Source organism: Sylvia atricapilla, chromosome 28, assembly GCF_009819655.1.
Source record: "Sylvia atricapilla isolate bSylAtr1 chromosome 28, bSylAtr1.pri, whole genome shotgun sequence".
Taxonomy (NCBI): Eukaryota; Metazoa; Chordata; class Aves; order Passeriformes; family Sylviidae; genus Sylvia; species Sylvia atricapilla.
Genome location: NC_089167.1, coordinates 4,379,293 through 4,516,772, shown reverse-complemented (window position 1 = coordinate 4,516,772; position 137,480 = coordinate 4,379,293). Strand labels below are relative to the sequence as shown.

General features: G+C 50.7%; 6 protein-coding genes and 7 long non-coding RNA genes across 18 annotated transcripts in view; 9 read left to right on the top strand and 4 right to left on the bottom strand.

Annotated features, from left to right (window-relative positions):
* Positions 1-46,457: 46,457 nt before the first annotated feature.
* On the top strand, positions 46,458-56,873 carry STC1 (stanniocalcin 1). Its single transcript, XM_066337204.1, has 4 exons — positions 46,458-46,625; positions 50,450-50,592; positions 51,738-51,949; positions 55,458-56,873. Exons 1-4 carry the CDS (start codon positions 46,508-46,510, stop codon positions 55,726-55,728), a joined length of 744 nt encoding a protein of 247 aa, XP_066193301.1. The 5' UTR covers positions 46,458-46,507; the 3' UTR covers positions 55,729-56,873.
* Positions 56,874-65,890: 9,017 nt separating this feature from the next.
* On the top strand, positions 65,891-68,381 carry NKX2-6 (NK2 homeobox 6). Its single transcript, XM_066337081.1, has 2 exons — positions 65,891-65,996; positions 67,372-68,381. Exons 1-2 carry the CDS (start codon positions 65,891-65,893, stop codon positions 67,941-67,943), a joined length of 678 nt encoding a protein of 225 aa, XP_066193178.1. The 3' UTR covers positions 67,944-68,381.
* Positions 68,382-71,007: 2,626 nt separating this feature from the next.
* On the top strand, positions 71,008-73,153 carry NKX3-1 (NK3 homeobox 1). The gene is made up of 2 exons (XM_066337080.1): positions 71,008-71,467; positions 72,435-73,153. The coding sequence occupies exons 1-2, from the start codon at positions 71,008-71,010 to the stop codon at positions 72,824-72,826; spliced, it is 852 nt and encodes a 283-aa protein (XP_066193177.1). The 3' UTR covers positions 72,827-73,153.
* Positions 73,154-73,946: 793 nt separating this feature from the next.
* On the bottom strand, positions 73,947-75,829 carry LOC136372434 (uncharacterized). The gene is made up of 2 exons (XR_010745483.1): positions 75,236-75,829; positions 73,947-75,144 (listed from the first exon to the last, which is right to left on the bottom strand). It is a non-coding gene; the product is annotated as an uncharacterized lncRNA (long non-coding RNA).
* A 722-nt stretch (positions 75,830-76,551) lies between these two features.
* LOC136372439 (uncharacterized) lies at positions 76,552-77,755 on the top strand. The gene is made up of 2 exons (XR_010745488.1): positions 76,552-77,609; positions 77,656-77,755. It is a non-coding gene; the product is annotated as an uncharacterized lncRNA (long non-coding RNA).
* A 4,406-nt stretch (positions 77,756-82,161) lies between these two features.
* Positions 82,162-93,999, bottom strand: SLC25A37 (solute carrier family 25 member 37). 4 transcript variants are annotated; one of them, XM_066337018.1, is made up of 4 exons: positions 93,708-93,998; positions 88,216-88,444; positions 86,811-86,867; positions 82,162-85,818 (listed from the first exon to the last, which is right to left on the bottom strand). In XM_066337018.1, the coding sequence occupies exons 1-4, from the start codon at positions 93,918-93,920 to the stop codon at positions 85,298-85,300; spliced, it is 1,020 nt and encodes a 339-aa protein (XP_066193115.1). In that variant the 5' UTR covers positions 93,921-93,998; the 3' UTR covers positions 82,162-85,297. The 4 variants fall into 4 exon arrangements, with proteins under 4 accessions (XP_066193115.1, XP_066193116.1, XP_066193119.1 ...); XM_066337019.1 differs by lacking the exon at positions 88,216-88,444 and having other exon boundaries at positions 86,811-86,886; positions 93,708-93,999; XM_066337022.1 differs by lacking the exon at positions 88,216-88,444 and having other exon boundaries at positions 93,708-93,999.
* On the top strand, positions 85,801-86,804 carry LOC136372435 (uncharacterized). Its single transcript, XR_010745484.1, has 3 exons — positions 85,801-86,061; positions 86,117-86,172; positions 86,291-86,804. It is a non-coding gene; the product is annotated as an uncharacterized lncRNA (long non-coding RNA).
* LOC136372436 (uncharacterized) lies at positions 88,451-90,243 on the top strand. Its single transcript, XR_010745485.1, has 2 exons — positions 88,451-88,751; positions 88,815-90,243. It is a non-coding gene; the product is annotated as an uncharacterized lncRNA (long non-coding RNA).
* Positions 94,000-95,273: 1,274 nt separating the features above from the next.
* On the bottom strand, positions 95,274-97,554 carry LOC136372437 (uncharacterized). Its single transcript, XR_010745486.1, has 2 exons — positions 95,790-97,554; positions 95,274-95,510 (listed from the first exon to the last, which is right to left on the bottom strand). It is a non-coding gene; the product is annotated as an uncharacterized lncRNA (long non-coding RNA).
* Positions 97,555-97,646: 92 nt separating this feature from the next.
* LOC136372438 (uncharacterized) lies at positions 97,647-98,495 on the top strand. The gene is made up of 2 exons (XR_010745487.1): positions 97,647-97,687; positions 98,235-98,495. It is a non-coding gene; the product is annotated as an uncharacterized lncRNA (long non-coding RNA).
* A 2,055-nt stretch (positions 98,496-100,550) lies between these two features.
* Positions 100,551-101,616, bottom strand: LOC136372440 (uncharacterized). Its single transcript, XR_010745489.1, has 2 exons — positions 101,137-101,616; positions 100,551-100,999 (listed from the first exon to the last, which is right to left on the bottom strand). It is a non-coding gene; the product is annotated as an uncharacterized lncRNA (long non-coding RNA).
* Positions 101,617-101,807: 191 nt separating this feature from the next.
* On the top strand, positions 101,808-115,335 carry ENTPD4 (ectonucleoside triphosphate diphosphohydrolase 4). 3 transcript variants are annotated; one of them, XM_066337016.1, is made up of 13 exons: positions 101,808-101,842; positions 103,194-103,295; positions 103,978-104,175; positions 105,041-105,246; positions 106,525-106,675; positions 107,209-107,312; positions 107,409-107,468; positions 108,171-108,325; positions 109,876-110,042; positions 111,653-111,977; positions 113,266-113,351; positions 113,841-114,002; positions 114,379-115,335. In XM_066337016.1, exons 2-13 carry the CDS (start codon positions 103,288-103,290, stop codon positions 114,602-114,604), a joined length of 1,848 nt encoding a protein of 615 aa, XP_066193113.1. In that variant the 5' UTR covers positions 101,808-101,842; positions 103,194-103,287; the 3' UTR covers positions 114,605-115,335. The 3 variants fall into 3 exon arrangements, with proteins under 3 accessions (XP_066193113.1, XP_066193114.1, XP_066193112.1); XM_066337017.1 differs by having other exon boundaries at positions 101,812-101,842; positions 103,188-103,295; positions 108,171-108,301; XM_066337015.1 differs by having other exon boundaries at positions 101,812-101,842; positions 103,188-103,295.
* Positions 115,336-125,930: 10,595 nt separating this feature from the next.
* The window catches only part of LOXL2 (lysyl oxidase like 2), a 39,197-nt gene continuing 27,647 nt past the window's right edge, over positions 125,931-137,480 (top strand). Inside the window, exons 1-2 of the mRNA XM_066337306.1 lie at positions 125,931-126,273; positions 129,015-129,190. Coding sequence (XP_066193403.1) covers positions 125,931-126,273; positions 129,015-129,190 — 519 coding nt within the window. The remainder of the gene's footprint in view (positions 126,274-129,014; positions 129,191-137,480) is intronic.

Here is a 137,480-nt window from a genome sequence, read left to right as displayed (position 1 = left end):
TTCCTGGCAGATCTCGAGTTCCTGAGTTCCTGCAGAACATCCTCATCCACGTCCTGCAACACCTCATTGCAGGTTTGATGCTCAAGGAATTTCCTCCTGGTCACATCAACCCAGCTGGCAGAGCCTTTCCCATTGCAGAACCAGGGATGATTAGGTTGAATTATTGGGGATAAAAGGAGTTGTGGGAATTCTGCCAAATCTCTGTAATTTCCCTGCCTCTGGATCCAGGATATGGATGTTGTCCATCTGAGAGGTTCCACAGGTCATAGCATATTCCAAAGTGCTGTGAGATGGAGCTCCAGGCATGTCTCCCCAAAGGGATCAGCCAGCCCTGGGTCATTTTAACCCCTGTCCTTTGGTAATTGTTGTTTGTGGATCAGATTTTCCTTGGCCCGTTTTCCTGAGGGATGTGAGAGCAGTTGGTGCCTCCAGCCTGCTTCAATCTGTGTCTGGCTGCTTCCATTCCATGATCCAGATGTTTGTTTGACCATATGCATTTTACAAAAGCCTAAAATAAAATAAATACCCTATCCCATCCCTTCATCTCCCTTCGGGTTGAACATTCTCAGGGTGTTACTGAGGTAAATGAGGGTTTTCCTCTCTTCAACAGCAAACTCACACAAATCAGATCAGCAGAGCTGGATCCATCTGGAGGTCCTTACAATCCTTTCCCAGGGCTCCTGGCACAGCTCATGGATGGGACCAGGGGTCAGGATAAACCCACCCCTCCAGAGCCTGGGATGTGCAGCACAAATATTGAGAGGAAACAGCCCCTTCCTTCCTCCTCTGTCCCCTTCCCACCACCAACCACCATTCCCATGATGATTTGTAAATGAGCTGATTTGTAGCTCCACCTATGGAACTTTCAAATGAGCCTTTCCCTGGCAGATTCCTTTGAAATTCTGAGGTGGTGTGTTGTTGTTGTTGTTGTTGTTGTTGTGTTTGTTGGTTTGGTTTGGTTTGGTATGGGTTTGTTTTGTTTTGTTTCTTTTAATGGGAGGAAAATGAACCAAGAGCTCTTACATTTGTGTCCTGTTCTTGTTTATAACCGGGGCTGGCTGAAACGTCAGCTCCTAATGCTTCACCCACTCCTCCTGCACAGGATTATTCATCCCAGGAGTGGGGATGGGAGGCAAAGAGGCTCCTGTGAGGGTTGTTTTGTAACCTTCTCCTATTTTTAAAAGGGACAAAACCGTGTGGGTTTACCTCAGCCTGAATCACCTCGTGTTCATCAGGACCTTTGTTCCTGCTCCCAGGTCCTGGGTGTATGGTTAAAACAACCTGAGCTGTGCTCCCAGAGAATCCCTGGTGCCATTCTCCTGCCCTCTCCAGTCGAGCTGAGCAGGGACCAGGGTGTTCTCCATCATTTTTCTGTTTGCTGGAAGGTTTGGTGAAGTGAATTCTGAGTTGCTTTGAAGCCCGGCTGTGTAAATAAACATATAGAGAGAATTATTTACCACCACGACTTTTAGGAATTTGCAGAGCCCTAGGCCATTCAAAACACTCTTTAATAATGTTTATAAATGTCTCCAAGAGCTGCCAGGACAAATCAGGCCCCTGTGGCAGAAGGCAGTGGTCACCAAACAGGGTCACTGGGGTGGGCATGACGTGGGAGAGGCACCAGATGAGATGGAGTCACATCATTAATGAGCTGCAGGCTCGTTTAATGCAGCCCTTTCCCAGGAGTGGCTTCCCACTGGAAACTCTTCTTGTGGCTGCACTTGGAGCCCCAGCAGCCTCCAAATTCCATCCCCTGGCTGCCAGCAGTGGGTGAAGTTGTGCAGATCCAGCTGACCGTGGGACTTAGGGACACGAGTGGTATGTTGTGGGTTTAATATCTCCCCTGCAAGACATGCTGGGGCTGCTCCCAGAGCTCTGATGTTGCCTCTGGAAAGAGAAAAATCCCTGTTTTCATGGGCTGGAAGGGTCATTTTTCCAGGATTTGTGCTGTCTGCCAGCTCCCAGCCCTTGTGAGCTGTCTCCTTCACAAGTAACTCACTGAATGTTCTTGCTCCAGGCAGGCCCATGGTCCTGATAATTACACCTGGTCATTATTCCCAGCAGCACCATCTGCACTGGGGTTTAATGGCTGGGGCTTTCAATTTATATTTAAATTACACCTTGGAATAAGGAACAAGCTGGGGGATTATGGGGATGCTGTGAGAAGGATGGAGGGGACAATCTGTGGTGACACAGAGCAGCCACGGGCCTCCCAACTCCTGCGCCAGCCAAGCGTGGCTGGAGCTTCATTAGTGAGCAGAGAGAGGCAGCAGAAGCTAATTAAGGGAATCTGGAACGAATTCTCTCTCGGAGGAACTGCTGATGTGACTTAGGCCAGCAGAGCAGCTGCTGGAGCTCATCAAAGATCTGGGGTTATTGAGTTAAAAAATACTAAAGGTGAATTTTCACCTGCAGCTGATAAGGAGATGGATGCTCTGCCTGATTGTACTGCTTGTTTGGAATAAAGAGATAAGCTTTCATGGGTCTGAGTGAAATGGGAAAGAGCCTCTGCACTGATGATCTCAGAGGCCTTTTCCAGCCTAATCTGTGGTTCTGGGAATCTGTCACCAACATCTTGTCTGCCTTTAATTGGGCTGGGAGCTGCTTATGCTGTGGTGGGAGGGACAGAACATCCAGAACTGATGGCACAGGAGTAAAACTGGGCCTCCCTCCTGGTTTCCACTGAGCTGTTGGGATCCTGCCTTGTGCTTCAGCATCAAATCTCAGCATAGAGGTGCTTAATTTGCTTTGGCTGTGATGGGGAAGGGACAAATATTGGGGCAGAAAAAGGAAGAGTGGCTTCAATAAATGACCCCTGACTTCTTCCATTCCTTCATGAGTTCAATGCCCACGTTCTCCTCTGGGACACAGAAACACCCGAGCAGCTCAGGAAATCATCATTTGAAAGGAAAAATGGGGGGAAACAGAGTTAAGGATGTAGAGATCTCTGTAATAGGTACAGGTCCTGGTTCTTCCCTCAATGGAAATGGAATTAGCTTTTCAATTTCTCAGTTTTAAAGGACAGCACAACACTTGTCTTTGAGCAAGGGAATATCCAACTGCAGAGAATATCCAACTGTGGTTAAATATCCAAGTGCAGGGAAATATCCAACTGCAGAGAATATCCAACTGGAGGGAAATATCCAGCTGCAGGGAATATCCAACTGCAGTTAAATATCCAAGTGCAGGGAGTATCCAAGTGGGGATATCCAGCTGCAGTTAAATATCCAGCTGCAGGGAATATTCAACTGTAGGGGTGTATCCAGCTGTGGGGAAAATCCAATTGCAGTGAATATCTAGCTTCATTTAAATATCTAACTGCAGTTAAATGTCCAACTGCAGGGAAATATCCAACTGCATTTAAATATCCAACTGCAGGGATATATCCAGCTGTAGGGAATACCCAGCTGCAGAGGATATGCAACTGCTTCCACTCAGCAGTGTCTGCAAATTGAGACGTTCACTATCTTGGTTTGCATTATGGACTTAAACAACTGCTCCAGACTAACCAGGGTCTGTTTCTCATTTCCCATTCTGCCAGGAGTCACAGCCATCCCTCCCTGCACTCAGCCTGGAGAAGGTTGGAGAGAGCCAGGGACACGTCAGGGCAGCCCTGGCCTAAGTGTGAAAGGTGAGTTTGGGACTTACCTGGAACAGCTGTCAACAAAAAGCTTTTGGGATTGACCAAATTCATCAGTTTTAAACAAATTTATGGGGTTGATGCTCCTATGACTCCTCCCAAACTGGCCCAGCACCCTGGGAAAGAAACTCCTCCATTCAACTTCCCACCTCCCAAAATTATTTTCAGGGCTGGAAAGGAGAACTGGAACAAAGAATGTTTACAAGGGCCTGGAGAGCCAGGACAAGGAGGAATGGCTTCCCACTGAAAAAGAGATTTAGATGGGACATTAGGGAAAAATCCTTCCTTGTGAGGGTGGTGAGGGGGTGAGATGGAATTCCCAGAGGAGCTGTGGCTGCCTCTGGATCCCTGGAAGTGCCCAAGGCCAGGCTGGAGCAACCTGGGACAGTAGAAGGTGTCCCAGGGGGTGGCACTGGGTGACTTGAAAGTCCCTTCCCACCCCAACCATTCCATGATCCTATGAAATAACTCCCATCAAGAGTTATTTCAAGATCTCCCCAGGGATTTCCAGGTGATCTCCAATTCACTTGGAAGGAGCAGCTCTTCACCACAGGCTCACTGACAATTTCATTTCTGCCTCTACAATTTCAACAACAAAGGATAAAGAGATCAATCCCATGCCTGGATGTGCAAATTCTCCTTGGAATCCTCCAGTTCTGAGGGATGAGTTAATTTTCCTTTTTCCTTCCAGTGCCACTGCAGGCATCGCATGACGAGGCACATCTGCTCCGTGACTCATGGAGAGGGAACATCCCAATGCGTGTCAGTGCCACAGGCTCAACCTTTGGGAAGTTTTTGTGGAGGCCCAGTTATGCAAGAAATAAAAGGGGAAAAATTCATGCCAGGGAAGAACTTTTGAAAGCTTCAATTTGGCCTGGAAAAATGAAAATTCCAGCATCAAAATGTTATTAATGAGAGTGTGCTGCTGCTGCTGACAGTCCTGGAGATGAGTGAATTCTCTATGCATCCAAACCAAACTTCTCCAGGCCTCTCTCCCCTTGGGATCTTTGCCCTTCCACATGGAAAACCCTCAGTGGAGGGCATGGAGGAAGGGTTTGGGAAGGGTTTGGAAGATGAAATATCCTGAGATTTGAGGTTTCCTTGAATGGAGATGCCAAACCTTGAAAAACAGGGTGAGGATATTGACGGCTAAGCCCAAAGGATCTCATGGGGAAAGAGGAGGGAAGGAAAGTAGAGCCATTGGTGTGTCCATGGAATTAAAGAATTATTGAGGTTGGAAAAGACCTCCAAGAGGGGTTATTTTTATATATATATTAAATTAATTAAATTATATTAAACAGAATTATATGAAATACATAATTATGTTATATATTAAATATATTTTAAAATATATTTAATTAAGAATCAATTAAAGCATTAATTAAAGATTTTTTAAGGGTGGAAAAGACCTCCAAGAGGGGCCATTGATATCTTCATAGAATTAAAGAATCATTAAGGATGGGTAAGACCTCCAAGAGAGATTATTGGTATCTTCATCAAATTAAACAATTACTAAGATTTGAAAAGGCCTCCAAGAGGAGTTATTAATATATTTATTGAATTAGAGGATAATTAGAGGTGGAAAAGACTTTCAAGAGAGTTTATTGATGTCTCCATAAAATTATAAGATCATTAAAGGTGGGAAAGTTGGAAAAGACCTCCAAGATTGCCAAGTCCATGCACTGACCAAATCCCATCATTCCCACTGATCATGAATTGCCACAGCTGCTCATTTTTTGTTCAACACTTCCAGTGGTGGTGACTCCACCTGTTCCAATACTTGACCACTCTTCCACTGAAGAAATGTTCCCAGATGTCCAACCTGGAGCTCCCATAGCACAACCTGAGGCCTGTTTCCTCCTTTTCCCATCCAACTGGTTGAGACGCCAAGAAAACACCAGGAATTTCCATATTCCATAGGATAGCCTAGAATTCCTCATTCCAGAGTCCTGCAGCATTAAACTGACAATTCCTGATGGCACAGGCGTCATTCCCTTCAGCAGGACTCTGGGAAAGTGAGATCCTCACAACCCTATTTATTGCAAAAGGGAAATTCCTGGTGTTTTCTTGGCGCCTCAACCAGTTGGATGGGAAAAGGAGGAAACAAGCCTCAGGCTGTGCTATGGGAGCTCCAGGTTGGATATCTGGGAATATTTCTTCAATGGAAGAGTGGTCAAGTATCAGAACAGGCTCTCCAGGGAAGTGGTGGAGTCACCACCTCGGCATTCCTTGGAATTTGCAAGGCTTCAAAGCAGTTGTGCAACGAAGAGGGAAATGGGAGCGCATTGAAAGGGAAATTCCTCAGCTGGAGGCTGGGGAATAGAGCACAGAGAGCCATGAGAGTCATGGATCTGCTGCGTTTGCCTGGACTTTGGGATTTGGTGTTTTTTGTTTGGTTAGTTTTGGTTTTGGTTTTTTTTCTATTCCTAAATTGTTCCTGTGCAAGTTGTGCTCCAAGGCTTCAGGTGGGGTAAAAGCACCTCATGCAGCAAAAGTTCCTGACTTCCCAGTGTCACCAGGCCTTCCAGCAGCTGAAATCTTGGCCTTCTGTGTGTTTTCCTGACCTTTCTCATTATTCCTGTTTGTTGAATGATGACAATGTATTCCTTCCTTTCTGCGAGTTCCCCGCCACAGCTTTTGTTCTCCTTTGGACAAATGAAAGTTTGGAATGGAATTAATTAATGGATCTCTTGGGAGAGGGGAGGGGAGTCCTCCTGGGAGGGAGAGCAGTTATAGGGTCATGGAATGATTTAGGGTGGAAAAGGCCTTTGAGATCATTGCGGCCAACCTTTAACTCAACATTTGAGAGGCCAAGCCCATCCTTAATTTGTGTCCCCAAGCACCAGGCTGAGCTGAATCTGTGCCTGAATCCCATGAATCCCACAAATCTCAATCCATTCCTGAGAAATGGGATTTAGGGAGTCTGTCTCCACCATCTCGTGCTCTAACACTGACGTCTGGGGACATCAGCGAGCTCTTGGTGGCATTGCTGGTGGAAATGGCAAAAGCAGAAGGAAACTGGAGAGTTTGAGAGCTGGGACTTCTTTCCAAGGTGAAACACAAAGTTGGGCTCTGAGTAATTTGCTCAAGTATTTTGGGGAGTTCTTCACCTTCTCCTTCCATGGGTGAGTTTGAATGCTCTCAAGTTGTAACATTTTCATGTTTGAATGTTCTCAGGTTTGAATATTCTCATGCTCCAATGTTCTCTCAAGTTTGAATGGTCTCAATTTTGAATGTTCTAATTTGGGGGTTATTTTAACACTCTCCCAGCAGAGCTCTTGCATATTCGAGTATTTAAATGCAATTTGTTGTAAATCATACCCAGCTTTTCTGGGCCTGTTTAGGAAGGGGATTTTATCCAGCTGAGTGGTTCCCATTGGGATTTTTCATTTTTAATTAAATATTTTAACAGCTCTGATGATTATTAGTCAGAATCTGTAGGTGAAACAACTGCACCAGCCCTGTGCCAGCCTCTGCCTGAAGCTAAAGCTTGGTTTAAACCCTCAGCACGGAGAATTTGCCCTGCTCAGCCCCCTTTTTGAGGATTTTCCCTGCTCAGACCCTCCTTTGAGGCACCCAGGCCGTAGCTCCCGCGTCACTGGAAAGAGGAGGGGAATATTGTGGTTGGCAGGATTCCAGCCCTTCCCAGCAGAAGCCGTGGGATGATTATTGCCTTTTGTTTAAATGTCAGAGGATCAGCGACATCCGAGGGAAGAAATGGCCTTTTAGATCATCGAAATCTGCATCACAAAGAGGTGGAAAATTGAGGGAAAGCAACGTGAGCAGCAGGATTGGGATTATCCCGTTGGAATGGCCGTGACTCAGCAGCTCTGCCGGGCATCCCAACCCATCCCAGCGGAGTAGTCATTCCCTGGAGGGCTTTGCTGGGTACACACGAGGTCAGAGTTCATTATTTCACTGTCAGGATAATGGGAATTATGTCAGGAATTACAAGAGGAAACCTGAAGGCCAAGCTGATCCCAGTTTTTAAAGCAACTGGACCATAACCTGGATATGGATGATTGTCCAGCAGCTCCTGCAGTGCAACCAGCTGGGCTCTGCTTCTGGAATATTCCATAGGGAATATCTTCTGGAATATTCTGTAGGGAATATCTTCTGAGATGTTCCATAGGAAGTATCTTCTGGGGCATTCCCTAGGGAATATCTTCTGGGGCATTCCCTAGGGAATATCTTCTGGGGTGTTCCAGGGAGAATATCTTCTGGGATGTTCCATAGGTTCCCTTGGCTCCCTCCTGCCAAGCCCTGCAAAAACATTTTGCAAGAGCCTGAATCTTCTCCAAGGAGCCTAAAACAGGCCAAGGAAGGAGTTGGACAAAGCGAGAATTGTTAGTTCCTGTCCACAAAGGGAAAAACAGGCAGAGGAGGAGGAAGTGGTTTGCCAAAAATCCCTGTGTGTAACTTGGGGTGACAACCAGACCCCCCCAAATCCCAACCCAACACTTTCAATGAGATCAGAGCCTCAAATTCCATCAGCTCAGGTGATGGAGTGGGAGGAGAATAAAACTTGAGAGGGGACACAGAATGGGAGGGTACAGAATTAGTCAGGTTTCATTCTCCCCTTGAAAAAACGTGAGCAGATATTTGTGTGGCAGTGGCAGTGCTGAGTGTTGGATTTGTGAGCATGGAGTGTTGGATTTGTGAGCGTGGAGTGTTGGATTTCTGAATGCTGAGTGTTGGATTTCTGAGTGTTAAGTGTTGGATTTGTGAGCATTGAGTATTGGATTTGTAAGTGCTGAGTGTTGGATTTGTGAGTGCTGAGTGTTGGATTTCTGAGCTTTGAGTGGGGTCAAACACCCCCTTTGGAATCTCTGCCTGCACAAACCATTTCAGATTCATCCATGGAATTTTGATGCCCCAGTCTTGCTTCTCCTCCTCACTCCTGACTTCCCCTCCAAGCTCCCTTCACCTTGACACGTGCAGGGGACTCTCAGGCTTGAATTCCTGATGAAATCCTTGAACATTCACCATTTCAATTCATTATTCCGTTCGTTCTGGACAGCCAAGCTCCTGTTCAGCTGCTTCAATGCACGTTTTTCTTGGGAAGGAGGATGGACTTCCTGAAAAGTGATTCATAGGTCACTGCCTGAGCTGTGCTGATTATTCCAAAAGGCTCCTTCCTTCCCAGCCCTGCTCTTTACACTCACAGTGACATTTGAAGGCTCTATGATGAATACTGGGTGACTGGAAATTCAGAATTGTAGCTGCTTTGGAGCTTTTGTGTTATTTCAGGTTTTACAAATGCCCCAGCTCGGTCCTCATGCCCCACAGTGGGAGCTGAGGGGCTGCAGGAGGAGCTGATGGCTCTGCCATCAAAAAAAAAAATCTGGGTCCTAAATCTCTGGGATCACTGCCCTGTCAAGAGGGGGTTGAGGAGTTTTTTTGGAGGTGCCCATGGAAGTGGTGGGGTCACCACCTCTGGAAGTGCTCCAAAAGATGTGGGGGGTACACAAATACTATAAATGTAAATGTAAATGTAAATGTAAATGTAAATGTAAATGTAAATGTAAATGTAAATGTAAATATAAATCTGTTCTATTTAGGAATGCTTGCAAGGCTACATTGTATTTTCCTTATGTCTAGAACTCAGCTAACTTTGAAAGGACAATGCTACTGAGCTTTAAACCAGGCTTTAAGGCTTCTCTCACTAACTAATACAGCCTCTGACTTAAGGCACTCTACTTATTTAAAACTAAACCTGTATTTCCACCTCATGCCCGTGTGGATTTCTGTATTTCAGTTTCTCTAAAGGTTTTAATTCAGCCTTCACACCTTTGAGCACCCCTGGGCCCCTTGGACTCCGTGATCCCAAACACCTTTTCCAGCCTTGATTATTTCCAGGATTCTGTGGCACTGTGAGGTTTTCTGCCTGCTCTGTCCCTCTGCACTCCTGTCCTTATCACAGCAGTGATTTCTTTCCTCATCCCTGATAATGCCAACATTGTCAAGTGCCCTTTCCAAGGGTGGCAGTGTTTGAGTCACAGCCCTGCTGAATCAGAGCCCTTTCCTCCCTTTGCAGGGCTGTGAATTCCCATCCTGGGCAGGAGCCCTGCCAGCTCCGGGGACAGCAGGAAGCCTTGTTGTAAAACAAGAGTTTAAAGGGACAAAACGCAAAACAAAACAAAAACACACACACACACACACACACACAAAAAAAAAAAAAAAAAAAAAAAAAAAAAAAAAAAAAAAAAAAAAAAGGTGGAAATATTCAGAAAGCAAAGCTAGAAAAGCAAAGTATTGCTGCCTCTTTGTGTGCATACGCCCCCCTATCTCCTGGCAATCAGGAGCAGAGGAAAGCCAAGGAAATGTCCGAGGATTTGATTGGAACTGGGAGAGGAGAGGAGAGGAGAGGAGAGGAGAGGAGAGGAGAGGAGAGGAGAGGAGAGGAGAGGAGAGGAGAGGAGAGGAGAGGAGAGGAGAGGAGAGGAGAGGAGAGGAGAGGAGAGGAGAGGAGAGGAGAGGAGAGGAGAGGAGAGGAGAGGAGAGGAGAGGAGAGGAGAGGAGAGGAGAGGAGAGGAGAGGAGAGGAGAGGAGAGGAGAGGAGAGGAGAGGAGAGGAGAGGAGAGGAGAGGAGAGGAGAGGAGGGGAATCAGTGGTGAATATGGTAATGGAGAGGAAAGAAAGGAGGAAAGGCTGAAAAGAGGAAAGGATGAAAGGAAGAAAGGAAGAAAGGAAGAAAGGAAGAGAAAGGAAAGGAAGGAAAGGAGAGAGATATCACAAGGGATGAAGGCAGCTCCAAATGGTTCAGGATTTGGTTTATCAGGCATAAAACATGGAATGGTTTGAGTTAGAAAGAACCTTAAAACTCATCCCATTTTCCCATGTCATGGGCAGGACACCTTCCACCACCCCGAGCTGCTACCAGCCCCATCCAGCCTGGCCTTGGGCACTTCCAGAGACCCAGGGCCGCCCCAGCTCCTCTGGGAATTCCATTCCAGGCTAGCTAAGACCTGGGGCTGTGAGCTGAGGGAGTGGGGGGTGGCAACATCCCTCATAAAGGCGAGGATCTCTGTGGTCCCTTCCTACCCCAATAATTCCAGGATTCCACAACATCCCGCTGAGATGAGCGCTGGGAAATCAGCAGCCTCTGATGAGGAGGGGAGGAAATAGGAAACAGGGATGATGCAGAAGGCCCAGGAGGTGACACAGTGGTGACATCAGCACACAGACAGGGGGAGGTGCAGGGGATACATGCTGGGGGTTGATGCAAACATCCTGCCTGGGAAGAATCCTACTTTTTGCAGATATTTCATTGTGAAACTGCCCCTGCCGTCATTCCCCTGAGTAACAAAAGTTCACCCCGTGACTGAACCCCACTCTCAATCAGTATTTTGGCCAAACATTTTTAGGGTCGCCCCCCCTTCCCTAAAGTCGTGTTTGTTATTCCAGTTACATTTCCTAATATCTTTTAATGCATCTTTATTAACCACTTCCCCAACAGCTCAAAGGAAATCTTCACAAACTCCCCATGAGCACGAAGGGGTTGGGTGGATTTTCCAGGCATTTTTTCATTGCTTTATTTACTGTAAAATTTTGTTTGCTGTGGTCACCAATAGCTGGAAAGCCATGAGCAGGATTTTCCTGGGATGCTCAGCTGCCCTCCTTAGTTGCTTTCAGTTTTGTGTGTTTATTTCTGTGTTTGGACTGAAATAGCTCCCTATTTTTATTTCCTTAGAACTTCTAGACAATGGAAAGGCTTTGCTTTTAAATCCAGGGATAGGAGATGTGAATATTTGAGGATTTAGAGCTCCTTTTTCATTCCAGTCTGAGCAGTGACCCTCAGGAGTTTTAACAGTGACTTTATCTCCAAAATAAACTCTTCCTCCACTGATTCTCCCTGGGCAGGGTTATCAATACTCATAAAATTGTTGTCTTATAATTAGAAATTCTCCACATTTATTGCTCATAAGCCTGGCAGGGCTTCCCTGCCAGGGGTTAAGGACGGACACTCACTTTCCTGCTCAAAAATTGCAATTTGGCCCTAAAATAGGAGAAATCCAAATTTATCCTCCTGGGCAGCTTAGACAGAACTTGAGGTTGAGCTGAGTTTGTGGTCACTGAGGAGGGGAGAACACCCAGTGATCCCTAATCACACCCAGCTTTGGGGTTTGGTGTCCAGTTTTGGGGCTGGGCACTCAAATCCCTAAACTCAGCACTCAGAGATGCCTTTTGATGGAGACAATGGGAATTAAAATACCTGGATCTGGGGTACAGCTTTTTATAAATGGTTTTCCAAGTGTTTCATGGTGAAGCAACCTGGGACAGTGGATGGGGCTTAAGGAAGGGATTTAAGGATGGGATTTAAGGATGGGGTTTCAGGATGGGGTTTAAGAATGGGAGTTAAGGTCCCTTCCAACCCAAGCCATCCTGGAATCCAAAGATTCTCTGGTTCTGTGTTTAAATTCCTCAAACAAATCCCTGCCACAGCCTCTCTCCAAGTACTCCAAGGCCACAGGGCACAGTTTGTGTTGCAGCAGCAGTGACTCAGGATAATTATAAGGAAAAACAGCCCAGCAATAAAGAAACAAAAGTTTGCAGAAGAAGTTCCACTTTACAGGAGTTTACAGTGAATTTATTTCCTCTCCAGAGCAAATTCCAGCCCCAGCAGGAATGCACAGGCCGAGCAGAAAATGCTTCTGGAAATGACAGGGACAAAAGCACTTGGAACAGGGGCCTGGAGTTAACCTGGAGTTCCTCTCTGGCTCAGCTTTCCTGAATATCCCCATTCGTCCATGGGAAATGAAGGCAGGGAGCAGGGAAAGGCCATGGCCAACGTCACGAAGCAAAACTGCAAAGTAGGACTTGGGTCTGTTCTCTAGGGGGGGCAAGAAAAAAGAGGGAAGATAAACAAAGCAGAGAAAGAAAAGTAAATAGAGGCTTCATTCCAAGCTTTTCCTGACTCTTCATCCAAGGCTTCCATTGCATTTTTCAGATGTGCTTGAAAGGAAGATTTTCTTTCAGTTCAAGAGTTTATCAAAGCCAGCTTATCTTGTACCTCAGCCTCCCAAAATCTCCATGTCTGGATCAGAATATACTGATCAGAACCAGGGGAATGCTGTTCCTGGCAGTGTCAGTGGTTGTCACTCATTCAGGAGCAATCTCAGCCCAAGGCTGCAATAATTCAGTCCAAGAGCTCTGTTCTCACGTTGAGGTTACAGTCCCTGTCCTCCAGTTTTAGGAGTTAAAATTCAGACAGACCCTGCTGGTTTGAACTGGTTTTCAGCCATAATTCACCAGGAATGCTCAGCTCAGACAAGGCTGATATTCCCTCTGCATTCCCCTCCTTCTCAACCCCGGCCCGGTGTCGGTGTGTAAAATTCCATTGAGAAAAAGCTCCCTCCCACTGAACCCCAGATTCTTTGGGTGTGAAAAGACAAGAGGATTTTGTTTCTCGGGTGGCATTCCCACTGAGATGAACCCAAACCAACCCTCGGGTCTAGGCACCCCCAGGGGCAGAGGGGAAAGTGAAAAGAGAGACCCAGTCTGTCCCCTAACCTGGATCTGCTCCCAAATCCAGCTTTTCCTCACCCCTGTGAGGGGTTAAACCTGAGAATTCCAGGCTGTGGCACTGGGAGATAATTCCTTGGGTGCTTTCTTCTCTGATCTCCTTGAAGAAATCAGAGTTTTGGAACTGAAGTGAAACCAGGCATGTGAGGCCTGCTCGACTCCAGGTTTTCATATTTCCACCAGAGAACAGCAAACCCAGCCTGATCTGTAAACAAAGACCATCAACCCCTTTGTCCAAAAAAAAAAAAAAAAAAAAATCACAAATTTGAAAATAATCAGGTTTTGATGCAAAGCCATAATTTTCCATGGGAAAACCTCCAAAATTCTGTGGCAGGGTATGTCACATGAATGAAGGAGATCCAGGCCAGCCCCAAACCAGCTCACACTGGTACCAGTAAAGGCCAGGACTGGCGGCATCAACCCAGCACTGACTCCTCTGCCCGTGTTTACACCACAAATCAGCCTCAAATCCTATTAAATCCACACTGGGCAATGGCTCTGCTCTGTCTTTCCCTTCGCCTCTGGCCAATCTCTTCCCAAAAGCGTGGATGGGTTTGGGCATCCCAGCAGTTCATGGTGTCCCCTCCTGCCCTTGGGGGCAGACATGGCCAGGGAAGGCAGCCAGTGGAGCTGGGTGGGTTTGGGGTCTCTTCCAACCCAAACCATCCCATAGTTTGCTGTTTTTATGGAGTTGGTGGAGAAAATTTCCAGTTTTTACCCCACTGAAGAGCTGGGGTTTGCTTAACGGAATGGGGTCATCACTGGGGTTATTTTTATTGAGTGTCATAATTTTTAGCATCCCCACATTTTCTGTTTTAAAGGAGTTGGTGGAGAAAATTCCCAGTTTTTCTCCCACTGAGGAGCTGAATTTGGCACTCAGTCCCTTCCCTGCAGCTTCTGCAGAGCAGAGAGTCGACAGAAGGACACGATGCCCAAACACATCCCAGAGGAGCAGGAGGATCTCACAGGGATCTTTTCCCTGCAAGCCAGAGCACCAAAATGGGTTTGTTGGAGTTGCAGGTGCCCAGGAGAGCCCTGTGGAGAAAGGGAGGGGAGAGGACAGACCTGGCACTCCCTGCTGCCTCACAGAGCCCTTTGCAACCCAACTTTCAGCTTTTCTCTCACCCACAGGGGTCAAAAACACAACAGCTTTACATTCCCCTAATTCTCAAGGGAATTTTTCCTTGTCGTTCCCTTAATGCTCAAGCAAGCTTGAGTACAAAGGAGAATTTTTGTTGAAAAGAAGAAATGTTGAAGAAGAAATTTTGCATCCAGGAGCTCCAGGTGGGAAGAAGAGCAGGGTAATTAACCAGGGTAATTAACCAGGGTAATTAACCAGTAGCAGAAAACCCAAGGGTTTTCCTTGGATTCCAACGTGGACCTGTTGATATCCCTGCTTGGGGAATCTAAACCTGAATTTTCAGGCCCTCAGGAGGAACCTGTGTGAGGACAGCACCCAGATCTGCATCACAAAGTGATGTTTTCTCCGTGTGAGAAATCAGATCTTGGTTTTTTAGAGGAGATTCCAGGGAGCGTTTACCTCTGTGCCCGTAAATGGGGTTTCAGGATGGGATTTAAGGTCCCTTCCAACCTAAGCCATTCTGGAATCCCAAGTTTCTCTGGTTCTGCATTTAAATTCCTCAAACAAATCCCTGCCACAGCCTATCTCCAAGTTCTCCAAGGCCACAGGGCACAGAGATAAGCCCAGAGAACACAGAGAGGATGGGAGATTTTTCCCCTTGACCTTTGCAAGCTGCAGGAAAGCTCCTGCTGGTGCTGCTGGAGGCTGCAGGCATCATTGTTGCAGAGAGAATTCCCCTGTCTGGCTCCTGGTGGATCCTGGTGGTGTTTGCTGAAGGAAACAGGGTCATCACCAGGGTTATTTTTATTGGGTGCCATCGTTTTTAGCATCCCCACGTCAATGTGTGTCACCAACAATGACTTGTAAAAGGAGACAGAGGTTGCTAAGGAAACCTCTGCAACACCAGAGCAAACAAGAAACAGAGCAGAGCCGCCCAGGGCCTGGGCCTGCAAAGCTTCAGGCAAAGCTTTGGGATTTTTTTCGAGCTGGGAGATGCTCGACCTGATGCCTTTTTGGGGCTGCCTAAAAACAGAGGCCAGCCAGAATTAAGGGAATGAAAAGCCGTTGTGTTTTTGACCCCTGTGGGTGAGAGAAAAGCTGAAAGTTGGGTTGCAAAGGGCTCTGTGAGGCAGCAGGGAGTGCCAGGTCTGTCCTCTCCCCTCCCTTTCTCCACAGGGCTCTCCTGGGCACCTGCAACTCCAACAAACCCATTTTGGTGCTCTGGCTTGCAGGGAAAAGATCCCTGTGAGATCCTCCTGCTCCTCTGGGCTGTGTTTGGGCCCAACCATTTAACACCATGTTAAGCCCCCAAAAAACACCATCCCAAGGCATGGGCTGGAATTAAAGAACATTCTCTCAACCCCCTGGACGTGTTCCGCTCAGAAGGGACTTTAGGTGCATTTAGGGCAGAGAAAGCCCCCCAGGGGCTGCACCCAAAAATGGATGGTGGGTCATGGGTTTTCACACTTGGATCAGTTTGGGCCATTTGCAGATTGGGGGTTCTTCTCCCAGTTCCAGCTCCAGGTGATGAAGTCATTGAGCCCAAGTTTGCTGCCCCCAAGTCACTTTTGCTCCCATCCCTGGGGCCCTGAGGCAGTGAGGGCTCCTTGACTGCCAGGCCTGGAGAGGAATTGTTGTGTCTGCCCAAAGTGGGGGAGCAGCAGCTCACACTGTGTGTGGGGTTTGGAGTCCTGCACTAAAGAACTGCGGGGTTACAAATAGATGGAAAATAGAAAAGCTGAAATCCTAAAGCATTAGGATTGTTAATCCCATCCTTAAACCCCATCACTGCCCTGAGCAGGGGCACCTTCCAGAATCCAATGGCTTGGTTTGGAAGGGTCCTTAAATCCCATCCTTAAACCCCATTTTTAAACCTCATCCATAAACCCCATCCTTAAACCTCATCCTTGCCCTGGGCAGGGCCACCTTCTACCATCCCAGGTTGCTCCACCATGAAACACTTGGAAAACCATTTATAAAATGCTGTACCCCAGATCCAGGTATTTTAATTCCCATTGTCTCCATCAAAAGGCATCTCTGAGTGCTGAGTTTAAGGGATTTGAGTGCCCAGCCCCAAAACTGGACACCAAACTCCAAATCAGGCTGTGATTAGGGATTGATGGCACCAGACCCTGGATGGGGAAGAATTTGTGTGACAGAGACTCCTCCAAGGTTTGTGTTCTCCAGATGAGAGCAGCAGCAGGAGCACAGAGCTATTCCTGGGCTCTGCTGAGCATTAATTGCTGAAAGCAGCCCTGGAATCTCTGCTGGGGTATTTAATTTCACTGGGAGTACAGGAAACAACCAGGGCCTTCATTCCTGCTAATCTGCAGGAAGTTCAGGGCACATCAGAGCCCTGCAGGCACCGATGGCCCCAGGACGTGCCCAGATGTCCCAGGAGTTTCCAGGGCTGGGACATCTCCAGAGGAGGCTGCTGAGGTTCCTGTCCTGGTTTCTGGGCTGGATGGGTGAATTAAGGGATTTTATTTCCAAAGAGTGACAGCCCAGCCTTGCAGGAGTTCCGCAAAGAGGCTTTGACATCCCAAAATCAGGGAATTCTGGAATGCTTTGGGGACCTTAAAAGTCCCCCCTTGTCATGGGCAGAGACACCTTCCACTGTCCCAGGTTATCCCAGCCTGGCCTTGGGCACTTCCAGGGATCCAGGGACAGCCACAGCTCCCCTGAGAATTCCATCCCAGCCCCTCCCCAGACAGGAATTCCTTCCCAAAATCCCACCCAGCCCTGCCCTCTGGCAGTGGGAAGCCCTTCCCTGTGTCCTGTCCCTCCATCCTCAGTCCCTCTCCAGGCCCTGCCAGGGGCTCGGAGCTCTCCCTGGAGGCTTTCCCTTCTCCAGATGAACATTCCCAGCTCTCCCAGCATCCAGAGGGGCTCCAGCTCTCCGTGGCCTCCTCTGGATTTATTCCAAAAGCTCCATTTCCCTGTGAAAGAGAAACCACCATATGAACTCGGCAGATACTTCCCTCCATAATAAATCCTGTTTTTTACAGAATTCCACCCAAACCTTGTGAGGTCCCTGCAGATTCTCCAAGACATCGCTCAGCCCCAGGAACTCCCCCAGCAGCAAACACAGGGTTTGTAATGAAAACAGAGGGATTTAGAGTTGGAATATTCTGGAAATTAGCTCAGACAGGAAAGGGGGAGCCCTGCAAAGTCAGGATTTTGTTAAAATTAACAGGGTCTCCGAGCTGCTAGAATTTAACTCCAAAAGAAGCATTTCAAAGTCAAATCCCCAACAATGTTTCTGACACCGAAGGAGCAGCCTCACTGCACTCTAGGGAGTTCCAGCACTTTATTGGAGCTGAGATTTCAAACCAGCTCAGGGCTGCAAACTGCTGGGTAAATATTGATTCCTCCACCCCAAGCCAGCTCGGATCGAGCCGGGAAGGAGAGAACTCAGCCTGTGTGGGACAAAGCGCTGAGAAGAGCAGTGCCCGGGATAAATCTGTGTCAGCTGAAGGGAAGACCTGCGAGATTTGGCGATTAAATTTCTCCTCTGCGAACATTAGCACGGAACCTGGGACAATAGGAGCAGCATTACAGGGTGTTACCATGACACAGACGAGACACAGCACTGAGGACAACAAGGGTTACCATGGAAACAGCTGATAAATGGGCACCAGCACAAAAAAAATTGGCTTAATTTGCTTGTTTAAGTGGGAGGGGAACTGTTTTGATCCTGCTTAATTGCAGCTGATCCCCTTTAATTGCATTTTTCTTCCATCAAGTCCAGCGTCGCTGCTCCAGTGATCTTTGGCAGGGGGAAACTGAGGCAAGGATGGATGGCTGGGATAATTTTTGAGATCTCCCTGCCTTCCAGATTTAACCCTTCCAGAGCAGTGAGTGGTGCAGCAAAATTCCAAACAACAAATGCATGAGGGGGAAAAGGGGTTTACTCACCTGCTTTGCTTGAGGGGGAATAAAATCGGGGGTTTATCTTCTCCTAAATGTCCTTTCCAAGGTATTAATGCTGATTTTGAGGTCTCAGCTCTGCTTTTAGCAGGGTGGAAAAGCAGCAGCCAAGTGTGGAGAATCAGCAAACCTGACTGGAACAGGAGCACCAGATTGTGGGGCTGGAAATAGAACTTCAACAAATACAATTAAACTGTTCGCTCGTTAAGGGCATTAATGTGCAAATCCTCCTCTGGTTTCAGACCCAAGGTGCTGAAGGTGAAAGGATCAGGGCCCATAAAAGCTGCAGCAGAGAGGTTTGGGAATTTCATGGAAAGTTTGGGTATTTTGGGGAAGTTTGGTACGGGAGAGGCTCTGGGGTGAGCACCAGTAATTTTCAAATCACAGATCCACCAACCTTCCTCACCCAGCTGGATGCACCTGGGGAGAGTCCTTTCAGCACCCAAAGGTGGGGAAATCTCCAAAAGGGGCTGGGAAATGTCCAAAGGGAGAAGGAAATGTCCAACAAGGAGCAAGAAATGACCAAAGGGAGCAGGGAAATGCCCAAAGGGAGAAAGGAAATGTCCAAAAGGAGAAGGGAAATGCCCAAAGGGAACAGGAAAAGGGCTCTGTCCTGTGCTGGCTGCTGCAGAATAAAAGTGAATTCAGCACCCAGAAGCCACCTGCAGGAAATTTCCCTCCCAGATTCCCTCTGTGGATGCCTCCCACCAGATCATCCCCTCAATCCATCTTCCTTTCAGCACACATTGTTTGGTTTCAGCAGTCGGAGCGGGGATGACATTTTTTTGGACTCTGGGATGGCATTAACACCATGGCTGTCCTAGCAGTTCTCCAAGCTTAAAAAAAAAAAAAAAAAAAAAAAAAAAAAAAAAAAAAAAAAAAAACCCAAATGAAAGAATTCCCATTACACATTCTGCTTTCTATGCTGGGGAGGATTAAGAGCAGCTCGTCAACACAAGCCCTGGCTGCCCTAATTAACTCCTTCCCTCATTTGGGGGATCCATTCCAGCTCCCTGCTGAAGTTTGGGATGGATATCACCTCACGGATCTCACCCCAGGCACGACCACACCTCAGGCCACCAGAGGATTTACAAACCTCAGGATTTCAGCTGCACAAAGAGAGAAGAGAATGATGGAGAAAGGAGCAGGAAAGGGGAACTGGGGCCTGGAAAATTCTCCTTGTTGGGAATGTTTCTGTCTGGAGGTGTCACAGTCACCTCTGGATGGGGGGACAAACACCCCACACTCACTTAAACCACACCCAGGCTCCAAATATTCCCATTCCAGGGAATTCCCATTCCAAATATTCCCATTCCAGGGAATTCCAAATATCCCCATTTCAGGGAATTCCTGTTCCAAATATTCCCATTCCAGGGAATTCCCATTCCAAATATTCCCATTCCAGGGAATTCCAAATATTCCCATTCCAGGGAATTCCTGTTCCAAATATTCCCATTCCAGGGAATTCCCATTCCAAATATTCCCATTCCAGGGAATTCCAAATATTCCCATTCCAGGGAATTCCTGTTCCAAATATTCCCATTCCAGGGAATTCCCATTCCAAATATTCCCATTCCGGGGAATTCCGAATATTCCCATTCCCTGGCTCCAGAGGAGCTCCTGTGGCCTCCTCTGGGTTTATTCCAACAGCTCCATTTCCCTGTGAGAGGGAAACTCAGTTTTCCATCAGGAATTTGTGTTGAGCCTCACCCTGGTGGGGCTGGGATCACTGCAGGGGCTCAGGGTGGGGAATGGGATCTGCAGGCTCGGCTTTTCCTCGGGGTGCTGTAGGGTTTTATCTTCTTTTCTTCTGTTAGAGCCGGGATTAAATGCTTGAGAGATTGAATTTGTGTTCAGACTCAGATGTTTATTAACTCCTATCTATGTTACAGTCTCACAAGCCGTGAGCTCTAGCTAACAGAGTAGAAAATGGCTCTGTCTCTAGCTCTTTCCAAGGTCTTTTAAGCACAAGTTGTCCAATTGTAAGATGACACCTAAATTATTTTAACTTTTAACCCAATAACCAAACACCTGTGGCCCACTGTGCTGATTTTTCTACAAAACACCACCCAGACCCAGAAAATGGAAGGTGAAAAAGAAGGACTCAGCCTCTGCCCTAAATCCTCCATCTTGCTTTATATATATATATTACTATATTCCAAACCCTTAAAGTCTAAGTTTTGCACCCTGTGATATCACACACTTGTATTCAAACCCCACACCCACAATCCCAGGGCTGTCACTCAATTTTGGGAGCCTTTTTCACGGCCTCAGGTGAATGCAGTGTTTTTTTGGGGGTCAGTGCCTGTCAGCACAGAAAGTCTGAAATTCTCAGTGCTCAGGGTTGAAATTCTCAGTGCCCAGGGTTGAAATTCTCAGTGCCCGGGGTTCCAACAAGGTGCCCCAGCCGTGTCTTGGATCAGCCCACTCCCTTCCAGTGACCTTTCCTGCAGTATTTTTGGGATATTCCAAAGGGCTGGATCAGGGCAGAGCCGTTCACCCCTGCAGCCAGGGAAGCTGGGGCACAGCCAGCTCCCCTCAGCTTCTGAGTTTTTTCTTTTGAGGGTTTCTGTGTGTGTGTGTGGTTTTGCAGGGGTTTTTTGTGGTGGTGTGTTGTGGGTTTTTTGGTGGGGTTTTTTTTGTTTGTTTTGTTGGTTTGTTTTTTTGTTTTGTTTTTTTCTTTTGGTATGTGGAGGGGTTTTGGTTGGTTGGTTGGTTGGTTTTGGTTGTTTTGTTTTTGGGGTTTGTTGTTGTTGGGGGGTTTTTTGGTTTGGGGTTTTTTGGGGGGAGTTTGTGGGGTTTTTTTGTTTGGTTGGTTTTGTGGGGAGTGTTTGTGTGGTTTTTTGTTTGTTTATTTGTTTTGGTTTTGGTTTCTTTGGTGGGTTTTTTGTTTTGGTTTGGTTTGGGTTTTTGGGGGTTTTTTGGAGTTTTTTTGTTTGTTTTTTCTTCTTTTTTTTCCCTTCCCTGTGCTGAGCATGATGCCAAAAGATTAACAAGGACAATCAGCACCGGGAGCCAGAGGAAGGCCAGGAGAGAAGTGCCTGGAAAAACAGAGGGAGCCCTTGGCTGCCCTGCAGAGCCTGCTCAAGGTTCAGGGGGCCAAGGGCTTCTCAGCCTCCTGGCGGGATGTTGGGGCGCGTTTTTCCGGGATTCTCCGCTCGGAGCAGGATCCCACGGACCCCACCTCTGCCCCAGTGGGAATTCCGAGCTCCAGAAGCCTCTGACGTGGGAAGTGACGGGGTTAAGAGAGGGCTGAGGGCAGCCTGAGCTGCCTTCAAGGGATTTAAGTGATTTAACAGCTGGGCAGCAGCACAGGCACTGGGGCTGTTCTATGGGGCCGGGAGCTGCCGGGGATTCCGAGGGGTTCCTCCAATTCCAGGGATGCTCCCTGGGGTCTGTGGGACCCTCAGCACCTCCCAAAGGGAACTGGGCTTTTAAGGCCCCAGAGATCAGCTAGGGAAGAGACGTGATGAAGGTGCCTTTGGTGTCATTGGCTTTACCAGGTTTGGCTTTGATTTGATCTCCCGGGGGAACAATCCAGGGAAAAGCTGATTTTAAACTTCCGGAGCTCCTGGGGACACGGGGTGGGGGCTGAGGAGCCCTCAGTGTGTGGAGGATGGGATTCCCAGAGCAGCTGTGGCTGCTCCATCCCTGGCAGTGCCCAAGGCCAGGCTGGAGCACCCTGGGACAGTGGGAGGTGTCCCTGCCCATGGCAGAGGGTGACCCTGGGTGGGATTTAAGATCCCTCCCAACCCAAACCATTCCAGAATTTCCTGGAGAGGGACTGGGGACAAGGCCTGGAGGGACAGGACACAGGGAATGGCTTCCCACTGGGAAAGGGGAGATTGGGGTGGGATATTAGAAGGAATTCCTGGTTGGGAGGGTGGGGAGGGGGTGGATGGAATTCCCAGAGGAGCTGTGGCTGTCCCTGGGTCCCTGGCAGTGCCCAAGGCCAGGTGGAGCACCCTGGGACAGTGGGTCCCTGCCCATGGCACTGGGCAACTTTTAAGGTCCTTTCCAAGCCTAACCATTCCAAAAACCCTGATTTTGGGATGTCAGAGCCTTTCTGCAGAGCTCCTGGGATGGGATTTAACATCCCCTCCAAACCCAAACCATCCCAGGATTCTGGGATTCTGACCATGGCCTTGTCTATATAAACCAGTAAATCCCAAAGTGCACAAACCCCTCCTCATTCCCATGGATTTTTACAGGAGGATTTTTTCAATAAAAAGCCTGAGGAAATTCTGCCCTAAAGAAAAGTGCTGGGAAAGAACTTCTGGAGGAACATGTGAATGAGATCAGGAGAAACATCCCAGCACCAAAAAAAGCCCCCAGAAAAACCCGTGAAACTGCATTTCTCACTGAAATCTTCTCCATTCAGCAAAATATCTTCACATTTCATGATTTTTTTCAGGGAAAAATTTCCTGAAATTGTTCAGAAATGAGGACATGGCTGAGTGGGATTTGGTCAAAGCCTGAACTTGATCTGAGAAGTCTCTTCCATTTGTACAGGTGGAGCTTTCAACAAAACCCTGAGGAAATTCTGCCCTAAAGAAAAGTGCTGGGCAAGAACTTTTGGAGGAATCTTTGAATGAGCTCAAGAGAAACACTCAGCACCAATAAAACCTGGGAAAAAACCCCATGAAACTGCATTTTTCACTGAAATCCTCTCCATTCTGCAAAATATCTTTGGATTTCATACATTTCTAAACCCGAGTCCTGTCCGTTTCTTCGGGTAGGGACAATCCCAGAGCTTTGAGCTCTGAGAAGTTCCAGGATCTCTGTCCTTGTCTAAACTCTGCTCTGCAGGCTTTGTTTACCGGCTGTCTGCAGAGGAGCTGGAAATCAATGGGGCATTGTTTCTATAATAAATGTAGATATTGAATAAGAATATAACAAAATATTTAACTAACTAAATAAATAAATGACAAAACAATAATAATAAATAACAAAATAATGTATAATGTAATAATAGAATGTATATAATAAATAATAAAAAGAATATATTAGTAAGTATATTGTATTGTTTTATATTATATCGATTGTGTATTATAAATATTATGTTATTATATACAGATATTATAAAAACATTACGTTATGATATTACATTACATTGTGTTATGGTATGTTATGTTATATTATATTGTGTTATATTATATTATATTATATTATACTATACTATATTAATATAATAATAAATAAAAAACACCAGACACCGTCAGGTTATAGCATGGAATTATGGCATGGAATTGCAGCATTGCAGCATAGAATTACAGCATGGAACTCTAGCATGGAATCACAGTTTGGAATTATAATATGGAATTACAGCATGGAATCATAACATGGAATCCTGGAATGGTTTGGGTGGGAAATGACCTCAAATCCCACCCAGCCATGGGCAGGGACACCCCCAACCATCCCAGCTTTCTCCAACCTGGCCTTAGACAATTCTAGGGATCCACATCCCAGGGCTCTGCAGAACCCAAATAATTCCCTCATCAGAGGAGGGAATGGAAAAAACGGCTCGTTCCGAATTTGCAAAATACAAAACCCCCTTTTGTACTCCTCACTCCCACCCAGGACTGCGTTTAATTGATCCGCCTTCATTAAGATTCCGACATCTTCCCGGTCCCAGAGGAAAGGGATGGAGGGAAGGAGGCGAAGAGGGATGGGAAGGAGCTGCTCTGGATGTTTTCTCAGGTGCAGGGTAGGGTGACAGCGATCCCTGGCCGCAGACATCAAAGCCGGGAGACCCTCCCCAGGCTGCCGGGCTGGGTGGGGCCGGAGTGACTCACAGGGACGGGAGCTCCGTGTTCGTGTCCGCCCGGAATTGGGACCGAGCCTTTGTTTGGGAAGTTTTGAGTTCATCCCGATGAGGTCAGCGGGGAAAAAACGCATCGGGGACAGGTGAAGGACATTTCAAACCCCCCCGGGCTGAAACTCTGCGGGTTTGGGGCACCTCCGGGTGGGGTTGGGGCGTGCTGGGAGAGGTTCTCTCCCAAAAAGGGGATGCTGAGGGCAATCAAATCCTAATCCAGAGCTTTCCTTTATGGACTAGGGTCCTTGCATCCCAAACCTTCGCTCACACGAGGGCAGCAACTTTAGAAGTGCCTTTTTAGGGTGTCTGCAGTCCCTCCAGAAAATGCCTTTTTAGAGTGAATGCCCTGGGAGGGAGTTTGGGAATCCTGGAGTGAGGGTTTGGAGGGAATTTGGGAATCATCCTGGAGTGAGGTTTTGGAGGGAGATTTGGGAATCCTGGAGTGAGGGTTTGGAGGGAGATTTGGGAATCCTGGAGTGAGGGTTCGGAGTTCCCTGGCACTGCTGTGGCAGCTTTGAGCAGAGCTGTGTGCAATCAGTGCAGCTCCACTTTTCCGGCGTCTTTATTCCTGTTTATGATTCAGGCAGGACTCCTGGCCATGCCAAGGGCTGCAGGAAAAGCAGAAATAAAGGAATAAAGCCCAGGACTCGCTGCTGCCACTTGGGTTCGTGCAACACCAGAATCCCAGCATTGAGGTTGGGGTGTTGGGATGGAGGATCTGCATTTACAGGAGGATGCAGCAGCCAGGAAAGGGCTGAAGGGCTGATTGGATATTTAGGTTTTATATTAAAATTTAAAAAAAGGGTTGAATCATCCTGTGTTTCTTCCAGCTGAAGTCACCAGCAGGGCAGGGGCGTGAGGAGCTCAACCCCGAGCCAGGCCTGGTTCCATCCCAGGACAATCTCAGAACATTCTCTGGGATTCTTTCTGTTGGGTAATTAATGGGAGTGCTCTGGAAATCCGGGGCCCCTTTGTGTAAACAGCCACTGTGCCCCCAGGAGCTTCACCTTTCCCTCACAATGGGACACACAATAGCAAATCAACTCATCGGGCCGGGGACAGCCCTGTCCCACCCTGACTTCCTCTGCTCCAGGACAAACTGTTCACAAACTGTTCCCTTCCTCAGCCCAGGAGCTCCGGAGAGCTCCAAATCCTCACTTCAGGATTCCCAATTTCCCTCCCAGAATGATCCAAACCCTCGATCCAGGATTCCCAATCTCCTTCCCAGAGTGCTCCAAACCCTCACTCCAGGATTCCCAATTTCCCTCCCAGAATGATCCAAACCCTCACTCCAGGATTCCCAATTTCCCTCCCAGAATGATCCAAACCCTCACTCCAGGATTCCCAATCTCCCTCCTGGAATGATCCAAACCCTCACTCTAGGATTCCCAATCTCCCTCCCAGGGGGCTTCAAACCCTTAGTTCAGAATTCCCAATCTCCCTCCAAACCTTCACTTCAGGATTCTTTATCTCCCTCCCTAAATGATCCAAATCTCCCTCCCATACTGCTCTTAATCCTCAATTTAGGATTTCCAATCTCCGTCCCGGTGCTGGGATTGTGCTGGGATTGTATTGGGATTTTACTGGGATTGTGCTGGAATTGCGCCCACGGGCCCAGCAGAAAAAGTGGGGGGAAAAGGGAAAAAATAAAAGTGGAAGGACCAGAATATTTCCAAACTGTTGCTCCAAACACAGGCTCAGGTGGGAAAAGTGGGGGGAAAAGACAAAAAATTCTCTCCTCTAACAGGTGGAAATTCAGGGAAATTATCTAAGCCTGCAAACTGCCGGTGTGTGCTTGATTTTCGGCATGGCTGGCTCCGAAAAGTCTGGGATTTAAGGGATTAAAATGCTTAAAATGAAAGCCACATTTCTGGATCTGCAGAGCTGCGTCCTCCAAAGCTCCGGGTGCGAATTGGCCACTTTGGACCTTATCTTGTGATAAATATCGAGATAATCTTATCAGCAATGGGCGGAGCTGGGGCAGCACTTCACACCTCCCAGATGCCTGGAAATCCGGGAATTTATTTATCATTAGCTAATGAAAATTAGCATTTTTATCTGCTAAATATGAGGGGGAAATTAACATTAAAAGATGTTTTTCCACCCTGATCTTCTCCCCGCACCTCTGGGCTCTCTCAGGTCTCGAGGTTTTTTTGGGATTTACTTCAGCCAAGGGGCATTAACAACATTTCACCACATTTTATTAATTTTATTATTTCGCATTTTATTTATTTTATCCACTCCCCTGAGTGAGTTTCCCTTCAAGCCCTCCACTTCTGCCACTTCTGCTGGGTTTATGTGATGGCAGCGAGGGCTTGGGGTCTGCTTTGAGACTGGAATAACAATTCCAGGTGGCAATTGTGCTGGGAAGGAGGAGGATGTTAGCATCTGGTGGAAAATAACGCTTCCCCCATCTCTAGTTATTAAGAACAACTCCGTTTGAAGCAAGAGGGTTTAATGTTCTTTTTGAAATCCTTGCCTGGCTTAAAACTGCTTTTTCTTTATCTTTATTTGTGTCTAAGCTCTCCTTCGAAATCCTCCTACATGTCTTCAACAATACCTCACAATAATGAGACTCATTATGATCTTTCCCCCTCTCAAAGCTTTTATTATTAAAAAAAAAAAAAAAAAAAAAAAAAATCAACAAGTGGAGAAGTTCCAGCAGCTCTGGGGAGGTGTGAGCAGCTTCATCCTCTCCCAAATTCTCCTTGCAGGAAGCAGGAAGAGGAACCAGACACTGCAATAAACCTGGGAGTGGCCTCACCTACCCTGAACTCTCGTTTTGTTTAACTGCAGGTTAGTGCAGTTTCGCTTTTTTTTAGGATAAAATTTTTGCTCTGAGGCACAGCCCCGTGTGCCAGGAGCAAAATCGGAACCCTCTGGTTCTCCAGTTCCCAGGTGGGATTTCCCAGCTGGAGTCTGGAAAGGAAAAAAGAAAAGGAATTTTTTCCATTCCCTGCCTCATTGAGAAAGGAAAAGGAAAGGGAAAGGGAAAGGGAAAGGGAAAGGGAAAGGGAAAGGGAAAGGGAAAGGGAAAGGGAAAGGGAAAGGGAAAGGGAAAGGGAAAGGGAAAGGGAAAGGGAAAGGGAAAGGGAAAGGGAAAGGGAAAGGGAAAGGGAAAGGGCATCCTTAAACCCCAACATTTACCTTTTTTCACTAATCCTATTTTCCCAGGAGTGCTGGGAAAGCTCCTCCAGTGATTTTGTGCAGGGTTTGGAGGTGGGGCTTAGCTCTGCAGCCCTGCCCTGCTCCTTAGAGACCCAGGGACATCCTTAAACCCCAAAATTCAACTTTTGTTTGTTCTCCAGTCCTATTCTCCAGGGGTGCTGGGAGACGTCCCCCAGTGATCGTGTGCAGGATTGGGGGCTGAGCTCTGCTCCCGCCGCCTGTGCCCAGAGTTTTATGTAACACGGGAGAAAAGAGAAGCTCAATGTGCGAGGAGGAAAAATATCTCATACCATAATGACTGTTCTGAGCGGGATAATTAGGGGCTCTTTTCTTTAATTAGGAAATGGCAAACACAGATTAATCAATTACAAATGCCTCTTTATCCCGCGATGCCCTGCAATTAACATTACTTAAATGTGTTCACAAAGTAGGAGGGCTGGGTTTGGAAAGCCACTTCTGGCTGGATTTGGGGTTTTTTTAATCTTTTCCCAGTTTCCCGGCTCCCAATGTCTGAACCCTTCCCATCTCTCCTTTCTCCTACTCCTTCTGCAGGGATTTAACCATTCTGGGCGAGATTTAAATGGTTAAACAGCATCAGCAAAACTTCCTTTTCCAGAAGGAAAAGGGCACGTAGGGGCACCAATTTTGTTGGATTATCCCGTTTCTGACCCAGAGACGGAGCAACTGAGAGTTGTTTTAAAAACTTTTATCCCATTTTCAGCCTCATATGAAGGGTGAGACAATACAGATGTTACAGTTCACACCATCACAATCAGAACCCAAACTATTTCCTAATTGCAAAACATTAGAAGGGTTTTTTGGCCTATCAGCTTTTGCCACACAATGCTGTAAAAACACTCACAAAAAATTTATTTATATTTTATGTAAATTATATCTTCTTAATTATATTTTCCTTAAAGCAAATCATCTAAAATTACCCCTGGTGGGTCCTACTACGATGCACCTTTCACACTTCTATTTTCATATTTACATGTTCCATATATTCACCTTTCACAGTTCTGTTTCTCCAAAGTATCCAGGCTTATTTGCAAAGCCATCATTTGCAACTTGTTTCCAGTTCCATTTCTCTCTCAGCACTGTCTGTCCTATCCCAAGGCGTTTCTAGGTCAGCATTTCTTATCTCAGTGTTTGCACACAGATCTAGACCATGTGAGCCTTCTGTCAGGCTTTGAGAATCCTCTACAAATCCATGGCCCACAAAACAGCAAAACTTCCTTTTCCAGAAGGAAAAGCGTTTTTGGGGAGCTGGAGGAGGGGAAGAGGCAGAGCTGGGGTTTCACCGGGCTGGCACCTCACCCTGGCAGGGTAAAAACCCAGGAAATAAAATCACAATAACCTGATTCATCCCTGTGCTCTCACCCCTCTGCCAAAGGCGTGATGATGAAATCCCCGAGTGTTCGACTGGGGACACCGAGAAACAAAACCTCCTCTCCCGGGACGATTCCCAGAGCGCCTCTCCCGCTCCACTCCGCGCTTCCCAAAAAACATGGGAGCGAGGGGAAGCTCAGGGGAGGGAACTGCGGCTTTTCAGGGCACGAATAACCGGGAAGGGAGGAGGGAAAGCTCCGGGAGGGGCCGATCCCATCCCAGGGATGCTCCAAAGGCTCCGGGCACTGCATCCCGGATATTGGGAATCATTTCCTCCCTGGGAGGGTGGGGAGGGGCTGGGATGGAATTCCCAGAGGAGCTGTGACTGTCCCTGGATCCCTGGAAGTGCCCAGGTTGGATCCCCCTGGGTCAGTGCGAGGTGTCCCTGCACATGGCAGGGGTAGAACTGGATGAGTTTTAAAGTCCTTTCCAAGATATCCCAGGGATGCTCCAGAGGCTCCAGCAGCACATCCCTGTTCTGGGATGCTCCAGAGGCGGCTCGAGACAGCACATCCCAGCCTTGCTGCATCCCTGAGATGCTCCAAAGGTTCTAAGGGCAGCACATTCTGGTCCTCTCTGTATCCCAGGGATGCTCCAAAGGCTCCAGGAAGAGAATCCTGGTCCTGCTGCATCCCAGGGATGCTCCAAGGGCTCACCTGTGCCGGGCTGGAGCCGTGCCGGTCTCTCCAGGCATTGCTGCCATCTATTGGGAGGAACGGGCTTGCCCTGGTGCCGATCCCTGCCCGGAGCCGAGGTTTGGGACGGGGATGGAGCTCCCGGCCCCGCTGGAGGTGTGGCTGTGCCCTGCAGAGTGAGCGGCTCGGGGGATCCTCAGCCCAGGCTGCCGCACACGGAGCTCCCAGAAAATCCTGGAGCTTGGAAAGGACCATAAAGCTGATCCCAGTCTACCGTGCCATGGCAGGAACACCTCCCACCATCCCAGGGGGATTCAAGCCCCATCAAACTGCCTGGGACACTCCCAGGGATGGGGCGGCCACGGGGTTTTGTGTCTTCCCTTGCATTTTTAGGAATGCTGGGCTGGTCCCAGTTGCCCTCCCAGGTGCTGGTGGCACAGTCTGGACTAAGGCACTGCTTGATAAACTCAGAGATCAGGGATAAGTGGGATATTGGGAAGGAATTCCTCCCTCTGACAGTGAGGAGGTGCTGGGCTGGAATTCCCAGAGGAGCTGTGCTGCTCCATCCCTGGAAGTGCCCAAGGCCAGGTTGGGATAACCTGGGACAGTGGGAGGTGTCCCTGCCCATGGCAGGGGTGACACTGGGTGACTTTTAAGGTCCCTTCCAACCCAAACCATTGTGGGATTCCCTGGAGAGGGACTGGGGACGAGGGATGGAGGGACAGGACACAGGGAATGGCTTCCCACTGGGAAAGGGGGCATTTAAATTATTAAATTGTTTAAATTATTGGGAAGGAATTCCTGGCTGGGAGGGTGAGGAGGGGCTGGGATGGAATTCCCAGAGGAGCTGTGGCTGCCCCTGGATCTCTGGAAGTGCCCAAGGCCGGGTTGGATTCCCCTGGGTCAGTGGGAGGTGTCCCTGCCATGGCAGGGGTGGAACTGGATGAGTTTTAGAGTCCTTTCTAACACAAACCATTCCAGGATTCTGTTATTCCAGCAATACCAGAGCTGAGCACACACGGAGTGAGTGACCTGCTGAACTGGGCCCTCAGGAAGGAGCCCCACAGACTCTCTGGACAGATTTTATTTTTTTAACCAGTCAAGATGCGCAGAGTTGGAGCTGGAGCTGATCAGGGTGCTCGTATCCAGTGTGTGCTTTCAATTTGGGCTGTTCCTGGCCCTGCTCCCGGGAAAGAGGCTTTGAACTGGAGCAGTGGCCTGTGGCTCCCCACGGCTCCACTGACACAGGATGGGATTTTGGCTGCTCCGGGACAAAAGTGCCGCTGGGAGGGGTTGGTGTAGGAACATCCCTGGATGGCAGGGAGAGGGAACTCTGCAGACCTGAGACACTTTAAGAACACGTGGGTTTATTGTAAGGGTTGTGGGTAAGAAGGGCCTTGCCTTCAGGCACCAGCTCTGCTGAAGGGATGTCCCAAACAGAGAGAGAGAGAGCAGAGGGTAAGAGGGGTAAGAGGGTAAGAGCAAGCAAGAGGTAAGAGGTAAAAGCTAAGAGAGCAAGCAAGAGAGAGATCCTCGTTAAAATACATTATATCTTCTGTGTGGAATATTCTAATTTACAGTGAGTAACCAGCATGAGATACAAACCTCCAGACCTTACACCCAGCCTGTGAGAACTGCTCCGTTACCATGTCGTTCTGTATTCTCACTCTGAAGGCTGCTCCCTTGTCTCCCTTTTCCCGGGTACCTCAGTGGGGCTCCAGCCTTGGGGCCCTCGGTGTCCCTTTGTTTGTCCCCAGCCAACCCACCTCAGTGAACGGCTGTCTGCCTGCCGTGCCTACAGCTCAGAGCTGCCTTTCATTTCTAGTTCACTGGTAAGTTTTATATTGTTATAATCTCTGGCCAGGCAATCATATCTGTAAACTCTTCCTGTCTCCTCTTTCCCAACATGTTGGTCCTGTCACAGGATCCTGGGAGGGGTTGAGATGGAAGGGATTATAAACCCCATCCAGTGCCACCCATGCCATGGGCAGGGACATTTTCCACTGTCCCAGGATGCTTCAAGCTCCATCCAGCACTTCCAGGGATCCAGGGGCAGCCACAGTTCCTCTGGGAAAGCTGCTCCAAGACGAAAATGTTTGAGGGTGCAAAGACTCCCAGTTTGTTATCACATTTGGGGGCTGATAAGGCTGAGGCAGCTGGAGCTCCATGGAGCTGCCACTGATCCTTTTTGGGGCTGCCTAAAAACAGAGGCCAGACACAATTAAGAAAATAAAAAGCAGTTAATTTCTATTTATTGGAGGGTCTTCCAGCAGAAGCAGAATTAATGAATAAAAAACAGTTTAGTTCTATTTATTGAAGGGTCTTCCAGACAGAATTAAGGAATAAAAAGCAGTTTATTTATATTTTGTGAAGGGTCTTCAGGGCAGAGAAAGCCCCCCAGGGGCTGCACCAAAAATGGATGGTGGGTCATGGGTTTTCACACTTGGATCAGTTTGGGCCATTTGCAGATTGGGGATTCATCTCCCAGTTCCAGCTCCAGGTGATGAAGTCATTCAGCCCAAGTTTGCTGCCCCCAAGTCACTTTTGTTCCCATCCCTGGGGCCCTGAGGCAGTGAGGGCTCCTTGACTGCCAGGCCTGGAGAGGAATTGTTGTGTCTGCCCAAAGTGGGGGAGCAGCAGCTCACACTGTGTGTGGGGTTTGGAGTCCTGCACCAAAGAACTGCAGGGTTACAAATAGATGGAAAATAGAAAAACTAAAATCCTAAAGCACCACCATAAGGGCCTGGGGGGAAGCAGAGCAGGAATTGGGATCCCACAGGGCAGGAATTGGGATCCCACAGGGCAGGAATTGGGATCCCAAAGAGCAGGAACTAGGATCCCAAAGAACAGGATCTGGGATCTGTTCCTCCTTTGGAAGGGCTGGGATGCAGAAATTAAATGGGAAGCACGAGGAATGAGGCCCTGAGCTTGTGTTGACTCCTTTGGAAAGGATTTGGATCCACTTTTTGAGTTCAGGCTGCCTGTCCTGGATCTTCATCCCATTCCCATTGGATTTCTCCATCAGTTTTCAGTGAGAACAGAGACTTTCCCTTGGAAAAACTTTGGGGGATGTAGTTAACGGAGTAAATTTGGGATGGAGGGTGAAAATCCCCCAGTTTTCCACTGGGTGTTTGAGATTAATTTCTCTTGGGTTTATCCCATTCAGAACCAAAAAGGCAAAGCTGAAGCCACCTCTGGAATTTGTGGAAAATCCCATTTTCCTGCATGTTCAGCAGGAATTGAGCTGCCCATATGTTCATTTTCACTCTAAAGAATTTTTCCCCTGTAAGTTACCAAAGAAACGAAGCATCGGATACTTAAAACTATTCAACAAAGAACAAAGGGGTTGTCAAAGCTCGGAGGGAGAGATAACGCTAGTTTTGGGGCAGGTGAAGGACAGAGCTTGAGGCAGCTGGGCATGGTGGGTTTTTTGGCATTCAGGGAAAGAGAACAGCTGGGTTGCTGCTCGCTGCTAGAAGAGTTCACTCTCTCTAGAGGCGTCCAGTCCTGGGAAATCTGCCATCATCTGCTCACCCGGGAATTCTGAGCTCCTCTGCGCCCTGCGAGAGCTGGTTTCGTCCTGGTTTCGTTGGCACTGCTCCTCTTGCTACAGCGTGACTCCGCATCCCCCTGTCCTGCCGGGACACCCTGCCCCTGCTGGGACACCCTGCCCCTGTCCTGGACACCCTGCCCCTGTCCTGGACACCCTGCCCCTGTCCTGGACACCCTGCCCCTGCCCTGTCCTGGACACCCTGCCCCTGCCCTGCCTGGACACCCTGCCCCTGCCCTTCTGGGACAACCTGCCCCTGCTGGGACACCCTGCCTCTGTCCTGCCGGGACACCCTGCCCCTTCCCTACTGGGACACCCTGCCCCTATCCTGGAGACCCTGCCCCTTCCCTGCTGGGACACCCTGCCCCTGTCCTGGACACCCTGCCCCTGCCCTGGACACCCTGCCCCTGCCCTGCCTGGACACCCTGCCCCTGCTGGGACACCCTGCCTCTGTCCTGCCGGGACACCCTGCCCCTTCCCTACTGGGACACCCTGCCCTACTGAGACACCCTGTCCTGCCCTGCTGGGACACCCTGCCCTGCTGGGACACCCTGCCCCTGCCGGGACACCCTGCCCCTGCCCTGCCTGGACACCCTGCCCCTGCTGGGACACCCTGCCTCTGTCCTGCCGGGACACCCTGCCCCTTCCCTGTTCTGGACACCCTGCCCCTTCCCTACTGGGACACCCTGCCCTACTGAGACACCCTGTCCTGCCCTGCTGGGACACCCTGCCCCTGTCCTGGACACCCTGCCCCTGTCTGCTGGGACACCGTGTCGTGCCCTGCTGGGACACCCTGCCCCTGCCGGGACACCATGCACCCCTGCCCTGCTGGGACACCCTGCCACTCCACGCACCAGCCCGGGACTTTTCCACTATTCCCAGCTTGGTGCTCTGAGGATCCTACAAAGGCACCAAGATCAAACTGGGTTTTTTGTGAAGCAAAGTCCTCAAAGTTCTTGGTACTGTTTTTTGCTATCAATGCTGTAGTTGCTGTTTTTGTTTGCTTTGTTATATATACTAGTAAAATCTGCTATTTCTATTTCCAAAATCTTTTGCCTAAAGGCTTTTAACTGCAAATTTAGAATTGGAAAAAAAAGGGAGGGGGAGTGGTGGTTTACATTCTCCATTCCAAAAGAAACTCCAGCTTTCCCTGGCAGATACCTGTCTTCCCAAACCAAGACACCATACTCCACAGCTGAGGTGTGTTCCAGCAGCTGCCTCGTGTGCATTTCTGTAATCTCCTAATTAGAAGGGGCTTGTGTTGGGAGATTAATTTTGAGGTTCTGAATGCCTGGATTTCCTGGAAATCTCAAAGCAACACCTCCTGCTCAGGCTGGTTTTGTTTTTTGGGGTTTTTGTGTGTGTGTGGGGAGGGGGGTGTTTGTTGTTGTTTGTTTGTTTTTGCTTTTTGTTTTAAAAAATGAGCTCTTGTAGGTAAAATCCATTAAAGGTGCATTTTCAGGTTAATCTGTGAGAAGAGCTGGATTCATCCAGCAGAACCTGGGCACATTTGGGGATTTGGGAATTTTTTTGCAGGCACCTAAAAAATCATAGCCTCTTAAAGAAGAAACATTTTCCTGACAGAAACAACTTGCAGAGGGACAAACATTAATAGCCTCGCACATAGCTGGAGTTCCAGCTCCCTGTGCTTTGTTCACCAGGAATTTGTCAGACAAATGTCTGGGCTCCAATAGACCCCAAAGAGGCTTTCAGGCAGCTCCATCAGAAAGTGCAGGAAAAAATGGATTTTCTCACCCAGCAATTCTCAGCTTGGTCCAGAGCTTCTTGTTTCCCACCACAACCCTGCTGGGAAAACTCTGATTTGATTTATTTCATCACAAACTTGTGTTTAATGACTGGGGAAAGGGAGGGTGTGAAGGGTTTTCTGAGGAGGGAGGGAGGGATAACCAAGGGAATTCCTGGTGATCCTCTGGCTGTGTGGGAGATGATCTCATAAAAAAAAAAAAAAAACAGGGAGTGGGATGGAATTCCATGGATTTTACAGCATTCCATGGTGCTGGGCACAGCTGTGCCACAGTTTTGGGGTGGTTTTAGGTGTGAACGGCTGGGTTCCACCCTCCCAAAATCCCCACCCAGGAGCCTTTTCCCGGGCAGGTAAATTTGGATTTGGGAAGGGATCAGGGCTGCCTGGATGCTGAGGTGTGGTGTTTGTGTGAATCTCATCCCTAAAATCCTCTATGTGAATCTCATCCCTAAAAATCCTTGTATGAATCTCATCCCTGCAAAAATCCCTGTGTGAATCTCATCCTGAAAAACCCCTGGGTTCTGTCACAGGAGATTTCAGGCCTGAATTTTCTCGTTTGCGTTTTATTTCTTGGAGCCTTTGGAAAACCGAAGGGGTGTGTGAGGTGTTTGGCAGCTGGGATGGAAAAGGGCTGAATTAACCCTGATTTTCCATTCCTTTGGGAATGATGGGGCAGGACCCAAAGCCGCAGGCAGGCTGGGAGGATTCCCAGAGGTTGGAGCTGCCCTGGGCTATTCCCACTGTCCCTTGGTGATGCTGTTTTATATCACAACGACACAGACTCCAAGATGCATAAGGCTGAAAATTACTCCTTTATTTTTGGGATGTCTCTTCCTTTTATACTATTTCACACAGACCAATTTGATTGGTGAAACAAAAACAAGATGTAGTGGTGTGTTTTTAAGTTTTCTTTGTTTAATGTATGTATTCATGGTTCATTCTTTGTACCTCCCGCGTTCTTTCCCTACACGGTTTGTTCCTTGTCTCGGTTAACTGTCAGTCTTATGTTATGTAACACCTGGGCCCTGTCCATCACTTTGAGGCCCCACTCTGAGACTAGAAAGTTCTAGTGAGGTCGTTAAGTGATTGGGCAGGATCCTGGCTGTTCCCTCCTTCCCCTCCTTGATTGGTTCCCCTGTCTGTCTTTCATATGCAGAGCCACTCCCTACCTTTACCTGATTGGTCCCTTGCTTGACTCCTCCCTTTCTCCTCCCCTGTATTTAAGCTGTTGCATGGAGGCACTCTGTGCTCTGCTGAGGCAGAATTCCTTGAGGTGAGGTTGTCCCTTAGTGGCAGAAACCTTGACAGCGTCCTCCCTTCATCCCTCAGTTGTGGAACACGCTTGCAGTAGAAAGGGCTCACAGGATCAGCGAGGTGGGACCATCTACTGAGCTGTACCTTCTCTGTGGCTGGTGTCAGGGCCAGCCAGGCAAAGTGGGACAAGACTCCTGAGACACCACGACCACAGCAGGCTGATGCCCAATGTGGGCCGAGCCAACAAAGCGTGTTCGTGAGGCAGCCGACGTGGGCTGGTGTGGGACCATCACTGGACCCCACAGAGCAGGTCCCTGGACCAGTTTGGATTTGTCCAGCTCAGATCAGGGGAGGCCCCCCAGTGCACTTCACACCTGCTGGTCACAGCAGCTCTTGGCTGAGAGTGCTCTACCAGCAGGACAGGAAGGCAGCTCCTTTGCATCTGAGGAGACAGGTGCAAAGACAAACCTCTTCAACCACATTGGTCAGAGCAGAAGGACATCAAGAAGTCCCTCCTAGGAAAAGGAATGAAAACATTGGTACAGTTTACAAAAAACATTTTTCCTGTTTACAGAAAATTCCTTGGGAAAAGAATTTCAGAAAACTAAAACATCTCAGGCACGAAACTAAGGCTACACCTTGGGATATTTAAATGGGATTCTGCGTGGATTAGGATCTGTCCCCTCTTCTTTCCCCAGCTCTGGCATTCCTCTCATCCTTGCCCGAATTTGTGTGTTAATTCCTGGGAAGCTGCTGACTCCAGTACTGATTGTGCAGATTTTGCTGCCTGGTGGTTCTGTACCCGAAAATAACCAAAACTCAGGGCTATTTTTGGAAGCAGAGCATTCTCCAAAGCTTCCTGCCTTGATTTCCCTGCCTCGATTTCCCTGCCTCCTCCCTGCTTATTGTTCACTGCTCTTCCCAGAGTGATCCCGAAATCCCACCTGGCCCAGAGGGAAAAATCCATGATTTCTGTGATTTGGACTCTTTAACTGAGTTTTTTGTACCCACAATTCTTCCAGCCAGCAATTAAGTACTGTTCATTAGCCAGCCTTCATCCTGCAGCTCCAGGAGATGTTTGCTACCCCCAATCCAGACCTTGGCAAGCATTTGCCAGTGGAATTTGTTTTCTTTGGAAAAGATCTGAGCCATTTTCAGTCGTTATTCCAGGCCCTTTTCTCTCTCTGGTGAGCAGGAGGCTTCCAGCTCTGAAATTCCTGGAAATAACACTTGCAAATGCCCATCCATGAGGAGTTCTCCATAGGAAGAGCTGGAAAATCAGGAATTTCCTGGTGTAGGATTGTCAGGAGCTTCCCAGAATCAATTATTTGGGTCAGTAGCTACTCCAGTGGCCACTGGGGAGAAATTCCCTGGATTTGGTGGTTTGGACTCAACAGCCAAATTGTCCTGTAGCCTCTTTGAGCTATATACTATAAAAAAATATATAATTATTATACATATCTTTAAAACATATAAAATAATATAAAAAATATATAAAAATAATTATATTATTATTATTATTATTATTATTATTGTTTGATATATCAAAGACTTGCCAGGGATTTCTGCAGTCAAGGACTGGGTTTATCTGGGGGGAGGGTGGGAATTTCCAAATAAATTCACCAAAAGGTGAGGTGGGATGGGAAGAGTAAGGACAAAACTACTCCAAAATCCATCAGCCCATCCCTGCTGGCACAGGTTTGTTCCCAGTTTCCTCAGGCATTGCCCCACCTGAGGAATAATTTAAATAATTTGAAATATCACCAGAAATACAAATTATTTGTCCAGGCAGCTCTGGAATATTCAGAGCTGATTAGGTAGCTCTGGATGCTCCGTGGGATGTCCAAAGATCCCTGTGGGAAGGCAGCTGGCAGGAAACTGCTCCTTCCCCGGGGCTGGAATAGGAATTTCCTTGAGCACAGGGATTAAAAACTCCCAGATTCTCACAGATCTGGGGCTGGTGGGCAACCGGGAATCCTGGGGGAAGCTTTTCCTACATTTTTTGGTATGTTGGATGTCCCCCCTTCCCACTTCTTCATCCATAGAGGCCCTGGGGTCCAGTTCTACACTAAAGAACTTCAGAGTTACAAAAAGATGGAAAATAGAAACACCGAAATCCTGGGGTTTCACAAAAATACAAAAGCTAAATCCCGGAATCTCTGAGATTTCTCCTCCCAGCCCAAATGGGCGGAACTCGGAGCTCAGCCCCAGCTCTGTGTGACAAACAGGACACTGAGGGTGACACAGGGCAGAGACAGCATCACCTGCCTGGCTCGGGCAGGGAGGAGGAGGATGGTGCTCCCTCTCCCTCCAGGAAAAGAAATAAATGGCAAATCCTGAAGTTTTCCAGGGAAATGAAGCAGAATTGTGGTGGCTGAATTAATTTGAGGGAGGGCACAGGGGAGGTTTTGTCTTCTCAGAGCAGCCCTGGGAAAGCTGGGATGGTGCAAGGGGGAGGGACTGGATGAGCTTTTACCACCAAAACTATTCCAGGATTTTATAATTCTGCGATTTTTTTTTCCAGAGCCCTGAAAGGAGGAGAACGGCTGAATTGCTGATGTGGAAACTCAAGGAAATAGGAAAAATTTTCCTGATTCTCCTCTAAAAATCCCCAGTCTTTTCCTGCAGGTGTCACACAGGGATATTTCAAAGACTGGGGCAAGAAGCTCCTGGTGACCTGTGCCTGGATTATCCCAAAATCCAGGAGATCCAAGGAATTCCAGGGACCTTCAGCCTGTGCACTTCTGGGGTTTCATCCCGCTCTGGCACAGGCCAGAATCCCCAGGGGAATTTTCCCATTTCCTCTGATATTTTTTAATTATTCCCCATTCACTCCGCCTCTCTTACCTCACTGTTATTTAGGCCTTGTCAATTAATATTCCCTGAGAATTATCTTTCCATCTTCTGAAAAATCCCAGGGAAAGAAGAATTCTCATCTTAAACAGATTTTTGTCAGTGCAGCAACCAGAATATTTAATAAGCCAACCTCAGGATTTGTGAGTTGTTACCACAATAAAATTAAAAACCACAAATCGACCCCCTTGCCAAACAAATCCCAGCAAGACTGGAAAGGTTTGAAGGGACTTTCTCAGGAGTGGAGTGAGGGAGTTGCCTTGTCATTCCTTCTTTTTTTAAAATTTATTTCCCTCTTTGTAAAAATTTCTTTCCTTTTTTTTCAAATTTCTTTCCCTCTTTTAATTTTTTTTCTTCTTCTTCTTTTTTTTTTTTTTTTTTAATTTTCTTTTCCTGATTTTCTTTTCCTTATTTTATTTTATTTTCATTTTTAAATTTTATTTTATTTTGAAGGCCTGCTCTCCTGATTGAAATCCTGAACCCTGCCTGATCCCTGCCTCACTCCCCACCTGGCGAATGCTCCTCCCTGCCCACGTTCCTCCCGAGCATCCTCCCACAGCTCCCACAGCAGGAGAACTCCAACAGGGAAATTCCTGCTCTGGGAAGGCTCCGGGATGAGAAACGCTCAGCAGCTCTGGGTTTATTTTAACCTCCAGGAATGGCATCAGTCCTGCAGCTGTCAGGCTCCTGGTGTGGATCCGTTGAGGGTGAGGGTTGGGCTCTTTCTCTGGGCAGCACTGACAGAATGAGAGAACACAGCCTTAAGCTGCATCAAGGGAAATATAGGTTGGATATTAGGAAGAAGTTTTTCATGGAAAGAGTGATTAAATACTGGAATAGTCTGCCTGGGGAGGTGGTGGAGTCACTGTCCCTGGATGTGTTTAATAAAAGACTGGATATAGCACTTGGTGCCATGATTTAGTTGAGGTGTTAGGGCTCGGGTTGGACTCGATGATCTTGAAGGTCTCTTCCAACCTACACATTCTGTGATTCTGTGAGGGGGAGGCACAATATCCACGTTCATGTGGAGAAATCAAATCTTTGTTCTGAGGGTTTCATTTTCTGCCTCATGAGAAATCCTCTCCCCGGTCTGGGCAAGCCTTGGCAAGAAGCTCCAGGATAATCTGCCGGTGCCATCAGGATGGGGAGGAGGGATGGGGAATTCCGGGATTTCAGGGGGTGCTCTGGGCTGGAAATTCCTCTGGGGGAGTTCCCTGGGCAGAGAGGAGTCCCTGAAGAAAAGGATCACCCGGAGCCCCTCAAATTTGGGGTTGGGATGAAGCTCTGCTGGAGATTCTGGAGCTGCTGGAAGGAGTCCCAGCATTTTGAGATTCTGGGGAGTTTCCTTCCTCTTTTAATCCTTTTTCCTGCTTTTCCATGGGGTGAGCAGCTCTGTTGCTGCAGGCAAATCCTGGAGTTCTGTCCCCAAAATCCTCGGCTGGCTGTGGGGTCACCTCCAAAGCCTCTTCCACTCTGGAAATGCCACTTGTCCATTTCCATGGGGCACAGCCTGCTCCTGTTCTTCCCCTTAGACATGGCCTTGGGGCTGGAATTGGGACAGGGAATGGGGCTGGGACAGGGAATGGGAATGAGAATGAGAATGGGGCTGGCAATGAGGCTGGGGCAGGGAATGGGGCTGGAATTGGGACAGGGAATGGGGCTGGGAATGGAGCAAAGAATGGACAGGGAATGGGGCTTGGAATGAAGGAATGGGGCAAGGAATGGGGCTGGGAATGGAGCCTGGAATGAGGATGGGAATGGGGCATCAGATGGGATTCGGGATGAAGAAATGGGGCTGGGAATGGTAGTTGGAATGGGAATGGAGCTCAGAGTGGGAATGGGGCTAGGAATGCATCAGGGAATGAAGGAATCGGGCTGGGAATTGGACAGGGAATGGGCAGAGAATGGGGCCTGGAATGGGGCAGGGAATGGCGGTGGGACAGGGAATGGCGCTGACTCCTCCACCTGCAGCAGGGAAGGATTGAATCCCCTCTGGCTCTGTCTCTCAGGGACAATTCCCATCCAGGGCAGTGATGCCCATGTTTGCTCGGAGCAGCACAAAGCCTCCAGCAGTGCCTCTGGAGGACTTTTCCCCTTCTCAGAGGAACAATCCCAGTGCCTGACAGAGCAGGAGCCCAGTGCTGAGAGCCCTCCATGTGTCCCATCCATGAGGAACATTTGGTTAGAATCAAAATCCCAACAGGTACTGGGATTTCCAGCTTGGGATTACAAGTAATTCCAGGTTATTATTAGCAATCACTTCTCATCAGACACTGCAGCTACAAGATGCACAACAAGCCCAGCAGAAAGAGGTGGAAATCAGGATTCGTGTTATTTAAAAAAAAAATGAAATTTAATTGATTCGCCATGCAAAACAATCATGATAATGCAAGAAATCTTTTGCTTTGCCTTCATTTTTTTTTCAGAAAACAAAAGTTCAAGGAATCATTAAAGTTGGAAAAGCCCTCTAGGATCATCAAGTCCAAGCTGTGATAGATCCAGCAGTTGGACACTTCCAGGGATGGGGACTCCAAACCTCCCTGGGCACCTCTTCTTTATATTTAACAACCTTTTCCATGAAGAAATTCCTACTGATGGAGGAATCCCTCAAGTCCGGCCTGACCCTGCCCTGGCAGATCCTTTCCCCTCGTCCTGTCAATATTTGCCACCCCACATTGGGCATTAAACAATTCCAGCTTTGCTGTCACACAGCCAAACGCACCCTGACTTCCTGCACATAAAGCTGAGGCATTAAATCCCTTTAATAATCAGATTTCAAGCAGATTTTTAATAATCAGATTTCCAGCAGAGGGATTTTTTTTGCCAGGTTTGTGGAGCCTGTAGCCAGATCCAAGTGTCTCTGTTGGGGCAGACTCCCAGGTAACTCCTAAAATTGCATCCTGCCTTTTGGAACAAGTTCTGACACCCCTTCCCCGGTGCAGCCAGGGTTGTTTTCACCGGGGCTAAGCCAACTCAAAGCTTCTGCTCAGCTTCTCCCTTACTTTTCCTCCTGTCGGGGTAATCGCAGCTGCTGCCAGGATGGGGGAATTGCATCCCGGCCGCGCGTGGGGCCGCCGGAGCCACGGCGGGAAGGGAGGAGGGAAGGGATGGAACTCGGGCTGCTGGCCTCTGCACAGCCAGGTCTGAGCCCTGAAAATCCTGCAGCGTTTCCCGCAGCCTTCGGGAGCACCTTAAAAATCACAGTGGGGCAGAGGTCGCCTCACCCTGCTGGACGCTGCTCCTGCTCCAGGCAAGGAGAAGTTGTGGGTTTTTCCCATCCCTTGGGAGCCTGGAAGGGACTTGGAGCAGCCTGCGCTGGTGGAAGGGGGTGGAATGGAATGGTTTTCCATGCTGTCAAAACCTGGATCCTCAAGGTGTCCCCAGGAGCACCCTTGGGTGCTGGGGAAGGGTGGGTGAACCCCGGGCGTGGGTGACGAGGTGGCAGCCAGGGACGGAGACGAGGATGTTGGATCTCTGGGAAGGATCTGGGAATGTTGGTTCGAAGGGAAGGGAAGGGAAGGGAAGGGAAGGGAAGGGAAGGGAAGGGAAGGGAAGGGAAGGGAAGGGAAGGGAAGGGAAGGGAAGGGAAGGGAAGGGAAGGGAAGGGAAGGGAAGGGAAGGGAAGGGAAGGGAAGGGAAGGGAAGGGAAGGGAAGGGAAGGGAAGGGAAGGGAAGGGAAGGGAAGGGAAGGGAAGGGAAGGGAAGGGAAGGGAAGGGAAGGGAAGGGAAGGGAAGGGAAGGGAAGGGAAGGGAAGGGAAGGGAAGGGAAGGGAAGGGAAGGGAATGCCAGTTTGTTGGGAAGGATCAGGGAACGTTGGGTCTCTGGGAAGGGAAGGATCAGGGAATGTCAGATTGCTGGGAAGGGAACGATCTGGGAATGCCGGTTTGTTGGGAAGCGAGGGCTCAGAGAATGCCGGTTCCCCAGGAAGGGAGGATCAGGGAATGCCGGTTCCATGGGAAGGAAGGATCAGGGAATGCCGCTCCCCGGGAAGGGAGGATCAGGGAATGCCGCTCCCCGGGAAGGGAGGATCAGGGCATGCCGGTTCCATGGGAAGGCAGGATCAGGGAATGCCGGTTTGTTGGGAAGCCGCGCTGGGCGCACCGCGGGTAGGACGTGCCGGCGCCACTCGCTCCGAGGCGCTGCAGTTGCTCACGTCCCTCCGGAGCGCGGGGAGCGGAGGGGTCCCGGCTGGAAAAGGGGGAGAAAGGTGGGAAGGATCCAGTTACATAATGGAAGGGAAGGGAAGGGGGGGCTGCCCTCGCAGCGGTGCCCAGCCCGGAGCAGCTGAGCGGAGAGCGCGGGGGGGTCACCGACTTCAGGGCCCTCTTTCTCTTTTTCCTCCTTTCTTTTCTCCTCTCCCTCGATTGATTTTTTTTTTTTTTTCCCCTTTGAGTGAGGTCGGATAAAAATCTTAACACCTTGGGAATAGAGGGGCAGCAGCACAAAAGGCCGGACTGTGCAATTTAATAGGGTCAGCTGAATGGGGATGGAAAAGAGGGGGGTGATTCTCCCAGGCCTAACAGTGCCTTTCTTTTTTTCTGTTTTCCACTCATCAAATTCCTCCAGCATTTTCACCTCTAAGGGAAGGCACAGGGGAAAATCTTCCAGCAGGTTGTGCCAAGCTTTTAGGAACAACTAGGGAAAGTTTTAATTTTGGTTTTGTGGGGTAGATGTGTTTGTTTGTCCAATGAGCTCCCCAGGCTGTAGAACAGCTGTTACCTGAGATGGGGAGGAAGGAGATTTTTAGGGAAAACTTTATCCCATAATAGGTGTTCTTGTATCCCTAAACCTTCTAACAACAGTTTTGGAGGGCATGGCTCTGCAATGAGCCAACCACGGATTTTGGGGCAGTGATTCCATCGCTGGCTGTTCCTTTTTCCCTCTAAAACCTGGTCCAGGATTGAACCCAAGCTCCTCTGCCACCAAACCCCTGGGAAATCCCACAGCAAGGGCAGAATGGAAGTTTCCAGGGAATTTTGAGCCCTTCAGTATACGAAAGAAAAACCACAAACGGTCTCTGGTAGCGCAGGACTCGGGTATTGGGCAGAAATTTGCTTTTATGAATCCCCTGCTTAATTTGACAGCTCAGAGCAGGTCTCTCACCCGTGAAATCATCCCCTCACTCTTTTAAAGCAAAATAATAAAATTTCTGCCTCCACGGGGTCTTCTTGGAGCCTCCACAGAGTTCGCCTGGTGTTTTAATGTCTGTGTCCTGATCCAACAGCACTCACACTGTCAGCTGTGACACCAAACTGAGCTTCCCTTGCCTCTTCTCCTGCAGCAAATAAATCCTGCAGCAGATGCAAATATCAAACATCCTAAAGGAGCAAATCCCTGGGGGAAAAATAATAGGAGAAAGAGCAGAAAATATGCTGGAATTATCTCAGTGTCCGCTTGGATTCGCACTCCCATGGATGGGGACGTGCTCCCATGGAGAGCCAGGAAAACCCACCCGGAGTCTGCAGCCTCAAAAGGCCCCAAAAAATCTGAGGAGGAGAGGAGAGGAGAGGAGAGGAGAGGAGAGGAGAGGAGAGGAGAGGAGAGGAGAGGAGAGGAGAGGAGAGGAGAGGAGAGGAGAGGAGAGGAGAGGAGAGGAGAGGAGAGGAGAGGAGAGGAGAGGAGAGGAGAGGAGAGGAGAGGAGAGAGGAGAGGAGAGGAGAGGAGAGGAGAGGAGAGGAGAGGAGAGGAGAGGAGAGGAGGAGAGGAGAGGAGAGGAGAGGAGAGGAGAGGAGAGGAGAGGAGAGGAGAGGAGAGGAGAGGAGAGGAGAGGAGAGGAGAGGAGAGGAGAGGAGAGGAGAGGAGAGGAGAGGAGAGGAGAGGAGAGCGGCATTGGAGCCGTGAGTCAGCCTCCTCTGCCAAGAGCTGCTTTTGATTTAATCAGGATCAAACCCTCTGGGATTATTCTCGCTTCCAAACTGGACCGGGGCTCTGAAGTGGAGAAACCACAACACTTTGCAGGGCTGCTGCTTCTTTTTCTTGGTCTCCTTCTTCTTTTTTTCTTCTTTTCTTCTTCTTCTTCTTCCTCTTCTTCTTCCTCTTCTTCTTCTTCTTCTTTTTCTCTCCTTTATTTAATGAATTTGGCTCAGTGCCCCAAACCAGAGCCGAAACCCGAAACCCTCCTGTTTTCAGGGCTTTTGGAGCGCGCTTGGAACATCTGGCACAGCTGTTCCTGTGACCCCCGGGCAGCAGCACAACCCCGCTCCTGTTCCCATCCCAAAGGGAGCCCCGGGAATGGGGCAGCGCTGCCCGAGCTGGGCTGGCAGAGATGGGAGGCAGGGATGGGCAGGATCCAGAGTGATCCTGTTTTCCCGGGGGAAAAAATATACAGGAATGAGGTAAAGCAGCTTCTGGAGCTCCATGGAAGGAGCCTCCTCCTCCTGCTCAAATTCTTCCTTCTGCCTGTTCAATTCGGCTGCCATAAACCCCGATAAATGTCCCAAAATCGGGCGTCTTGCACCTCCACTCGAATGGGGTTTGTGGAATTGGTTCAGCAAATGAGAATTCTGAACTGGATGGGTCCAAACTGGATTTCCTCACCTGGCATCACAGAGCTGAGAGTCCTTCCCCTTCCCAGAAAAGATCCTGGGGGTGGCAGACTGAGCCCCAAAACGTGCTTGGGATCTGAAGGAGCTCAGCGCAGCCAGACGTGATCTCTAAACCCTTGGGTTTATTCTAAGCTGCAGGAACTTGTAATTTTTTTATCTGGAAATCTTTCTCCACGCACCCTTCCTGATTTCCTTCCAGCTCTGAGGCTGCTGCCCTTTCATCCCCGAGACACCCAGAGCTCTAAATTGTCTTCGGGAGAATCAACCCTCCAGCGTGTTAATCCTCATTACGTGCCCATTAAAGCCCAGATTAAATCAGGCATTAGGCTGCCTCCTCCCGTTATGAAATCCGAAAAACAGGATTGAGTTTGGAGCAGGGAGAGGAGGGGGGGATGAGGAAAACTGCGGAACACCTGAAAACTGGGGTTTGGGACGAGGCAAAAGGTTTGGCTGATTTTCTGGAGGGAACTGTGTAGGTGAAGGGAGCTGAGGAGGTTTGGGCGAGGTTTGGGGCCGGGTTTTGAGCGATTTGAAGGATTTGCATGTGCCTACGTGAGCGCAGGGATGAGTCCCGGGGCTCGCACGTGCAGGAGGGAGGGAAGGAGAGGTGAGAGCCGGGACAGGAGCGAGAGGATCCCCGGCAGCTCCATCCCCTAGCCCCCCCAAAGCCGCCTCTTCCCTCCGACCGGAGCGATGGGAACAGATTTCCTAAAGGGCAGGTGATTGTTTTATTGCGGCGGAGGCGCTTTAAGACGGCGCTGTCATTTCCTCGAGCTCCATCATCCATAGGAAACCTCCTCCCTCACCTCCCCTCCCTTTCCCACCGCTCCTCCGAGGATGAACTTTTCTCTCATTGTTCTTTGGCAGGTACTTTTTTAATGGGCTGGGGAAAAAAAAAATATTCTTCCTGTGAAGTTGCAGTTTTTGTGGGGCTTGAATGAGTCCAGTCCTCCCCTGGCTCTGCCCAGCGCCGCCGATTGGCTCCGCAGCCCGGGGGAGACCGATAAGGGCGGCTATAAAACCCTCGGAGCTCCCGGTCCTCCAGCGAGCAGGAGCCAGAGGGGCCGCCCGGATCCTCCGCACATCCCTGCGCTCATCCCCGGCCTCGCCGGGATCCTCCTTCCCTTTTACCTTCCTTCCCTCCCTGCTGCCAGCGCGTGTCCAGCTCCACATCTTTGCTCGAGCCGCAGTGCGAGAGGAGAGGCGCGCACATCCCAAAAAAAAAAAAAAAAAAAAAAAAAAAAAATCAAGCCACTCAAAAAAAAAAAAAAAAAAAAAAAAAAAAAAAGAAAAAAAAAATCCCCAACCAACCAACCCAACGCAGCCCCACTCTTGGCGGAAACTTGTCAGAGAATGCTCCTAAAGTCTGGTTTTCTCCTGCTGCTGCTGATCAGTGCGTCCGCATCCTACGAAGCTGAGCAGAATGACTCTGTGAGCCCCAGGAAAGTGCGGCTGGCAGCTCAGAACTCAGGTAACGCCAGCGAGGAGGGCTCGGAGCCGCAGCCTCGATGCTTTAAACTGTCTCAGATTTCTCTGCTGCTGATTTTTTTTTTTCTTTTTCTTTTTCCTTTTAAACTTAGCGGCTGTCAGCACAAGTGTTCCTTCCAGGGCTGGCAGGAGCTGCTGGTGCTGTAGGAGCCGGGGCAGGCAAGAGCTGTGAGGATGCAAATCCAGGCTCTCCCCTCCTCCTTCAGCTCCTCAATGAGTTCCGTGCACTTTTTTATCATTTTTATTTTTCCTGCTTGCATGCCTCCCCTCTTCCCTTCCGCTGCTCTTGGTGTTAAACCCCTTTTGCTTTTTAGGAAGTTGATAAAATCCCATTGTTCAACCCACATCTGTCTGTTCAAAGAAGGGGCAGCCGGGGCCGCCACTTTGAAGAATTCAGTAACCTGGAAACTGTCCCCATTGTCACAGAACCGATGGCTATCGCTCAGCTGCCACCATAAAAATACGTCGGTGACATTTAACAAACTCGCTCTCACAATGGAGGGGGGGAAAAGAAAAAAAAAAGTTAATTGCTGGATGTCTGGAGTTCGCTGTTTAGATAACTTGCGTGGAACAATGGGAATTAAAAATCTGCTTTCCACTGTACGGCCAAGATGTTAAAACTCGGGGCTGTTAACAGCTGCCTTATTTTAGCTCTGCGGCGTTGGGAGCGGGCTGTTGGCTCGGGATTTTGGCTTTTGTATTGGGTTGCTATAGAAACCCGGGGTCTCCCTCTCACCGAGGCCGGAACAATCAAAGCTCCGCGCACCCGGAGTCTGCTGCGAGCGAACTTCTCTAATTGGAACCTGTGGAAAGCTAATTACGGGGCTGGCTTCGTGCTGCGGGAGGTTATGAACCAGCGAGGGGATGAATTACCGAATATTCCTCCCTTCAGGCACGTCAGCAAGGGCGCGGAACGATGAGGGGTTAATTGGGGAAAAATTATAAAAATATTATTTATCTCTCTTTTTTCTTATTTAGTATTATTTCTCCATTTTCTCTTTTTAAATATGATTTCTCCCTTTTAAAAATATTATTTCTCCCTTTTAAAATATTATTTCTCGCCCCCCCTTTTTTTTTCTTTTTAAATATTATTTCTCCCTTTAAAAAGTATTTTCTCTTCTCTTCTCTTCTCTTCTCTTCTCTTCTCTTCTCTTCTCTTCTCTTCTCTTCTCTTCTCTTCTCTTCTCTTCTCTTCTCTTGAAAAAAATCTCTGTTCTAAAGAATCCTCTTTAAGGTACAACTCAGATTTAATCAGTTTTGTTCTCTCCTGGTAAAGCCTCACTTTTCCCACACCTCGGGGCTGGATGGGGGACCCTGAGCTCGCATTTCTTCTTCCCCCAAGAATGTCTGGTAACACGAGCTGCAAAAACAGCGAGCGTGCCTTGCCCGGGCCCGGCAGGGGACAGATGTTCGCCTCGCCCAGAAAGGTTAATCCCGGCTAATTTCAGGGCAATCATGTGGCAATTCTGCTGATTCATTGTTAAAACGCTCTGGATGTGCTCGGAGGAAGCCGGGATGACACGGATACCCTCGTGTTCCGCTGCCTCCGGGCCTTTCATTATCCCCGTAGCGCCAGTACCTGAACTTTTTCTGCCCAAATTTCCCTTCCCCTCCCGAATCTTCAGCAAAAATTTACCCTTTTTTGGCTACGCCTGCGAACTACGGGGCAGTTTTAGTACCAAGCTGAAGGATCGAGTCCTTTTGAGTGCTGAGAATCCCAAGCGAAAATCCTCTTTCTAGGTAATACAGGCGTTTTCGAAAAGCACAGATACCTCCCAAAGAGTGCGATTTCTTTCCAGTGGTTGGCATTTCAGCAATTAAATTTCATTTTTGGAGTGGTTTTGTGGGCCAGGTGCTGCCAGGTTTTCTCCTGTGGGATAAAAAGCAAGGTAAAGATCTCAGCGCCCAGAGCTTTCCATGGGCCCATCCTCATCCCTGCTCCCCATCCTCATCCCTGCTCCCCATCCTCATCCCTGCTCCTCATCCTCATCCCTGCTCCCCTTCCTCATCCCTGCTCCCATCCTCATCCCTGCTCCCCTTCCTCATCCCTGCTCCCCTTCCTCATCCCTGCTCCCCTTCCTCATCCCTGCTCCCCATCCTCATCCCTGCTCCTCATCCTCATCCTCATCCCTGCTCCTCATCCTCATCCTCATCCCTGTTCCTCATCCTCATCCCTGTTCCTCATCCTCATCCCTGTTCCTCATCCTCATCCCTGCTCCTCATCTTCATCCCTGCTCCTCATCTTCATCCCTGTTCCTCATCCTCATCCCTGCTTCTCATCCCTGCTGCCTGCTCCCCTTCCGCATCCTCTCATCCTGCTCCCCATCCTCATCCCTGCTCCCCATCCTCATCCCTGCTCCCCATCCTCATCCCTGCTCCTCATCCTCATCCCTGCTCCTCATCCTCATCCCTGTTCCTCATCCTCATCCCTGCTCCTCATCCCTGCTCCTCCTTCAGAGGGAGTTGGGATAAAGATGTGTTGGAATTCTGCAAATTTAGATTTTAAGATGCAAGATTTTAAGATGCCTGAAGGGAGAATTAGGTTAGAATGGACATTTGGGTCCCCCATCTAAGTGAGGACCTTAAAAAGTGCTGCCTCTTTTAATCCGTGTGTTTGGGAGTTGGAGTTTCTGTTCTTTGGTGTGCTGGTTGTGTCTTCAGAGAATCTTTGGATCGTAAAATCCTGGGATTGTAGAATTATAGAATCATGGAATTATAGCATTATAGAATCCTGGAATGGTTTGGGTTGGAAGGGACCTTAAATCTCATCCCATCCCCTGCCATGGGCAGGGACACCTCCCACCATCCCAGGGTGCTCCAGCCAACTGCCTTGGGCACTTCCAGGGATGAGGAATGAACAACTTCTCTGGGCACCCTGTGCAGGGCCTCACTGCCCTCCAGATAAGGAATTTCTCCCTAATATCTGACCTAAATCTCCTCTTTCAGCTCAAAACCATTCCCAGCTCATCTATCACTGTGCACATAAAAAGTCCCTCTCCCACTGTTTTGCAATCCACTTTTCAGCACCAGAAAGAGCTCTGAGGTCTCCCTGGAGCCTTCTCCAGGCTGAGCTCTCCCAGCTTGATTCCATGGCAGATTTTGGCGCATCAGGGAGGGTCTGAGCCTGCCTGGCTGAGGTGCCAGAGCAGGATTTGGCTGTGGTCTGGATGTGTGTCTATGTGCTGACATTCCCATTCTCCTCTCCTGGAACCAGAGCAGGATTTGGCTGTGGGCTGGGATCCATGTCCATGTGCTGACATTCCTGTGCATCTCTCAGTGCCAGAGCAGGATTTGGCTGGGGTCTGTGTCCATGTGCTGGCATTCCTGTGACTCTCTCTCAGTACCAGAGCAGGATTTGGCTGTGGGCTGGGATCCGTGTGCTGACATTCCTGTGCCTCTCTCAGTGCTGGAGCAGGATTTGGCTGGGATCTGTGTCCATGTGCTGACATTTGGTTTGAGATCGCTGTGATGACATTCCAGTGCCTCTCTTCCAGTACCAGAGTAGGATTTGGCTGCAGGTTGGGGTCCATGTGCTGACATTCGGGCTGGGATGCTGGGATCCATATGCTGACATTCCCATTCCTCTTCCTAGTACCAGAGCAGGATTTGGCCGTGGGCAGGGATCCCTATCCCTGTGCTGACATTCCCGTGCCTCTCTCCCGGCACCAGAGCAGGATTTGGCCGTGGGCTGGGATCCCTATCCCTGTGCTGACATTCCCGTGCCTCTCTCCCGGCACCAGAGCAGGATTTGGCCGTGGGCTGGGATCCCTATCCCTGTGCTGACATTCCCGTGCCTCTCTCCCGCAGCAGAGGTGGTCCGGTGCCTGAACAGCGCCCTCCAGGTGGGCTGCGGCGCCTTCGCCTGCCTGGAGAACTCCACGTGCGACACGGACGGGATGTACGACATCTGCAAGTCCTTCCTCTACAGCGCCGCTAAATTCGACACTCAGGTACAGCCAGGGCACGATAAAACCCGGCCAGGAATGAATCAAATCCGGCCGAGAATGAATCAAACCTGGCCAAGAATAAAACCCGGCCGAAAATAAAACCTGGCTGAGAATAAATGAGACCCGCCTTTTCATGCTCCTGACAAGTCCTGCGGGTTCTAAAGCACGTGCTAAACGCTCCGCTCAAAGCCTGCCTTAATTTAAGCTGTGCTTTGGTCAGGATTTAACCCTCTACCCCCTGCAGCCCTTTCTGCTGCTCTCAGCCGCCGTTTTTTGGCTCCGAGCGCATTCTCCAGGGCTCGTTTTTCCCACCCGCTCCCTGCGCCATGTGAGGACTTGGCACGGCGGGTTCCATGGGGAGGAGAGCGAGGTTTCCTCTCCAGGAGGAAATAGGAATGTTCTTCTAACGAAAGAGATCTCCTGCCTGTGTGAGCTGGCACAGGGCTGGGCTTTGACTTGGAAACATTGGGGCTGGGAATACATGGCCAGGTTGGGGCTGCAGGGAGAATAAACGGGATAATATTGCAGTTGTGCTCCGCCAAAATCCCTTTTCGCTCTGTGCTTTCCTCCCAAAAATCACACAGCCCCTTATTCTCTGTGCTCCTGCTCCCAAGGACAGATTTCAAAGGTCCTAAAGTCTCTTGAGGTCTGAAGTTTTAAACTGCTGGCGTTACATGAATGTTAAATGGATCAGTGAGGCAGAACTACTCCGTGTCTGGTCCTGGTGTTTCCAGGTCAAAAATTCCCACTGCCGAAATCTTTGGAGAATGGGAGTTCAGAGCATCCCAACTGCTGAGAGGGACAACTCTGCAGGAATTTGGGTAATTCCAGTCCCACTCCATGCCAAGTCTGGCAGGTCTGTCATTGCAGGAGGGTAATTAGCACAGGTGGAGTGCCCAGTGCTGGAGCAGTGCAGGAGGCTCCTTCTAATCCTATGCTGAGGGCTTTTGTTTTTCCTCTGAAAATGTGATTTTTTTTTCCCCTCAAATGTGAAGTTTTCAGCTCTGCCTCTTCTTCCCTGGGGAAATCACTATCTACAGGAGTTTTTCCTCATTTTCCCTGGGGAAACCACCCTCTACAGGAGTTTTTCCTCATTTTCCATGGGGAAATCACCCTCTTACAGGAGATTTTTTTCCTTCCATCCTCAGGGAAAAGCGTTTGTGAAGGAGAGCCTGAAGTGCATCGCCAACGGGGTGACCTCCAAGGTGTTCCTGGCCATCCGCAGGTGCTCCACCTTCCAGAGGATGATCTCCGAGGTGCAGGAGGAGTGCTACAGCAAGCTGGATATGTGTAGCATCGCCCGGCGCAACCCCGAGGCCATCACCGAGGTGGTACAGCTCCCAAACCAGTTCTCCAACCGGTACGTGGGGCTGCCCCTCTGCAGGACACCAAAGAAAGGCTGTGGACCCGATATTTCCTGAGCCTGAGCTCTTCCCAAGGGAAATCTTTCAACAGATCTTCTTTTTCCCCAAAACAACCTCGAGTAAACAATATTCCTTTCTCCTAACAACAGGAGCTGTTTGCTATTTCTGTCCCTGAGCCAATGGGAGAGGTGTCAGCCCCATGGACCAATAACGTGCCTTTTAGCACAGAGTGTGATAAATTGTAAGTGCTATGAATTGGAAATAAGCCTTCTGATTTCTACTGCCTTCTGACTGGAGTCAAGCATCTTTATTTCGTGTCCTATTGCAACAAAAGACTCCAAATGTTTCAGAAGGCAAAGAGCATAGAAAAAGAATCTTTATTTTTTAATTCTTACTGCATTTTATAAGGTGTTCCCATACAGACTTAACATGATTGGTGAACAGGAACAACACCTGTAGTCACCATGTTCCGTGCCTGAGGTGGTTTGGTTTTCTGAAATTCTTTTCCCAGGGAATTTTCTGTAAACAGGAGAAATATTTTTGTAACTGTACCATGTTGTTCATTCCTTTATTTTGGGGATGTGTCTCCCTTTCATACTATTTCACACGGACCAATTTGATTGGTGACACAAAGGCATAACCTCTTCACTGCCATTGGTCAGAGCAGAGGGACATCAAGAAGAAGTCCCTCCTAGGAAAAAGAATGAATAACAAAGTTACAGCTACAAAAACATTTCTCTTGTTTACAAAAAATTCCCTGGAAAAAGAATTTCAGAAAACCAAAACACGTTAGGCACAGAACCAGGGCTACTGACACCTCTCTAATCCATTGGTTAAACCAGAGAAACAGCAAAACACCACCTTGAGAAAGATTGTTTTGAGAAAAAGCTTTCTTGAGAAATTTTTCCTTGGGAAAAAGTTAGCCGCTGCTAGCAGGCTAAAAATCTTTCAGACTCAGAAATATCAGGCCTATGGTCCTCTGTGTGGGAAATGGATTTGGAGAGGATTTTTAAAGCCTGACTGAAAGCTCACATTGCATCTGTGTGCAAACTCTGAGATAAAATATCCTGACTTAGAATTCAGGATGGCTCATGTTATAACAACGTACAACTCGGACTTCTTCAGAGGGCTTAGAGCAAAGTTTATTGCAAGACAGATTCTTTTATACAGTGAATTGGTACAAAGAATGGGATTGGTCCTTTAGGGCACCATCTTTTTGTGAACATCTCTACCAGTGAACAAGCTGGAAAAACACCAGGTGTCGGGAGGAGGAGATCTACAGAGATTGTTTGGGGTTTCTCCTTATGATTTCCCAGGCCAGACTGAGAGAGTTCTGTCCTTGGCTTTCCCACAGGCCTCAAGGCGCTGCCTGGAGCCCAAAAATCTGTGTTCTGACACTGTCAGTTCCCACACTCACTGCTCTGCTTTGGGGTTGTGTCCTGTTCCTGCTGCCTGCAGGATTGGGGTTGTCACGCTGCTGCTGCTGCTGCTGCTGCTGGCACCTTCCCCCAAGCTCAGGAGTGTCCTGTCCCCATCCTCCAAGGACAAGGGACACAGGGAGGCTTCAGGGAGCTGCTGCAGTCACGCTGCAGGGACAGGGATTTCTCCCTCCAAACCCTGGAACAATCAGTGCTGAGTCTTGTGACCAGGATAAAAGGAACCTTTCAGAGCTGTTGGAGTAAATAACTCCAGGACTGGAGTGCAAACTGAGCTCTGGGTCAGGGGGCTGGCTGTGGCCAAGCCTCAACTCTTCTGGGGTGGCTTTGGCTGGATCCAGGAGCATCCTAAACCTCCAGACCTGTCCCAGGACAGCTGTGCCGGTGATAAATACATTTTATGTTGCATCAACCAGCATAAATTTATGCAGTGAATCCCAGAATATCCAGAGTTGGAAGGGACCCACAAGGATTATGGAAATCCATTTCCTATTAGAGAAAACTCTCTTGTAAATGGAGAACTTTTTTCTTGTCTGTCCAGAAAATGGCAAAATTGGGAAGACAAAATTATACTGGGGGAGTAAAAATTAAACTGGTGCATCTTTCCCCCAAGCAAATTGGGAAGAGTTTTCTGGGAGAGGAGCGGGCAGCTCCGAGGTTAAAGTGACGGATTGTGGAACAGCCCCTGGAGGGGACATGGGGACATTCTGGGGATGCTCCTCTGGCAGCACCAAGCCCTGCAGTTCTCCCGAGGAGGAGGGAACTCCTCCCCCAGCCCCAGGCAGAGGATGTGGTGACACGTTGAGGAACAAAAGCAGCAGGAATTCCCAGCCCCGAGGTGACGCCGAGGGCTCCGGGAGCATCCTGCTTTCCCAGCCGCGGGCCCTGCAGCAGGACCACGATGTGCCGCTTGGCCCCGCCGCCCGGGGGAAGTAGTTAAAGGTCATTTCACCTTCCTGCGCTCTCATCTCAGGGCAGGAAAAGCTCAGCTCACAGCCCGGCGGGGCGGGCTCTGTGTCTGGCCCTGAGTTAAGCCTGGCTCAGCTTTGCTGGTCTCCACTCCAGAGCTCTCTGGCAGAGCCCTGCTGAGCCGGGCTCACAACCTGCTCCCTTTGTCCTTCGACCTCAGCCGACCTCCCCTGGCTGCTCCAAAGGCCGAGAGCTGGCAAAGGGCTTGCGGTGGGAACTCTCATTTTCCTCTTCCTTCCCCTCCTCCACCTGCAGGTCGTTCTCCTCTCCGCTGCTGTGGAAAAATGTCACCGTGACCTTAAAGTGCTTAAAATAAGTTCCCCGCCGTCCTTTCATGCAGAAATCCCGGCCAGTGTGGGACTGCTGCCCTTGTTCCCGACTTGGTCTCCCTGAGAAGACGTTCCCTGGTGCAGGGAGGTGCCAGGTGCTCTCCTGGGGCAAGAGGAGGAGAATTCCTTGAGGGAATTCTCCGCAGGGCTGGGAATACAGAGCAGCACCGCTCCCTGGCCCAGGGCTGCTGGAAGGGGAAGACTCGCTTGGGGTTTGGGGCATGGTGGGCTCAGAAGTGACAACGGATTGTGTGTCCCAAAGATCTGTCCCCTGGGAATCTGCCAGGATTGGAGTGAGCTGCTTCTCCCCCTTCTGGTCCTTGTAAGGGCTGTGTGGGGAAAGGGACAACGGGGACAACAGGGACACAAAGTGGTCACAAAGTGGACACAAAATGGATGACCGGTCACGAGGTCTCACACTTTTATAAGTTTTGGTCCATTTGCATATTGGGGTTGAATTGTCCCATTCCAGCTGCAGGTTGTGAGGTCCCATCCTTCTTGTCCCTCCCTCCAGCCCACCCTTGTTTGTGCCTTGGGGCTGAAAGTTGTCCTTGGTGTGCAGCAGGAGAAGGATTTGTTTTGTGTCCCTGCTGTGTGCAGAGCTGAGTGACACTGACTGTGAGCTCAGAGCTGCACCCCTGGGCACCACAGAACCTGGAATACACAAAAGCTCAAACTTAAGGCTCCAGATGAGTTAAAAATCCTGATTCTCCCCGTTTTACCACCTGTCTGGGGGGACACCTTGGCCTGACGAGCTCCCTGTGCCGCAGGTATTACACCAAGCTGCTGAGGAGCCTGCTGGAGTGCGATGAGGCCACGGTGAGCGCCATCAAGGAGAGCCTGATGGAGAAGCTGGGGCCCAACATGGCCAGCCTGTTCCACCTGCTGCAGAGTGACCACTGCTCCCAGGGCCACCCCCGGGCTGAATTCCTGCGCAGGAGGATCCCGGAGCCTCAGAAGCTGAAGCTGCTCCTCAGGAACCTCCGAGGTGAGGCTTCGGCTCCAGCCCACGCCAAGCGCAGCTCCGCCGAACGTGCCTGAGCCTGAGGGGAGGCTGAGCATGACCAAAGCTCTGCTCCGGGAGAGTGCTGCAGCCCAAAGCTGGTGGATTTGTAGGTATTTTAGCCCCCCATCAAGGAGCTGGGTTTAGTTCCTTAGGGCTCCTTAATTTGTTCATCTTTCCTGCTCCCACTTGTATGTGGGTCTGTGTTCGGTGTCGCAGCTTTTTCCCGCCAGCCAAGAGGCTCTGGCTCTTTTCTTCCCTACAAAAAAAAAAAAAAGTGTTAGCCCAAAAAAAAAAAAAAAATCTTAGTCTTAAGTAGATCCCTGCAGTGGTCAGGCCTCCAGGCACCAAATTTGGAGGTTTGTCCCAATCCATTGTGCTGGCACTGCCCAGGCTGGAGACTCAGCACCGAGGGGAGCAGCTGCTCCTCTCCCCACTGGTGACGAAAAGATGCACTAAAAACTCTTGCACATCCTAGAAAATATCCCGTGGGGTTCGTGTCATGAGTCTGTGCTGGCCATGGATGAACACGGATGTCACGTTCCTGGTCCTGTGGTGTCACCCTCAGTCCTAACCCTTCCAGCAGAGCGCAGTGAACATGTTTAAGTCAGGATTTACCAAACTGGCTGTGTGGTTTTAGTCACCAGGACCTGGTGCCACAGTGAAAAACGAGTTTAAACCACCCCACAAAGCCCCAAACCAGGAGAGGGACATGTTCTACCGTGGAAAGAGGCACCAGGCTGTGGCTGGAGCTGCTCAGGAGGTCCCATAATTGTGCGTTGTATTTCAAAGCTCACATCTCTGTACTGTATTTAACTGCCTGAAGCTTTAAACCAAGCCTAACAGAAACAAAGCCTGTTCTAAGATTAGAGTATTAAAGGCCTTGCTCCAACTGTGGTATAAATAGTGCTAAAATCTGTCTGTACTGTACATAAACTCTGCCAGAGTCTGCTTTAAAGGAGCAGAACAGAATAACTTTATTGCCTAAACTTAGTTTTGTAAGTCAGCTCTTTCTTTGTTATTGTTTTTATTTTTCCTGGATTCAGCACCTCTGTCATAGTCCAGAGTTCACGTTCCGCTCCGTGGCCTTTTTAGAAAGGAAGAGGGAAAAGGTTTAGGATGGGAATTGCAGGGCCAGGAACAGCCTTTCAGAGCTAAAATTGAGGGAAAAATCCATGAAAAACCCCCAAGTTCAGGCTGGTCAGTCCTGTCCCCACAGAGCTGCCAGGAGATGCACTTAGACCCAAGGCTGAGCTGCTGGGAATTTCGGGATTACCAGATCCTTTGGGAATCTCTGAGGGCAAAACTCCCATCAGGATTTCTGGGCAAAACCCCAAATTCTCTCAAGCTCCAGCAGGAAAGCCTAGGACAGGGAATGAAGGCTCTGGGAGCTGCCTTTCTTCCATCCTCCTCCTCCTCCTCAGCGGGCTCTGGGAGGAAGAGCAGAGCTGGGAGACCCCAAATCCACTCCCCACCACAGCCAGGCTCTGCTGGGCCAAAAAAATCTCCTTTGTGGTGTGGGATCCACCAGGCCAATCCCAAACCCATCCCCTAGAGCTTCTGCAGAGAGGGATCCTCTGCCTCAGATCCTTGGAGAGCTGATCAAGGAGGGATCTCTCCCATGGAAACCTGAAGCAACTAACCATTTTTGTGTGTGTGTGTTTGTGTGTTGTTTGGAAAACCACAAAGCCTTTAAACCAGAACTTGCTGCTAAAATATCAAAACCAGATGCAGTTTCAGATGTCACTGTCTTCACGAAATGTAGCCCCAAAGTGCTGGGAAGCAGAAAAAAAAAAAAAAAAAAAAAAAAGAAAAAAGTTGCTGACATCAGTGGAGGGTCAGAATTTGTGATTTTTGGGGGCGGATACTCCGAATGGAGCCATCCAGCAAGGAAGATGCAAATTTCCTCCTTCCTGAACCAGGCAGGGATTGAGAGGCCAACACAGAGAAGTTTTGAGAGGTGGAAACCAAAAGATTCTGGAATATCCTAACCCTAAAAATGGGATTATATTTAGGAATTGATCCCAGGGTTGTGTCCCTGACTTCCTGTTGGGAATTCCACTAGGGTTTGTGCTTCCAGTCCATGCTTTGATTTGGGAATTGAGCACAAAAAGTCTTCTCCTGGCTGGGGGCAGTGGGCAAACTCCACCTGGGAGGCTCTGCTGGAGCTCCAGAGCTCCCACTGTGGGATCCCAAAGCTTCCAGGAGCTCTCCCAGGACACCTGGGCAGGGACATTCCCCATGCCAAGCAGCTTCTCCAGCCACCTCTTTCTCGACAACCCCAAAGCAGGTGCCTAAAAGAGATTTGGGGCCAGGGAGAAGCCTCAGACCTCCCAATCCCATCATTTTTTTGAGGTGCCATAATGAAATTTCCTTTTCCAGCAGCAGTTTCTACTTTCTCTCCTGCGTGTGGGTGGGAAGAGGAGTGGGAAGATGATTCCCCGTGGTGGGGTTTGCTGGGGTGCCCCAAGGAATCATCCCCTGGAGCCCCAGGGAATTCATCCATGTCCCAAAGAGCCAAAATTCCCCATTTTTGAGCTGCTTTGAGGCCACTTTTGTGCCTGTGCTGGAGCAGGGAGGAATTTGGGATTGTTCATCCCTCCCCTCACCTGAGCTGGGCATTCTCAGCCCTCCTTGGTGTTGATTTTGTGAAACTTCAGATAGTTTAAGCTAATTAAGCTAGTTAACGACAGAAACAAAACACTACTAAAGTGGATACATTTAGGCACACAGTGCCTTTAATTTTTATTTTTTTGTTTCGTAGAAGTAAAATCAGATAGATTTTATTAATCAAATGTTTAAAAAATCTATCTGGTTTTACTTCTAAAAAGAAAAAAATTGGATTTGGACGGAATTTGGAGGCTCTTCCCATCCCTGGGGGATGCTGGAAAAGTTTGGATTTAGGAGCAAGAGATCCCTGAGGAACGATCCCCAAGGTCAAGTCCAGCACTTTCACCTTGGAGTTCATCTCTGCTTTATTTTTATTTTAGTCTCACACAAGGATTTTTCTCCGGGGGCGCAGGGAGGGGCTTCCCTTGGAAGATTTGCATGAGTCTTGTGATTTCTTTGCACTTTAGACATTTTCATGCCATTATAAACCTGCGTTATTTGTATTTATAATTTAAAGAGACCTAGAAAAGGGAAAAGGAAGAGCGTTTGGGGTGGGGGGGGGGTTGTTTTGGGTTTTTTGTTTGGTTTGGTTTGGTTTGGTTTGGTTTGGTTTGGTTTGGTTTGGTTTGGTTTTTTTCTGAGTACTGGAATAAGCAGTGAGCATATCTGGTATATGTCCTTATTTATTGTTTCCGTGACATTCGTAAAGCTCCATTTTGTGTGTGTTCACATAAAGGTTATTTGAAGCATATCACAGCCAGGAGAGAGAGGCGAGTTATTTTCTTTGCTTATTTTTATAATTAAAGATGCACAACGTTATGAGGCCTGCGTTGGATTGTCTTCTGCAATGAAATAAAAAGACAGATTTAAGGGGTTTTGGTGTCCGAGTCTTTATTGGGCTGTTGATACCAGCAAGATAAAAATGCTGGATTTTCCTTGGACTGAGCATCAGAGCTCTGCTGTCTGTCCCTGACCTGGGGATAAATTTGCATTAATCCATGACCTGAGGATAAATTTCTGACCTGAGGATAAATCTCTGACCCTCGTGGAGGATTTTCCAGCCCTGGACAGGCACAGCTCACACCCCTGTGGTCTGAGGGAGCCTTTTCCTCTTGGCAGCATCTGGAAAATCCCAGGCTCCCCTCGGAGCCACGGCTTTCACCAGGATTTTTAAATATTTTTATATTTAAATTCAATTTCTGGGCTGCTTGGGGTGACCTCCAGCGGCCTTGGATGTGCCCCAGCCGGGCTCAGGAAGTTGCTGCGGGCCTGGGGATGGATTTGAAGGGTGGGGAGAGGCACAAATAGGAAATCTCAGCCAGGCAATAACTCCTGAGGCATTTCCCCTTCCCTGAGAGTTGTGGGTTTGGATTAAATTGGGATTTCAGTGTGGGATGACATCAGAGAGGTAAAAATGAAGCAATTCTGGATTTAGGAGTTTATTTAATCTAGATATTTTTGGTTACGTTTTCGGGCCAGAATCCAAGGGATCCTTAATCTAACTAAATCTCCCATTAAAAAAAAAAAAGAAAAGAAACAAACCCAAAAGCCCAAACAAAGCCCAAACCCAACAGAGTTGGCTGGAGTTCCAGAGTGGCGAGACAATCCCAGCCCTTCTGCCATGGCTTTTGAATCCCACAGGCTTGGAATTCTGGAATGGTTTGGGTGGGGAGGGACCTTAAACCCCGTCCAGAGCCATGGCAGGGCCACCTCCCACTGCTCCAGGTGGCTCCAAGCCCTGTCCAGCCTGGCCTGGAACACTCCCAGGGATGTGAAAAACACAGATTCCCCTGGAATTCCATCCCCAGATTCCCCTGGAATTCCATCCCAGCCTCTCCCCACCCTCTGAGGTGTTAGAGCTGTGCCTGGGTGTTCCAACCTGGCCTTGGACACTTCCACAGATGGGGAAATTCTCTGGGAATTCCATCTCGGCCTCTCCTCACCTTCTGAGGGGGCAGAGCTGTGCCTGAGTGCCCCAACCTGTCCTGGGACACTTGTAGGGATGTGAAGAACACAGATTCCCCTGGAATTCCATCCCCAGATTCCCCTGGAAGTCCATCCCCAGATTCCCCTGGAAGTCCATCCCAGCCTCTCCCAGCTCTCTGAGGGGATAGAACTGAGTCTGAGTGCTCCAGCCTGGCCTGGGACATTTGCAGGGATGAGGAAATTCTCTGGGAATTCCATCTCAGCCTCTCCTCACCCTCTGAGAGGGCAGAACCGAGCCTGGGTGCTCCCGCGTGGCCTGGGACATTCCCAGAGATGTGGAAACCACCGATTCCCTTGGAATTCCATCCCAGCCCCTCCCCAACCCTTTCCCACCGTGATTTTGGGATGCTCCAGGCTGTTATCCCGCCCGGAATTCCCGGGCTGGGAAGGCTCGGCCTTGCAGGGTGAAGCACTCGAGGCTTTTTTATCCCGGCTTTTTATTATTTCCAGGAGCTGAGCACGGCTCTTGTGCCATCTGCTGACCGAGGGCTCCGTGTCCCCGCAGCTTCTCCCGGCAGCTCCCGGTTCTTTCCTCTGTCCCACCACTGATTCCTGCCCGGCCCCGACCCGAATTCATTCCCTGAGGCTTCACCCAAATAATCATTAAATTATTCAGATTAGATTAAATAATCCCCTTTAAAAACAGCTCCGAGCCTGCTCAGAGCACCTTTAACCCCGCCTGGATTTTATCTCCCGTGGTGGAGAAAGCCCCAAAAATCAGCAGTTCCTGCTCCGGGCTGGAGGGGCACAGGCGGGATTTTTCCACTTTTCCGACCCTCAGTTTTGGGGATTTGGAGACGCGGAGGTGCAGGTCCCGGGTGGCCAAGCAGAGGGCACTGCTGGATTGTGATTCGGGCTCTGCTCTGGGCTTTGGGTCCATCCCAAAGTCCTGGCACTGAAAATCTCGGCTGGGAGCAGAAACGGCAGGAGCAGAACCGCTGTGTGTCCTCCCTGATTCCAACAGGTCCTAAAAAACCCAGGACTAAGAAGTTTAAAAATGAGGATAACACCCAGCTGAACAGAGCAGAGATGGAGAGTGCTGGGGAAGGGCTCAAAACTGAAACACTGGGGGGAAAGAAGAGATTAAAGGGACACAGGAGATGAGAGCCTAGCCCAGTTTGGGGCTCATCACCATTTCCTGATGCTCAGCAAGGCAGGGCAGCTAGTTCTCCATGAAAATAAACTAAAATCTGTTCTTTTTATCCCATGAATTCCGAAATTAAAGTAGGTTTTTTCCCCCTGCGATGTTTATTAGAAAGCCCTGGGGAGGGAATCTCCTTCCCCTCATCCCCCTGCAGCTCCTTCTCACGCCCATTTTCTCCGCTTTTTCTTTCGTTTTGCTGATGGAAAAGGACAGAGAGCAGCTGGGAAGAAGTCGAGGGTGCAGAAAACCCTCTCGGGTTTATTTTCAGCCACACCAGAGCATCCCCAAACTCCTCGAAGCTGTTCTGCGCCTGTGCACCCACCACGCCCGTTCCTCCCTTTAGTCTACATTCTTCATATTCCCAGTGCCAATATTCCCATTATTCCCTCACTTTTGATTGCTGAAACCCCCCAAACCCCCACATTCCTCATACTCCCAGTGTCAATATTCCCACTATTCTCTCACTCTTGACCGTTTAAAACCCCAAATCTGAAGCATATTCCTCATATCCCCAGTGCCAATATTCCCATTATTCCCTCGCCTTTGCCCGTTTAGAACCCCAAATCTGCAGTGCCGGGGGGATGTTTGCTCTCCTGAAAGGCGGATTCGGGTTTCCAGGGTTTCGGATGCTGCTCCGCAGTGGCAGCTCCTGATGGATCCCAGCGATAACTCCCGAAATTCGACACTCCGGGAGGCGCTGCCATGGAAATCCTCCCGCTCCACGCCGGGAGCGGATTTCTCCTGGTTTCACCTAACCTGGTTAGAGGGAGGAGTAATGGCCCTGGGGAGCTGAAACAGGATTAATCCCCGCCGGAGGAGCCGCTGATTTATTTACGGCTGCGAGTGATGGATCCTCTCAGGCTCCTGCCCAGAAATTCCCCGGGTGCAGCTCCCTGTGGGAATGAGCCGGCACGGAGCGATGGGAGGCACTTGGGGAGGGTCTGAGACCCTTGGGGAAGGTCTGAGCTCCTTGGGATGGGTTTGATCCCTCCTGGATGGCACTTGGGAAGGGTCTGAGCCCCTTGGGAAGGGTCTGAGCTCCTTGGGATGGGTTTGATCCCCTCAGGAAGGGTCTGATCTCCTGCAAAGGGTCCAAACCCCTTGTGAAGGATCTGATCCCCCCTGGATGGCACTTGGGAAGGGTCTGACCCCTTGGGAAGGGTTTGATTTCTCCTGGAAGCCACTGGAAAAACTCCAACAAGGTTCTAGGAATGCTCAGCAGGAGGTTTTGGCTGGGGAGCACCTGTGAGGTGATTTAGGAGCTTCATCCAAGCCTGTGGATGCTCCAGAGGCCACCGGACAGCAGGGGAGTATGATCTGTGGGTGCACAGGATGGACTGGGTGTGATCTGTGGGTGCACAGGACAGGGCTGGGTGTGATCTGTGGGTGCACAGAGGGACTGGGTGTGATCTGTGGGTGCAGAGGAGGAGCTGGGTGTGATCTGTGGGTGCAGAGGAGGAGCTGGGTGTGATCTGTGGGTGCACAGGACACGGCTGGGTGTGATCTGTGGGTGCACAGAGGGACTGGGTGTGATCTGTGGGTGCACACAGAGGGGCTGGGTGTGATCTGTGGGTGCAGAGGAGGAGCTGGGTGTGATCTGTGGGTGCACACAGAGGGGCTGGGTGTGATCTGTGGGTGCAGAGGAGGAGCTGGGTGTGATCTGTGGGTGCACAGGACAGGGCTGGGTGTGATCTGTGGGTGCAGAGGAGGAGCTGGGTGTGATCTGTGGGTGCACAGGACAGGGCTGGGTGTGATCTGTGGGTGCAGAGGAGGAGCTGGGTGTGATCTGTGGGTGCACAGGATGGACTGGGTGTGATCTGTGGGTGCACAGGACAGGGCTGGGTGTGATCTGTGGGTGCAGAGGAGGAGCTGGGTGTGATCTGTGGGTGCACAGAGGGACTGGGTGTGATCTGTGGGTGCACAGGATGGACTGGGTGTGATCTGTGGGTGCACAGGACAGGGCTGGGTGTGATCTGTGGGTGCACAGAGGGGCTGGGTGTGATCTGTGGGTGCAGAGGAGGAGCTGGGTGTGATCTGTGGGTGCACAGGATGGACTGGGTGTGATCTGTGGGTGCACAGGACAGGGCTGGGTGTGATCTGTGGGTGCACAGAGGGGCTGGGTGTGATCTGTGGGTGCAGAGGAGGAGCTGGGTGTGATCTGTGGGTGCACAGAGGGGCTGGGTGTGATCTGTGGGTGCAGAGGAGGAGCTGGGTGTGATCTGTGGGGGAACAGCAGCGACCACACGTCCCCAAATCCATCCTGGGACACCAACCATTCGTCACCCGCAATGAAAAACATTTTCTATCCCTCAGCCCACCCCATTCCTCATCACTCCGCGGGTCCCGAGAGCTAAACCCGGCCCGACCATTAATCCCGGAGTCATCAGGGGCGGATAAAGCCACTTCCCTCAATTCCTTCCTGCTCGTCTCGATCCCAGCCAAGCATTTCACCTTGGCGCCGCCGGCAGCGAGCCGAGGTGTAAAATTACCGCCCGCCTGCTCCAAACGAACGGAGCAATGAAAGGACGTGGCGATGGATCCCCCCGAGCAGCGGGAAAGGGCTGGCCGGCACCGGGATGCGGCTCTGGATTTGTGGAGGGTGTTTGGAGCCGGGAAAGTGAGGGAGAGGAGCACGAGAAGGGCTGGATCGGGACAAAGATCCAGCCCGAGGAGCCGGGGGTTGGTTAAGGAGCTGCAGCCTCGTTCTTCTGTGGGATTGGGCGTGTTTTGGGAGGTGGGCTGCAAAAAAAAAAAAAAAAAAAAAACGCGGGGGGTGGGGGGTGGGGAAAATAATGCAAAAAGAGGGGAAAAAATAAGAAAACAAAAGGCTAAAATAGGCAAAAAAGGCAAAAAGAGGCAAAAAAGAAGAAAGAGGGGGAAATGACAAAAAGAGGGAGAAAGAAAAAAATAAAGGCAAAAATTAAAATACATTTCAGAGGAGAGTGTAAGAAGAGAGAAACCACCCAGCAGGGCCTGGGCTTCACCCAGCAAAGGAATTCAGGAATTGTTGAGGGGATGCTGAGCCCTGAGCCTGAACCCCCCCTGGGGAGGCGAGCTGGATGATTCCTGTGATGTGTCCAGTCAAAATTCCAGTTTACACTGGAAAACAGGAATCGCAGAAAGGATTGGGCTGGGAAAACCCCTTTAAAATCCCTTGAAAAAGAAGCCATGAGCAGAGATGTGGCACGACTCTGAAATCACCCGCAGCCAAACCCACGGAGGCCGGGGCTGGGAATGAGCCCGGGAATTCCTCAGGAATCAGGACCGAGCCTGGGCGGCGCTCCGAGCACTTTTCTCCCTGAGTTTTCTGTATTTATTTTCCCTGCTGTTGCAGCCCTTCGCTTCCTCGCCTGCTTTGGGGCAGTTTATTTGTTCAGCCTCCCCTGTTCGGGCCCGTTTGGCCCTTTGGGGTGGGTCGGGAGGCACCGGGGCCACGAGCCGGGCTCTGTCAGGGCTATCAGCGAACACCAGCCTCAGCCCGGCCAGGAATTTTAATTGAAATCGCCACTCCCTGGGCTCAGATAAGGCCCCACACATCACCCCACGGCCCGAGGGGCTCCCCAGGATCCCCTCGTTGTCCCACCCGACCCCCGCTGCCCAAATTCACGGGGTGCCCTGCCCCCTGTCTATGCCTTTTCTGCCAGCTCAGCCGAGGACCAAAGATCCAGCTCAGCACTGGGATAAACTGGGAGGGAACTGGGACCCGGAGCTGGCCCTATGTCCCCGTGTCCCCTCCCCTCCCGCAGGAGCTTGGTGGTCTGCGCTCCTTATCAGCGCTTATCAGGCGGAGCCGCTCGCTAATGTGACCTTAATGGAGCTCAAATGGACTCGATTTGTTTTATTGCGGCTCAGGCACCGCCTGCCCCCTCTGCACCGCCTGCCCCCTCTCCCTCCTCTTCCTCCGCTCTTCCCCTGCTTTGGAAACCCGCAGCGAAGGGGCTGCTCCTTCCTGGCGGCTGCTGCGGGGGGCAGCGCATGGGGAGCAGGGGGAGCGGCCCCGGGGCTGTCCCTCCTTCCCCCGCTCCCTGCCACCGCCGGGTCCCCTCGGGGCTGTCCCTCCTTCCCCCGCTCCCTGCCACCGCCGGGTCCCCTCGGGGCTGTCCCTCCTTCCCCCGCTCCCTGCCACCGCCGGGTCCCCTCGGGGCTGTCCCTCCTTTCCCCGCTCCCTGCCACCGCCGGGTCCCCTCGGGGCTGTCCCTCCTTCCCCCGCTCCCTGCCACCGCCGGGTCCCCTCGGGGCTGTCCCTCCTTCCCCCGCTCCCTGCCACCGCCGGGTCCCCTCGGGGCTGTCCCTCCTTCCCCCGCTCCCTGCCACCGCCGGGTGCCCTCGGGGCTGTCCCTCCTTCCCCCGCTCCCTGCCACCGCCGGGTCCCCTCGGGCCGGGGCTGCTTCCTCCGGGACGCTCCGAGCGGGGAGCGGGGCTGGCAGCGCTCCCTGGCCGCTGCTCCCCGCGGCTGGAAGATGCTGCCCACGCCCTTCTCGGTGAGGGACATCCTCAACCTGCAGCGGCCCGAGGAGCCCGAGGGGCCCCGCGCAGCCCCCGCGGGGCAGGACCAGCCCAGGCCGCGTAAGTGCCCGCGGAGGCCGGGGAAAGCTCCGGGGGGACCCCGCCAAGCCGCTGTCGTTCCCCGAGGGCGGCGTTGAGTCCTCGCACCCGCCTCCCTGCTCGGTTTCCTCCTTTTTCTCTTTTATCCCTTAACCTTCCTCCTCTTTTGGGGGCGTTTATCGGGCACCCCGGTGCGCCCCCCGCGCAGCTCCGGCTGCCCTCGGGGAAGCGGGACGGTCCAGGAGGGTGAGGATGGAGCTGGGGGATGGATTTGGGGTAATTGAAGAGTTTTGCCTGCCCAATGTCACCCGTCGCCACCGCTTTCGATGTCGCTCCCGAGTCGCGCTCCGTGAATTGGCCCCGCTGGGATCCTCTGGAAGATACTTGGGAAGGAGCTTCTCCTGGCAGCTAAAATCCCCAAAATCTTCCTCTGCTCCTCCTCCCCCAAGGCCGGACGGCGGCGGAGCGGGGCGTTGGGCAGACCGCGATCCGGACGGGGAGCCCGGGGAGGATTCTGTTCCCTTTCTGTTCTCTCCTCACCTTCATCCCGAGCCTTCCAGCATCCCCCGGAATTCCCCAATTCCCTGCTCCGCCTGCCGGGATAGCCCAGCCGGGGCTGGACCTGATCCCTGTGCTCCTCTGCCGCACAAAATCCCAGCAAATCAGAAATCCTCCAAACCTTCGGGTCCTCTCAGAGTTAATCTGATTCCCTCCTTCACTCCCAGCCCCTTCGTGGTTGGTTTTTTGGTGGTTTGTTTTTGGGTTTTATTTTGGGGGGGGGGGGGGTGTTTGTTTTGTTGTTTTGTGGGGTTTTTTGGTTGGGTTTTTTTTGTTTGGTTGTTTGGGTTTTTTTGGTTGGTTTTTTTTTGTTGTTGTTTTTTTGTTTTGGTTTGGTTTTTTTTGGGGGGGTGGGTTTGTGAGGGGTTTTGGGAGTTTTTTGGGGTTTTTTTCCGAAATTCAGAGAGATGTGGATTTTCCTTTTCCGGACGGAGGTCCGGATTCCATCCCTGAGGAACGGGATGATGGGGAAAGGGAATTTGGGGTCTGGAATGCTCGAGCCTGCTGTGTGCCTGCCTTTCTTTGCGTCCCTCAGACAAGGGTGACACCCCCAAAACAACCGAGGCGTCATTAGGAGGAGGGGAAAGACGATTTTATCCAGAATTCGGGTAATAGCCTAATTATTAAAAAAAAAAAAAAAAAAAAAAAAAGGAGGGGGGAAATTTTGTTGAATTCTCGATAAATATCACGGGAAAATTAATATTAAATATATCAAGTATCAGCCTTAATTTTATGAACTCTCAGCCCTGCTCCATCCTATCCCCAAGGGATACCATCCCCAATTTGATCCCTCCTTTGGAAACTCCCTCCCGCTGCCAGCAGAGCCTCGCTTGCCTCTGACTTTGCTCTTTTCTCCCTGCCGCAGGAAAATCTCGGCTCCCCCCTTCCTCGGAGGCGGAGGAGAAGCTCCGGGAACTCCCGGGTCACCCTTCGGGACAGCGGCAGCGGCGCAAACCTCGCGTCCTGTTCTCTCAGGCTCAGGTGCTGGAGCTGGAGCGGCGTTTCCAGCGGCAGAAATACCTGTCGGCGCCCGAGAGGGAGCAGCTGGCGCTGCTGCTGCAGCTCAGCCCCACGCAGGTGAAGATTTGGTTCCAGAACCGGCGCTACAAGAGCAAAAGGCAGCGGCAGGAGCGGTGCCTGGGGCTGGCGCTGCCCGCGCTGTCCCCGCGCACGGTGCCGGTGCCGGTGCTGGTTCGGGATGGAGAACCGTGCCTCCGACGTTCCGGGGCTTTTCCAGTTCCCTGTGGAATTCCAGGAATTTTTTCTTACGCCTCCTGCTGCGGCAGCAGCGCTTTGGGGGAGGGCTATGGGCGGGGATGTCCCGGGATGTCCCCAAGTGTCACCGCCGGGCGTGTCCAGCCCCAGCCCTCGGCTGTGCCCGCGGGAATCAGCGCCGGCAGCTGGAGGTGAGGAGGGAAAAGGCACCAGAAAAAGCTTCAACGTCAAATCCAAAGGATTTCTGCCGGCCCGGAGAGCGGGACAATCCCAGCACATCCCTGCAAAAACAGAGAGGCGGACGCTGCCGCCACAGCGCCGAGATTTTGGGCATCCGACAGTTGTAGATTATTTATTATTAAACGCGGTGATTTGGAGTCTGGCCTTTCCAGGATGTCACCAGGACTTTGCTTTTCCTTCCTCAGGATAACTGGAAAACAGGGTCCGTGCACGTCCCTGTGCTTTCTTATTTTATGGACAGTATTTAATGCTTTGAGTTCTTATCAATTCTAGATTTATTTTTGAATTGTTTTTCTTCATAACCCCCAGCACAGGTATGGATTTCTGCCTTTATTATTAATATTATTGTTACTATTGTTATTATTATTTGCAAATAAAATCAGTGGAATCGTGCTTTCGCTCTCTTCCCATTTCTCACTCTGTATTTTGGATTTTCCCATCCACAATTTGCACCTGAGCATCCAAACCTGAGCCGAAGAAAACGAAAAATCAAATCAAATCCTATAATCAAATCCTAATAATCCAGTCAAAAATCACCTTGTGGTCCAGGTCTGGGAATTCCCAAGGTTTAACCCCTCCGAAGTTTTGTTCCACCCTCTTCCCACTCCATTCCCGGCAGCTCCTTATCCTGCAGGGTTTGGAAAAAGCCTCGCGGTAGGTAATGAAAGCTTTTATCTCTGATCCTGCTCAGCCACCAGAATTGTGCCACAGAGAATTCCCTTTTCCCTGCAGTTCCACGGGGAATTCCCTTTTCCCTTAGTTTCACAGGGAAATCTCTTCTGCTTGCAATTGCACAGGGAATTCCCTTTTCCCTGTAGTTCCACAGAGAATTCCCTTTCTCCTGCAGTTCCAAAGATAATTTCATTTTCCCTGCAATTCCACCGGAAATTTCCCTTTTCCCTTCAATTCCACAGGGAATTCCCTTTTCCCTGCAGTTCCACAGAGAATTCCCTTCTCCCAGCAATTCCACAGGGAATTCCCTTTCCCTGGAATTCCCTATTTCCTGCAATTCCACAGTGTCCTTTCCCCTGCAATTCCACAGGGAATTCCCTTCTTACTGCAATTCCACCGGGAATTTCCCTTTCCCTTCAATTCCCCAGGGAATTCCCTTTTCCCTGCACTTCCCCAGGGAATTCCCTTCTCCCTGCGCTGCGAATTTCCCTGGGATCGCGGTGCGCGGCTTCACCTGGAATCCCGAACAACGCGGAGAATGTTCCTTGGAGGTTCAACAACGAACTGAGGCAAATCCCAGGAAACTCCCCCAAATAAAGGCAGAAATCAGGAAGGAAAGGAAAATGCTTTCCTCAGGGAAGAAAAAAAAAAATAAAAAAACTGGAAATGGGAATGGTGAGTGCTGGAGGAGCTCAGGGAAAAGTTCTCAGGGACGGGGTGGGATTGTTGGAGTTGTCCGGGACAGGGCCAGGATTCGGACCCGATGATCCCTGTGGGTCCCTTCCAGCTCAGAATATTCCCAATTCCTTCCTAATTCCTTCCTAACGCTCCCCAAATTCCTTTTCTCCTCCAAAAGCGAGGCTGAGCCATTGGAGCCGCTGAGCATTCCCAAGCATTCCGTGACTTCAGGGGGATAATTCCCAAACCAGAAAAAGGAAAAAAAAAAAAGGTGGAAAAGGCGGATTTGGGGCACGTTTGCACAACCCGCCGGTGGCTAGGGGCGGCTGTAACCAAACACCTCCTATAAAATCAACAAAGTCTGCAGGGGATTTGAGGGAAAGCTTTTGTTTCCCTTTTTAAGAAAAAAAAAAAACCACAAACAAAAAAAACCTCTCCCCCAAAAAAACCAAAACAAAAAAGAAACAAAACCCCCCCACAAAAAACCACAAAAAACCCAAAACCAAATCCAAAATCAAAACAAAAAAACTAACTAACTAACTAACTAAAAAACAACCCCAACCCAAAAAAAAAAAAAAAAAAAAGCCAACAAACACGCCCGGGCTTTGCGACTGAAGGGGCTGGGTTTGGGCGGCGGGTTTGGGAATAAAAGAAGGGATCAGTGCTGATTTTCTAGCAGGAAAAGGAGTTTGGAGATGACAGAGCTGGAGGAGCTCATAATAAATTCGTATTTATTATCTATAAATTTATTTAAATGTAAAGTGCCCGCATTTCCCAGGGGTTCCGCTCATCCGCAGCACCGGAGCTCCCTCGGGGTCTTCCCCAGGAGATGGATTTGCCGAGGTGAATTTTTAATCCCGTGTTTCCCACATCGGAGGGGTTCCGAGGCTGTTTGCGGCTGTTTCCCCCAGAGAAACTCCGGCAGAAGAACTAGAGATAAACCAGATCCTCAGGAAAGCAGCAGCAGGCAGCTCCGCTCGCGCTTTTTAATAGAGTTGGGGATTGAGTGCCCGAGACGTTTTTTGTAAAAGGTGTTCAAGCTTCTTAAATGAATCGAGGAGTTAGTCTGAGGTTCACGTTTAAATGTTCAGCCTTTTCTATGGCAGGATTTCCCTCCGGGGCTGCTCTCCCTGGCTGTTAAATCACCCCCAAGCTCTCGCTGCAGCGGCTTTGACATTTTCCCCGCTTTCAACACGCTAAGAGCGCGTCAGAGGGGAGGGATTTAAGGGAAACTCTCAATATACATTTAAAAAAACACCCAACCCTTTTATTTCATGTCTTTTCCCCCTGCAAGCAGCGTTTTCCCAAAGAACTCAGGGCTGGAAATCATTCCCAGGGATGAGGGGAAGCAGAGCTCGGAATGGAGGATGGATACAGACCATCCTCCAAGGATGCTCTCCCAACAAAAAAAAAAAAAAAAAAAAAAAAAAAAAAAACACCCACAACCAGTTTGGACTCGTTTTGATCCCAAAATTCACATCCTTCTCTTCAAATCGAGGGGGAATTTGCGAGCAAAGAAAGCGGGGGAGGCGCCGAGGGGCGGCCGCGACCGCACAAACCCTCGGGGCGTTTGTCCCTGAGCAGCAGCGGCGGGGCGAAGGCAGCGCTCGGGGCGTTCACCGGCCCCGCTCTCCAATCAGCCCCGGGGGGTTTGGCTGCGGCCGGATAAATGCGGGCCCGGCCCGGGGGGGACACAGCGAGCCCCGAGCGGCGGGGAGCGGAGCCGGGCTCGGCCCGCAGCCCCCCGGCCATGAGCCGCAGCCCCGCGGCCCCCGGAGCCCGGGATCGGCCCCCCGGAGCCCGGGATCGGCCCCCCGGAGCCCGGGATCATCCCCCCGGAGCCCGGGATCGTCCCCCCGGAGCCCGGGATCGGCCCCCCGGAGCCCGGGATCATCCCCCCGGAGCCCGGGATCGTCCCCCCGGAGCCCGGGATCGGCCCCCCGGAGCCCGCACGTCCTTCCTCATCCAGGACATCCTCCGCGACGGGCCCGAGGGCCGCAGCAGCGCGGGCGCTGAGCAGCTGCGAGAGGCCGGCCGGGAGCCGGGAGGGGCCGGTCCGGCCCCGGGATCGTCCCCCCGGGATCCCCAAGCCCCCAGAGCCTCGGCGACACCGCGGGGAGCCGGCACAGGTGACGGGGCGGCCGCGGGAAGGGCTGTGCCTGGGCCGGGGTGGGTCGGGGATGGGTCGGGAATGGCTGTGTTTGGGAGGGACAGCGAATGGATCAGGAATGGATCAGGAATGGATCAGGAATGGATCAGGAATGGATCAGGAATGGATCAGGAATGGATCAGGAATGGCTGTGCTTAGATTGGGGAAAGGATGCGGGAAGTCTGAGCTTGGCTCAGGGATGGCCCAGGGATGGGTCCGGGATGGGTCAGGGGTGGCTCAGGGATGGGTCAGGGGTGGATCAGGGATGGCTCAGGGATGGGTCAGGGGTGGATCAGGGATGGGTCAGGGATGGGTCAGGGATGGGTCAGGGATGGGTCAGGGGTGGCTCAGGGATGGGTCAGGGGTGGATCAGGAATGTCGGAACTCGGTTCAGTCAAGGGGTAGGATCCAGCCCCGCTGCTGGAGCCCGACACGCTCGGCTCAAACTCCAGGAGCATCTGGCTGGAGCTGGGGGAGAATAAGGAATTCACAGACTGAGTGACCTTGGGACTTAGGGACGCCTCCAGCAGCACTGGCAAAGATCCCTTTTGGGGGCTTTTATTCCATCCTAGCCTAGCCTATTTCTATCATGGGATGTTATTCCGTTCTGTCCTATCCTATTTTATGTGGGGATTTTATTCCGTCCTGTCCCTCTCCCTATTCCCATTCCTATTCTACTCCCAACCACTCCTTGGATCTCTGTTTCTGTAGAATTCAGGAGGATATTAATTAATTTAAACCAGTGATTTATGAAGACAAAACTCCCCTATGTGACCCTCACACCATTAAACTAAAACATTCCCAAGAAAACAGAGGGTTTTCCCTCCCTCTAAGGGGTAAACCGCAGCGATTTTGACAATTTCTTGCTGGAACTTTTTTTTCCCGGCGGGAATTTTTTTGTTTTGTCCGAGTGGCGATTTTTCATTCCCAAATTCTTCCCTTCCCAGAGGCCCCGGGGGAGACGTTCCTGTCCGACTGTGCTCCCTCTGGCCACCCCATGGCCCCGCGGCCACCGCGGCAGGGAAAACGCTCCCGGGCCGCCTTTTCCCACAGCCAGGTGATCGAACTGGAGCGCAAATTCAGCCACCAGAAATACCTGTCAGCCCCGGAGAGAGCTCACCTGGCGCGGCACCTGCAGCTCACCGAGACCCAGGTGAAGATCTGGTTCCAGAACAGGAGGTACAAGACCAAGAGGAAACAGGTGGTGGCCGGGATGAGCCGCACGGACTCGCGTCAGGAGGCGCTGGAATTCCCGGCGATGTCGCTGCTGGGGCTCAGGGGAGCCTGGCCCTACCTGCCCTGCCTCTACTACGTCAATTCCTGGGGCCCCTCCTGGTAGAAATGCTTTTTTGGGGGGTGGAAAATGTCAGGTGTTTTATTTTTTCCTTAAATCCAGAGGGGAGGGATTTCAGTGGCAGCGTTTTGTAGTGGCAGCACTAAATTCTCTCATCGCTAACAGTGAAATAATTGAAAAAAAAGAGCTCCAAATTTTACTTGCAGTGTTCTAGGAATTCCCAGGGATTCTGTGGCTGCTCCATCCCTGGAAATTCCCAAGTCCAGGCTGGATGAGGTTTGGAGCTGAGGGCACCTGGCCCTACCTGCCCTGGCTCTACTCTGTCAGTTCCTGGAGCCCCTCCTGGGAGAAATGGCCTTTTTTGGGTGGAAAATATCCCCCCAAATATCCGGTTTCTCCTTGAATCTGGAAGGAGATTCATCGTAGTGGCAGCACCAAACTGTCTCCTCACTAACACTGAAACAACCAATGAAACAGCCCAAAAATTTTAATTCCACTTTATTCCATGTTTGATTTCCAATGCTCTGGGAATTCCCAGGGAATCCATGGTGGTTCCATCCCTGGAAGTTCCCAAATCCAGGCTGGACGGGGTTTGGAGCTGAGGGCACCTGGCCCTAGCTGCCCTGCCTCTACTGTGTCAATTCCTGGAGCCCCTCCTGGGAGAAATGGCTTTTCTTGGGTGGAAAATATCCGGTTTTTCCTAAAATCCAGAGGGGAGGGATTTCAGCGGCAACTCAAAGTTTGCTCCTCACTAACACTGAAAAAACCCAAAGAAAAAAAAATACCCCAAATTTTAAAAGCATTTAATTAATTTTATTGCTCTGGGAATTCGCAGTGAATCTGTGGCTGCTCCATCCCCGGCAGCGCCCGGATCGCGGTCCTCGCCCTGGATGTCACCGGGCAGGGACAATGAGGCGGTGATAGATGCGGTTTGCATATCCGGGTTTTGCTGCTGCTGCAGCGGCAGCTCCACGGTTCGCTTTGCAGAGCAGCAAATTCCATCCGCAGGTGGAATTTTGGGAGTTTGGAGATGGATTTTTCCAAGCCAGTATTGCATGGATCAGCCCTGGCTCACCACAGGATGATCCCAACCATGATCCCAATGAGATCCTAATCTTGTTTTAGAAAAAAAAAAAAAAAAAAAAAAAAAAAAAACCATTTGCACTCAGAGAACAGCAAAGAATTAATTTTTAAAATACTAATTATACTTAAAGTGTTATCAATTCCATGGGAAAAGTGTGGGGTTAAAGGAGATTTACTTTATCGTCTCCTTCTTCAGATGGAAAATATCCTTAATATTGGGTATTAAGGAATATTCCCTTAAATATTTCTCAAATATTTCCTTATATCTTTCCTGACTATTCCCTTAAATCTTTCCTGAATATTCCCTTAAATATTTCCTGAGTATTTCCTTAAATTCATTTTAATGGATTTTCTCAGCTGGAAATGCATTTTCTCAGCTGCACTAACCCAGCAAAGCTCTGCTGGGGCAGGTTTAATCTCCTGGAATTAAAATCCACCAGGTTTTAGTGGTTTTTTTCTTTTCCCTGGGAAGCTCCAGGAATTCTGATTCCTGCTCTTCCTGCTAAAATCTCATTGCTGGAGCAGGGAAACGCAGACATTGAAAAATGGGAAGGAACTGCCTGGATTTTCCTCATTTCCACAGGATTTTTTGGGATTTCTCTTTTGCCTCGTGAGTTCTCAGGCAGAGGAGACAAAAAATTCCAGGGGCGAAATTCCAGCGAGGGGAGGTCGGGGAGCAGAAAACACCCAAACTCAGGAGTTGGGATTTTTTTTTTTCTCTTGCTATCAGAATTGCTCTGGTTTGGAGGCCGAACCTTTGGAATTGTCTCAAAGTAACTTTTTCTATCTCCAGCTGCATTTTTTCACCTCTCCCAGCTCCCTCTGGCAGGACCCTGCAGTCCGGATTCCAGCAGGGAAGGACATCTCCTCTCCACTGTAGCAAAATGTTCCCAATCCCTGCTCTTATCCACTTGGGAACAACAAAAAGTCCATTTATTGACCTCAAAGCTGGGAACGACTCCCCCAGTCTGAGGGCAGCTCCTGCCCAAATCCCACAGATTTCCCTGCCAGAGCCTGGGGATGCTGCAGGGCACAGAACTGAAATGGGAAATGCAGGAGAAGAGCTCAGAGTCCTGCAGGGCAGGGATGGGATGGGGAAGTTCCACTGGGACTTGGGATGGGAAAAGGAGATGGAACTGGAAGTGAGACCTGAGCTGGGAAATAAATCTAAACTGGAAATGAGATCTAATTTAAAAATGGGATCTAAACTGGAAATTAAATCTAAACTGGAAATGAGTTGTGAACTGGAAAATCAATCTAGACTGGAAGTGAGATCTGAACTAGGAAATCAATCTAAACTGGAAATTAAATCTAAACTAGAAATGGGGTCTGAACTGGAAAATAAATCTACATTGGAAGTGAGATCCAAACGGGGAAAAAATCTAAACTGAAAATTAAATCTCAGCTTGAAAATAAATCTAAATTGGAAATGCGATCTGAACTGGAAATGAGATCTGAACTAAAAATTAGATCTAAATGGAAAAAATCGAAACTGAAAAAAAAATCTAAACTAAACGTGAGACCTAAATTAAAAACTGGATGTAAACTGAAAATGAGCTCTAAACTAAAAATTACATCTGAACTGAGTTTCTTGGATGCTTCTTTGGGAACGTGTCACTGTCGCAGCTGAAGTTTTGTTCCTGCTGGGGCTTTCCAACCCCAAATCTCCTCCTTGTGCTCCAGATCCCAAAACTCCAAACCCCCCTGGGCTGGACGATTCTGGTTTTATCCCCGGGTTTGGTCCTGTTCCCTCTGGGATCCTTCGGAATAAAAGCTGCATGATCTGTGCCAAGAACAAGCTGCTTCCGAGGGTTTTTGTCCTGGATTTGGGGTTTTTATCCCGGGTTTGGGGTTTCTATCCCAGGTTTGGAGGTTCTATCCCGGGTTTGGAGGTTCTATCCCGGGTTTGGGGTTTCTATCCCAGGTTTGGGGTTTCTATCCCGGATTTGGGGGTTTTATCCCAGGTTTGGGGTTTCTATCCCAGGTTTGGAGGTTCTATCCCGGGTTTGGAGGTTCTATCCCGGGTTTGGGGTTTCTATCCCAGGTTTGGGGTTTCTATCCCGGATTTGGGGGTTTTATCCCAGGTTTGGGGTGTTTAACTCAGGTTTGGGGCTCTTTCCATCCCTGTTCCTGCTGTCAGTGACCCTGAGTGTCTCAGCAGCACCAAAAACTGGGACACAACTCCCTGCAACGAGGTTTGAGTGAGGAATTATCCCCAAATCCTCAGCCATCCCTATTTTTAGGTGCTCAGCACCCAATCCTGACCCATCCCTCCTCCAGCCAGGCAAAAAGCATCCCTGAGCACCCTTGATCCCATTTCCAGCTGATTATTCCCCAAAAACTGGAGTTTACCAGTGAAATTCTTTCCTTATCTGCCCCAAATCCCATAATTTCAGCCCCGTCCAGGGTTTTGGAAACATCATCCCTGTTATTTCTGCTCCTGGGATCCTGGTCAGGGGCAGGTTTGGGTTTTTTTAGGATCAGAAATACAGGGATTTGTCATGGGAATTCTCACTGGGGATGTTCCCCCTCACTCCCAGCTGTCCCCACATTCCCTCCCTTCCTCCTGCTGCTCTCCCCGAATGGAAAACAAGCTCCAATCCCTTCCTTATTCCTACCTGAAGGTTTTATTCTGGTAAATGATTAAAAAAAAAAAAAAAAAAAAAAAAAAAAAAAAAAAAAAAAAAAAAAAAAAAGAAGCAGGAATTAAATGGAAAAATTGAGCTAAATCCAGAGAGGAAAAGCCCCTCTCCAAGGGCGATGGTTTGGGGCAGGGACACCCTCGGCTCCCCAGCTGGATTTGGGATCTCCCGCTGGGTTATCCCTGCCAGGACAATCCCACGGAGCCTCCCCCTGCTCATTGATCCAGCTGCATCCCGAATTCTGCTGCCAGACAGCGAAGTGGAGGTGGGCTCCTGCCGAAACTCCTGCGCTGAGCCCGGCTGCAGCAGGGATGAGGCGGCGGCTCCGGATCCATCGCGGCTGTGTTTGGAGAAACCCCTTGGCTGCCTCAGCCTGCCCTCCTTCTCCTCCCACCCCAAAAGGGGTTTTATGGACCTAAATCCCACTTCCAGTCGGGTTTCCTTTTCTTTTCCAAAGCACAAAGCAGCAGGACAAATAAAAAAGGGGCTGAGCTGTTTGCTGAGCAAACCCTCGGAGAGTGCGAAGGCATCGATCACTGCCAGGGAATAAATATCCCCGTGATTAATGGGGACAGGGAAAATCCCACACCTGACTCCTGAGCCGGGAGGCTTCCAGCAGCCCTAAGGAAGCAGAATTCCAGTTTGTGCCTGAGTGGGAAGGGAAAACATCCTTTAAATCCATCATGATCCGTCAGGATTATTCAGGGGCCGGAGCTGCCGCTGCTCGGGGCCAAATAATTTCTTTAAAGGATTAAAAAATCCTCCCAAAACCAAAATATAAGCAAGAGGGAGGAGGGTGCCCGTGGATAATGGAGCTGCTGAGCAACATTTGCATGGCCTGAACCACATTCCTGGCAGAGATCCCGGGACTGGAGCCAAGGGAACCTTGGGCTGGGAGGTTACAGAGCGATGGGAACGGGTTTGAGGCACCAAGAGGGGAGAAAGGGCAAGGCCACCGCTGGGGATGGAGCAGGAGACACGGAAAGGTCTGGGGAAGGAGGATGGATCCTTTGGGATGGGGAATGTTCTCCCAGGAGAAGGGCAGGAAAGCTCTCAGGAACAAGGAATCCTTTTGGATGGGGGAATGTTCTCCCAGGAGAAGAGTGGGATGGATCCTTTGAGATGTGGGAATGTTCTCCCAGGAGAGAGGGAAGCTGAGCCATGAGAACAGCCCCGCCCTGGAAATCAGGGGCAGAAATCAATCAAAAAGGGTGGAAATTAAAGGAAAGGGCTGGAAATCAAGGAAAACGGGCAGGATTCAAGGAAAAGGGGATGGAAATCAAGGAAAAGAGGTGAAAACCAAGAAAGAAACCCAGGTCCCGGCTCTGCCTCCAGCCAAAATTCCCCCTGAGGAGCCAGGAACCTTTTCCACCCGGAGTCCAAACATTCCCTCCGTGCTGGGGATTTCACAAACCAAACATTCCGGTTAAAATTCCCCTTTTTCCCCCCCTTTGGATCCCCCCGGGGTGTCCCCTTTGCTTCAGGGACAGCCGAGTTCCTGGGATTATCCCGAGGGAGTTGGGCTCTCCCTCTGCCTCGGGAGCTGCCAGGGACACCAAGGACACCAGGGACACTCCCGGGATTATTTTTCCCACTGGATGCCGCTGGAGCCGCGGGAGGAAGGGTCCTCCCGCTTCTGTTCCCACCAAGGGCTTTTCCCAGCGCTGCTGATTCCAGGATTTCCAAGAGGCACCAGCCACGCAGGGAGTGCCCGAGAATCCTCCTCATCCAGAGGCCTTAGGGACAGCCAGGGAAAAAAAAAAAAAAAAAAAAAAAAGTGGGGAAAATTAGATCAAAGTTTTCCCAGGACAGGATCCCATTCCCAAGGCTGGATCCCATTCCCAGAATTTGGTTCCTTTTCCAGGACGGGATCTGTTCCCCAGAATCGGATCCCATTCCCAGAACGCGATCCCTTTTCCAGGCCAGGGGTCCCAGTGCAGGATCCCGTTCCCAGGCAGGGCAGGAACCGCCCGGGGACATTTGTAGGAATCTCAGGCTGCTCCAGCCCCGCCTGGGACCTTTCCACGGCTGGAGCAGCCCCGAATTCCCGGGGCCGGTCCCAGCCCTGGGCGTTGTCCTTGGATCCATCCAGGATCCGGGCTGGGTTTGTTCCCTCCCTCCCGCCCGTCCCTATTGCTGCTCCAACATTTCCCCTCTTTCAGCGCCAACGAGCACGAGCACAAACATAAACACCTCCCCTGTCCCCTCTCACCTGTCCCCTCACTGTCCCCTCACTGTCCCCTCACTGTCCCCTCTCACCTGTCCCCTCTCACCTGTCCCTTCACCTGTCCCCTCTCACCTGTCCCCTCCTCTGTCCCCTCCCCTGTCCCCTCACTGTCCCCTCACCTGTCCCCTCCCCTGTCCCCTCTCACCTGTCCCCTCACTGTCCCCTCACTGTCCCCTCACTGTCCCCTCTCACCTGTCCCCTCTCACCTGTCCCTTCACCTGTCCCCTCTCACCTGTCCCCTCCTCTGTCCCCTCCCCTGTCCCCTCACTGTCCCCTCACTTGTCCCCTCCCCTGTCCCCTCTCACCTGTCCCCTCTCACCTGTCCCCCCTCACCTGTCCCCTCACTGTCCCCTCTCACCTGTCCACCCTCACCTGTCCCCTCACCTGTCCCCTCCCCTTCCCCTCCCCTTCCCCTCACTGTCCCCCCTCACCTGTCCCCTCACTGTCCCCTCACCTGTCCCCTCTCACCTGTCCCCTCCCCTGTCCCCTCCCCTGTCCCCTCACCTGTCCCCTCACTGTCCCCTCACTGTCCCCTCACTGTCCCCTCACCTGTCCCCCCTCACCTGTGTCCCCTCCCCTGTCCCCTCTCCCCCTCACCTGTCCCCTCACCTGTGTCCCCTCCCCTGTCCCCTCTCCCCCTCACCTGTCCCCTCTCCTGTCCCCTCCCTGTTTGTCTTGGATGCCTGGAGGCAGGGAAAGTTTTCCGGCCGCTCCTTCCCCCTCCTCCGCTTGGTTCTGCTGCACTCACCGGCAAAAGGGAATAAAAATATTTGTGTTTGGCCAGGGGATTAATTCCTGTGCACGGCTCCGGGGAGCGGGGAAAGTGTTTTCCGCCGGCTTCAGGAGGTGTGGGATTGCTCTGGAGAGGGGCCAGGAATTCTCGGCTCAAATTAGGCACTTTAGCCCCGTCTGTGACCCCAAACCCTTGATTTCAGCCCCATCTCTGCCTGAATTCTGCTACTTCATCTGCCACAAATGCGCAGAGTTATTCAAGGGAGTGTGAGGAACTTTTCCAGTTCTTAATCTGCTTTTTGTTTGTTTGGGGTTTTTTTTGCTTTGGCCAAACAAAATAAAAGGGCTTTTTTAACAGTTTTCTGCCCTGATTCCCAATGCAGGATCCATCTGGCAACGCTGCTCCGTTTGTTTCTCTGGAGCTCGAGCAAATAAAAATATCCTGATGGAATTCCAGCCCTAAATATTGTCAACTTGGGGGGTTTTAATCCCAAAATTCAGCAGCTCCAACCCCCTCAGAGCATCCTCACCTTTGCCTCCCTCACCTCGTGCTTTGTTTCCTGCTCAGCCACCTCAATAAAGGCCTTTTTTTTTTTTTTTTGGCTGTTGCGCAAGAGGAAAACCAGGATTTCCTCCTGGTTTTTCTTCCCACCTGCTCCCAGGTTGGGAAAAAAAAAATCAATTTCTCATCGCCTGCAGGAAACTGAACCCTCAAAAAAAACTCCTGGGAGCTGCAAATCCAGAGACCCATCCAATGCATTCATCCACCCACCTTTATTTCACTTTTTATTTTTATTTTATTTGCTTTCAGCCGAGCCCCAAAGAGATTTGGAGCAGGTGACAAGAGGGAGGTGAAGACTGATGCTGCCGGGGAGAGGAGTGGAGAAATGCTGGATAAATAGTGGATAAATAGGGTATAATCCCTCCTTTCAGCAGCTCCAAAGGGGCTGAGGTGCCACGGACAGCCAAGGGAAAAACTCCTGCAAAAAAACCTTGGAGGGAGGGGGGAAATATTGAACTTTTCTTAAAGGGTTCGTTGGGAAATGGGGAAAACCAGGGCAAAGGAGATGAGGAAATGAGTGGGAATTGAGGAGATTTTGGTGTTCCAGAGAAATTCCAGAGCGGCAGGTTCTGGGTGAGGCTCCTCCTGGGTGAGCCTGGGCCTGAGGCAGCTCCTGCAGAGGAATCTCCGAGAATTCCCGGATTCCTGCCCCAGGAATTCCCAGATCCCAGCTCCAGGATCCCATTCAAAGGACAGGATCCCTTTTCCAGGACTGGAGCCCTTTCCCTTAAATGGATCCCATTCCTAGGGCAGGATCCCATTCCCGGGATTTTGTCCCTTTTCCAGGACTGGAGCCCTTTTCTAGGATTTTGTCCCTTTCCCAAGATTTTGTCTCATTCCCACGGAGCACCCGGACAGACCAAAAAAAGCCCAGATTTGATCCAAACCACTCCAAAAATCCCAAAGGAGTTGAGGAATTCTGCAGCACCTGGGGCAGCCTCAGGAATACCCCACGGTGCAGAAAGGGCTGCTCAGGGCACCAGAAATCCCTGGGACAAGCCAGGAATTTTCCATTTGGAGCTGAAATGTTCATTCCACATTAATTAATCAATGGATTATTAGAGGAGAATTAAAAATAATTACTGGGTAATTAATAATATCAATATTTTGGTGAAGATCCCCATTTTTTTTCCCCTCTCTAGATCCCATCTTGGGGTCTTCTTTGCCTCTGATCCTGATGCTGCTCAGTCCAAATTCCAGAGAATTCGACTTCCAGGGAATTATTCCCCGCTCAGCACCAGCACTGGGCAGAAACTGCTCAAATAAATGAATTTTTTCTCATTTTTATTCCAGAAGAAGGGAAAATCCAAAGCAGCTCCAGCACTTCCAGGGTTTTTTTCCTTCAAATCCTGCAGGAAATTTAAGAACCTCAGCAAAGAGCAGCCCCCTCCCCGCATGGTTATTCCAGGGGAGGAAAACCTCCAATATTTTGGGAATTTGGGAAATTTTGCTGCCGCAGGAGCAGCAGTTCGAGGTTTGGTTGGGAATTCCCGGCCAGGACAGATCCGAAACTCTCCAGCGGCTCCTAGAGGAGCGAGAGCCCCAGGATGAGCTGCCGGGCTGGAAAACTCCTCCCAAAATGGGTTTTCCTCCTCCTAGGACGGATTCTTCTCGGATCAGGAGAATTTTCATTTTCCCAGGATGGGTCTTCCTCCTCCCAGGATGGATTGTTTTGTTTCCCAGAAGGATTTTCTTCCTCTCAAAATAGAGTTTTCCCCTACCAGGAGAATTTTCCTCTTCCCAGGCTGTATTTCTTCTTTCCAGAATGGATTTTCCTTTTCCCATGAGAATTTTTCCTCCTCCCAGGATGGATTTTCATTTGCTCAGAATAGATTTTTCCTCCTCCCAGGAGAATTTTTCTCTACCCAGGATGGATTTTCTTCATCCCAGGATGGATTTGCCTCCTCCCAGAACTTTCCCCCTCCCAGGAAGGATTTTGCCCCTGAAGGGCTCAGGTCACTAGAAGGCACCATTCCCTCAGGGCTGAGCCAGCTCCTCCCTCACTCCCAAGGAAAAACAACTACCAACTCAAAAAAAAAAAAAAACACAAAAAAACACAAAAAAAACACAAAACACCAAAACAAACCAAAAAAAACCCACCCAAAAACCCCAAAACCAAATGAACCAGACCAAACACAACCCTCCAGATATTTTTATTCCCTCTAGCTCCAGTGACACAACTGGAGCAGCATTTCCCACATTAGGAAACAGGGAAGAAAACACTTTTTTTTCTTATTTTTTAAAAATTTTGTTTTATTTTTGCCAAGGCAAAAAAAAAAAAAATCCGAAAATTAAGAAGGGATTGAGAACTGGAAAAGTTCCTCATCCTCCCTTGGAGAACTCTGTGCGTTTGTGGTGGACAAAGCAGCAGAACTGGGTCAGAGATGGGGCTAAAATCAAGGATTTGGGGTCAGAGACCAGGTTAAATCAAGGATTTCAGCTCAGAATTGCAGCACAACTTCCAAAGACAAACTCGGGAAGGATTTTTGGGATGGGGAAGGGGATTTGGGAAGGGATTTTCTCTGCAGATCCAGCAATTGAGAAATTAGGAATATTCCTGCTGCAGGTGAGACCTCTGGAATTACGAGAAGTGGCCTGGTTTTGTTGGATATCCAGCAGTGATCCAAGTGGATTTTCTTCCCCTCAGAAGGAATTTTCCTTTTCCCAGAGGGATTTCCATCCTCCGAGAATGAGTTTTTATTTTCCCATAAAGAATTTTCCTCCCAGGATGGATTTTCTTTTTCTCATAAAGGATTTTTCTCCTCTCAGGATGAATTTTTCTTTTCCCATAAAGGATTTTCTTTTTCCCATAAGGGATTTCCCTCCTCCCAGAAGGGATTTTCCTTTTCCCAGGATTTGCCCACTCCTGAGGGAAGGAGGAATTCCCAACAGATCCTGACTGATTTTTGTTCCCATCCCTCAGGGGGTTCCCAGGATGCCCAAACCACTTCCAAACATCCTCTATCCAGGATTTTTTTTTTGTTTTCCCTACTCCCAGGTTACTCCAAAGAGGAGCTGAGCTTCTCCCAAGGCAGAAATACCCAAGGAGCATCCAGAGGAGGAGGAGGATGAAGTGGGAATTCCAGAGGTTGCACCAAAAGCTGGGAACACTTACATCATGCCACATTTTCTCCTCTTCAGCATTAAATTCCCCAGATTCCATCTTCAGGGGAGTTTTCTGGGCAGTTCTGGCCCTGGGAGTGGCTCTCCAGTTTGTCAAGGAAAAGTTTCTCCGAGAGCTCCAATCCCATCAAATCCAGGAGAATCCAGCAGGATTTTCCTGCTTTAAGGCACAGGGAGCCTTTGGCACAGGGATTCATTCACAAAGACACACACACAAAAAGGCAGCAAAAGCTCATTTCACACTGGGATCGTTCCCACAAGGCACCCCAGGAGGGAATCCTGGATTTTCCTGCTCCAAAAACTCCGGGAAAAGGGTGAGATCCGCTCAGTGTCACCCCAGAAAACCAGCCCTGGGTGATGGGACAGCTCCAGGGCCACATTCCAGCCCCAGAGATCCCAAGGGACATCCTGGAATGCCCAGCAGGGAGGTGACAATGGGGACATCCCAGGGAGAGGGGATGTGGATCCTGGAACTGGATCCCAAGGAGCAGCTCCTTGGCCGCTGCTCTTCCAAGCGAGCAGATAAACCATGGATTTGGGGAAGGAAGGATGGAATTTATCCCTGGATTCAAATGGGAAATGGACCCTGGAACTGGAGTTTTCACAGCCAAGATCTCAAAAACTCCTTCCTGATCTCCCAAAGGAGAAGCTGAAGGAGGGATTTTAGTTTGGGAACAGGAATTCCCATGGGGACATGGACCCTGGAACTGGAATTTGCACATCCAGGCTCTCAAAAATCCCTCCTGACGTCCCAAAGGAGCAGGTGAAGGATGGAATTTGCTTTGGAAAAGCCATTCCCAGCTGGAGCAGGGCACACAGGGAGGCTCCCACCCTTCCCCTTCAGCATCTCAGGTGGGAAAACCAAACCTGGGAGATGAGGAGCTTCTCCAGGTTGGGTTTTCCCCCTCCAGGTTGGGATTTTCACTCTTCAGATGGGATTTTTGTCCCTCCTGGACAGGGATGAGCAGCAGCTTCTTGCCAAGCCCGGGCTAAGAAGTGCCTTTGGATCTGTCCTGGGATGTCCCCAGAAAATCTCGGGCTTTTCCCAAGGATTTGAGGCTGCTTTGGGGCTGCCAGGGACTCTGTAAACAGCAGCTCCAGGATCTCCCTTTGCTGGGAGCAGAGCAGCTCCTGGGATCCCAGGAGAGGTCCTGGAATGGGATCAGGGCTTCAGGAAGGAAAAAGTGGGAATAAACTCCAGGAGGGTGAAGGCTGGTCAGCTTCACACCCCAGGAAAATGTACCTTTAGCAAGTTTAAACTGCAAAATAATCTTGGTTAAAAATTCACGTCTTCAAGAGCGGAAAAAAAACGGAATGGAGTTTTCCCCCCTCTCCTCCACAAATGGATTTTGGGATAATTTTCCCAAAGTGTTGCCCCCATTCCTTGTCCCCTCAAGTACCTTGACACCCAGAGGAGAAGCCAGGCAACCTCCTGGGGAATTAAAGCCAATCTGGCCATAAAATCAATGATTTGGGGTCGCCCTTACACAGGAGGGAACACCTGAGCCCTTTTTAAACAGCTTTGCAGCCAGCTGTAAAAAGCATTTAAAAACTCACCCAACTGCCTACATAGAAAAATAAAGGATAAACATTATCCAGCTATTTTATATTTATATAAAAATTAACTTCTGTGCCAGGACATTTTTTGTTTCTTTGCTGTAAAAAAAAAAAAATAATTAAAAAACAAACCCACACCCAAAAAATCCAGCTTAGGTTGGACAACCTAAACCTTCAACAAGGAGTAAACTTCAGCTTCCATCTTATTTCCCACAAAAAGAGCAGTTTGCAATTCCACTGCTGCAAAAATAAAGTTATTAAATATATATATATATTAATATAAAAGTCTGTATAAACTCTTTTTTTCGTTGTTGTTTAGGGAAGGGAAGGGAGCACTGAGTGACCGGGAATCCCATGGGGACACTCAATGACTGGGAATCCCCGGGGACACTGAGTGACCAGGAATCCCTGGGGAGCACCACGGGAATCCTTGGGGACACTCAGTGACCAGAAATCCCTGGGGACATTCAATGACCAGGAGTCCCTGAGGACACGCAGTGACTGGGAACCCCCAGGCAGGGAGATGTGGAGCTGTGAATCCACCAGAACTCCAGCTGTGAGCAGGCACAGGGACGTCCCCACCACTTTCCTCACGATGAGGGCTTCTTCTCCAGCGTGTGCTTGGTGAGGAGATACTTGAAGAACTCATACACGGACCAGGCGATGGCTGTGGAGGGCATCTGATAAATGACCCGCGCTTGGACACCTTTGAAGAAGCCAGGGACCCCTCCCAGCTGGTAGACGGTGCTGAAGGCGTTGGCCATGCCCGACAGGTGCCCCCTGATGTTGAGGGAGCTCAGGGCCGTGTTCTCCTGCGTGTTGAGCAGAGTCTTGCACACGTCCAGGGGCGTGGTGGCCGCGGCAGCCACGGCCCCGGCCACAGCGCCGGCCACGATGTGGGAGGCAGGGTTGTAGTGGCGCTGGGGGTTGAGGTGCTCCTGCAGCAGCTCGTAGGTGATGAAGTGGATGGCCTGGAAGGGCACGTTCATGGTCAGCTGCGTGGTGTAGCTGCGGTAGAAGGCCCCAAAGCCCTCAGTCCTGTGCACCGTCTGCACGCAGCCCAGCACCGACGTATACGGGGAGTTGAACATCTGCAGCCGCTGCTTCACCACTGCCAGGGGACAGCCAGGGGACAGGGAGGGGACACGGCTCAGTGTGGGCTCTGGTGTAGTGGCACAGCCCCAGGCCGGGTGTAGGGACAAGGACACGGCTCGGTGTGGGGTCAGACGAGCTGGCACAGCCCCCAGTGACCCCACAGCCCAGCCCCGACCTCTCTTTCCCCACCCAAACTGATCTCCCTGATCTCCAGTGCCCCCAGCAGAGGGGACAGCTGTGGGGACAGGGACGCTGCTCAGTGTGGGGTCTGGCATAGGGGCACAGCCCCCAGAGTGACTCCAGGGCCAGGACAGGTGTGGGGTCTGGTGTGGTGGCACAGCCCCCAGAGTGACCCCAAAGCTCCAGACAGGTGTGGGGACAGGGCCAGTGCCCATGCCCAGAGTGACCCCACAGCCCAGCCCTCACCTCCCCTTCCCCACCCAAACCCATCCTCCTGAGCTACACAGTGCTCCCAGAACAGGAGACAGCTGTGGGGACAGGGACACTGCTCAGTGTGGGGTCTGGTGTGGTGTCACAGCCCCCAGTGACCCCAGGGCCAACCTCAACCTCCCCTTCCCCATCCAAACCCATCCCTCAAGCTTCCCAGTGCCCCCAGAACTGGGGACAAGGACAGTGCTCAGTGAAGGGTCTGGCACGGTGGCACGGCCCCCAGAGTGACCCCAGAGCTCAGGACAGGTGTGGGGAAACCAGAACCCCAAGGAGCAGTGGAGTGGTGACAGTAAAGGGGACACCTCCTCTGGGAAGTCACAGTGCACCACAGAGATGCAGGGATAAATCCCTCTGGCTGCTCTCCCTCTCTTCCCAAGGGACAGAGCAATGAGGCTCCTGGGTTTGGTGGTCTCTGAGCTGGGGACAGCCCTGGACTTCTTCCTGTTCTTCCCAAGGGAGAAGAGGCAGGAGATCCTTATCCCTGGATTCATCTTGGCAGGGCCACTGAAGGCCCTGGCTGTTGGCAGGAGCAGCAGCTCCTGGAACCCCAGGAATTACCTTCAGCAGGATTCATCACGGCGTCATGGAGCAGCGTGGCCACACTCCCAGCGATGCCTGCAAGGCAAGAGCAGCCCTGAGAAAACTAAACCCGGCTCAGCAGGCTGGGCTTGGGCTGGTGCTGCCACCCAGGAGGAGCCCATCCATGGGAATCCACCCAGGAGGAGCCCATCCGTGGGAATCCACCCAGGAGGAGCCCATCCAGGGAGGGCTTCATCCATGGGGAATCAATCTATCAACAGGGATTCCATCCATGGGAACCCATCCATGGGGATTCCATCCGTGGGGATTACATCCATCGAGACTCCACCATGGGAATCCATAATCCAACCCAGGGGAGGTCTTCATCATGGGGAATCAATCTATCCATGGGGGAATTCATCCAGGGGGGACCTCATCCATGCTGGGACTCCATCTCTGGTGGAACCCATCCATGCTGAGGGACCACACAGCTCCCACACCAAAGATCCCCAGGGCAGGAAACCCACCTTGAGAGAACCCCAGATCCACTCCCAGCCCCCTCACTTTGCTCTTCCCACCAGCAATTCCCGAGCTCCATTCCTGCCCAGACACCGTTGGCGCCACGGCCAGCCTGAGCAATGTTTACCGTGCCCTCGGCACGGCCATAATTAGGCATTTTCATCCTTTTACTCAGCCTGGTTTGCAGCCCTCGGTGCCCAGGATGTGCCAAACCCGGCCAGCCCTGACCCATCCCGTGCTCAGCTGCTGGGATCAGCCTCTCCAGCCACTCCTTCCCCTTTGATGTTGGTTCCCACCTCCAATTCCCTCTTGCCCAAGTGACTTCTTGGTCATTTCTCACAAAGCCACGGCTCCTGTTTTCCTGCTGGCACCACAGGCCTGTAGATACTTGAAAGGCAAGCACAGGAATGTGTTCCCAGCAAAGAGCAGCGAGGAGACGGGATTTTATTCCCTTCACTGAGTTCAGTGAGCCCACGGCAGATTCTTGCCAGCACATCCCAGAAAAATCATGGCAATATCCAGCACAGACCCTTTGGTAAAGGCCTGGCTGCTCAATCCCAGGGTTTCAAAGTGAAATATTCCTGCTAAAAATGAAAGCACACAATGGATGAAGTGCACTCCATGCTCCCAGGGACACCTGAATTCAAACCTCCAGAGGTTGAAGTGATGCTTTTGACATAAGATCACACCTTTAGATGATACATTCCGAAGTGGGACTTGATCCTGAAGATCTTTCCCAACTCTAAGGATTCCATGGAACTGCTGCACCTCAACACCTTTTGCCCACTAAATCGGTGATTTGTGCTGGAATAATTTGAGATTAAATAAGAATTTAGACTGGGAGGGGCACCAGGCTAAGTGAGAAGCAAGGCCAATAACCACAAAGGAGGGTGTTTTTTTTAGGGGAAAAAAAACCCCAAAATACCATTGGCCAAGTGGCTGTTTCCTCCCTGCTGGAAAACGTCACTGAGAGACTTTTTCATTTTCTCATAGCAGGCAAAGTACAAGGCATGGGCAGGGCCAGCCCCCAGCATGGTGACATTAATCCCACGTAAAGGCCTCCAGAACCCCTCAGTCAGCACCATCTTCTTGAGAGCTTCGTACACGCTCCTGTACTGGGCTTTGGGGTCTGGCTGCAGGCTCTGCATCCGTGTCTGCAACAAAGCACACGAGGGAGAGGCCGTGGTTAAACCCACCTGATGCAACAAATCCCAGAGTCCACCACAATCCAGAGATCATTGAGGGCTCAGCTCAGCCCCTGGATGTCCCTGATTTATCCTGTTTTTTTTTTATTTATCCTGCAGGGTGGAGTCCATGCTCCCACTGCGACACCCAGGCTGCTCCTGGAGGGAAACGTCACCTCTGCTTTACTTCATCCATGGAAAGTCCAAGGAATGAGGCTGCTCCTGGAGGGAAATGTCACCTCTGCTCTGCTCTATCCATGGCAAGTCCAAGGATGAGGCTGCTGCAGGAGGGAAATGTGACCTCTGCTTTACTTTATCCATGGAAAGTCCAAGGAATGAGGCTGCTCCTGAAGTGAAATGTGACCTCTGCTTTACTTTATCCATGGAAAGCCCACGGAATGAGGCTGCTCCAAAGGTCGGGTGAAGATGTCTAGGGAAGGCTGTGATTAATTTTCTCCTGCTTTCAACACTCTGACTCTGCCCCAGCTTGTCTCTCCTGCAGTTGCACAGCAGCTTGTGACAGTTCCTAGAAGGGCCAGCTGGGAAAATCTGGGACAGGCAGGAATTCCTCCAAAAGGGAATTTCCCGTTTATGCCTGGGAGCAGCAGGTGACATTTATGTGCAGGACCAATGTGGTTTTGGGAAGCAAAACCAAGGATTTCCATCCTTATGGGTGATCCAGTTTTTTCCACTTTCACTCCAATGTGATGGAACAGAACCTCCTGTCCCTGTAAGGGCCACACATATCCCAGGAAAATCAATCTACAGAGACCCTGCTGCTCCAGCTTGGTCAGAAACACGGCAGCTTTTCATGGAAAAGGGAAGTAAGGTGGGTATGAGAGTGGATAAATAGGATTTTTTTCTTTTTCTGGTGGAGCTGAACTGCTCTGAAAGAGTTCAAAACTCACCCCACAGCCCAGAGGAGGCCACACAGGCTGCAGTTTGCATCAGCCACCCATCACTTGTGGGTAGAACAGGACTAACAGCCCCAGGAGCAGATAAAACCAAGCCTAACTGCCCATAAAACCAGGCCTAGTAGCCCAAGGAATAACCAAAACCTGGGTAAAACAGGACTAACAACCCAAGAAGGAGATAAAACCAGGATTAATTGCCCATAAAAACAGGACTAACTGCCAAAGGAATAACCAAAAGCAGGATTTAACAGGACTAGCAGCCCTAGGAGCAGATAAAACCAGGACTAACTGCCCAAGGAATAACCAAAACCCAGGTTCAAGAAGACTAGCAGCCCAAGGAGCAGATGAAACCAGGATTCAGCAACCCAAGGAGTGGCCAAAAGCAGGATTCAAGAGGATAAATTGACCAAAGAATAACACAACTCAAGAAAAATAATCCAAGGAATACCAAAAAACAGGACTGAACAGAACTGAAAGCACAAGGAATAACCAAAAGCTGGATTTAAGAGGACAAACAGCCCAAAGAATATTAAGGATTTAGGAGGACAAGGAATAACCAAACCGAGGATCTCCAGAGGCAGAGCTGGGAGCAGCTCCGTGTGAGGGAGCTGAACTTTATCAGGGCTTGAGGAGATGATTTCCCCAAGCTGGGCAGTGCCCCCAGCTCCTCTCACCTATCTGAGGCCACCAAGCAGCTCCTGGAGCCTCACCCCTGATAAGCAGCCAAGAAATTCTTCTCCACCTCTTGCAATTAATCCCCATTGCATAAGGCAGCGGTGCAGGGCCAGCCACAAGAACTCTGGTTGTCCTGGTTGCAGCTTGGGCAGAAAAAAAAAATAAAATAAAAAAAATAAACCACCACCACAAGTGCCAGGGTCAGGTTGAGGCAGTTCCCTGCTTCTTGGGAAGAGCTCTGGATGAATTTTGGGAAGAGCTCCAGCCCTCCTGCATTGCTACAGTGTCGTTTTCTGGTTGGTTTTTTGGGGTTTCTTTTTGTTTTTTTAGCCAGGATTGTTTTCCCAGCAGGAGTCAGGTTTCTGTTTTGCACATCCTGGCAGAGGGTCACTGGTTTGACACCCTACAAACACCCTCAGACCTGGCTTGCCTTTTGTTTGGGGTTTCTTTATTTATTTTCTCGGAGCACAACCTGCTTCTTTTCCCAGGTTCACGTGACAGAGGTTCACAAAGGGAAGACAAAATACTTTTAGCAGGAATTCAGCAGCATTTCTGCAGGGATCCAGCAGATCCTGCCAGCTGGGCAAGGCACGAGCCAGGCTCAAGCTCTGAACTCCAATTTTGGGGGATTCAGCTGGAACAGCCCCTAAATGAGCAGCACACCCGTGGGAGGGGAGCAAAGGGTCAGTCCAACAGGTTATCCAGGAATTCCCAACATCCCAAAACTCCCCCTGAGCTGGAACATGAGGAACTGCCCGTCCTGGAACAGCTGGAAACGGGAGGGATGCAGAATCTCCCACCCAAACCCCAAATACTCCCCAGCCCTGCCTCTCTCAAACGTCCTGCTGTGCTTCCAGGACCTTTGTGACCAGCAGGAAAGCTCCAAAGGCAGGCCAGGTTTGCATGGAAAAGGATTTTTTTTGCCCTTAGAGCCACTGGCACCCTCTGCAAGATGGGAGGTGCCAGCCCTGCACGCCTCCAGTTTCTCTCCCCAGCAATTAATTAATCCCCAGGCAAGCAAAACTCTTCCTGACATCCCCAAGGGAATCCCATCCTTTGTTTTCAGAGCCTTTGGCAGAAAAATCCCCGAATGGATGAGGGAAGGAGGAGGAGGTGGCTGCAGGGGAACCCTCCAGAAACTCCTTTTTCTGCTGCCACAGCGAGTCCTTGACACTCTGATCCCTCCAGATAACTTGGGGAGGGATCAGGGCTCCCAGCACAGCTGTTTGCAGCAGCCACAAACAAAAACAAGGCTGAGAACTGTGAGAAACACCCTCAGCACCAGCCAAAACCCAGCTCAGAGTGTCTAAACAAGCAGTGCTGAGGGGGAGAGGCAGAGGGCAAGTGCAGGTCAGGCTGCAGCTCGACGGAGTTTCGCCTAATGGTAAAAATAAAAAGTTATTATTTATTATTCAGCACTGGAAAATAACGGTGAGGAAAAGAGTGTAGATTTAAACTGGACACTGGGAAGGAATCCTTCCCTGTGAGGGAGGAAAGAGGGATGGAATTCCCAGAGGAGCTGTGGCTGCCCCTGGATCCCTGGAAGTGCCCGAGCAGCCTGGGCCAGGGAAGGTATCCCGGGAGATTTTAAGGTCCCTTCCCACCCAAACCATTCTGGGATTCCCGTGGCCCAGCCAAGCTCAGGGGTTGTGCAAGTGTCTGCAGCAAACAATTTCCCAAATTACGACATTTTCAGTTTCTCTTTAGGAGGAAATGACTCGCTGGAACCCAGACATTTCCCCAGAGCAGGAGCTGCCCAGGTGCTCTTTCTGCACCTCCAGAAAAAGCCCATCTCCTCCAGCCTGGAACTCTGCTCCAGCAAATCCCACGGAGGAAGAACTTTGCTCTTTTCTCTGTAGGACCGCGGCCCCTCTCCCATGAGAAAGGGGAAAAGCTGTTCTTAGGAGCTGAGCTGTGACTGAATTACACCCACCACAACAAAACAAAGCTTTGTAGAGATATAAACAATCCCTTTTCTGGGGCAGCTGTCACCTTTGCGCACAGCAGACAGGTGGAAGAGCACAGGGCAGGAGCAGATGCAGCCTGGAGCTCGGGATTTCGCTGTGCCCTCCCAGCACTTCCCGGCAGTCTGAGCAGGATTATCCCGGCTGGGGCACGGCCCCGGCCCGGCAGCCGCCAGGGAAGTCGCACAACTCAGGGAATTTTCTCCTCCAAAGCGCCTCCCCCTCCGGGAAGCCGGGCACCACTTTCGTTTCTCGCCCTGCTTTCCCTTCCCGCGGAGGAAATGCCCCGGGGACCAACTCCAGAATTCCGGAGGGACAACACCCAGCGAGCTGCTCCCTCGGGCCGTGCCCGGGCACAGAGCACCTCCTTTGTCCCCGCGGATGCTGAAACGGTGGGCGCCAGCCGCACACCCAGCGGGGACATCCCGAATCTACAGCCCGGGACAGACCCGGAGGGAAAACAAAGAGAAAAAAATAATAAATCCGGGAACGTTTTCTTTGAGTGCTGATCACACTGGCAGGACCTGCAAAAGCCAAAGCATTTCCTCTCCGCTGCTCTTTCTACTCTTTCAGGGAGCCCGGCGTGAAAAGCAGAAGGGATTGCAACATCTCGTGATTCATCCCACACCAGCTTTGAGGGAGTTTGGCTTTTCCCAGCTTTCCCTCTTCTGTTCAAGGCCCCACAGCAGCAAACCGGCAGGGCAGAGGGAGGAAACATCCTCCAGGATGATTCCCAGCACTCTGGAGACGCTGGGAAGCCTTTCCTGAGTGTGCTGGAGCCAGGGCTGTGCCGCTCAGCCCGTGCCGGGGTGCACACACCGGCCCAGCCCAGCCGCTTTCCCTCCTGAGCCGGCATTCCATGGCTCCAGGAGGGGAAAGCTGCTCGGGGAGCTCCTGCTCCAGTCCCAGCCCAGGAGGGCAGCGCCAGCACATCACCTCTGCGGCGTGCAGAGCTGCCCAGGGCGGCAGGACGGCGCCTTGGGGGTGACACCTCGGGGACCTGCCCTGTCCCGGGAAGTTTGTGCACCCCAACATTCCACGGGCACCTTCCCACAACATTCCGTGGGCGCTTTGCCCGTCTGCATCCCGAGATTCCATACGCGCTCCCACCTTTCTCGCACACCAACATCCCCTCCACGCACCCCAATTTCTTGCAGATTTTCCGCCCTTCACCCCAACGAGCCCTTGAACCCCCAGCACTTTTCACCCCAACAACTGCTCGCACACTTCCCCCTTTGCACCCCAACAGTTCCTTGCACACCCTTTACACCTCTCCTCTTTTTGCACCCCCAAAACCTCTCGCACATCCCTTCTGTTCTCTCCTCTCCTTGCACCCCCAGCACTTCTCACACTGCAACAGCCCCTCGCACATCTTTTACACTCCCCTCTCCCTGCACCCCAATAACCCCCTCGCATACTCCCCTTTTACACCCCCAGAACCTCTTGCACATCCCTTCTGTCCCTTCCCCTCCTTGCACCCCCAGCACTTCCCGCACTCCAATCACCCTCTCACACTCCTCCCTTGCATCCCCAAAAAACCTTGCACCCCCAGCACTTCTCGCATCCCCAGCACCCCCCGCACACTCCTCTCTCCTTGCAGCCCAACAATCCCTTGCCCCCCAAGGGCCCCCCGCCCACTGCCCTGTCCTTGTCCCGCCGCGCACCGCTGTCCCCACGCACCTTGACCGAGTCCACCGGGTACATGACCGTGTGCTCCATGATCCCCGCCACGGCCCCGGCCACCATGTGCGTGCTGAGCGTGGCGCCGCTGGGCAGGCTCTCGTACTCCTCGCCCTCCCTCAGCCCGGGCCCGCCGGGGGCGGTGGCGGCAGGGGGAGGTCCAGGGCCCGGCGGGGCGGCGGCGCTGCCCCCCATGGCACAGCTCAGCTCCATGCGCTGCTACCGGGGGACACGGGCCGGGCCGGGGACACCGCAGCGACAGCACCGCCGGCCTGGGCGGGCACTGGGACCGCGCGCCCCACCGGCCTGCTTTAAAGCCGCGCTGGCCACGCCCGTCCCGAGCGCACCAATCAGCGCCGCGCGCATCCGTGACATCACAGGGCGGGAAAATGATTGGCAGGAATATTAATCAATGGAATATGACAAACTTCCCGGCGCGGGGCTGTGATTGGCTACAGTGATGGGTGGGCGGGGCGCTGCCCTGAGGGGCGGGCGGTGCTTGTGGCGCTGTCGCTGAGGGGGACGCAGTTGTGGAACTCAGAACTGTCACCTGAAGCCGCAAGCGCCGTGTCACACCGGGCCGGCGGCAGCGCTTTGTGTCTGTCGGAGGGTAGACAGGTGTGAGTAAACCCGTGGTTTGTGCCACGGGAAAGTTGCGGGGAAGGAAGGGGAGATTGAGCAGCTCCTGTTGTCGGAGGGGTTTTTACTCGCACCGTGATGGTGGCGCGGCTGGGACTCCCGGGGTGTCGCCTCTGGGTGTCCTGTGCAAGCTCGCAGCCCTCGTGAGAACGGGTGCGCCCCTCAAAGCTCGCAGCCATCCCTTGTGCCGGGACGGGCTCCCTCACAAAACGACGGGGACCTTCATAAAAGGAAAAGGACTCTCGTAAAAGGCCAGGGACCCTCATAAAAGGAAAGGAACCTCGTGCGAGGAGCTCAATCACCCGCTGGTGAAGCAGGGGAAGGTGCAATCAGACCTGCAGTTGGAGACTCCGTGGGCAAAGGGGCTGTTTTCCCTGCAGGGTCCCCAAAACAGCCCTGAGTTGTCCCCAAAGCAGCCCCAAATTGTCCCCCAGAGCACGGAGGGGCTGCGCTCCTGTGCTGCTGGTCGGGGGGAGCTGCCCGGAGCGGGGTTATCTGGGCTGTCCCGGGCTATCTCCGGAGTCCCGTGTCCCCTCTCGTGGTGCCACAGGCACTCCCCTGCCTGGGCTGGGCAAAACCTCCTGAAGGGTTTAGGAAAACTTCCTGCCCTTCTTTTGTTTTGAGAAGAAAGGATCCGCAGCATCCCCGTCCCTCCCTGCAGATCCCACTCCTTGTGTGGGGAGGAACGAGCTCCCCTCGTGTCTCTGCTCCCCAAAAATCCTTCTCTTCCCTCATATTTGACATGATTTCCTTGTTCCACCACAAAACTGACCGAAACTGGGTGAATTTGGTGCTCTCCAGAAGGAGGCAAAGTCTTTGTGGCCCAGGGAGCAGCCTCGACTTTATTTCAATGCTCTCCAAAGGATTATTTGGAATTCGACCTTGCAGGGAAGGAGGTGTTGCGTGAACTTGAATCAAGGTTAACCATTCCCATGATACTGCAGGGCAATTTATTGCTGCATGGGCCTTGGGAAGGAGGAAAACCATCCTCAGAGCCTGGAAAAAGCAGGAAAATAAAGTGTTGGGTTTGGAAATGAGATGAGAAAATCCAGGTGTGATCATATCCTGGGTGCCTGGAGAGGTGCTGAGGGCAGCACGAGTTGTTCTCCTTCCTCCTTCCCATATTTGTGCTAGGAATTCTCTGTTCCCCGTGGGAACGTGGAGCTGCTGGGGAAAATAACAGTAAATGGCATTGTCACGCATGGGGCTCACTCCTGATTGATTTTTGGGGACCTGGCAGCATTCCCTGCACTAGGAAAAACACTTCTCCAGGGTGTGAGAGAGCTGGAGGTGACACCCAGCTGCTCTCCCAGGGTGTCCCAACCCTGAGACCAGGAAACTCAACCCGTGGAACACTGAGAGTTTAATTTAACAAAATTTAACCCAGGAATTGCTTAAATCTCCCCTTCTTGCCCTCTGGGAGAAGCCACAGGATTATCACACCTTTATTTCCTTGGAAGGAGACCAAACCTGTGCTGCTGGCTGGGTTTGTCACGGTGTTTTCCACATTAAATGACGTTTTAGAGCTGCAGAGCCGCATCCACACCCGTGATTCCAGCAGAGAATGATGATCCCCAGCCACAAACCCGCACAGGAACTTCCCTTTCTGTGATCCAAGGAAATCAAACTGGCAGGGACACATTTCCCCAGATTGCTCCACAGCGTTTATCGAGGTTTTCCTCTCCCTGAGCAAGAACTTTAATCTCCTTCCCGTGCCTTTGGCAGGGCAGGGAGGGGCAATTAGTGTCACCTTAATGAGCCCTTTCTCCCGCAGTCTGAGCCTGATAAAGGCCTGGATCAGGCTCGAGTTCTGCTCCCAGGTTATATTTTAACCTCGGAGCGATGCAGTGAGGAATTCTGCTCCAAAGCGCAGGTGCCAAAGCAGAGGCTCGGCCTGAGGGGATCCCTGGGGATGGGAGGGAATTATCCGTGATTTCTGCCAGGGAAATCAGCAGGGACGTTGTGGCCAGCAGCAGGAAAAGGAGCGGCCTGTGTCTCTGGGATGGATCCCTGCCATCCCTGCCTGGCACAGAGGAGCCATCCCTGGACAAAGGGAGCTCAACGTCCCTGAAAAGCTTCCTTTGAGACCAGCCTTGGGCTCTTCCCACCCTCTGCTCCCTGCATCCCATCCTCGAGCTCCCCGGGCTTGGGGGTGTCCCTGGGGTGCCCAATGAGCCCCAAATTCCATCAGAGCAGGGAAACAGGGAAGGGCAAAGCTAAAAACACATTTGGGCTGTGAGAGCCTCAGCCGGGGAGTGTCCAGGGCCGAGTTGGATGGGCTTGGAGTGACCTGGGACAGTGGGAGGTGTCCCTGCCCATGGCAGAGGGTGACACTGGATGATTTTAAGATCCCTCCCAACCCAAACCACTCCAGAATTCCCTGGAGAGGAGCTGGGGACAAGGGATGGAGGGACAGGACACAGGGAATGGCTTCCTACTGCCAGAGGGCAGGGATGGGTGGGATATTGGGAAGGAATTCCTGGCTGGGAGGGTGAGGAGGGGCTGGGCTGGAATTCCCAGAGGAGCTGTGGCTGCCTCTGGATCCCTGCAAGAGTCCCTGAAGCAGCCTGGGGCAGTGGGAGGTGTCCCTGCCCATGGCACTGGGTGGGAGTTAAGGTCCTTTCCCACCCAAACCATTCCAGGATTTTGTTTTCCCATCGCTCTGTGGATGCTGCAGGAACAGCCTTGGACACTGGGAATGTGCTGGGCAGGAGAGCCTGGAGGGACAGGACACACGGAATGGCTTCAGACTGATAGAGGGTGGGGATAGGTGGGATATTGGGAAGGAATTCCTGCCTGGGGAGGGTGGAGAGGGGCTGGGCTGGAATTCCCAGAGGAGCTGTGGCTGCCCCTGGATCCCTGGCAGTGCCCAAGGCCGGGCTGGAGCAGCCTGGGACAGTGGGAGGTGTCCCTGCCAAGGCAAGGGGCACACTGGATGAGCTTTAATCTCCTTCCAACCCAAACCATTCCATGAATCCACAGCTTCACGATTTCCACCCCACCAAGTCGCGGCAGAATCCCCAAAGTTCAGCCACATTCCCTCTGTGCCAGCAGTCAAATAAATCCAGGATTGAGCCACAGCCCCAAGGCTGCTCCGGCACTTCCCTCCTGGAGCAGCTGTGGAACAGCAGGAAGGGAATTCCCAGCGCCAGGAATTTCAGGGGAAAGGAGAAACCAGCAGGCACCGAAAGGCTCCAGGTGGGCTGGGGCAGCACCGCCCCTGCAGCACCTCCAGCTGATAAGGAGAACCTGGAGCTCCTTATCGAAGCCCTCCCCAGGCGGGAGGTGGCAGAGGCAGCAGCTGCACCCCGGCTGATAGGGCAGCAGCACCTCGCTGGGAGGTGGGCACCCAAACTGGCCTTTATCTCCAACATCCAGGGCTTGTATTTTATTTTTTTTTTCACTTTGCAAATCTCCAACTTCTCTTAACAGCTGAGCTCCACCTGGCTCAGGGGTTTTATCCTTCCCACCACCAGCACGGGGCTGCCCTGGCAGCTGCCAAAGCCACAGAGCAACAAATTCTAAGTTATTTTATTTTAATTGACACGTTCCGCGTCAGATAATTGTATTTTTCCTCCCTGGCATGGAATTCCTAGAGGAGCTGTGGCTGCTCCATCCTTGGATGTGTCCAAGGCCACCTTGCAGGACCCTGGGACAGTGGGACCCTGCCCATGGATGATTTTAAGGAAAAAGCCCAGGTTTATGGCATTTTATAAAGGCTTTAGAAGAGGGATGGATCAGAGCAAATATAAATGGCTGATTTGGTTTTAATCTTATTTGCAGCAGATCCAGCTGGAATTTTATGTCCTCACAGCTCAGCTCTTTTTTTTTTTTTTTTTTTTTTTTTTTTTTTTTTTTTTTTTTTTTTTTTCCAAGTTTGGGTGCCAGATCCACATAGGAAAGACAAATTCCACGTGGAAATCAATTCCCCATCCCACAGGACGTGGATCAGCCCATTCCCAGCACACTGCAGCCCCATCCTTCCTTCGAAACACCCAAAGTGCCCCAAAATACAAATTTAACTTCAAGTCTGGACCTCTTTCCCAGCCTCAGGAGATCCCTGGAAAAGGATCCAACCCGGATTCTCCTGCACCCTGGGAATGAAGAGCCACAGGGAAATTCATCTGCTTAGAAACCTGACGTGTCCCAGTTTTGGGCGTGTTTTTTTTTTTTTTTTTTTTTAATCTTTACATTTGCAAACTCCAGGAACATAAACAATTCTGTTTTGTCTTCGGGATGACCTGACCCACTTTGGGAGCAGCAGCTCCTGGTTTGAAGCCTTCATGAGGTGCTGGTGTTGGGATTGGTGCTGGAAAATCATAGAAAACAGGAATTCCTGTTCTGCTGCAAGCTCAGGGCAGGGATTAATGATTTTTGGGGTTTTTTTTCCTCAAAAAATGGTGGAGCCCATCAGAATGAACCCATTTCACCTTGTAGGCAGAGCAGGATCATTCCCAGCTCCAACCACACGCCCTGAACTTTCTCCCCACAGCGTGAGGTGATGCTACCAGCAAAGGAAATTCCAGAGAATTGAGCCCCGAAGAGTCTCCCGGGGGACAATCCAGCCCCAAACCATCCCCAGATGGGACAAGGCAGCGCTGCAGCTCCACCAGAGCCAGGCGGGGAGCTGCAGCCCCTCTGAGTTAAGGTGTGGAGGTCGGAATTTGGCTGCTGAGTTCCTTTCAGCGCTCACATAACCTGACCCAATTCCCCCTCCCCGGGCGGGCGCGGGGAGAGGCAGTGCCCGCCGCGGGTAATTAAAGCTGCTTGGGGATTATTTCCTGCACCAAAGTTTTTTGGTTTTTTTTTTTCTTTCCCCAACTCGCCTTTCTGGTTTGGAGCCCTGGGGGAACAATGGGAGGGCGCAGCTGGGGATGGTTTGGGGAGGGACCGGTGCCACTGGGCAGGGAAGGCTGTGAGGAGCCCACAGGGCTGGAGCTCCTGCGTTTGTCCTGGCTTTTATTTCCAGCGCTCAGCAAAATTCCAGAGCCGGAAAGGAGGGGAAAAACTTGGTTTGAGATTGGAGAGGGAGAGGAAGAGGGAGAGGGAGAGGAGAGAAGAGAGGAGGGAGAGGAGAGAGGAGAAGAGAAGAGAGAAGAGAAGAGAAGAGAAGAGATCTCAGGGCCTAAAGGGGCTCCAGGCTGGAGAGGGTGTGGGGACAAGGGATGGAGGGACAGACACAGGGAATGGATTCTCACTGCCACAGGGCAGGGATGGATGGGATATTGGGAAGGAATTCCTGGCGGGGCTGGAATTCCCAGAGGAGCTGTGGCTGCCCCTGGATCCATGGAAGTGTCCAAGACCAGGCTGGAGCACCCTGGGAGGTGTCGGGATTGGAACTGGATGGGATTTAAACTCCTTCCAACCCAAACCATTCCAGGATTTTGCGATCCTGCTCTGCCCTTGCACAACCTGGGTCAAATTGATTAATTCTGATGGGTTTCACCACTTCAAGGCAAATAAACGTGTTTAAAATGGGATTAAAAGGTGAGGAGAAAAGGCTGGAATGAGGACTGTGATGCACTCTGCGCCTTCTGTCACAGCACCAGCAGAGGAAAAAAAAAAATCCCCTTTTTTTACCCCAAAGCCAGCGCAGCTTGGGGACCTCAGGCCACTCCTCCAGCTTTGAAACAGGAACCTTTTAACGAATAATGAAACGCCAGGAGGAAAATCCCACCGGGAGACCGATCCGGCCCCGCTCCCGGCGCTCCGCGGCCCCGCCGATACCCGCAGGGCGCGGTCTGCCCCGAGACAGGGACCCCCACCCGGGCCCGCACACCTTGGGGTACAGGAGCCACCTGGCCCTGGCGCCGAGGTGATTCCTCCTCGGAAAAACCGAAATTCCCCGTTCCCGAGCGCTGCTCCGCCTCTTTCTCCGAGTCGCTCCATCCCGGTGATCCCCAGCGCTGGGCGGCCGCGGGTTATCCCAAACGGCACGAAGCGGGGTTAGGGGCTCGGAAAACTCTTCCTGCTGCTCGGAGCATCCAGGGCCGGATTCCAGCGGGATTGCAGCAGGATTCCAGGCGGCGGGATGCTCCTGCAGCGGCCGGGCTGTGCCCCTGCAGCTTTGCCAGCTCCAGCAGCTCCTCTCCGGTTTTCCCTCTTTTCCAACATTTCTGATCTCTGAGCCGCCCCTGGGCAGAACTCAGCGGAGACAGAGAAACCTTTGCCTTGTTCCTTTCCATTCTTTCCCTTTTTCATTTCTTTCCCATCCTTATTAATTTTCTTTTTCCTTTCCTTATTCCCGTCTCTCTTCACCTTTTCTTTCCTTTTTCCTTTTTTTATTCCATTCCCCTTTCTTTATTCCATTCCCCTTTCCTTTCTCTTTTCTGCTTTCCTTTCTCTTTTCCTTTTTCCTTGCCTTTTACCTTTTCACTCCCTTTTCCTTATTCCTTTCCCATTTTCTTTCTCTTTTCAACTTTCCTTTCTCCTTTCCTTATTCCTTTCCTCTTCCCTTTTTCCTTTCCTTATTAATTTCCTTTCTCCTTTCCCCTTCCCTTTTCCATATTCCTTCTCTTTTTCCTTTCCCTTTCCTTTATTCCTTTTTTCCCCCTTATTTCTTGTCCCTTTTCCTTATTCCGTTCCCTTTCCCCTTCGCCTTTCCTTATTTTTCCCCCCTTCCTTATTCCTTTTTTTCTTCCCTTCCCTCATTCCTTTCCTTCCCCTGGGGATAATTTCCATCCCAAATCCCCTCCTGCCCAGCTCCGCCTCCCGCGATGGGCTCCGCACCCCGCGCCGCTTTCCCTGAAGATCCCGGGAGTTTATTCCCGTTCCTTTGAGCAGGAGAAACTTTTCCTTCCATTTCTCCAAAGGAATCTTGGAGCGGACACAGGCGGTGCTGCCGCTCTGTGGCAAAACACAGGAGAATTCCCCTTTCCCCCGTGGAATTTCCACCCTTTCCTTCTTCTTCTTGTTGTTTTTTTTAATCAAATTAATTTATTTAGTCTTTATATCGTAAATATTTAGATATTTATTACAGGTGCTACAATACCACTGGATATTTGTAATAAGCTAATTCAAAATGCTGGCATAGTGATACTTATAAATTGAATTTATTCCAAAATATTGACACTTTTATAGGTATAAATTTTTTCCAAAATATTTACACCTTATTAGCTACCAAAATATTGACAGTTTTATAACTATAAATTTTATGCATTTCAAAATATTGACAGTTATAGGTATCAATTATATACATTTCTCAATTTTGGCATGTTTAGAGCCATAAATCCCTATTTCTGACGGTAAACGCTGTTCATACAACGGTTTTTTGCTGGTTTTATGGCGATTTTTGCCGGGTTTTACCCGCAGCGCACGCGGCCCCTCCTGGCCACGCCCACTCAGCCACGACCACGCCCCTTGGCCACGCCCCTCTCCCGTGGTCACGCCCCCGGGGAATCCCTTCCCGGTTCCGCCGTGACGTCACGAGTGTGCGTCACGTCCGGCGGCGCATCCGGAAGTGGCGCGGGGCCGGTTGCCATGGGGCGGCCCGGGAGGTGAAGTGGGGCGGTGGGGAGAGAGGGGGGAACACCGGGACCGGGGCCGGGAGCGGGCTGCCGGGGCCCGGAGAGTCTGGGGGGGAGCGGGCCGCGCCCTGCGGGCTGGGGGCGGCCGTGGGGCGGGCGGGGGCCTGGGCCAGCTCCTTCCGCTCTGTGTTCCGTTCCCTCCATCCCTCTCCGTCCATCCCGTTCCCACATCCCGTTCCCACATCCCGTTCCCTCAGCCCGTTCCCTCCATCCCGGTCTCTCCATCCCATTCCCTCCATCCCGTTCCCTCCATCCCGTTCCCTCAGCCCGTTCCCTCCATCCCGTTCCCTCCATCCCGTTCCCTCCATCCCGTTCCCTCCATCCCGTTCCCTCCATCCCGTTCCCTCCATCCCGTTCCCACATCCCGTTCCCTCAGCCCGTTCCCTCAAGCCCGTTGCCTCCATCCCGTTCCCTCCATCCCGTTCCCTCCGTCCCGTTCCCACATCCCGTTCCCTCCATCCCGTTCCCTCCATCCCGGTCTCTCCATCCCATTCCCTCCATCCCGTTCCCTCCGTCCCGTTCCCACATCCCGTTCCCACATCCCCGTCTCTCCATCCCATTCCCTCCATCCCGTTCCCACATCCCGTTCCCTCCCTCCCGCTCTCTCCATCCCATTCCCATCCCGCTATCCCCTGTCCCCTCCCGGCCGGGCTGGCGCCGCCTCCGCGCCCTCGTGGCACCTGGGGCGGGTTCTTCCCTCGGGAAGGAAGAACAGCCCCGGGCTGTGTCCTCGGCCGGAATTCCCGCATTTCCGTGGTCCTTTTGGGATTTTGCTGATGTTTGATCGTGGCAGGGGTCAGCACCTTGGCAGGGGTCCCAGAATCCCGGGATGCTTCGGGTAGGAAGGAGTTTAAACCCCGTCCAGTTCCATCCCCAACACCTCCCACTGTCCCAGGCTGATCCAACCTGGTCTTGGGCACTTCCAGGGATCCAGGGGCAGCCCCAGCTCCTCTGGGAATTCCATTCCAACACCCTCACAGGGAGGAATTCCTGCCCAAACATCCAATCTAAACCTCCCCACCGTGCCGGAGGTGATTCAGTGCTTCCATCCAGTGCTCTGGATTCCTGTTTTCTTTTGTATTCCTGCATTCCTGGATAGCCCCGGACTGGCTCCACGTCCAGCCCGGGCAGTGCTGAGGGAAGGGAGGATCCGTCCCGGGGTATTCCCTCAGGGATGTACCAGTGCTGAGGATGCATCCCAGATCTTCCCTCAGGGAGGATCCATCCCAGGATATTCCCTCAGGGAAGGGAGGATCCCTTCCAGATGTTCCCTCGGGGATGTCCCAGGGCCTCAGCTCTGCTTGGTTTCCCTCAGGAGCAGAGCGGGGATGGCTCAGGGACACTTGGATGTTCCTGGTCCCTCCGAGGTCACCGGCTGAGGCTCCAGCAGCTCCTCCTGCTGCTCCCATCCCACAATGGGCAGGTAAGGATCCCAGAGGAACTGCTTTGGGATGACTTTGGAGTGAATTCCAGCCTGGGAATATGTCCTGAGCTCACTCAATCCAGAACAGAATCCGGGGATGGATTGGGTTGGAAGAGACCTTAAATTCATCCCATCCCACTCCTGCCATGGCAGGGACACCTCCCGCTGTCCCAGGCGGCTCCAGCCTGGTTTGGGGCACTTCCAGGGATCCAGGGGCAGCCACAGCTGCTCTGGGAATTCCATCCCAGCCCCTCTCCACCCTCCCAGGCAGGAATTCCTTCCCAATATCCCACCTATCCCCACCCTCTATCAGTCTGAAGCCATTCCGTGTGTCCTGTCCCTCCATCCCTTGTCCCCAGTCCCTCTCCAGCTCTCCTGGAGCCGCTTTAGGCCCTGGGGAACTGCCCTGAGATCTGCCCAGACTTCTTTTCTCCAATCCCAAGCCAGGCTTTCCCCTCCTTTCTGGCTCGAATTTTCCTGAGACTTTTGAAAGAAGTCCAGGAGATCAAAAGGAGCTCCAGCCCCAAACCCAGCAAACCCCGTGGGATCCTTCCATCCTCCTCAGCCCAGGCTGCTCCCAGGGATGCGGCAGGGGTGGGAATTCCATCTCAGCCCCTTCCCTCTCCTCCGGGCAGGAATTTCCCCTGTGTTTAGCACTCAAGTTTCTCCCTTTGGATTCCAGGATCAGCATCTCCTGCCTGCTGCCGGCCTCGTGGCACTTCAGCCTGTCCCCCGCGGGCTGTCCCCGCGTCCTGAACGCGTCCCTGCGCCAGCTGCTGCTGCTGGGGGCCGCGGCCGCCGCGGGGGCGCTGCTGCTTTGCTCCCTGCTCCTGCTCCGCGGGAAGTACGGCAGGACGGCCCGGGAGGGCAGATTCCAGAGGTGAGAGGGAGGGAATTCCATGGGCAACAGATTCCACAGGTGAGGGACATGGAATTCCGGGGGAAATAGGGAAATGGAGCCCTGGGGGAAAGGGAAAACTTTGCTTTGCTCCCTGCTCCTGCTCCAAGGGAAGTGTGGCAGGACAGCCCAGGATGGGAAATTCCACAGGTGAGAGGGGAGAGAATTCCATGGGAAATAGGGAATGGAGCTCTGGAGTAGGTTGGGAACAGTCACAGGTCTCCGTGCTGCTCTGCTCCCTGAGTATGATGGCAGGACAGCCCGGGATGGGAGATCCCATAGGTGAAGGGCAGGGGACTCCATGGGAAACAGGGAAATGGAGCCTTGGGGGAAAGGAGGAAAGGCTGCTCTGTTCCTGCGCTGCGGGAAGTGTGGCAGGACCACCCGGGAGGGCAGATTCCACAGCTGAGAGGGGAGAGAATTCCATGGGAGAGAATGAAATGGAGCTGTTGGGGAAAGGAGGACAGAATTCCATGGAAAACAGGGAATGGAGCTCTGGGGGAAAAGGGAAAAGCTGCTCTGCTGCTCCATGGTAAGTATGGCTGGACAGCTGGGCATGGGAGTTTCCACAGGTGAGAGGGAAAGAATTCCATGGAAAAAGAATGAAATGGAGCCATAGGGGAAAGGGGAGATGCTGCTCTGCTCCTGCTCCAGAGACAACATGGGCTTGGGTGGAGCCTCAGAGGGGAGATTCCACAGGTGAGGGGCATGGAATTCCATGGAAAACAGGGAATGGAGCCTGTGGGAAATGAGAAACAACCATAGACCTCCCTGCTCCTGATGAGGAAAGTACAGAGGAGATTCCACAGCCAAATTCCCTGCAGCAATTCCCATTTTTTTTCCCCAGGTACCTGGCCAGGGTGACGGACACGGAGGCCACGGACACCAGGAACCCCAATCTGAACTACGGGATCGTGGTGGATTGTGGCAGCAGTGGCTCCAGGGTGTTTGTGTACTGCTGGCCCCGGCACAACGGCAACCCCAAGGACCTGCTGGACATCCAGCAGATGAGGGACAGCTCCAGGAAACCCGTGGTGATGAAAATCAAACCAGGTACTGGGAAAAGAATGGGATTTCTCTGTGATTTCTGATCCTAATTGTGCTTCCTGCACTCCAAAGTGTCTGGATAAAGGATATTTCTGTATTCTGTATGTTAAACTCCATGTTGTGAGTGTGGAACAACTCCAGAGGTTTTTGGGATTGGTTTGCAGGGAGTTTAAGTTTGGAATGGGGCAGGAGGGAGAGGTTTTTCCATGGGTCAGCAACAGGAAAAGGTGGTGATGAAAATCAAACCAGCGACTGCGAAAAATCAGCTCCACATGGAATTTCTCCATGATTTCTGCTCCTAATCCTGCTTCCTGCACTCCAGAGTGTCTGGATAAAGGTTATTTCAAGCTCGAGACCATGGAAGAACTTCAGGGATTTTTGGGATTGGTTTGCAGGGAGTTTTGTGAAGCTTAAAGTTTGAAATAGGCAGGAGGGAGAGGTTTTTCCATGGATAAGGGAGGTGCTGTCCCCACAGGCTCCTGGACATCCAGCAGATGAGGGACAGCTCCAGGAAACCCGTGGTGATGAAAATCAAATGAGGTACTGGGAAAAACATGGGATTTCTCCATGATTTCCTCTCCTAAGTGTCCTTCCTGCACTCCAAAGTGCCTGGATAAAGGATATTTCCTGGGAAAAATCAGCTCTACATGGGAATTTCTCCAGACTTTCCTCTCGTAACTTAGTTTTGTGCACCCCAAACTGTCTGGATAAAGGATATTTCCATGTTGTGAGTGTGGAACAACTCCAGGGATTTTTGGGGTTGGTTTGCAGGGAGTTTGAGTCTGGAATGGGGCAGGTGGGAGAGGTTTTTCCATAGGACATTAACAGGAAAATGTGATGAAGGATATTTCCCTGTTGTGAGTGTGGAACAACTCCAACAAATTTGCCTTATCCAGTCACTTTGGAGTGCAGGAAGCAGAGTTAGGAGAGGAAATCATGGAGAAATTCCCTGTTTTTCCCAGTACCTGGCTTGATTTTCATCTCCTTTCATTTCCTGTTGCTGTCCCATGGAAAAACCTCTCACTCCTGCCCCATTCCAGACTTAAACTCCCTGCAAACCAATCCCAAAGAAACCTGGAACTGTTCCATGCTGGAAACATCCTTTATCCAGACATTTCATTGTGCAGGAAGCACAGTTAGGAAAGGAAGACACAGAAAAATTCCATCATTTTCACAGCTGATTTCTCACTTTTCCCTTTGCCTCCTTCACTCCTCTGCTCAGGATTTCCCAGGGAATTCTTCAGCAGGAGCTGCTCCAACTCCCAGTTTTGTGTTTTTTGCCAGGAATTTCTGAGTTTGCCAACTCTCCTGACAAGGTCAGTGATTACATCCTGCCCCTGCTGCGCTTCGCTGCCGAGCACGTCCCGCGCTCCAAGCACAAGGAGACTCCTCTCTACATCCTGTGCACTGCTGGCATGAGGATCCTGCCTGAGAGGTGATTCCCTGGAGGTTTTCTTTTTGGGAATTCCAGTGATGCCTTGGGAAGGCTGAGCTGGAACAGACTGGACAGAGCTGGAGAATAAAGTAGAGATTTATTGAAAGGCTTTTAAGGGTAAAGCTTGGGCAGGACAAGAGCCTGGCCGGGGCTGCACCCAAGGTGGATCCAAAATGGTCACAAAATGGACTCAAAATGGTCACAAAGTCTCACACTTTTATAAGTTTTGGTCCATTTGCATATTGGGGTTGAATTGTCCAATTCCAGCTGCAGGTTGTGAGGTCCCATCCTTCTTGTTCCTCCCTCCAGCCCACCCTTGTTTGTGCCTTGGGGCTGAAAGTTGTCCTTGGTGTGCAGCAGGAGAAGGATTTGTTTTGTGTCCCTGCTGTGTGCAGAGCTGAGTGACACTGACTGTGAGCTCAGAGCTGCACCCCTGGGCACCACAGAACCTGGAATACAGGAAATTAAAATTGAAGGCATCACCAGCAGCAATCCTGGCTTTTTTTAAACCCCCTTTCCATGGAATTTTGCAGCCAGCAGAAAGCCATCCTGGAGGATCTGCTCACAGACATCCCCGTGCACTTCGATTTCCTGTTCTCTGACTCCCACGCTGAGGTGATTTCTGGGAAGCAGGAAGGTAGGTGGACCTTGGAGAAATATCTGGAAAATATTTAGGGATTCCAAGTGGTGGGATTCCCAAATTCCTGTGGTTTTTTACTTTTTCCGCCTGCAGGAGTCTATGCATGGATTGGGATCAACTTTGTCCTTGGAAGATTTGAGCACACGGACGATGGTGAGGATCTGAAGGGGGCCTGGGGGGCTCCAGGTGATGCAATTCCAGCCAGATGTTGGGATGCAGTTCCAGCCAGATGTTAGGGTGCAATTCCAGCCCTGTGAGTTGCATTTCCAGCTGTTGGGATGTATTTCCAGCCAGATGTTGGCAGCAGCTGCAGGGGCTGGGCTGGTTCTGTTCCCACCTGAAGCTTTAACAGGCACAAACAGCAGCTCCTCTGGCTGGATCCCTGGGATTTTTCCCTGTATCCCACTGATTTTTCCCTGTTTCCCCTAATTTTCTCTGTTTCCCAGAGGACAAGGCCATGGTGGAGGTGCAGATCCTGGGCAGCGAGCACCACAATCCCATTTTCCCTCACAGTGATTTTCCCAGTGACTTTTCCCTGTATCCCACTGATTTTTCCCTGCATCCCATTGATTTTTCCCAGAGGACGAGGCAGTGGTGGAAGTGTAGATCCCAGGCAGCGAGTGTCATGATCCCATTTTCCATCCCAGAGATTTTCCCACTGATTTTTCCCTATGTCCCATTGATTTTTCCCTACGTCCCACTGATTTTTCCCTGTTTCCCAGAGGAAGAGGCAGTGGTGGAGGTGCAGACCCTGGGCAGTGAGCGCCATGATCCCATTTTCCCTCGCAGTGATTTTCCCACTGATTTTCCCTGTATCCCACTGATTTTTCCCTGTATCCTGTTGACTTTTCCCAGAGGACGAGGCCGTGGTGGAGGTGCAGGTCCCGGGCAGCGAGCGCCACAATCCCATTTTCCGCAAGAGAACCGTGGGGATCCTGGACATGGGCGGGGTCTCCACTCAGATCGCCTACGAAGTGCCCCAAAGTGTAAGCCTTGCCTCCCCTCAGCAGGTCATTATCTGGGAATTCCCTCTTCCCTCGGGGATGTTTTTAACTCCTTTTCCTTTCTTTCCCATCATTTGGAGTCCTCCATCCCATCCCATTCCCAAAAAGCAAGAGAGATGATGGCAGCGCGAGGCCTCCTCCAGCTAAGAATGCCTTTGTTTTCTTCATCCCCATCACTCCAGTCCTGCGTTCATCCCTCAGTTTTAGTCTTTGTGGATTATTTTATATCCTTTCCATTACAAACTTTGCATCCTGGAGCTTAAAACCCAAAAATCCTGTAAAAAACTTTCATAAAAATGACTTTTTTCCTTTAATTTTGGGGACCAATGGAATCGGCAGTCACAAATGGCACCAAATTGCTTTGTCCAAATGGGACATAAATTGCTCCAATTCCACTGAGTTCTGGAGCAATTCCTGAATTTTCGAGCTAAACTTTGCAGTAAATTTATTGGGAATTATCTATAGGGAAAAACAGCATTGCATCCCCATGTTTGGTTCTGTTCTAATAATGGACAAATCAAGTTTTTAAATCCTGTGAAATGAATTTTCCCTAATTAATTCCCTAATTCCTCTGTTGTAATTTACAGAGGGTTAAGAAATAATAAGAATTATTATTAGAAATTATGATCAATAATTTGGAATTATTAAAATCTGGACATTCAGCTCCAGAGCAGATCCAGTCAAATGTCAGCTGGGAAAATAGGGATAAAAATTCCTGCCTGTGAGGTGGTTTTAGCTGAGCATAAATGGATCTAAAATGAGAATTTTGGTGATGGAATCTGTCCTGGGAATCAGGAATGGGAGGGGGGAAATGGAGCACTGAATTCAGGAGCCACAATCCACATTTTTCCATGGGAGAAGAAAATCCCAGGCTCCACAGAAGCAATTCCTGGGCTTTGCAGGGCCGGGAATCTGAAATTCCAAGATTTTGCTGTCCCTAAGAAATTATCTTTTACAAAGTGATGTGGGAGATGATAATTCCCCAGGAAAACGCCTTTATTTTTTTCTCCTTATGAAGTAATCTTGGGTTTTTTGAACAAAAAGTACAGGAGATGGTCATTCCCAGAGGAAAACTCCATTTTGCTTTCCCTATGAAATTTTCTTGGATTTTCCAAATAATGTGAGAGATGGTTATTCCAAAGAAAAGCTCGTCAATTTTTCTCTCCCTATGAAATGGTCTTGGATTTTAAAACTTATGTGGGAGCTGATCATCCCTGAGGAAAACTCCTCAAATATTTGGATTATAAAGGGCAGGGAAGCATTGGAAAAGCTGCCCAGGGCAGTGTGGAGTTCTCATTCCTGGGAATATCCAAAAAATCCCCATGGATGTGGCTCTTCAGGGCTGTTTGATTGATGATCCTCCAGATCTTTTCCAACAAGAACAATTCCATGATCCTTTGGAGGCACAGATAGGAGAGGAAAACAGGGGTGAAGTTTTGGTGTGGGGTGAATTTTTGGTCCAGAGCATCCCCCGCCTCCCCCCCAAAAAAAAAAAAAAAATAAAATCGCCTTAAGGCTCGGGATCATCCTGCTGATTGCTGATTTTGCTGCTGCAGGAGGAAGTGGCCAAGAATTTGCTGGCAGAGTTCAATTTGGGCTGTGATGCCCACCAGACCGAGCACGTGTACCGCGTGTATGTGGCCACCTTCCTGGGCTTCGGCGGGAACGCCGCCCGCAGGAGATACGAGCAGAGCCTCTTCTCCAGCAGCCTCCTCAAGAACAGGTACTGGGAATTCTCCTGGGCTTCCAGGCTGCTCCAACACTGGGAGTGTCCAGGGATGGGATGGAGCAGCTCTGGGAGACAGGGAGGTGGTGCTGGGATGATGGGAATGAGCCTGGGTGTTGCGTGTGGAGAGATGACGGCGCTTCCAGGAGGGAAATCTGGGAAATGGAGAGGGATTGCTCCTCAGGAATTGGAATGACCAGGAGTAATGGGTTCAGCTGGAAAAGGGGAAATTTAGGTTGGATTTATGGAAGGAATTCCCAGTATGAGGGTGGGAATGGGCTGGGATGGAATTCCCAGAGGAGCTGTGGCTGCCCCTGGATCCCTGGAAGTGCCCAAGGCCAGGCTGAAGCACCCTGGGATCATGGGAGATGTCCTAGCCTGTGGCAGGGATGACACTGGATATTTTATTTCCCCAGTAATTAATTTATTGACAATTGCAACTAGCAACAACAGCTGCCCGATATAATCAAAACACCCCAGCACAAATCTCAATTTCTCCCAATTCCTCATAAACCCTGAGCTTTTTAGGGAAAACCCAGCTGCATCCTTGATCTCTCCATGTTCCCTCAGGCTGCTGGGCAGGCAGGGCGGGCTGAGCCCGGAATTCCTGTTCCTGGACCCACTAACAACAACAACTGACCAATCTAATCCCTGCAAAAATCCCAATTCCTCATAAGGCCCCAAGCTTTTCCAGCTTTGCAAAACCCTGCTGGCTCCCTGATCTCTCTGTTCCCCCAGGCTGCAGGGCAGGCTGAGCCTAGAATTCCCATTCCTGGATCCATGCCACTAACAACAACAATAACTGACCGATTTAACAACAACACCCCAGCACAAATCCAGATTTCTCCCAATTGCTCATAAGACTTTTCCAGCTGGCTCTGCAAAACCCTGCTGCCTCCCTGATCTCCATGTTTCCCCAGGCTGCTGGGCAGGCAGGGCGGGCTGAGCCCGGAATTCCCGTTCCTGGATCCACTAACAACAACAATAACTGACCAATCTAACCAAAAACCCCAGCACAAATCCCAGTTCCTCATAAACCCTGAACTTTTCCAGCTTTCTCTGCAAACCCCAGCTGCATGGCTGAGTTCTGTGTCCCTGATCTCCATGTTTCCTCAGGCTGCTGGGCAGGCAGGGCGGGCTGAGCCCGGAATTCCCGTTCCTGGATCCACTAACAACTGACCAACCTAATCCTAGCAAAAATCCCAATTCCTCCTAAACCCTGACCTTTTCCAGCTCTGGAAAACCCATCTGCATCCCTGATCTCTATGTTCTGCAGGCTGCTGGGCAGGCAGAGCCAGGACTTCCCATTCCTGGATCCACCACCAACAACAATAACTGACCAATCTAACCAAAAACCCCAGCACAAATCCCAGTTCCTCCTAAACCCTGACCTTTTCCAGCTCTGGAAAAAACATCTGCATCCCTGATCTCTATGTTCTGCAGGCTGCTGGGCAGGCAGGGCGGGCTGAGCCTGGAATTCCCGTTCCTGGATTCACTAACAACAACTGACCAACCTAATCCTAGCAAAAATCCCAATTCCTCCTAAACCCTGACCTTTTCCAGCTCTGGAAAACCCATCTGCATCCCTGATCTCCATGTCTCCCCAGGCTGCTGGGCAGGCAGGGCGGGCTGAGCCCGGAATTCCCGGTGCTGGACCCGTGCCTGCCGCGGGACGCGCGGGACGAGCTGCAGCACGCGGGGCTGACGCTGCACCTGCGCGGCACCGGAGACTTCCAGCAGTGCCGGGAGCTGCTGCAGCCCCTCCTGAACAGAACCAACGAGACCCAGAGCTCCCTGAATGGCATCTTCCAGCCCCCTGTGCAGTTCCACAACAGCGAATTCTACGGATTCTCCGAGTTCTATTACTGCACTGAGGATGTGCTGAGGATGGGCGGGGATTACAGCGCGGCCAAGTTCACTAAAGCTGCACAGGTGAGAAAACTGGCATCAGTTCCTCCTTGAAACATCTCTCCGTAAGGGTTTTGGTCCAAAAATTCCACAGAAAAACTTTGCCTTAAGAAATCCCAAATTCCTAAATTTTGGGGAGCTTTGTGAAGCTACACAGGTGGAAAAAAAAAGGTTCAGTTCCTAATTTGTAACATTCCCAAAGTCCTGCAGCAAAACTCTTCTTAAGGAAGATCCCAAATTCCTTAAGAAACCTCAAATTCCTAAATTCACTGAAGCTGCAAAAGTGAAGATCAGACAATTCAGCAATGCCCTAAAAACAGAGGGACAATTTTCACCCAAATCCTTTAAGATCCTAAATTCCTAATTTAGAACATCTCTCCACAAAGGTTTTGTCCTAAAGTCCTGCAGAAAAACTGCCTTAAGAGATCCCAAATTCTGTAAGAGATCCCAGCTGAAAAAGTGAAATTCAGGGATAAATTCCTAATTTAAAATACCTCTCCATAAGGGTTTTGTTCCCAAAGTCCTGCAGAAGAACTCGTCCTTGAGAGATCCCTAATTCCTAAATTCACTGAAGCTGCAAAAGTGAAGATCAGACAATCTGGCAATTTCCTAAAAACAGAGGGACAATTTTCACCCCCAAGGATATTCCCAAAGAGTTTAACATTATTTCCATCCCAAATTCCAAGCGTGGATCAAAATATTCCCGTGAAATTTGGGATTTCCCTTACTGGAAATTCCCTCCAGAGAATTTAACATTAATTCCACCCCAAATTCCAAGTGTGGATCCAAATATTCCCACAAAATTCGGGATCTGCCTCATTGGCAGTGCAAACCGCTGTTCTTTCTTTGTTTTTTGCTCTCTCAGAGTGTTTTGTCAGGTGGGATTTTCCTCCTCCAGGCAGAAGGGATGCTGGAATTATTCCAATTTCCCTGGTTTTTTTGTTTCCCCGCAGGATTTTTGTGCCATTTCCCACTTGTTTTTCCTAAGGAGTTCAATTTGTTGGAAACAGTTAAAACTACAACAAAGCAGAGGAATGAGACAATTAAGCCATGCCCTAAAAACAAAGGCTCCATTTTCACCTCCAAGGATATTCCCAGAGAATTTCCTGTTAATTCCACCCCAAATTCCAAGTGTGGATCCAAATATTCCCACAAAATTCAGGATCTGCCTCACTGGCGGCGCAAGCCGCTGTTCATTTCCGGTGTTTTGCTGTTTCAGAGTGTTTAATGGGGTGGTATCTTCCTCCTCCAGGCAGAAGGGGTGCTGGAATCGTTCCCATTGTCCCGTTGTTTGTTGTTGTGTTCCCGGTAGGATTACTGTGGCACGCGGTGGCCGGTGCTGCGGGAGCGCTTCGAGCGCGGCCTCTACGCCCCTCACGCGGATCTGCACCGGCTCAAGTGAGCGGGGCTGGGGTTTGGGCAGGAGATCCCTCCTGCCACAGCCTCAGCCTGCCACGGGACGGCTGGGAGGGGGGGAAAAGCCTGGGAAAGGCTGGGAATTGTGAGAAAAACCCTTGGAAAAGCGGCGAATTCTGTGGTTAATTGTGCCCTGTGGTTGCTGGAATGCTGAGCTGAGCTTATCCCCTCCTCCCTGGCTGATCCCACTGTCCCTGATCCCACAGTCCCTGATCCCATTTCTCCTGCCTGATCCCACAATCCCAGATCCCACAGTCCCTGATCCCATTTCTCCTGCCTGATCCCACAGTCCCTGATGCCACTGTTCCTGATCCCATTTTTCCTGGCTGATCCCAATGCTCCTGGCCGATCCCACTGTCCCTGATCCCACTGTTCCTAGCCCTGATCCTACATTTCCTGGCTGATCCCACAGTCCCTGATCCCACAGTCCCTGATCCCGTTTCTCCAGCCTGACCCCACTGCTCTCCCCAGGTTCCAGTGCTTTAAGTCCGCCTGGATGTTCGAGGTTTTCCACCGGGGCTTTTCCTTCCCCGAGAGCTACGGGAGCCTGAAGACGGCGCTGCAGGTCTACGACAAGGAGGTGCAGTGGACCCTGGGGGCCATCCTCTACAGGACCCGCTTCCTGCCCCTGAGGTACCCCGGGAACTGGGAACAGCCTTTGGGAAGGGCGATTTTGGAATAGGAAGAGGTGCTGATCCCTCAGATTGTGGGTTTTAGATCCTATTCCCCTAAATGGGCTTTGATTCCTGCGCTGAGCCAAGCTGGAAGTGGAATTTGGCCTCCCAAGTGTGTCTGCTCTTTCCCTGGGATATCCTCTAAAAAAATCTGAGAAAAGCCTTTAGGAAAGAATTCTGGGGATGGGAACTTACGATTTTTAGAGCCTCAACTTGTGCTTTTTAGATCCTATACCCCAAAATGGGCTTTGATTCCTGCCCTGTCCGATTCCCACCAAGTCAGAATTGGAATTTTCCCTCTGAGCCGTGCCTGTTGTCCCTCTGTTCTTTCCCAGGGACATCCAGCAGGAGAATTTCCGTGGGATTCACTCCCACTGGAGGAGCTTCTCCTTTGTGTACAACCACTACCTGTTCCTGGCCTGCTTCCTGGTGGTGCTGCTCTCCATCCTGCTCTACCTGCTCCGCCTGCGCCGCATCCACCGCCGGGTGTTCCACAGCAGCGCCTCCTCCCCTTCCCTCTGGATCCAGGAGGGGCTCCCCCCACAGAAAATCCCGGGATAAAGATGCCAGGATGGATGGAGGATTCGTCCACATACACACACACGCAAAGGAAAAGAAAGAAAAAGCCATTTTTGCCTCAGGGTTTCCTCCTCTTTTTTTGCCCCTCGGAGAAGCAGAGTTGGGAATTCCAGGCAGGCTTGGGAATTCCAGGGAGATGGGGGTGGTGAGGGAAAAATGCCAAAAAAAAAGACTTTGCTGGGAATGTTGCACTTGGGGGTGTGCAGGAGAGGAGGAGTTGAGTTCCCACCTTTGGGAGAGGCTGAAATCCCGGGATGAGCTTGGATTTTCCTTCCAGATTCCAGCATTGCCATCCCTGCTCTCGGTTTGGAGTCTCAAAGAACGTGAAGTTCCAAAAACAAAGAACCCTTTAAGACATTTGATGTGATTCTTTTTCCCCCTTCTGGAATCACTCCTGGGATGGAGAAGGAAAAATCCCTGGCATCCAGTGCTGTGCTTCCATAAAAAACTGCTTCCATCACTTCTGCTCCCTCTTTTTCCCTGGAAGCTTCACCCTCCCAGTGGCACCGGTCGCTGCTTTCAATCCCTAATTTCTGTTCCATAATCATGGAGAGACCTCCCAGAAACTCCAGAAATGTGAAGAGAACTGGAAAAGCAAGAGGAGAAGGTGCACAGGGTCTCTCCAAGCCCTCTGGTAATTTATATTTTATTTAAATCAGTTGATTTTACTTGAAAGTCGATTTGTCCATGATTAAAAGTGGGATTTCTATGAACCTTTGGGGTGTGGGTGTTTGATTTGATAAATTCCCCACAGGGACACCTTGTCCCCTCCCCGGGGTCATTGTCCCCTCCCTGGAGTCCAGCTGTCGTTTCCAAAGTCTCGGGATTATTCCCAAAGTGCCATTGTTACTCCCCAAGTGCCATTGTTCCCGAAATTCCATTGTTGTTCCCAAGGTCCCCTTGTTTGGGCCATTGTTGGTACCAAATAACGCGTGAAGCTCCTGAGAGGCAGAACGAGCCTGGAGGACTCACTGTGTTCCTGTCCCCTTGTCCCTGTCCCTTCCCTGTGTCCCTGTGTCCCTGTGTCCTTGTCCTATCCCGTGTCCTTTCCCTGTGTCCCTGTCCTGTCCCCATGTCCCTGTCCCTGTGTCCCTGTCCCTTCCCTGAATCCCATCCCCATGTCCCTATCCCTGTCCCATCCCTGTCCCTGTCCTTTGCCCATCCCTGTCTGGACACGTTCCCTCCCTGGCACAGGGAATCAGCACATCCAGGTTTTCCCTACAGGCTGAGGAGGGATTTGGGATTTCCTGGGATGTTCCTGAGCCCCCTCCCCCTTTCCCAGCCCAATCCTGTTCAGGTCCTGCCTCTTCTCCCTTTTCCTTGGATCAGCCAAGTCCTGAAGGACTGAGGGTTCCTGATTGGACTTCCCTGGATTCCATCCCTGATCCCATCCCTGGTCCCATTGGATCCCATCCCTGATCCCATCCCTGGATCCCATCCCTGGATCCCATCCTCGGATCCCTCCAGAGCTCTTGGCATTAGGAAGGATTTAGGAAGAGATTTTGCCCTCTGGTGGGAAGGGCCAGAAACCCTCTGGGCCTCTGATCCCTCAGGACAAGGACACTTCCCTCCTTCATTCCAGATTTTCCATGGGATTCACTGCATTCCCTCAGTGCTGTCACTGCCTCTGGCTGGATTTCTCCTTTTGCTTCCTAGAAATTCACTCTCCTGGTGGTTTTGGGGGGAAAAACTTCATTTTCCCTGCTCCACCCTCACCTCCTGTGGAGCTGCACGGGAGAATCCATCGGGAATGTGGGAATGGATCCTTTGTGCCTCCGGGATTTGTCAGGAGCTTCCAGGGGAGAATTCTCCTTCCAGCACGGGATTCCTTCACTCCCTGCTGATCCCTGAGGAATCCCAGCCAGAGAATGAGAAACTCGTGCTCAGTGCTGGGATTTTCCTTCTTCCAGGAAATCCAGGAGCTCCCATTCCACGGGAGATTCCGGCCTCTCCCCACCCTTTTCCTGGAAGGTTTAAAGAGGGAAATAAAGGAAGATTTTCTCTGGGAATGCCTGGGACCATCCCCGAGCCCCCTGTGCCTGCAGGGAAATGTTCCTGCTGGGAAGGATTTCTCTGGGATTCTGGTTTTTCCCACCTTGGCTCTGGAACTTCCCAGAAGTTTGGTTAATGGGGAGCTGCCCCATCCCTGGATGAGTTCCAGGCCAGGTTGGGATATCCAGGAGGGTGCAAAGTTCCCTGCCCATGACTGGGATGAGATATTGTATGTCCCTTCCCACCTAAACCATTCCATGATTCAAAGCTGGAGAAATTCCTGCAGGGATTAAACACTTAAAGAGCTTTTTAGGAGGGAAAAACCAATTCATTCCTCCAGAATTTTGGGATTTCTCAGCCATTGGGATCTGGCTCTCCAATCACCCATTGCATTTGATCCCTCGGGTGCGAAAACAGCCGCGTGGCCCTAAAATTCCTGCAGCTTTTGGAGGGATCTCCGGGATCATCTCTGCAGGGAAAAGCTTTTTTAGGGAGCTGCTCCCGGGAATTGGAGAGGTCGAGTCGCCCCGCGGAGCCTGCAGGCTGCAAACAGCAGGGCGGGGAGGCAATGAGCCTTTCCCAAAGAACTGCAAATTAGGGGAATTACAGCACCCAGCGGCCCGTGCCCCGGTTTTGGGAGCAGGGAGTCCTCGGTCAAAGTCCTCAGGGCAGGGAAAAAACTCCCTGAGGAAAGGATGGGAGTGGGAGTGAGGCCAGGGATGGATTCAGCTGGAATTGGGGTGAAAAATCCATGTACAATCCATGTACATCCTCCACTGGAGGCCAAAACTTGGCATCCACTCCCATGGAACAGGGTCAGGGACCTGGAAAGTGCCTTCCCTGTTTCCCAGATCCACCTGGAGCAGCATTTTTCTCTCCCTGTGTGGCATTCCCTGTGTGATCCCGAGCTGGTTTCAAATCCCTTTCTCCTTGGAAAACCACAACCCCCCGGGCTGAGGAGACGATGGAGGTTCAACATGATGTGGGATTGATCCAGTTCTGATTTTGGGGAAAAAAAACCCCATCCTCTTCCCACCTGGGAATTCTCCAGTCTAGGATTTGTTGTTTTGCCATAAGGAATTGTTTTTAATCCTTGGCACTCCCAGGAGTGGGGAGTAACTTCAGGGCAAGCTGGGATAATAATAATAATAATAATAATAATAATAATAATAATAATAATAATAATAATAGTAATAGTAGTAATTCCCTGCTTTGCTCTGAGCTACTGTAGGAGTGAGTTTAAGAATATCCAGCAGCTGGAAAAGCTGGATGCTGAAAGGTTAAATGTAGGGGAATCCAGGGAGATGCCAGCGCTGGGAATTCCAGGGAATTAGGAAAAAGCCGAGTGTTTCTCCCTCGTCCTTTCCCAGCTGCGGGATGAAGGGGGCAGCAAATTCCCTGCGAGCAGCCTGGAGGAGCTTTGCTGGATTCCTGCGGGATGCCTCATCCCGAGCTCTCGCTTCCATCAGCTGGAATTTTTCATGGATGCGCTGCAGTGTCCTCGCCCGACCCGCGCCGGCTCTGGCACGTTCCTTCCTCGGGCCCAGCTCCCTCATCTCCCTCATTCCAGCGGGAATTTCTCCCTGGAGCTTCTCCCGGGGCGTGTCCTCCCCCCCGATGGCCCCGAGCTGCAGGGAGGTGGCTCTGCTGAGGGTCAGGATCCAATTCCCAGAGTTTGGCCCCTTCCCTGAGAATTCCTGGTGCAGGGAAAGGACCTGAGAGCTCATCCCATCACAGCCCCTTCCCCTGTCCCAGGCTGCTCCAAATCCCAGAGATCCAAAATCTCAGAGACCCCACATCCCAAAGATCCCATATCCCAGAGATCCTAAATCCCAGAGTTCCCAGAACCCAGAGATCACAAATCCCAAAGATCTCATATCCCAAAGATCTCATATCCCAGAGATCCCACATCCCAGAGATCCCACATCCCAGATTTCCCTTTTCTCTGGAAGTGACTTGGGCACTTCCAGGGATCGAGGAGCAGCCACAGCTCCTCTGGGAATTCCATCCCAACCCCTCTCCACCCTCCCAGGGAGGAATTCCTTCCCCAAATTCCCATTTATTTCCTTTAATGCTGCTGCCCAATCCAGTGCAATTTCCCTTCCCAAGGAAAGAACTTGGGAATTTCTTCCAGAGCAGCTGGAATTGGAGCAAACTCAGCTTTTCCAGGGGTTGAGAAGATGGAGCTGGAGCCTGAAGCAGGAGTTGCCTGGAGTGGATAAATCACGTTTGGGAAGGGATGGAAAAACTGGGAAAAGCCGGGAAAAGGGAGAAGAGAAAAACTGGCAAAGGGAGAATGGAAAAGAGGGATGCTGAAAGGTTAAAGGTGGCTGAATCCAGGGAATGTGGAGCAGCTGAAAAATCGGGATGCTTCAGGATTAAGGCTGGATGAATCCCAGGAGATTCCAGCGCTGGGAATTCTGTGCCAGCAGCTCCTGGAACCGCAGGGACTGAATTACCTCAGAGCCCTTCAACATTCGAATTCCCCCAGGGGCCGGGGATGACTCCCAGCGTTTATTCTCTGGGAACACCAGGAATAAAAATCCTGATTCCTTTTGGGGGGGGATTTTTTGAGGATTTTTAGTTTGTTTGAGGTGGGGGTTTTTTTTGGGGGGGGAGGAGAGGGGTGGGGTTGAGGGGTTAAGGGTTGGGTTGGGTTGGTTTTTTGTTGTTTATTTTTTGTTGTTGTTGGTGTTTATGTTTGGTTGTTTTGGGGTTTTTTTGGAGGGTGGTTAGTGTGGTTTTTTTGGGTTTGGGGGTTTTGGGGGGATTTTTTTTTTTAGTTATTTTGGGGTTTGATTTTGGATTTTGGTAGGTTTTGTTTGGGGGTCGGGGGTTGTTTTGGTTTTGGGGTGGGTTTTTTTTTGTTTGTTTGGGGGTGGTTTTTTTGGGTTTTTTTGTTGTTTTTTTGGGGGGGGGCTTGTTCTTTGTTTGGTTGGTTGGTTTGTTTTTTGAAGTTTTTGAAGTTTTTGGGGGTTTGGTTCTCCCCGCGCTCTGCCTGCTCCGGGAGGAGCGCCGATGTCCCGGCGGCGGGGGCGGCTCCTGGGAGGGGTTTGCCGAGTAAATCCAGTGAAATTGGGCAGGAAGCTGCAGCAGCTCCTGGCCGCACAGTTCGCTGCCTGCAGCAGGAATTGGTGTTATTTCTTTTCCCCCAGCGCCGAGGGGATCGCTCAGCCCGGGGAAAGAAGCGGACAGAAGTGGATGAAGCGGGACGGGGCTGAGCTTCCCCCCGGCGCTCATTAGGGTACCGCTAATTGAGGTAAATTCGGGGCTCCGCGCCGCACTTTGGGGTTCGATGGCCACGAAAAGCGAGGCTGGTTCATGAATTTCCACATTTCCAAGCCTTTCTTTTCTTCGTGGCTCGAAGTTTCATTTCCTTTTTCTCTCCCAACGTGTTTTTCTCCCTCTCCCATCGTGCTAAAAACCGCGGGGCGGGGGGAGGAACCGGATTGTATATTTCTCCTAATTCTTGTCCCCCAAGCTGGATTTGGCCGAAATTTTTTCAGTGTCACTTTTAAAAGAAGTTCTGGCCAAGCTGGAGAGTTCAGCTTTTTTTTTTTTTTTTTTTTTTTTTTTTTTTTTTTTTTTCCTTCTCCCAGCCCTTCTCGGCTGGAATAAAAGACAAGTCGCAAACTCTCCGGGAGTTCGGGCAATGCCTGAGCTGGGATTTGGGAAAAATATCCCGAATTTCGTGCAGAAAACCCCGGTTGGAGCCATCAGCGTTGGGGGAATCAGGGAGGCTCTCGGAGTTCTGCTCTCTGGATAAATCCCGGGGTTTTTTTCAGAGGGAAAACTCCGCGGCAGATGTTTGGCAGAAGGTGCAAAATGTGTCCTTAATTAAAGCCATTTTCTGCTGTCACTGCTGGGGATTCTCTGAGCCTGCCAGCACCTCCTTCAAGGCTGGTTTATCCCGGTCGTTTTTAGGATTACTTGGGGATATCCACCTGGAAAAGTGCCCCGGAGAAACGTGGGATGCTCAACCCGAGACCGGCTGAGCTCCCAATTAACCGTGAGGAATTCTTCCTTCCCCATGAGGTTTTGTTGCTAATTAAACAGCTGTTGCCGCTTGTAGATTAAAGATCCAAGGCCAGATAATTAAAATTATTGAAGAGGAAGATCCAAGTTTGGATATCTGAGAGCGCAGCAGGAAAATATTTCATTATCACCACAATCAGATTATAAAGGTGATGGTGCAGGGCTTCCAGTTTTTCCTGGATACAGCCTGAAAATCCTGGATTTATTTAGGGCTCCTCCTTCCTGGTTTTCCTCTGCATTGAGCCACCCACGGTGCTGGAATTTTCTTGGTTGGGGAACAGTTAAAATTGTTATAGAATGGAATATTCATAGAATATAGTATTAAATGAAATAAAAGTGTGTATTTATGGAATATCTGAGTGCTCAGGGAGGAACCAGAGAGGTCTGGGCCCTCCAAGAAGGAATTTCCATAATCCTGGTCCCAAGGGCAGGAAGATGTTGGGAAACATCCCCAAAAATGGGTTGTTAAAGGGAACTTCATCCCCAGGCTCAGAACTCCTCTCCAGTCAGAGCTTTGTGGGTGCAGAAATGAGAATTTTAGGGGGAAGTTCAGGGGAGGTTCAGCAGGATTGGAAGAATTCTCGGGATTGCAGAGGTTCGGTGATGGAGCCCAGGGTGATGTTCCTGCCCAGGGTGATGTTCCTGCCCAGGGTGATGTTCCTGCCCTCAGCAGGTGATTTAATGGAAAATCCGAATGTTTTGCTGGAAGTTTTTCACTCCTTTTACAGCCCGAGACCCCAAACCCCTTTTCCAGTAACGAGCTTTGGGTTTTTAATCCATATCTTGACTCCCAAACTCATTGTCCTTCCTGTCCCTGTGCTCCACTCTGCTTTCCTTTCTGTTCCTTCATTTATATCCATTTTCCCCTTTTATTCTTCCTCCTCCTGAACATTTCCAGAGCATTCCTGGGGCAGTTCCCAACCCGAGCACCCAAGTTTGGGCTCTGGGATCATCCCCAGGTGATTTTCCGATCCTTTTTTTGCCACTTTCTGTCCCACTTTTCCCATCTGCAAAAAAACGCCCCGGGAGGAGGAAAAGTTCCACTCCTCACCCACGGCAAAGTTTGTTATTCCAAGGGGGATTTCCTAGGAATAACAAGAGGCAGTTCTGGAGCCCGGCTGTCCTGCTGGTGGATTAGGGAGCATTAATTAAAACAGCATTAGTTAAAACCCAGAGGGTGAGGAATGATCCTCTCCTCCTTGGAAGGTTTCAGATCCACCTGGAAATCCTCCCCGTGGAAATTTGGGATGTTCAACCCCGAGCCAGGCTGAGCTCTGCTCCTTCACCACACACAGAACCCTCCTTTGGGGTCAATTTTCCCCCTTCAGATCAATTTTTTGGTGTTTAAGATGATTTAAATTAAGATGTTACATTTTATTAATTTAATTTAAATTGAGATGTTTGAAATTGAGATGTTAAGGTGATGTTAAGATGACCTGAGATGATTTAAGATGGTAAGGTGATTTAAAGATGATTTTAAGATGGTTTAAGATGATTTAAGATGTTGCTGCATGGAGATAATAGGAAAAAAAAAAAAGGTCTAAACTGGAGATGTCGGCTGGAAATTGGGATTTCCTGCCTCTGATCCTTCCAGGGACGTTTGCGGCTCAGGTTTTTAGGAGTGGGGAGGAGAAGGCATTAAATCCACGGGGATGAAACCCTTGGGAAGGCCCTGCCATGGACAGAGACTCTTGGAGCCGTGAGAGAAGGAACCCCAAATCCCATCCCAGGGAACGGCAGCGTTTATTCCCTGTAATAATCCTGGCGGTGTTCCCAGTGGAGAAGGGGCTGGAGAACTGCGGGAAATGCGGTTCCAGCCCGGAGGGAACCTCGGGAATGCGGGAATTCCCAGGGCTCCCGGTTCCAGGCGGCTGAGCAGCGCCGGACAATCGGGATAATTGTCCCCTGTCCCCGAGGGATGTGGGGCACTGCTGCGTCCTCCTCGGGCATTCCACACTCGCCTTTTGTTGGCCGCATGAGGATGCGAGCGGGGGAGCGCGTGGACTGGGGGTTGTTTGGGGTTAAAAAAGGGGATTTTTTTGGCTGGGATTCGGCTCAGGAGAGGAGCAGGCTCTGTCACACCTGGGGAAGGGCTGGAGAAGGAAAAATTCAGGATTTTGGAGCTTCGGGCGGTCCGTGAAAAGGAAGGAAAAGAGGGAATTTAAATGGGCAGAGAGTGCCAGGGAAAGGGGCAGTGGATTTAAAGTGCCAGAGGGCAGGGATGGATGAGATACTGGGAAGGAATTCCTGCCTGGGAGGGTGGAGAGGGGCTGGGCTGGAATTCCCAGAGGAGCTGTGGCTGCCCCTGGATCCCTGGCAGTGCCCAAGGCCGGGCTGGAGCAGCCTGGGACAGCGGGAGGTGTCCCTGCCATGGCAGGGGTGACACTGGGTGGGATTTAAACCCCTTCCAACCCAACCCATCCCACGATTCCAGAACAATTCCATGGTTTTCCTGTGCCATCCCGTGCCTCTGTTCCCTGCAAGAACCAGGGCTGGAGCCCTGGAAAGGGCTGAGTTAGCAGGATCCTGCCTGAAAACCCAAAACTCCACATTCCCCTGGGGATGGAGCTCAGCTTCCAGCCTGGAGCACAGCCCGGAGAGAGGCAGGAGAACGTGGAGCAGCTCCTGCCCTCTCCATGGGGTTTTAATGCTCTGCCTCGGAGCCCTTTGAATGGAGAGACCAAAATATCAGACCTTGATGCCAGGAGCCAGCCTGCAGGTTGTCAGAGGCTGTGAGGGGCGGGATGAGCCCAAAAGGAAAGGGAAATCCCAGCCCAAACCCAAATGCAGCCCGGGTTTGTCCTCAGGGAGCTCGGCACGTGCCGCTCCCTCAGCCTGGGACACCCAACGTGTCCCGGGGTCACTGCCAGCCGCGGGTTTGCTGGAATATTTTCCACGCTGAGTTGTGCTCTTGTGGTTTCCTGGTGCCCCCATTAACGTGTGGGTGCAGTTGGCTCTGCCTGGTGCCTTTTAAATGCGGGTTGTGGTTTTTGTGGTGTTTTTGGGTTTGTTTTGAGGTTCAGGCTGTGGCTAAACCATCCCTGCTGCAGCTGAAGGGCAGGGAGAGTTTTCCTGGATATCTGAGCTCGGAGCTGAGGAGGGAGATGTCAGGGAAGGATAAATCCAGGGTTTCTGTTGCTGTTGTGCTTTGGGGTGAAAGGACTGCCAGGAAATTTTCTCTGTTATCCTCTAAACCAATCCTGGCCTCAAATCCCAGCGTGAGAGGATCTGGCTGCTGCAGATCAGAGCTATGGAATGGTTTGAGTGGGAAATCCTTAAATCCCAGCCCCTTCCACCATCCCAGGGCGCTCCCAGCCCCGTCCAGCCTGGCCTTGGGCACTGCCAGGGATGGGCCTGAGCTCCCCTGTGCCAGAATTCCCAGTTTTCCCTCCTGACTCAGGACTGACAGAAAGCTGAGAGCCCATTTCCGTGCTGAGCCCTCGGGAGCTTTCCCTGGATTCTGCTGTGTGGAAAATGGATTTGTAGAGAATCCTCAGATTCTCAGTTCTGCTCCTCCTGCATTCCTGAGTTTTCCCCATTGGACCTGGCCTGACGTTTTGGGTCGTTTTTATTTCTTTTTTGTGGGGATCCCAAATCACAGCTGAGGACAAATCCCTCTGGATTCTGCTTTTCCTGCCTCAACCTGAGAAAATTTTCTGGAGCTCCTCATTGAACAGGGCCTGTGGGAGTGGGATTTATGTGGGGGGAAGCAGAGCCTGTGGAAGTTTTGTCTCCTGGTGTTTGGGATTGGAGGGAGCACAGGGCGCTGCTGCTGGCCGGGTTTTGTGCAGAATTCCCCCGGGATTTTTTGCAGGATTTTTGCACATGGAATTCCCAGTGGTTTCCCAGCGCCCTCCCCTCCTGACACAGCAAAGATGGGACACAGTGCTGCTCCACCTGAGAGCCCTTTGCCCAGGGAGGGGTTGGGAATGTGTTCCTACACTCTCAGAATTCCTTTTCCCAGCCAGAATTCCCTCTGTGGTCCAGGGACCTTTATCCCCAGGATTTCTCTGGGAATTTTCTCTTTTCCCTGTGCCAGACCAGGGCTTGGATAATTTTTGTGGATCCCTTCCAGCTCAGGACACTCAGTGATTCCCAAATCCCTGAATTTCTGGGGAACAAAAGCAAATATTCATTTTATATAGTCATTAAATATCAAAGAAGTATCTATTTATTTAAAATATTAAATCAAGATATTTATTCACTAATGCATAATTCTATTCAATCGATTGATAGAATTCTATATTCATTAAATATTAAATAATACCTATCTATTTAAAATGTTAAAAGGAAATACTAAATAATTTATATTATTTATATATAATTTTTGTTTCTATTTAGAAATATTATTTATATATTAGTTTGATTTTATTTTTAGTATCTATTTTGGGCTCTAGGGCAGTCCGGGCTCAGCCAGGCTTTGCCAGGAGCGCAACTTCCTCCTCCTGGATCTGCTCTAATCCCAATTAGCGTCCCTCAGGCTAATCTTTAATCCCAATTAAAGCAACCTAGAACTCTTCCAAGCCCTTCCCCTCCTTCCCCAGCTGCTCCCGAGGTCTCCCAGCGCCGGGATTCTTGGAAAGGCTCCGACATCTGGCAGCTCTCGGGTCATTAACACCTCCAGGAACCATCCCCAGCCCTCCCCCGTGTGCGTTCCCCAAATCGTTGTGTCTTTTGGCTCCAGCCCTCGGTGAAACGGCTGCAGAGGTTGGATTTGAGCAGGGAAAGGGCTGGAAATGGGAATTCACGGCTTGGAGCTCTTCCTTCTTCCTGAGGGACCCCCCAAAACTGGGCTGACACGTGTTGGCCTTGGCACAGGGTTTGGTGAGCCTTTTCTCCTCTCAAATATTCCGGTTTAGTTGACACTGAGCTTTCTGGAGGCTCAGAAATCAAACCAAACTGATCCAGAGGGGAATTTGTTTGTATTCTGGAAAATTCATTCGTATTCTGGTGGGATTTGGTTGGGGTTTTCCTGCTGGATTTGTGGAGAAACAGGACAATCATTTGCTACAGCTCCCAACCTAGAGAATTTTACCTGGGGAAAACGTATTTTTGGGCTGAAATTATGCGGCAGGTTGACCTAAACTTACCAAGAAGGGAAGTTCCACTTTGTTTGTCCACGCCACAAGAAAGAATCGCCCTGACTTTGTGTTTTACAGGCGCCATTGGAGGCAACCTCAATTTCTGAGAGACGTGAATTTGACACGATTACAAACTCGAATTAAAAAATCTCCTTTTGTCCCAGGAGGGCCCTGCCTGGATCTGGCTGTGAGGACTGAAAATGGGCAGCTCCCACGTTTTCCCCTCCAAGCCCTTGCTGCTGCTGCTGGCCGGGCTGAGCTGTGCCCAGTACGAGCCCTGGCCGTACCTGGGCCACCCCCCGCCCGCCCCACCGGAGCTCCAGCCGCCCCCGAGGGCCCCCGGCGTCCCCAAAATCCAGCTGAGGCTGGCGGGGCAGAAGAGGAAACACAACGAGGGCAGGGTGGAGGTGTTCTACGGAGGAGAGTGGGGCACCGTGTGCGACGATGACTTCTCCATCCACGCCGCCCACGTGGTCTGCCGCGAGCTGGGCTACACCGAGGCCGTGTCCTGGCTGCCCAGCTCCAAGTACGGCAAAGGAGAAGGTGAGGACACCTGGAACAGGGAGAGGGGTTTTCCAGCTCCAAATCATCCCTGGTTTCAGTCTCATTGGAGGTGTCGGGGTGTTTGTCTCTCGTGCTGGGAGCAGGGGCACCCCGAGGCTGTGTCCTGGCTGCCCGGCTCCAAGTACGGCAAAGGAGAAGGTGAGGACACCTGGAACAGGGAGAGGGGTTCTCCAGCTCCAAATAATCCCTGGTTTCAGTTTAATTGGAGGTGGTGGTTGGGTGTTTTGTGCTGTGCCGGATGGGTTTGGGATCCATTGAGTAAAAAAAGGTATAAAAGTGTTGGAAAGCATCCAAAGGATTAACACAGGGATAGGGAAGGGTCTGGAGCAACTGAGGGCACTCGGATTGGGATCCCAGGGAACTGGGGGCACTTTTCCATCTCCCAAAAATCCCTGATTTCAGTTGAATTCTGGTGTTGGGGTGTTTGTCTCTCGTGCCAGGAGCGGGGGCACCCCGAGGTGTGTCCTGGCTACCCGGCTCCAAGTACGGGACAGGAGAAGGTGAGGACACCTGGGAATAGGGAGAAGATTTTTCCAGCTCCCAATAATCCCTGATTTCAGTCTCGTTGATGGTTTTGTGTGTTCCCTTCTCGTGCTGTGCTCTGAGAGGTAGAAAAGGTGTGAAATTACTGGAAAACGTCCAAAGTATGAGCACGGGGATGGGGAAGGGCCTGGAGCAGCTGAGGGCACGTGGAAAAGAGAAGATTGACGGGAGATTTTTGGGATCTGCTCTGATCATTCTGTGGCAGGGACGAGATCCAGGCAAAGCCAGAGCTGTGCCATGGGGATTTAGGGCTGGATTTTAGGGAACAGTTCTGTGTCCTGGTCTGGCCTGGGACTCCAAAGGGCTGTGAACATCTCATCTCCTGTGGGAATGATTGTATGGGAATTACAGTTATTGGATTATATGGGAAGAACCATTTGGGGAGCCCTCAGGCTGCTGCTGGTGGGGAAAAGCTGTTCAGCCTCATCCTGAATTTTATCTCATGGAATCATGGAATGGTTTGGGTTGGGAAGGAGCTGAAAATTCCCAGTTTCCCCCTGCCGTGGACACTTCCCACTGTTCCAGGGGGATCCAGCCTGGCTTTGGATCTTCCAGGGATCCAGGGGCAGCCACAGCTCCTCTGGGAATTCTATTCCCACCCTCCCAGGGAGGAATTTCTCCCCAAAATCCCAGCTAAATTTCCCCTTAAAGCCACTCTCCTTGTCCTGAGGATGTGTTTTTCCATATCCTTTCTCACCTTCTGACCTTGAGCTTGGTGGAAATGTGGGAAATCCCATCTGAATCCCAAATATCTGCTGGACAAACCCTTTGGAAAGGAGAATATTTGTGAGTGACAGCCGGGAATTCCTGAGATCACCGAGTTTGAGAAGGAAAACTCTGAAATAACTCAAGAATAAGAACAAATTGGTGTAATTAAGGGCACCCCAAGGGATTTATTGGGATTTGGGGCTGATTTTTTGTCCTACAGAGGATTTTTCCTGCTCTCCCTGGAGCCGGGTGGATCCCACAGGGATAAAATTCCACTCTGGAGGGCTGAACGTGGTGTTTTGGGTGGTTTTGAGCAAATTTTGAGTGCTCACACCTATAAATGTCCCATAAAAGTGCAAGTGGGGCCTGAGGGAAATTGAAAAGCTGGAATGTGCTCCCAAACTTGTGGATCTTGGCTCCGGAGGCAGAGCAGGAGATTTCCAAGTGTGACATTGGAAAACAAACCAGGCTGGCCACGGGGTTTAACAGGAGGGAGAATTCCCAGGGAAATCTCAAATCCAGGGTCTGGGGGGGCTCTTCCCACTCTGCTTCTGAGGGGTCTGACTTATAATATATTCATTGAATATTTAATGGGTATTATTTATATCTATTTATTTAAATAGATATTATACATAATGTATATATTTAAGTTGAATCAATAAAATAGAATATAAAATTGTATATCCTTAATCTCAATAATAATAATATTCAATGTTAATATAATATTGATTGAATATATAACACGTAATATAAAATTATATATTATATCATACATAATCCAATATATAATACATAATTCAATCAACTAAATTTATCTATATGTGAATAGATAAATTTATTTAATATTTTAGATGCATAGATTGTTTTATATTTGCATATGTGATTCTATCAATTAAAATATATAGATAAGTACGTAAATATATTTATTTAATATTTTAATAGATTATTTGATATTTGATGAACATATAATTCCGTCACTCAAAAATAGAATTATAGAGAAGTAAGTAAATCTATTGATTTAATATTTTTAATACCTAGATTTCTTTAGCATTTGGTGAATACATAATTCCATCCATCAATTAAATAAAATGATATGTAAATTAATCAGGGAATCCAGCCCAGATTCCTCCTGTTGGAATCTCAGCCGTGTTTCTTCCCCTTCCAGGGAGAATCTGGCTGGACAGCGTGTGCTGCTTGAGGCGCTGCTTTATTCACCTTGGTTTTCACACCTTGCTCTTTTACACGGAGAGTTTTCATCCCTTATCCCTGCAGCAGCACGGGGAGGTGGATTTTTATTCCCAAAGGGATAAGAGACAGGACAAGCCATTGGGCCAGAGCTTTTCCCAATCCATCAATCCTGGATTTTCGCACCGAGAGCGAGACCCAGCAGCTTCCCTGGGATCCAGACGGAGGGAATCCAGCCCAGGTTCCTCCTGTCGGAATCTCAGCCGTGCTTTTTGCCGTTCCAGGGAAGATTTGGCTGGACAACGTGCACTGCACGGGCAAGGAGAGCAGCCTGGCCGCCTGCGGCTCCAACGGCTGGGGCATCAGCGACTGCAAACACACCGAGGACGTGGGCGTCGTGTGCAGCGAGAAGAGGATCCCGGGCTTCAAGTTTGACAACTCCCTGATCAACCAGATCGAGGTAATTGGAGGAAAAACCATGATCCCAGTGTGCTGTGGGCAGGGATGGCCGGGAGTGATGGGAATTGTCAGTTTATCCCGTGTTCATCCGGAATGTTTATTCGTATTATCAGTTTATCCCGTATTATCCCATGTATTTTATCCCACATTATCCCATGTATTTATTCACATGATCAATTTATCCCATATTAGCCCATGTATTTATTCACATGATCAACTTATCCCATGTTATCCCATGTATTTATTCACAGGACCTATTTATCCCACATTTTTATAAACCTTTTCAATTTATTGCATATTTATCCCCATATTTATCCATATTATCAATTTCTTCCATATTTATATCGTATTTATCAATATTATCAATATTTCAATATAGATTTCAATATAAAAATCAGTATTTCTATATAAATTTATTCCATATTTAAATATATTTTTATGCCACATATTTATTCCCATTATCAATTTATCCCATATTTATCCCATCTTCAGAGCGGGGGAAAAAAGGGAATTTTTTTTCCATCAGCTCCTCATTTTAGGGAGTTTGTGGTACCTCGAGCACCTCTCTTTAATCGGATTTTTCACTTGTCTCAATTCCCTGCCTGCCCTTGGCCAAAATTTATGGAGAGAACCCCTCGTGTTTTCCAGAGCTCCTTTTGAGCATCCAGAAAAAACCCAGGATGTGCTGCACATCCCGGGGATTGTTGGGAAAGAGGAGACAGGAAGAGTTTACAGATATGATTGCCTGGCCAGAGATTATAACAATATAAAACTCACCAGTGAACTAGAAATGAAAGGCAGCTCTGAGCTGTAGGCACGGCAGGCAGACAGCCGTTCACTGAGGTGGGTTGGCTGGGGACAAACAAAGGGACACCGAGGGCCCCAAGGCTGGAGCCCCACTGAGGTACCCGGGAAAAGGGAGACAAGGGAGCAGCCTTCAGAGTGAGAATACAGAACGACATGGTAACGGAGCCGTTCTCACAGGCTGGGTGTAAGGTCTGGGGGTTTGTATCTCATGCTGGTTACTCACTGTAAATTAGAATATTCCACACGGAAGGAGATATAATGGGTCGTAACGAGGGCGTCGCTCTTTTTACTTTTACCTTTTGCTCCTACCTCTTGCTTTTACCCCTCGTTGTCTTACCGCTTTTACCTCTCACCCTGCTCTCTCTCTCTCTGTTTGGGACATCCCTCCAGCCCAGGCTGGTGGCTGTAGACAGACCCTTTTACCCAGACCCCTGCAATAAACCCGCGTGTTCTGGAATATCTCAGGTCTGCAGAGTTCCCTCTCCCTGCCATCCACGGATGCTCCTGCCGGGGATGAATCCTGAGCCGGAATGGGAGGAGCAGAGCGCTCAGCATTCCAGGGCAGGGCTGCAGGTCCGGGATGTGAGGGATTCCATTCCTTTCCTGGCTTCCCTCATCCCTCCGCAACTGCTCCATCAATGGCTCCGTTGTGTCCCGGGGAAACGAGGCGGGGTCACGGAACGCCCGGGGTGGCTTCGGCTCCTCCCAAGCCGCAGAGAGTCCTCAAAACACCTGGGGAAAAAAAAAAAAAATCCGATTTAGTCTAGACAGAGGTCAGTTCACCCCAGGCTGCTGCAGGAATTAATCATGGGAGCTTTTCAGGGCTCTGCTTTTCCATGAGCTCAGCACCAGAGAATTGGGAATGAGCTGGGCTGCTGCTCTGGGGGTGCTAAAAATTCGGATTAATCATGAGACTGAGGCGATTCCTGGAGCAGGAGCCCGGATCCATCAGCAGGAGGGATGGATGGAAAAGGGAGAAGCGGATTTATTTTTAAAGACCTGTGCTGAGTGGGGTGGAAGTGCTGCATTTCCTGCTCACCCCCTGCCTGCCCAAACTGACAGAGAGAGCAGATTAAAACTAGAAATTGGGGGGCAAAACCTTCCTTGAGAGGGGCTGGGCTGGAATTCCAGAGAAGCTGTGGCTGCCCCTGGGGATCCCTGGAAGTGTCCAAACCAGGCTGGAGCACCCTGGGAATGGTCCCTGCCCATGGCAGGAGTGGCACTGGAGGATTTTAAGATCCTTTCCCACCCAAACCATTCCAGGATTCCATTTCTCCTTGAATTTCACAAACCTTCCCACCACACCTCTGCTTCTATCCTGCAAAACCCAGCTGCTCTTTTCCTCTCTTTCTATAAAATAAAATACAATAAAATCCCTGGAGCTGAGGGGCTCCTTCCTTGCTGCTTTCCTTGCAGTGGGCTGAAGGCTGGGGGTGAGGAGCTGGGATGTTTGGGATGAAGGCTGGGGATGAGGAGCTGGGATTTTGGGGATGAAGGCTGGGGGTGAGGAGCTGGGATGTTTGGGATGAAGGCTGGGGGTGAGGAGCTGGGATGTTTGGGATGAAGGCTCGGGGTGAGGAGCTGGGATGTTGGGGATGCCATCGCGGCAGCTCCTTGCACTCACAACTCCCTGTCAAATGTTCAGTTCTGAGTTTTCCTCCTCTTATCTTGGCTTTATCTCCTCAGCAGCCAGTGGGCACAGCTGGAGCCAAAAACCAAGGGCAGGGTGACCCAGGGGGTCACAAACCTGACCCAGGTGGGCTCCAAAGCCTCCTGTGAAGCCGAGTTTGGAAGGGTTTTGCCCTTTCCTGGGAATTCTGTGGGTCGTTCCTGGCGTTCATCAGGGGAAACATCATCGTGTGTGAGCTCCTGGAGCCCAGAGCTCATCCCAGTGATGTTTTCCCTTTGGAATGAAGGGTGAGGGGGCTGGAATTTCCTCTGAGCACTGCTGTGGTCAGGAGTCTCCATCAGCTTCTGCCCTGACAGAGCAAAACCAGCTCAATGCCCCTGGGATTCCCCGAGGAAGGGATTTGTCCCTTTGTCCTTCTGCTGCTGTTGAAGCCAGGCTTTACTCGAACAGCCCTGGATGGAGGTGCTAAACCCAGCCTGGATGTTGGATTCTGTGTTCCCACCCCGGCTGGGATTCCCAAACGGATCTGACTGTGGATTAACAGGATTTTGGGGATCCAAGTGAAGGGCTGGAGCTGGGCCAGGTTTGGTTGGATATTGGGAAAAGTTTCTCCACCTCGAGGGTGGCCTTGGGCACTGCCAGGGGTCCAGGGGCAGCCAGAACTCCTCTGGGAATTCCAGCCCAGCCAGGAATTCCTCCCCAATATCCCACCCAAACCTCCCCTTTCCCAGTGGGAAGCCATTCCCTGTGTCCTTCTCCCAAATCCTTCTCCATGTTTCTGTAGCTCCTTCAGGCACTGGGGGGTCACAATGAGGTCACCCCAAAACTTCTGAACAATCCCAATTCCCTCAGCCTTTCCTCATAATTTAGAAGGTCTTCAAGCCCCTTTGGTGCAGATTCCCTGGGGCTGGGAATGTGGAAAATCCTTTTTTTTTTTTTTTTTTTTTTTTTTTTTTTCCCAAATCTGGCCTGGCTGGCTCAGCTCTGCCCCACCAGGAGCCCCCACTCCTCCAGAAGCAACTCGATAACCCCAGAGCTGAGTTTGTTTTCCTTGGATGTGGTCACAGCTCCACTTCCCAGCCTGGAAAAGCTGTGTTTAAGTGGGGTAGGATGAAATTTTCCACAGCCATAAATCCCTCGGCCATTCCATATAGATGTGCTCAGCCGGATCCCGTCACTGCTCATGTTTTGAGGGTTAGGTCACCTCCTCTTCCCATCCTTGAGCCTTTTCCATCCCTTTTCCTGCTGGGAAGGGGCAGTGCTTGACCTCTGGGTCAGACACTGAAAGCTGGGAAAAATGTATTGCCAAGGCACAACAAGGTCAGGACCACAGAAAACCAGAAATTCCTTAAATGAATTAAATGAAATCTGTGCAAAAAGACCTCTGAGCTCATTAAGCCCAACCTCTGACCAATCAACACCTTCTCACCCAGATTATCCCACTCTGTCCTCAGGAGGGGTTCAATATCTGAACAGAAAAATGATCTTTAAAGGCCTTTCCAACCCAAACCGTGAGGTGTTTCGGGGCAGGGTGATGAGGATGGAGACAGGCAGGAAGGGGCTAATCCTCCTGGAAACACTGGAATTCCATCCCTCCCTTGTTAAAATCCCTTCTTTTTTCCCCCCCCCCGCCCCGTTTTCCGCTCCCTGCTGCAGATTTGAGAGGATTTCTTGGAGGCTGATGGAGCTGCGGAGCCTTTGCTGGGTGTCAGGGGCTCTGAAATCCAAATTTCAGTTCCCCCAAGCTGGGAATGCCATCCCTGCTTTTCCAAAGGTCACTCTGTGTTCTCCCAGCTCATCCCAGACCCACCTGCAGCTGCTTTCCCGGATTTTTCCAAGGCCACAGTGACCGATCCCAACCTTAATACATCCCTAAGATCAACACCCCACAGGGATTTCTTTCAATGCACGCCCCAAAACATCCTGAACAAAAATATTTGCTGTCCACCTCCTTCCTCTGCCTGTGCCCACACAGCCTTCAAACAGGCCAGACTCTAAATATATCGAATTTCTGCAGCTTTTAGAGACTCACAAATAGCTCTGAGGTACCTGAGGCCAGCCCAGGGTTTGGCCAGACAGGTCTGGCTGAGCACGCCAGACCCTGCTGCTATTTCTGCCTTTTATTGCCCCTCTGGGTACTGGTGAGGCAGAAAAAAAAAAAAAAATCTCGTTTCAAAGCCCCAGAGCCTCAAAGATTTTGGTTGTGGCGGGTTCAGAGCGGGTTGAGCCACCCCTGGAAGTGTCCAAGGTTGGGTTTGGAGAAGCCTGGAATGGTGGGAGGTGTCCCAGGGCTGGGAGGAATGAGATGGGGTTTGAGGTCCCTTCTAACATGAATCATCCCATAATTCTGGCTCATTCCAGGTTTTTAATGTTAGAATTCCGAATAGTAAAAATATCAGGTGTTCTGCTGTGATAGGTGGTGGTTCTCAGAGGGCTGCTGCCTTTGGCTTGGCGCCGTGCAAATGGAAATTCTACAACTAAATTACAGCACTGGGAGTGTGTGTGGGGGGTTGGATACAACTGTGGGATGTCAGAGAGGAAAATATTTCAAGTTGGAAGCTTTAGGATATAGAATAGTAATACAAATAGTAATAGATAGTATATATATAATAATATAATAGTAATGTAATATAATAGTATATATCTAAGAATAGTAATATATGCATTCTTATATATGTTATATATATAAAATATATACAATGTATGGCTTTAGGATATGGACATTCTTATATATATTCTTTTATATATATTATATATTCTTATTGTATATTATATATATTCTTTTATATATATATATATCTAAAAGAAACATCTCCACAGGAAAAGGCTCCTGCTCAGGAGCTTTCAGTCAAACCAGCCTCTGCAAAACTAAGCACAGACTATTTGAAATTTGAATATATAATTCAATCCAAAATAGATGTGTTTCTAAGTATTTATATTTTTTTTTTATATATATATAGTCCAGCAAATCTGAGCTGGGAGGGAAGGGGACCAGGCTGTGATTTGTGCCTTGCCCCCAGGTAAATCTCCCTCTTTTCCAGTTGTTTTTTTTTCTTTCTTTCTTTCTTTTTTGCCATGGAAATTAGTGGAATCTCTGTCCCCACTGCGGGGATTTGTCACACAGGTCCCGTTTTCGTGTCCTGCAGCCCTCAGTGTTTAATCAGAAAAGGTTAACCAGGTTTTATTTATTTGCCTCTTTGTTGTGATGATGGGCTTTGGGTTTTTCCCTCTGCTGTAAATGTTTATTCCTCCCAAGCAGAGCCCAAGTGCAGCAAAATTCTGCTGCTTTCTGTGTCTGGGCGGGTCTGCAGCATCCCCTCACCTTAGGAAAATGTTCATTGGGCTGATTTTGGGGGTGAGCCGCCGTGGTTTAGTGCTGTAAGTCAGAGTGAGTGGGGTCATTGCCTCAGCGGCTCCTTTGGGGCAGTTCAGGGCGCTGGAACCAGGGAATCGTGGAAGGGTTGGGGCTGGAAAGGCCTTTAAAGATCATTTTTCTGTTCAAATATTGAACTTTTCCTGAGGACAGAGCGGGGTGAGAAGGTGCTGATTGGTCAGAGGCTGGGCTTAATGAGCTCGGAGGGGTTTTTTTGCACAGATTTAATTTAATTAATTCCGTGATCCCAGCAATAAATTCTCCCTGTTTCAGTGCCCGATCCAAACACGTTGAAAGGACACAGAGAATGACAAAGCTTCGCCCATCAGGGGCCCTCAGCCCTGGGGCTGCCAGGACACAGCTGAGCCTGGCCTGAAACCTCTCCAGACTGCTCTGTCCCCAGGGCTGTCCTGTCCCCAGGGCTGTCCTGTCCCCAGCGCTGTCCTGTCCCCAGGGCTGTCCCCAGGGCTGTCCTGTCCCCAGGGCTGTCCTGTCCCCCAGCGCTGTCCTGTCCCCAGGGCTGTCCTGTCCCCAGGGCTGTCCTGTCCCCAGCGCTGTCCTGTCCCCAGCGCTGTCCCCAGGGCTGTCCTGTCCCCAGGGCTGTCCTGTCCCCAGGGCTGTCCTGTCCCCAGGGCTGTCCCCAGGGCTGTCCTGTCCCCAGCGCTGTCCTGTCCCCAGGGCTGTCCCCAGCGCTGTCCTGTCCCCAGGGCTGTCCTGTCCCCAGGGCTGTCCCCGGGGCTGTCCCCGGGGCTGTCCCCAGAGCTGTCCCCGGGGCTGTCCCCAGGGCTGTCCTGTCCCCAGGGCTGTCCCCAGGGCTGTCCCCAGCGCTGTCCTGTCCCCAGGGCTGTCCCCAGCGCTGTCCTGTCCCCAGGGCTGTCCTGTCCCCAGGGCTGTCCCCAGCGCTGTCCTGTCCCCAGAGCTGTCCTGTCCCCAGCGCTGTCCTGTCCCCAGGGCTGTCCCCAGCGCTCTCCTCCATCCCCCCGTGTTTATTTAAGAGCCAGGACCTCGGGGTCACTCACAGCCTCAGCTCCAGATGTGTAAACCCAAACAGATCCCACCCATTCCCATGGATGGGAAGGAAAAGAGAAAAAAAAAAAAGAGTTCTTTTCCTCTGGTGGCTGGAGGTTTGAGTGGAAGTTTTTTTTTTATTATGGACAAAGCTCCTGTGGAAAGATTTTTGTGTTCTGGGGAAATAAAAATCAGTGGCTTGTTTGGGAGCTGAGAAATCCTGGAGCTCTACTGAGAGTGGGAAAGAATGTATTTTACAAAAAAAAAAAAAAAAAAAAAAAATTAAATACATATCTATAAATATGTCATATATTACTAAGTATATAGTATTTTATAAATATGAAAATACAATTAAAATCATATATAAAATATTTCTATTTAATGAACATTTAAATGTATATATTTTATATAATATATCGAAAATATTTGTATATTTTCTATATTATTATATAAAATATATCTTTATTAATGTATTTTATACATATATATTTACGAATATATAAAATATCGATGCATTTAATCGGCTTTATTTAGGGGGCAGGGGGATGGCTCAGGCTCAGAGAAGGAAAGAGGAGCTTTTTGAGTGGATGACAGAGCTCTGACAGCAGGAGAGGGATGGAAATGGCAATGGAAAATCTCAGGCCGGAGCAGAGAGGAATGCCGGCCGCAGAGCGATCCGGCGGCGGGCAGTGGCTGCACCTCGGGATTTCTGAACGGGATCCTCTCCTCGGCTGGTCCCTGAGCATCCTCAGGGAAAGGGAACGGCTGGGTTTGGCCACGGAAAAGCCCAAAAAATCCCCATCCTGGGCATCACATCCCGCCGTGAACGGGGCAGGGGAATATTCCCAAATGTTCCCCAATATTCCCAAATATTCCCAAATATCCTAATGAGGCAAAGGGTCAGCAGGGACAGGACGGGGGGATGGTTTGAACTAAAAGGGAACAAGGTTGGGTGGGATATTGGGAAGGAATTCCTGACTGAATCAGGAGGGTTGATTCCTGAGCATCCTCAGGGCCCTTTCAAAGGAAGGGAACGGCTGGATTCGGGCACGGAAAAGACCAGAAAAGCCCCACCCTGGGCATCAGGAAGGTGAAGGGGCAGGGAATATTCCCAGAGCCGGGCGGGATTTCAGCGCCGGAGCCGCGCCCGCTTCAGAGGGTGAAAACAAAAGCCCTCGAGGCTGGATGTGAAAACTTTTCCGAGCCAGGAATCCTTTTGTGAGGGCTCAAAAACAAACCCTTTTCTCCCTGGTTTCGTGATGGAGCCTCTGCCAGCGCTTTTGTCTCCCCGCGGGAGAGGAGCGGCCCCGGCCCTGGATGTGGCTCCTGGCAGGGAAAGGCTTGGGATAGAGGGAAACACCGCCGAGACTGGAAGAGTTTCACACGTTTTCCACTCGGGGTTTTTTTTAATCAATTTGTGTCGTCGGATGCTGGAAGGTCCGGCTGAGATCGTGGAATCCTGGTTTGGGTGGG

Excerpts from the sequence above, each read along its gene's own strand:
- NKX2-6 (XM_066337081.1), top strand. The coding sequence starts at position 65,891 with ATGCTGCCCACGCCCTTCTCGGTGAGGGACATCCTCAACCTGCAGCGG. Across the intron at positions 65,997-67,371 it reads GCAGGACCAGCCCAGGCCGC|GACTTTGCTCTTTTCTCCCT; the intron begins GTAAGTGCCCGC and ends TCGCTTGCCTCT.
- ENTPD4 (XM_066337016.1), top strand. Across the intron at positions 108,326-109,875 it reads GCCTTGCCTCCCCTCAGCAG|GAGGAAGTGGCCAAGAATTT; the intron begins GTCATTATCTGG and ends TTGCTGCTGCAG. Across the intron at positions 114,003-114,378 it reads ACCCGCTTCCTGCCCCTGAG|GGACATCCAGCAGGAGAATT; the intron begins GTACCCCGGGAA and ends GTTCTTTCCCAG.
- SLC25A37 (XM_066337018.1), bottom strand. The coding sequence starts at position 93,920 with ATGGAGCTGAGCTGTGCCATGGGGGGCAGCGCCGCCGCCCCGCCGGGC. Across the intron at positions 88,445-93,707 it reads ACCCGGTGGACTCGGTCAAG|ACACGGATGCAGAGCCTGCA; the intron begins GTGCGTGGGGAC and ends GCTTTGTTGCAG. Across the intron at positions 86,868-88,215 it reads AAACAGCCACTTGGCCAATG|GCATCGCTGGGAGTGTGGCC; the intron begins GTATTTTGGGGT and ends CTTGCCTTGCAG.
- NKX3-1 (XM_066337080.1), top strand. The coding sequence starts at position 71,008 with ATGCGGGCCCGGCCCGGGGGGGACACAGCGAGCCCCGAGCGGCGGGGA. Across the intron at positions 71,468-72,434 it reads ACCGCGGGGAGCCGGCACAG|AGGCCCCGGGGGAGACGTTC; the intron begins GTGACGGGGCGG and ends TTCCCTTCCCAG.
- STC1 (XM_066337204.1), top strand. The coding sequence starts at position 46,508 with ATGCTCCTAAAGTCTGGTTTTCTCCTGCTGCTGCTGATCAGTGCGTCC. Across the intron at positions 46,626-50,449 it reads GCTGGCAGCTCAGAACTCAG|CAGAGGTGGTCCGGTGCCTG; the intron begins GTAACGCCAGCG and ends TCTCTCCCGCAG. Across the intron at positions 51,950-55,457 it reads CCAAACCAGTTCTCCAACCG|GTATTACACCAAGCTGCTGA; the intron begins GTACGTGGGGCT and ends CCTGTGCCGCAG.